This window comes from Scomber scombrus, chromosome 9, assembly GCF_963691925.1.
Source record: "Scomber scombrus chromosome 9, fScoSco1.1, whole genome shotgun sequence".
Classification (NCBI taxonomy): Eukaryota; Metazoa; Chordata; class Actinopteri; order Scombriformes; family Scombridae; genus Scomber; species Scomber scombrus.
Genome location: NC_084978.1, coordinates 29,311,278 through 29,455,055, shown reverse-complemented (window position 1 = coordinate 29,455,055; position 143,778 = coordinate 29,311,278). Strand labels below are relative to the sequence as shown.

Below are 143,778 nucleotides of genomic sequence, written 5' to 3'. Positions count from 1 at the left end.
GGGGTCAATCCTCTGTGTCTGCCTCTTTCTTTCTGCTTGAAATCACGGAGGCCAGTGGGTTAAGCTGGATTAATGCTGGAGGGTGCACACACCAGAAATTATGTCATTTTCACATCGAGTGCCAAGACTCTGTAAGTGAGCTTGGTCATGCAGCTCTGAATTTTTGTAACTAGGTGTGCACTACACAAGTGGTCCTACTGGAGCTGGGATGGCTGTACCAGTTCATCACACATTGAAAGACAGATGTGATTAATAACAGTACACAGACGCAATGTTTGGTGGTATGTCAGTGTTTACTGGTGTTACTAGTGAGGCTTTTCCACTATGCAGTTCTAGCACTACTCGGCTCGAATCGACTCGACTCTACTCGGTTTTTTTTGCTTTTCCATTAGGGATAGTACCTGGTACCTGGTACTTTTTTAGTACCTGCTCTGGCGAGGTTCCAAGCGAGACGAGCCGATACTTAATGTGACATCAACAGACTGCCGGCTACTGATTGGTCAGAGAATGTCGTCACTGGAAGAGTCATGAGCAAGACATCCGACACAAGAATCAAACCCGGCATTTTTAAATACCGGCAGCAGCGTTACAGCCATACGGCTCATTTTTCTTGTTTTGTGTGTGACAAAAAGCCACATACCGCGGAAAGTACACCATCACCTCCATGTCCTCCGTTGTTTATGTGTTTGTGTCGCATATAAAACGAAGTCACAGCAGTTTCGCGCAGCTGTACTATGACGAGCCCGCCCACGCTGAGTAGGTTCTATAGTAATGGAAAAGGTTGTTCCTGGCACCAAACCGAGTCGACCCGAGAAGTGCTAGAACTGAACTATAACTAGAACTATAGTGGAAAAGCGCCACTTTCTTTTACCTCTGCTCCCTGTATTGTAGGTCATTTCATGTGTCTTTATAGCAGATGTGTGGTCTTTTATTTTCTGTCAGAAAGTGACCACACAACAAAACAGAAAAATAACTTGAGAACTAAATAAACAAAGACTGGAACTGAATTTAAAAAAAGATCACTCTCTGACTTCTTGCTCTTTCACAGAATATATTGTTTTTATGCTCTCTGGCATTTTGGAGAATAAGTCTATGAACAACACATTGAGCATGCTCGTAGCTCGCACACCATGTGCGGAGGCCCATGAGTATAAACTAAGCTTTATGCCCATTTGAGAGAGTCAATGTGTGGTTTCATGTGTTGTAGCTGGGCGAGTGGCTCTACTCTCTAGTAGTGTTGTGTGTGATGCTTTGGTATGCCTGTATATTGTGGACACGAAAAATAAATAAATGACAAAATAAATACATGAATATGCTGTTAAATACACCAAAAGTAAAATTAAAAATAAATGTCTAACTCTAAACCTTTACTGTAGGTGTCACATTGAGCCAAATACTGTACATACATAAGTGGCTAGGGTCGCACCACTGCTCAAAAAACCCTCACTTGATCCCACTCAAGTATAAAACTATCGGCCGGTGTCACTCCTCCCATTTCTTTCCAAAACCATAGAGAGGGCGGTCTCTAGACAGGTAACAGAATACCTGTCAAGAAACAACCTTCCCGATACACTTCAATCTGACTTCAAAATGGTCACTCCACCGAAACAGCCCTGTTGTCTGTGACAGAGGCCTTAAAAACTGCTAGAGCTGCTGCCAAATCCTCGGTTCTCATTCTGCTAGACTTATCAGCTGCTTTTGACACTGTCAATCACAGCAAATTCCTGTCCATACTCTCAAGTATGTTCATCTCTGGCAGTGCACTTTCCTGGTTCGAATCTTACCTTACTGGGCGCTCGTTCACTGTGACATGGCAAGGCCAGCTGTCTGTGCCTCACCACCTCACCACAGGGGTGCCCCAAGGCTCGGTGCTGGGACCCCTCCTCTTTGCCATATACACCAACTCGCTGGGCCCGATCATCCACTCGCATGGTTTTTCATACCACTGCTATGCGGATGATACTCAACTCTATCTGTCTTTCCTGCCTGACGACTCCACTGTCTCAACGCGGATCTCGGATTGTCTTGCTGACATATCCACATGGATGAAGGATTATCATCTTCAACTAAACCTGGCGAAAACAGAACTGCTGGTCTTCCCAGCCAAACAAGGTATTTATCACAACATTGATATTAAAATTGACTCTCTATCTCTTGTTCCTACCAAGGCTGCTAGGAATCTAGGTGTCATTATTGATAACCAACTGACATTCTCGGACCATGATACCGCCGTACCCTGGTCGTGCCGCTTCGCCCTATTCAACAGCCGAAAAGTCAGGCCGTACCTGACCCAATATGCCACTCAACTGCTGGTACAAACCTTGGTGATGTCCCGTCTCGACTACTGCAACGCTCTCTTGACAGGCTTGCTGGCCTGTGCGGTGAAGCCACTGCATGATACAGAATGCGGCGGTGCGACTGTTGTTCAACCAGTCAAAGAGGGCACACGTCATTCCGCTGCTTATCGAGCTCCACTGGTTACCTGTAGCTGCTCGCATCAAGTTCAGGTCTCTTATGCTTGCCTACAGAGTGATTGTTGGGAATGCTCCCACCTACTTAAATGCTCTTGTAAGAGCACATGTTACCCCTCAGATGCTGCTTTCATCAAATGAGCGTTGCCTGGCTCTGCCGGCCGTACAACCACGGCAATCCAGGTTATTCTCATTTGCAGTTCCACGTTGGTGGAACGAGCTGCCAAAAACCACCAGAGCAGGGGCCTCCCTCTCTGTCTTTAAGAAGCACTTGAAGACCCAGCTCTTCAGAGAGTACCTTCTCTCTTAACTTACAATTACTTAGCACTCTTAACTGACAACTAATTAGCACTACTTAGCAGTATTTATATTATTTATTTATTGTTACACTAATGTCTCTGTTGCAATGTAGCTTGAATGTTATTCTCCCTTGTAAGTCGCTTTGGATAAAAGCGTCTGCTAAATGACTAAATGTAAATGTAAATTCTGTATGTTAACTGTTCTCAAAATAACTTATTTGCCCTATTTGAGACATAATAAATGGAGGTTTATTACTCTAAAAAAAATAATTTTTGTACTGTAGTGACGGTTTAAAACTAAAATATCAGCACAGTTTTGTGTTTTCAAATGTTGTGTCTCAACTTAACATTACCTGTTATTAGGCACAAACTAAAAATGGTCCCACAAAGCACATTTCAGGCAAGAACAAGTTCAAGGGTTTTAATCAGAACAAATTAGATCTGGCACAGAAGGAGGGGGAGACACAGGGTGCTTCTCAATTCTCTTAATTGATGTTTCCTCACTCCTCACATGGACTGGAAGTTGTTAGGAAACGCCATTTATCGTCCCTAAATCTCTTATTACAGCTCAGAGGAGCGAGGATGGAGGAGAGATCTCTGAGGAGCTATGAGTGATGATAAAGGAGAGCAGCCTCTACGGAAGTCTTTCACTGGTCGACACACCCCTTTATTGATTGATTGGCTACTGCAGCTGATCAGACTGATCTGATACATCACTGCAGTTTGACATTGAAGTGGAGACAAAATACAGAATAATCTCAAGTGTTATATGTTGTGTTCTGATTCATCATCTAGTTAAAAAACTGTCCATCTGATCAACAAAAAAAACAAACAACTTTCTTCATTATTACAAAGATTTTTCTTTCATGATCTGTTATTTTCCACTTTAACTATTATTATGGATGGATATTATATGTTATTGTCCCAATGTCAGCAAGAGACACATTTTAAACACATTTATGTTTTACATAATTTGTTGTCATTTCCATGTGAGGCTGAAAATTCCTGATACGAGTTACATGATATATCAAATCAATTTTTCCTGAAACATTTAGCCTAATAAACAATTTTCAGTGTTAAAAAAAAACCCTGATCATATTCAGGGTTATTAAATAATGCATTCACAATCTAAATATCAATAAATACAGATGCAAATAATGAATGAATAACATAAACACAATCTTTCAAGACGCAAGTGAGAGAACATGGATGGGAGAGGGAAGGCAACGAGACACAGGTGTAACACATTAGGGTGGGGCAAGCAATCACACAGGTGTGAAACTTGATAGGAAGTGGATCTGAAATGAGACAAGAAGTGAATGACACACAACAGGAAACACAAATAGATATTGAAAACAGTAGAACATGACCTTATGTGTCAGGACAGACAGTGACACCTGTAAGTGAACAGTTAGAAATGAAGTAATTATATTGGGAATTTTTCCCATATTTTTTTCACATCCACATTTTTTTTTTGTTTTGTTGGTAGAATGGTCCACAAAAACAATTATAGATGTTTCTTCAGTTGTATTGTTTTTTAATGTTTGTATATCTATTTTAAAGACTTGAGTATGCATGAAATTAAAATGCCCACGTCTAAAGATGTAAGTGTTTGTAACAGTTGTGAATGGCCACAGTGGAAGGCTGAGGGTGAAAAGCTTACTGTCATCGAGAGGAGAGATACAATACTTACATTCAAATTCTCCAGCTGTCACAGTCATATCTGTGATCAGTGAGCTCCCCCACTAGAGCTTTTTGTTGGTCACGTGGATCGTTCAAAGGCACCACAGTGGTGGTAAAGAGGGAAGAGCAAGCCCCTGTTATCTGCAAGTAAATTTGAATGCAAATGCTAATCCCAATAGTGGGACTGGCATGTGAAGGGTTCATTGGCATGTGCCATCGATTAGCTATCAGAAGTGGCCTGCCCCTAACTCTTCCCCTCACTGGAAGAGCTACAAATGGAATATGAACAAGCAGAAGATGATCGCAAAGGGCCAGAAATTGTATCTTTCATTTTGTTAATTACATTTTTCGGGAGGCATATTTGCCTTTATTGGGCAGTTGTAGGTGAGGTAGTGGACAGGAAGTGGGAGGAAAGAGATGGGTATGACATGCAAAACGGGTCCCTGGTTGGAATCGAGCCAGGGACGTTACCACATCTTTCACTTTTTCAACAGAGGAAACACATGTCAGGCAGGTAAATGAAGAGGAGGAAATACACTCACAATACAGTCACATCACACCAGTGGACATGATGTTTTAAGACACTAATGGCCACATGGGTCTGACTGTTACATTATGGGTACCCAGAAGCACACGTGCCCCTTGTTTTTATCCTTAACAATCCAGTGAGTTTCAGCAAAGAAAATCCAAGATATGTAAACCCATGTAAAGTTGTATTTGGAAAAACTCAAAGGAACAAGATGTGTTATACATGTTAGTTTAGTTCAGTATATTTTATTTGACCATATAGTGAAAGAAGACTACTCTGCCTCACCAGATTACTTGCCCTCTCCCATATTTTGATCTATTTAGCAAGACTTTTATACAGGGACATGAATGTGCCTCTAGTGATTGCCAAGGCTCCATTGGACACATTCCAGTTTCCAGTGTAAATGGAGAAGCTGTCAGCTAATTAGTTATGACTAATTGTGTAGCTATGACTAAGATGTGGTTAGTTTTAATCATAGACTGTATATAAAATGGACGTAACATCCATGACGTCACCCATTGGTTTGTGGACTGCTGCTTGGAAGCGAATAGTTTCGGATCTGATCAGCGCCATCTTGAAAATTTCCGGTGCATGCCGGGTAAAAAAAAACACGGATTCTACTTATATGGGCATCAGGAGGGGCATGAGGCACCCTCCTGAACCTGTGAACCAATCAACCTGTCAATCACGACGTAGCCACGCCCTAATGCATACCCTGCTTTATCGTCAAATATAAAATCAGGGAGGCCAAAATTTCACAAATGAACATCATACTGCATTGAAGAAGGCTTTAAACTAGCGATTGAGACCATTAACACATTTTGAAAACATTTACTGAGGTTATAAATCAAGTGAGAAGTTGGTGAATTCTCCATTGACTTGTATAGAGACGGAAGTCCTTTTGACACCAAAATGGTCGCCCCCTTGTGGCCTTTTGATAGAAGGCAGTTTTAAATTACGTTGGCCTCATTTCAGAGGACCGGAACTCCCCGCTTGGTTTTAATCCACTGGTTGGTGTCCACTTATCTCCAGTGCCACACACTATGTAGACACAAGGCCATGTTCCCTACAGTTACTGCCCTTCAGTCCTCTGCTACATATTTTAGATATGTTGCAATGGAGGGAATTGCAACATATTTAAACTTTATTAATGAATTAGTCATTTTAACCCAAACTACAATCTTTTCCTGAACCAAACCAAGTCATTTTCGTGACTAAACCTAACTAGATCTTCACCATAGCATCACATCATAGAACATATTTATTCTGAAAAATATTATCCAGGACTATATCTGTAATGGTCATTTAATTAAGTAGTCAGATGATAATGTAATAAAGGTAGGGTTGCTAGGGTAACAAATCATCCACACATGGATACATAAATAATGTTTTAGTCACTGGGCCTTAAATCAAGTGAAACCCTGCCTTGTGGATTCATTTAACTGGTTTAATGTTTCTCATTTGTTAAGTAAGAGATAAAGGGTGTCATATAAGTCATGGAGGCTTTAACATTGTTCTTCCAAGAGATATTCTTCATTTGGTGTTTTGATGATGGTAGTGAAGAATGCTGTCTAATACGTTGCTCCGAAATCTCCCATAGGTGTTCAGTTGGGTTGAGATCTTGTGACTGTGAAGGCCATAGTATATGATTCACATCAAACCATTCATCAATCCCTTATGTCTTATGTATGGGGGCATTGTCATCCTGGAAGATACCAATCCCATCAAGATAGAAATGTTAGGGTTAGTGTAGGATAAAGATGATCACTCAGAACAACTTTGTATTGATTTGCAGTGACCCTTCCCTTTAAGGGTGGATTCAAACCATGTCAGCAAAATGCCCCCCACAGTATATCAGAGCTACCAGATCCCCTCACTGTAGGGGTCAAGCATTCAGAATTTGTCATTTATTTGTAAATTCTATATGTACATACACTCTCAGTGTAGCATTTAAAGTCATATGAACTTAAAAATACAAAGAGGTGAATAAAGTTTGGTTTGGATGCTGTGAATTTATTGCATTGTTAGACAATCTTTGCCGACCTCTGCTGGTGAACTTGTAATATAACTGAAAATACATTGAGCTGCTTATTACCCTGTTTACCATTCACTTGTATCATGATTTGGGTTAGGGTTAGGGTCTTTTTTGATTCTACAGGTTAAAAAGGTGAGTCAGACCTGTATCCTTCCCTAGTAGTTTTGGTTTTATTTGTCAGGGTTAGAGATGTCCGCCTCTGAGATCCTTTTACAATACATATGTATTATATTTGTGTGGTTCTCACAGCATTACTCTTCAAATTACAACCTGCAAATTGGGCTCAAATGGTGCTTTAGGGCACTCTCTTGTGGCCATGACAAAGGAACTTAAAAATAAAGTGAAAGGAGGCTAAATATGACTTAATCTTTCAGTAAACACAAACAGCACAATTTTCTATTTCCTACCAGTATCTTGCTTCTTTATTATCATTTGACATTTTATGATTAAACATTTGCATAAAAAGAATATCGGTTTTAATAAAACAAACATCCACAGTTTAAATAAAGCTATGTGATATAAGCTACTTATGCATTGCAAGAATTTTACAAAGACTTTGGAGCAGATATTGCTATATTAATATGACAGCTGCAGAGCAACTTCTTCCCCAAATACCTGAGGTTTGACACAGAGTGAGTACAAAGAATAGAGAGCACAGTGTCTTTGATCATTACCTATCATACAATGTCTTTTTAAGTTTGTATGTGTGTGTCAGGCCTCGCCAAACCAGCCAAGGTGCACAGGAGCATGCTCTTTAGAGATCCAAAAACATTCAAATAAACAAAAAACTCTGTACAAAAAAGTTAATGACAAGAGAAATTCATAGGCAGGATCTACAGTGTAAAAAGCCCTTCCATCAAGTAAAAAAATGCAGTTTATAATAAAGATATCACAACTGTGACTGGTTTACAAAGTGTGGATCAAATCAATATTTACCACATAGTCTGCTATGTGCTCCCTGCAGGCTCCTTTTTAACCCTAAAGGTCATAAGTACAATTCATTGCATAGTCAAGAAAATATCTGCATTAGTTTTGTAGTTGATATTTTACAAAGATTTTTGACCAAAAAAACCCCTGCAGCCTCTAAAATCAGCAGCTTTGTGAGTGGTGACAATCCAATAAATCAATCAGCTTCAAAAAATCAACACACCAGAGTCTGGAGTCATTTTATGTATTTTGGGGGTTGTTTTGTTCCCATAAGCTAGACTAGGAGAGCTGAATAGTACACATTTTTAGTATATAAAGACCAAATTTGAATTTCGACTTTCAAATTTGATAATTTCGTGTGTAGACAATGGTCCTCAGCATACCTGTAACTATAGCAAATACTGGAATTTAAATCAACAATTCAAGGTTTTGGGGAAATGAACTCATTTTAGTTTTCTTCTGACTGTGAGAAGAGAAGATGGATATGAACCTCAGGTAGAGAGCATGGTTAGCACAGCTTACTATAAAAAACTGAAGCAGAGAAAAGCCTAGCCTAGCTACCCTGACTCAGCTCAAAGTTAAGGGAAAAAAGACTGTGATTACAGTGAGGTTGATGATCCTAAACTACAACCTACAACACTGCACAGAGCTGCTTTAAGGATGGATACAATGTTGTTTGTGTAAGTCAAGTCACACATAACCAGGCTAGCTGTTTCCCCCTGCTTCCAGGCCTTATTCTATGCTAAGCTAACCAAGTTCTGACTGCAGCATTAGACGTAACAAACAGACATGAGGCTGATATTGCCCCATATTTCCCAAAATAATGAATCTTTCTCTATATAGTGAATGCACATGGTGAGTGTTTGCAGATGACATCCTCTCCGTTACAGCTGGCTTTATTGCATCGATCACATTTATATTGCCAACAGTGTCCATGTGCCCAGCAGCAAGGCAGCGATAAAAGATGTTGTCCTGCCACTAAGAGCTCCATTTTGGCAAGTACATTGTGTCCATTTGTGTGGACCTCTGTCCTGCCTGTTTTTATGTTCTTGTCCATGTCCCTCCCTCCCATGGTCTCTCCTCTTTCCTCCCGCTTCCTCCTTCTCCTTCTCCTCCCTCCATCCCTCACGGAGCTCCTGTCTTCCTGCATGTGGAGAGAGAGACAAGGACACGTCGTCTTCCACAGGTGAGGATGAGGAGGAATCTGGGCAGTCCAGCCAGTCGGCGGCCGACGATCGCGGGTACCCATCATGCAGTGAGGAGCCCGGAAACATGAACTTCCAGTAGGAGTCTCCTCTGAAGAGATAGACAGAACCTGGAGAGGATAGATGGAGGATTTCACGACTAACAACTTGCATATTTTTGCTGGTTTTTATAACAAATGTCATACTATTTAACAGTGACGACAGATTAAAAGTGCTGGCTTGTTTTATAACCCGCCCACTCCCTGTCTTTCATCCCCTGAATAATCTTCTTTGCTAAATCTGAACCACTGCAGATCTGGGATTTTTCCTGTGTGCATGAATTTTAATGATTCACTACAGTCATTACTGTGTTCTATGTAAGAGAAGCAAATGTGCTTCTCTTACATACATCCACATATCAGCTCGCTTTTGTGGAATCAAAATGATTAATGAGTGCTAGGTGCATTTGTGCAGTGTCCAGGTACTCAATATGATATTGAGTATGATATGTTCTCGATATGATAGAGAACTTAGTTGATTCGATTTTATCATATCTCCATAACTAGTTCCTAATGTTTTTTGATGCTGTTAGAGGTTTGTTTATGTCAGCAGTTTCTGCAAATGTATTTGATCATCAATTGATTTTCATGTAACAACCTATTCAAATATGTATGAGTTTATCACAAATGTATTGTTTATATGGGATTTGACCTAGTCTTAATCCTCAAATAATCTTTACCCTAACCAACACCTAAATCTAATCCGAGTCCCTAACTCAACCCCCTAAATCCTGATTATGAACCATACTGTTGTAAAATAAGAAGTCTATGCTAGATAGTTCTACAGTGACACACACACGTTTCTGTTCTCACCATCGCTGTGTGTCGTGATTCCACTGATGCCCTCTCTGAGAAGCTGAGTCCAGGTGTCACCTTGCCCTGTTTTCTCGCCGTCTCCCATTTCCCCCCACACAGGGCCCTCCTCTGGGTCCCAGACCAAGCCCCGCTTCCCAACTGCTCCTTTCTCCTCTTCTTCCTTCTCTACGTCGTCATCATCCGCCCCTTCCAAGCTCACCCCCATCCTGAGAGCTGACAGGGGCTGTGGGTAGCCTTCCTGCAGGGAGAGGTCCCTGAACAGCCAGAACTGGGAACCTACAGCAACACACCAGCTGAAGTGGTTACCTTTGGTTGGTTTGGAAAATGTAAAACTTAGACCTGTCATGATAACTATATATATATTGTCTGAGAAATAATTGAGATAAACGATATTATTGTCATTTGAAGATCATTTTATACCACTGATATAATGATGATATAATAGCACAATATTGCAAAGGGGGGGCGGGGCTGGGATTGTAGACTGGGCGTTACACACTGCCATTATGTTTGGGGACAGAGTTATTTACATTTAATTCTTATGCAGTCTCCACTCAGGACGTACACAGTGAGGAATGGAGGACACTACTAGCTTAGTGACATGAATAGCCTCTTAGCTGCTAATGTGAAATGTGGCAATATTGATGTCAAAAAATGATCAAGGTCATGTCCATGTATCATATGATAAGTCAATAATAGATATGATCATTCTGATAAATGCAATAGTACGATAAGTTGATAACGTAATTATCGTGACAGGTCTAGTTAAACTGTATAATAGATAAGTCAAAAGAAAGTTGAACAATATTCAGGATATTCTGTTCATAATTGGTCCAATGGAAAATCTGTGAAGCTTTGGTGTCAGTCACACTTGCACCATGTGAAACACAGCTCTGAACTTTTAAAAAATGTCACTATTGGATACACTATATTGGATTGATTGGACTTACCGACTGACTGATTGATTAACTGATTGATTGACAAAGAAGCTTCCAAATGTCTGTATGAAATAAGACGCCAAAATAAAATAACATCATGACAACAACTGACTCCAGGAGTCTTTGTGAACATCATACCGCTGATGAAGATGATGGCATGGTCTGACTGTCTCTCCAGCACAGCGTGAAGGCTTGGCAGGTCAGGAGGTAGACCCTTCCACAGTCTCCTGACTGAGGCCCCGCGACCCGACACCAAACCCCCACCGCTGACTCGCCACATAGTCAGTCCTGGAGGGACATGAACAGGGACATAATGAAGGAGAGGCCAATGGTCCATCTATCAAGGTCTAATGAGTCTGTTTGAGGTGCGGTCTCTACCTTTGAAGAAGAATGTCTCTCCCCGGATTGTTGCCACAGTATCAAAACTGGTGTTACAGCGATCTACAGAGGGACTGAAAGGATAAAACACACAATGAATACTGAAATATTAATACGATCTAATAACTGTAAAAACACCTGTGCTAATGTGTTTTTTAAGAAATTTTTTTTTTTCATATTGTGTACTCTAAGCCTACCCATATCTGTGATGATAGTGGTGGCCTCTGTGACGTAACTGAGGCTCTGGGGCGAGGCGGGGAGCATCGGTAGCCAGCAGCTGGTTCCTTTTACCTAAATCAAAAATGAAACCAGGTTAAACCTTTCCTCTACAATATTCCCTTCAGGAGAAGTATTCTTTTAATAATGCAACTTTTTTAAAAAACAACTATTAATGACATCAGATGCATTCCAGTGATCAGTAAACTACAAAAAGCATCCGATAATGATGTTACAATCAACTATTTTAAGTTTATTTTGACTCAAGCTCACACACACCATCCTGCTGCCAGAAATACTTACTAGAGCACCAAATGTGTCTCAATGCTGAAAATAGTCCCCAAAACAAGTTCTATTACTTCCTCTTTGAGTGATGTATTAAAAGTAACAAAGCTGCTGTGTGATCATGCTTAAGCATATATAGAGCGGTTTATATATCCACATCCTGCTGCTGGTAGGATGTAAAGAAGCATGCATGATATTATATAGAGGAAAAATTGAAGAGATGCTCGTTTTTTAACAGCAATAGAGTCACACATATCATCACATAGAATTTCCTGCTTTCAATGCTTTGATCCCCGACAGTCCAATGCTTTCACACGAGCATATGAGCATAATGAGGAGGATAAAACTGACCACAAAAGGCTCTGTCTGCACGTCCTGTGTAAGACAGCAGACAAAAGGTCAGTCCAGGCAACCGGTTCACAGCTGTCCTCACTCATCATTCCTCAACAACACGCCAGTTTCATGGCTTTATTGAAATGCTGTTGAGTGGGACTTTTTTTATAAGATGCAGATATGAAGTCACGACACAATTAAGTTATTATGTCCTCTTCCTGACACAGAGCTGTAATGCAATTGGTGACTTACAATATATGCAAGGAAAAAGCCTTCCAAATTTGGGGCGAAAAATGAAGACCTACTGTAAGGAGCAGCAGCGTGGCACGATATTCCAAACAGTCTGCTTTATTGTCAAGTCAGAATAGCTCCTTATCCACTTTTTGGATACAGTTCAGATGCAACATCTAACAGAGAAAATGATGTTAACTAATTGTAGCAGTTGTGGCTGCTATTAACAAGTTATGTAAGTGTTACTTTGTGATAAAAAAGGTGCTTTGGTGGGTATTTATTTAGATTACTGAACATAGTTAATTGGAACTACTTTCAATAAAAAAAAAGACAAACTTAAAAAATAATCCCTATAAAAAAAACAGGATATAGTCAGGTCGGTGGACTATCATATAACTGGGACACTGTTCCTGGAAAGGGATGTTAATTCTTTAAAAGTTAAGCCACAGATAAACCACTAGAAACCACGACAGCTAAGTGAGAAAATGCGTTGGTTTTTTTGTACTTCTTATTGGTAACATTTATATTCTAATTTTGGATACTTGTATGACTGAGAAAGGTGTATTTTTTATAGTTAAGAATCCTACCATAGAGCTGGGTGATGTGTTCTAGATCTTGGGATCCCAGGCGGTAGTGAAGGGGGTCTCCAGCAGGACCTTGGTAGTATGGCCTCATCACTGAGTGACGGGATGAAGAGTGAGCCAGGCCCAGTGCGTGGCCAAATTCATGGACCAGAACTGTGAATAAGTCAGTACCCGCCGAGGCTGGGAAGGAAAGAGCGGGGGAGAAGGGTGTAGTTTGAATAGGCTAATCATTATCGTTCACTGCTTGGAGAGGATAAATGTAATGAGGAGGGGAATTAGAATGTGGTCTAAAGCCCTGAATACAGTAACCAGATGCTGTGATGCAAAATTGTGTCACTAGGGGGAGTTTATTTAAACTTTGACTTCAGGTTGCCGCTACAGAACAGGTTATGATTACTGTATTCAAGGGAGTTTTTCCTCTGGGAAACATGAATGTCAATCAACCGGTTATATTATGCAATATCTTGGGTGCCCATTGAGGATTTGGTGTAAAGGTAGCAATGGTCAAAGGCCTTTGATTACCAAAAATAAATAAGCTTTTACCTCTGAAAAGTGTATATCCTAAAAGTAGTAAAAGCTGTTTACACTGGATGCTCTTTAGTTAGTTAATAAATACTGGCTGCACTGGCTGCATAGTATAACAGCTCCCATTTCTGGCCCCAAGCGTCCTACTCATAATAACAGTGATTATACAAAGTGGTGAAAGAAGCCAAAAGCCTCTAGTGCACAGGAGCATTGTGCTGCTGCTAAATGCATCCAGAGTATGTTTCTAGAGAAATTGATTACAATCAGAATGGATCATCCTCTGGGGACCATAACTATTCAACTTATATATTTCACAACTGTATAACATTGGGAGATGAACTCTGCAGAGGTTCTACCCGGCTGTCTGAAGGCCCACTCTTCCTCTGCGTCCAAATGAACTCCTCCTGCCCGGGAAGGATCTGATGGGAAAAAAGCATGGCCAACTGCACCGCCTGCCCCATCAAAGGGATAGCCATCGCCGTGGTAACCATGGAGGAAGTCTACCTGTAGGTCAGCTGACTCTGGACTTCCCACCTAGCGGAAAAGGGCAAGAGGGAAGGAGTGATTCGGACAGATTTACATTTTAATGTGATAAGCTGTCTGTGATAGGAAACTAATATCTCCTGTCTTTCTTAATGACATGAATGTAGCATTGCACAGATGTACCAACCTCATGGAACTCCAGCGGTGTAGGCTCTGCCCACACTCTTAAAGCGTAGAAGACCAGCGAGCGAATCGTCTCCCGAGACAGATGGGAAGATGAGGGATACGAACGCAACCTAAGGATATAAAAGAATGTATGTTTATCATGTTTCAGGAGACTTGAAGGAAATGGGATGAGTGAAGATTCTGTAAAAATTCTTTGCATCTGACCTCCAGTTGATGTTCCTGCGGGTCCACATGGAGATAGCCCTTTTCCTCCTTCTTCTCGTGTTTCTCTCTTCTTGATTGGTCAGTGATTTAGATGGCTCTTCCTGATCAGGTAGGGAACAGCGTGGAGCGCTCATTAACGCCATTGTTTCTTCATCTGAACACGTCATAAAACAGAAAGCAAAATCAAATTCAAAGGGTCACATGAAGAACACTAGGTTAAGTCCAGTTCTTCTATGGTACACAGCTACTTTCTGTAATCCTCACCTACGACTCCAGTGTCTTTGAGGCCTGCAAACCTCTGCATGGCCCTGACAGCATTAGTAACAGCTGTCCAGGCCTGTAGCTGTCCTGTGGAGGGGTCTGGGGGTGGGAGGTAGCCATACTTCATCAACCAATCCTATGAGTAGAGAGGAACAGAAAGTCATCTTGAATGGTTCTTCAACAATTTCAGCCTTGCATCTAAGTTGTGTAAATACAGCCTCACCTGGTAACCCTGTGTCCTGATAAGTATATTAATATGCAAATAATTTGAATTAGTAAATATATTTATACATTTCGTAGGAAAAGTACTATTGCCTAGAGACAATTTTCTTGTTATGCTAGGGAGGCTCTAGGAATGGCGATGTTCAGTTGGTCTGAAATAACTCAACAACAATTGGATGGATTGCCATGACATTTTTATAGGTAGTTATGGTCCCCGGAGGATAAATCCTTCTGACTTTGATGAATCTCTGACTTTTCCTCTAGCACCACTATAAGGCTGACATTTGTGCCTCAGAGTGAAATACCTTGGACAACATTTGATGGATTGTCATGACATTTACAAGAAATAATCAAGGTATCTAAAGGATCAATTCTAACTTCATCTGTGAGGTTTTTTTCTCATTTAGCGCCACCAGTAGGTCAAAGTTTCTACTTTTGCTTTTGCTTTTGATATATCTCAACATTTCCTTGATGGAATGGCTTACATTTTGGTTCAGACATTCATGGTTCCCAGATGAGGTATTCTAATGACTTTGGTGATCCTCTGATTTTTCCTCTAGTCCTACTATGAGGTTGATGCTGTATCTTTCTTTATCTTCAATGGATTGCTGTGAAATTTGGCTCACACATTCATAGTGCTCAGAGGATAAATTGTAATTACTCTTGATTTTTCTTCTAGCACCATCATCAGATCAAAATGTCATCTTCTCCAACACTTTTGTGTATAACCAAATACCTGCAAAACTTGACATTTCCATCAGCCTAAGCTGTACTTTGTGTTTAGTGCTTATTGGCAATATGTATATGTGTGTAAGTCCAATATAAGCACACAGATTCCCAGTAATTCATTGGTCACTGTAACTGATTTAGCCTATTTCAAAATTTGCATCATTGCCCTAAATACATTTCGTGCTGTTTCTTTTACCACCAGTTGGGAGCTGTCATCTTCAGTGGGTGTCACTGTTGCAGAGGAGGGTGCTGGGGTTACAGCAGCAGTATGGGTTGTTTGCATCCATCCATTGCTCAGGCAGAGAAATATAATCCACGTCTTCATCTTGGCTGCATGTTTTTTGCAAGAGATATTCACTTAACAGAAATCTTCAATGTTGCCTGTAAATCCATCGGAGTCTGAGATGATAAACTGTCCCTGGATTGAAGTCAAAACATACATTGAAAATTAGAATTTTTCTGGATGCTTTTTTCTACTTCAACATACATTTGTGTGTAGAAGCTTCATTCAAACTTTAAAGTATATCGATAAGAAAAATCGGAAATCTTTCATGTCTTTCATGATTTTAGAAATATTCAACATTTGCCCGCTTTTTTGCCCAATAAAATGAAAGGACAGGATGTGAAAAAAATTGTTGTGTATGTGGGCGACGTCACACACTCAATGAAGGCTTCAGCCTCACAGGAGATTCAACTAATTAACTTGCTGTTTAAATGAAATTTCAAGTGCTTTCATCATTTTCGCTTCCTCTGACACTTCCACTGCTTTCACCTATTAAATCCTAACTTACACTTCAACTGCTTTTTATTCTTCAACTGAAATGAAAGCCACCACTTACACCTCATCTGGCATTTGAACTGCTTTCATCATTTGCTTTTCCAACAATACTTTATCTACTTTGAGTGGGTATACATGAACTGACACTTCAAATGCTTTCACGTCATCAGTAACATTTCTTGTATCACCACCTCCAAATGCAGAGGAAGCACTTTTTCAGGAGGCTTGCATGTCCACTGTCTTCAGTGACAAAAGAAAGAGTGTGCTGATAAATCTAATAAGACCCTTTAACTTGTTTTGGCTTTCTGCGCTTGGATGATTCCTGGTCAGATGACTGCAACAGCCCTTCATTTTCTCAGTGCTAAATCAGGGGGGAAAAAACCACCATGACTTCAATATCCCAATGAATGAGTTAAAGCAGTCAGCAAAAGAAGTTGACAGGAAACATCCATACAGTATTCCCATCGGGGAAACAATCTACTAGATCCAATCAGAAGATGGAAGTGAAATTACCATAAACTACAGAGGGGAGGGCACCGATGACTGCTGTACAGGACACTGCTTGATGTGAGTGTGTGTGTCTGTGTCAGCCAGAAGATGCTTCATTTAATTAAGTTAGAGGGTGTACCATTTCAGTTAAAGCGTGCAAGAAGGGGGGGAAGGATGAAAGAGAGGAAGGATGAATGGAGGAGGAGAACGGTGTTAAAGTAATGAGATTAAAGTAGCAAAGAGAGGCGAGGGCAAAAGCCAAAAGGTTTAGACTGTTATAGCCCAACAAACAGTTTCCTTTATATCTGGGGCGATGTTAACCTTAATGAAATGATTTGGATAAAACACACTTTTCTGGTATACTCTATTTTTTTCTTTTCTTTCTTTTTTTCTTTTAGGTGAGCACAGCTTCTGTGGTTGTGCGATGACAACAAACAAATTACATCATAACAATTCTTAACCAGTCACTGAAACACAGACTGATGGAAGTCACATGAAAGGAATTTTCATTTAATTTATTTTGTCTCATTAATTTATTAAATTCATTATTTTTATTCTTCAGTCTTTTTTGGACAGTTTTTTTTCCTACCATTTTCTACCCAGTAGTTGTATTTTGTATTTTTACTTTTTTTTTATTTTTATTTTTATTTTTATTTTTATTTTTATTTTTATTTTTATTTTTATTTTTATTTTTATTTTTATTTTTATTTTTATTTTTATTTTTTGGACAGTGTAATTTCTACCTTTTTCTGCCTATTAATTCTATTTATTTATCTATGTATTTATTTTTAATTACTCTTTTTAGAAGTTAAAATACAAAATAAAGAATGAATAACAAATTATTTCAACTTATCCTGAACTTGAACTTATCATTGTATTTCATAAAAAAGTAAAAGCTAAAGTTGGTGACATTTACATACATTTACATCACATTGTAAAGCTGACTTAATAGTTAACAAACAGTTGCCTATTTACACATCCAGCAGATATAGAGCAACATTTGAATTCATTCTGAGTTGTGTTTTTGGACATCTGGTGAATATTAGCACTATTATAAGTCCCATGGTCACTCCTTTCAGCTGTAGCAGGGACATGTCTTTAATTTCTATTGTGCTTCTTCAGCAGTTCTCTTTACTTTTGTCTGTCAGTAGTATAATTAGTTAGTCAGCTCTTGAGATTGAACCTTAACAAGTTGCAGGCTGTAAAATTAAACCAATGAGCTGAATGACAGTAAACTGCACTTATTGAGGAGGTACTCTAACTTTTGTTTGTCAGTAGTGTTATCATGTTGTCAAGCGCTTGAGAGCAGTGAGCGATGTGTTCAAGTAGTCACAGCAAAGTGAATCTCTGTAGTGCCATTTACAGTTATTTATTTCATTTTCCTATGAATGGAAATGCACCTGTAGGCAGCACTACACAGGAACTCATCATCAAATCAGCTCTACATTTAATTTGATACATCCTTAACAGAAGCATGTACACCAAATGAAACTTAAGCTTTTCTATGACATTTTCAACCTGCTGCAAACTCATTCAGTCATCAGGTTGAACTTTCATTCACAAATAGTGACAAATATATAAAAATCCACACATTCACGATCACAGCCAGGTGCGCCACCAGGGATTTTAGGCCCCATGAAAAGCTATCACTATGCACAATTTCTATAACCACACTTTTCTGTGAAGGCTTGCAACTTTCTTAGTCCTATACTAACTGTACAATATTTACTAAGATTAAGCTGTGAAATATTCTGTTAATGTCTTTTAATGATGATAATTTCAATTAAATTAAATTACATTTTAATATTTAAATTAACTAATTTTCTAATATTTTTTAGGGCCCCTATCAGTCAAGGGCCCTTAGAATCTTCCTAACTTTTCACCCCCTTATTGTGCCCCTGATCACAGCTACCATTAAGGACACTGAGGTCATGACTTTTATAGACTCAGTATATTTTAATTTGATTAACATAGATTAAATAAAAATGATTCAGCATTTCCCCAGTAGAATTACAGTTGTGGCAGTTTAGAGGAAAGCTTGGAAACTAAATGTAAATGATTCATGTTGGAAGATAAAATGAACCGACGCTGTAACAGATTAACAGTTAGCTGGAAAATTAAATACACCTGCAAACTGTATTTAGCTCATGACCTCTGAAAATCCAATCTAAAACTTTTCTTCTTTTTTTTTCTCTCTCTATGACAAACTCATTTATAACACAGCCTGGTCACTGCATAGCTGCACACTGCTGTACAGTCATTCTGATGATCTTGGCTGTGACACATGCAATATTGTCACCATCTGGCAGCAGCTTCTAACATCTCATCACCTTCCATCAAAACACATGCATGTATTATATAAACTTAATGGCACATAAAATGCATAAAGAACGCACCAAAGTCCAAATAAACAACACAATTAGATAGTAGAGTTATTTAACATAACATGCTCACCCTTCTCCTGCTTAACGTCCGTCCTCCTCTCACTCCCTCTTTATCTGCCACTATAGGAACAGATGGGTCCTTTCTCCTCACTTGCTTCTTCCCTCAAAGCCCAGCTACTAAACCCCCCCCCCCCCCCCACTCACGCCCCACCCTCCACCCTCCACCCCACCCACTGCTACTATGACAAACACATGTTTGCAGGAATAGCCTCTTCTTTGCCGCCGCATCCACACCAAATATGAAACATATATGACAATAAATGCTTTTATCCTATATGCTCCACTGTGTGTTCTGAAATGAAAACAATCAGTCCCGGCGCGGCACTCTCTCTCTGAATCTGCATCTGACCCCAGTGAGGATTAGTGAGTGTGACACGACAGAGTTTGTGTGCGTGCGTGCGTGTTTTTGCATGTGTGCAACATCTGCATGTTCATGTGTATCTTTGCTCATGATAGCATTAACATCTTACACGCAATCCGCTTAACGCCAGGATTAATAAAACTAAAATGAAGACGAACGGATTTGACTCTCCCTTTCTCTTTCTATCTGTTTCATTTTTTTTTTCTCTCTCTAGTGCTTTCTTTTTTTTTTGTTTAAACCATCGGACCAACTGTTAAGAGGGTCAACATGGTCAGCGGGATGACCTCCTTGTTTAAGTACATTTGATATCCTTCCACTTGGCTGTTAAAGTTCCAGTAAAGCCATTACATTCTAAGTTAGAGAGCAGAGAAGAAAAGAGAGATTGACGTGATGAGAGTGCAGGAGAAGTACATCTGGGAAAAAGATTTTAAACTCTCATTCACGTGTTACAGTATTTTCTTTTTTGTTGATATATTTTCAAGAGCGACCGTACATTTCTACCTTCGCTCCATATTGCTGTAGGCTGATTCATGTCAATACTCATATTCTTTCTCTCTTTGTTAAGGCGTATTAGCAGCGGCGGCGGCGTCCCACTGGGATCATTAAATTCCATCTAATCTGCTCTTTGTCTGCGGGGGGACAATGACTGATGGTTAAAACACATGTAGGGCCGATGTGATGTTTTTGTAGGAAACCTGATTCCTCTGATCTGCTTCTGTAGCAGGATGGGCAGATCCAGTGCCTGACTGATGCTCCTCACTTAACCCTCTCTGAGTTGGTCACATTTTGTCGAGGGTTGTTTTTCTTCAGTGTAGATTTACTTGTTGTGAAATTGATGTGTCATTTGCAACCTGACCCAAAGTCTAACACATTGATCTTATGTCCACTAGTGATAAAAGGCATCACTAATTGAATAGATTAGAAGTAACTTATACCTTAAGGAACCAATCACGTCAGTATTTATGATTCATTTGAATGGAATCAGTGAGATCAGTGGGTTTTATCACAGTGCTATGGTTAGCACATACAAACATCATTGCAACACGTCCAAAGATAGAAGTCGGACATTGTTGTGTGTATGACTGATTTAATGAGACACAAATAAGACAGAAGTGCTAATAGACAGGATGTTACTAAAACTTTCACACTGTTCATGCATGGGGCTATCATCTTGGATTTTGAGGTCGGGGCCGGTGAGGTTCGTCCGACCTTCTGAGTTGCAAATCCGACTTCATGGGGCGTTCTTAGTTTGGTGTGTTAGTATACTAACGTTTGCTAAAGTTAGCAAATGCTGATGGGAATGTCGATATTTTTTTTAGGTTTTTTGGTTGTAAACTACACAAATTGAAAATGTGGCCTGATGATAGCACCAAAAGAAAAGTTATGGTATCACTAGAGGTATTACAATTCACCAGGTTCATCACCAAAGCCATTAGCACAAATTGTCTATGAGTAACAAATGTCGCAAAATGTTGCGCCAATCCATTCATCACTGGATAAGTGAAGACTTTGACCTGCTGGTGGCGCTGGACGAAAAGTCAGCAAGTAATGGTGACTCACTCTCTGGGCACCATGACTGAATGTACAAAATGTCATGGTAACCCAATAGTTGATGAGAAATTTCAGTCATAACCTCTTGACCTGACTTAACTGTTGTCTATAGAGGAATGCTAATTCTCGATTCTCAACAATACCTAGTTAGTTAGCCAGGGTAATCTAGAAAAATGAAAACACCAAGAACTACTTTTCAACTACTATATGACACAGATGCATAACCCATAACCTCACAGTTAAGACAAGCTCTACCATTCACTTACCTTTTTGGAAGTCTTTTCTTCCTCAGCTCTTTTTATTCAAAGTACGTTTTTAAGGAAGCGTAAAATTAAGGTTTCTGGGGTAAATGGAGAGTGTTTCCTCTGTCACCGTGACAACAGGCAGCTGCCTCATGAATGTAGCTGCTGTGACAGGTCAAGGGTTACTTGGGGGTAATGGGTGATGGATGCTGGTAGGGTGGGTGGGTGTGGATCTTGGTAAATATGTGAATGGAGCTGAGTGTCTGGGACTGTGTGGGGCATGTCTTGTTGTTGTCCGTGGCAACAAAAATACCCTTTTCAGATTGCATGGTGTCTCTGTCAAGTTATTTGAATGACCTTCTCTGGAGTCCTGCACGCAAGAGATACCTCTGTAGACATCTGCATCAGGGTTTGACTGAGAAAGTAATATAAATACTCACTCCAGAGCTGCCAGGTTTAACATAGCCATTATCTTTAAGTTCTCCTTTTTCTAAGCTGAAAACCCCAAAACAGATAGACAGTAAGTGTTTCCACTAGAATGTTATTCTGTATATGTGATGATTGCATATCTGTGGAACCAGTAGCATGAGGCTAATATTCCCTGACCTGGTTCTGACAAAGCTGACCTGTGGTGCCGGCCTATGATCAGTTGGTGGTTAAACCGCTAGATGACTTTTGTATGGAGGAGAATAAAAGAGGCCCCAGGTCAACAAAGAGGGCAGTGTTCAACTCCAATTACTAATGTCGATGTCAGGGCTAAGAGGACAGTGATGATGTGCACAGAGCTGTGGTCTCATTTATAAAATGACTCAATTCTCAGTTGAGAATTACTCAAGATAGAATTTTAAACATTAGATATTGTATTGTCATGTTTCATACAAACACACTTCAAAACTTTGATTCACCCAAATAAAAAAATCATATTTTCTCCTCCACCTCCAGTGCTACCATAGATAGACCATACAATATGATAGATAGACCATACAATATGATAGATAGACCATACAATATGATAGACCATACAATATGATAGATAGACCATACAATATGATAGACCATACAATATGATAGATAGAACATACTATATGATAGATAGACCATACCATATGATAGACCATACAATATGATGGATAAACCATACTATATGATAGATAGACCATACCATATGATAGACCATACAATATGATGGATAGACCATACAATATGATAGATAGACCATACCATATGATAGATAGACCATACCATATGATACACCATACAATATGATAGATAGACCATACCATATGATAGATAGACCATACCATATGATAGACCACACCACATGATATAGACCATACCATATGATACACCATACCATATGATAGATAGACCATACAATATGATAGATAGACCATACCATATGATACACCATACCATATGATAGATAGACCATACTATATGATAGACCATACAATATGATGGATAGACCATACTATATGATAGATAGACCATACCATATGATAGACCATACAATATGATGGATAGACCATACCATATGATAGATAGATCATACCATATGATATACCATACAATATGATAGATAGACCATACTATATGATAGATAGACCATACCATATGATAGATAGACCATACCATATGATACACCATACAATATGATAGATAGACCATACCATATGATAGATAGACCATACCATATGATAGACCACACCACATGATATAGACCATACCATATGATACACCATACCATATGATAGATAGACCATACAATATGATAGATAGACCATACCATATGATACACCATACCATATGATAGATAGACCATACTATATGATAGACCATACAATATGATGGATAGACCATACTATATGATAGATAGACCATACCATATGATAGACCATACAATATGATGGATAGACCATACCATATGATAGATAGATCATACCATATGATATACCATACAATATGATAGATAGACCATACTATATGATAGATAGACCATACCATATGATAGACCATACAATATGATAGATAGACCATACCATATGATAGACCATACAATATGATAGATAGACCATACCATATGATAGCCTAATAGAGGTAGACAGATTCTCCAAAGAAATAAACAGATGAAACATGTCAACCTACTTTGGATTGAATGCTGCCCAATAACACTGACAGCTAAACATGAGACCCCCTGCAGCTCAGCAGAATACTCTGTACATGCAGTGACGTCACTGCATAAGAAGCTAATGCCTTTAACACGACTTATAGGGGAAATGTTGCCATTTCGTCAGCATGATAATGCTAGCAGATTTAGCAAAGTGCATTGACTAATCGTCAACATGGCTGGAATAAATCTCAGAGATGGATATTCCAAAACCTGGGAGACAGTGTAGGACCTATCCAGGTAGTTGAGATATTATGTTTTTTTGTTTTTTGGGTGAAGTGATCTTTTAAATGCAATACTCAATGCCCCATCTGCATTAGTGGAGAACTTTTTTCTTCTTTTTTTTAAACCTTTGTCTCATAAGAAATGTTTTGTTAGATTTAACCACCACTTGTTTTGAGATTAGGATTCTATAACCAGACCTTTCAAAGTCTTCTCTCCCCTCCTGCCTTCACTGTCAGCAGCACTGCCAGCAGCAGAGGAAGCAGGGCTGGAATAATAATAAAGCATACGTGTGAGTAGTTGTGTGACTAACCTTGCATGTGTTTGGCTTCAGTTACACCAACTCCTACAGATTTCCCATCACCCATCTCTCGTTTTACAGCACAGGTGATTCTAGTGATGAATAGTACAGGCATATTTTTGGCAGCACAGTCCCTGCAGATACTCACTTCCTGTACAAGTATATATAATAGTATGTCAGTAATTGGTGTCTGAGCTCTCTTTTTGTTGTAATTTATTATATTAATATATTTGTTTTACTGTTTACTGCTTCACATAACTTTACTTTACATTCAGTTTAAAAACATGTACTGTAGCCTTCTCTGTTTTTATGTGGAAGGTTAAACTACATGTGGGATGTCTGGTGAGTTCAGTGCATCTCTTATTCGTTGTGTGTCCTTGTTACTCGGTAAAAAAACATAAAAATTAAGAAATATGTGTTTTTGACGGAGTTTCACGGTCTTAAAGAAAACCTTTCTCTAATAGCCTATTAACTAATTAATGCAGCTTAATGCAAACAATTTGGCAAAGATACATCAGATACGTATAAAATGTACCTAACTGTTAGCTGTAATGATCATGTGGTTCTTGGTGGATGGTTTGTATTGATATAGCCGATTCAGTGGTAAAGTAAAATAGTCAAAGAAAAAGTTGTGGAGATGCCGGGGATTGAACCCGGGGCCTCATACATGCAAAGCATGCGCTCTACCACTGAGCTACATCCCCGCTGCACATGTACGGAGAAACTATGGTATAAGTATATGTCCGGTATACTTTTTTCTAATTTTTGCTTATGTCGTAACGGTGAAGAAGATTACAGTCGCATTTATACAACGTATGCGTTCATCTAAATGACTTGTTTTATGGGCTAACTTCATAAAATTTACGAACCAATCAAGATTTTTATGTTGCGTTATTAACACAACATAATGTTAAATTAACTTTTGGATAACTTACCACACAAGACAAGACCAGGACGCATCTTTTAGTCATATTGTCATTTTAAAACTCCCAGAAAATGTGTCGGATACGGACACGTTCGGTCGTCTCTTATTCAACCAGCAGGCGTCGCTGTTCGCATTGAAATGATTTGTTGTGAGTTTCCACATGAGCCCACAATGACTGGACACAGTAACGTTAAAGCACGCATGTTTCGTGCATGTGTGTGTACGTGTGTTTGTGTGTGTGTGTTACTATGAGTGTGTGTTTTAAGTGACGTAAAGCGACGTCACCCCTGTTAGCCTATAACATTACCTTCACTTACCTGCTCCGCTCACATCCACCTGCTGTTGGCGGGGCACGCGGGGGTTGAGCCGGCACACAGAAAGGAACAGACTGTGAGTGAGAAATGAGATGAGGTTGTGCACTCACAGGTTTGGATGTCTGTTGGCCTTGGTGTGTTTCCTGTCGGTTACCTGGATTAAGTCTCCCAGTGATGGAGGTAAGCTGTCACTACCTGCCGTTCCTTTTTTCACTTGCTGCAAAGTAATTTGATTTAAGTGTGGAGCAAATCTTCCCCACACTGCAAAAAGTGTCTGAAAACACCTTGAAAGACGTTGAGATTTGGTTCCGGTGTGAACGATTCAATGACTTCGATTCAACCTGTGTTTAACCAATTCATGATATTATATTCATTATATTATGATATCATCACATTATATTTATAATTACTCTCACAATATGAACATTGATTAGCATTGAGAGACAGAGTACCTGACAGCTAAGTGAAATGGACACTTTTGGGAACTTCTGTACTGAAAGGAGTGAAACTTATTGTAGGCTAGTGGTTAATATTTAATGTAAAATGAATCAGACTAAATATACTTTAGAGTAAAAGCACATTCTTAAAAGCCATGCCATTCATCAGTTTCCTGTTTGAACTGAAAATGTAGTGGTGATCCAAACTTTAAATTAAATACAAAAGTTACAATTCTATTCATATGTTAACATTTACCAAATTTTGCATAGATCTTAGAAGAAAGGGGAAAACAGGAAGCTGATAGGCGATCATGTGCTGGCTTTGTTTGAACATTCCTTTTAAGACAAATGTTTCCATGAGAAAACAAAGAATGATCTGCACACTGAATACTTTTACGCTTCATTGGAGGTCTCACTTCTTATCTTTTTGCAGGTATAGTGTGCCCCCCCCACCCAAAAAAACCACACACACACACACACACACACACACACACACACACACACACACACACACACACACACACACACACACACAATCGGCAGCTGATTATGTTTGTTTTTTGCATCATAATACCGGCTCCTGGGTATTTGCATGTTGCAAATAAATGGTACCCTCCAGGAGGCTTCAAAGCTCTTCTATACTAAACGCTTCTATACTGTGTGTAGGTAATATCTGACCCACTGGTGTGTTTACATGTGCACATTCCTCTGTGTTTAAACTACACTTTTATGAGAGCAGCAAACAAAAGTAACTCTCTAAAACCTCAGGCTCTGCCGCTGGGTGTAAACTAAGTAGTTATCTTCAAGTAGGAGATGAAAATAATCACACTCACACACAGTAATGGACTCTGCGTAATTATCCGTCAACGTTTTGTTCTTCTGACCTTTCTCAAGGCATTTCAAGATGATGTCATGAGTAAGGTCGGACGTTATTTTCCATTTTCTACTTAAATTAGACTTCTGTCTGTTGGAAAAAGAGTCAAGCATTAATGCTTCTCCTTTGATCTGTATTATATGATTTATTTGTCTTTTCAATTGACAGTTTTCAATGTGAAGTCAAACATCGTCAGCGAGTATTAGAGACAAAAAGAGTAAATATGGATAAAATAGATTGAAATGTAAACTAGAGGTTATCACAGATGAACTCTAATATATTTTGAAATAAAAGTAAAGCTCAAAAAAGTTGGACAATATTAAAACTAAAAACATAAACTCAACATTAGTGATGACAGTCAGGGTTGCGTTCAAGCCCAACAAAATGCCAACTGTTACTGTAGCGGTTCATGTATTTGAAGGTGTTTTTAAAAAAATGAAAATTAGCTGTTGTACTTAAAAACATATCAGTGTAAAAATGAACTGTCATATCTAATGTGAGGGACATCCACCACACTCAGGTTGTTCCCATAGTCTCATCACACCAGGTGATGGAGCCATGAGAGATAGGATTAAAATGAAAAAATAAATACATTAAAAAAACAAAAAAATAATTTAAAAAAAAGAAATGGATAAATTGCTAATAAAAGATGAATAAAATATTACAAATATATATAAAAGGAAAAAATAAATTAAAGTCACAATTAGAATAAAGTGAGTAAAACTGGAGATGTTAAGAACAAAAGAGTAACAGTAAAGAAAACAGACATAAAAGGTGGGTTATGAAGAAGAAAACAATAAAATAGAATAAACAGAATAGTCGTAAAACAGGCTAAAATACAAAATAAAAGGCAGATTAATAAATAAATACAATTCAATTGAAAGCCAAATTTAAAGGGTAGGTCTATGCTGATGGTCTCCAACCCTGCTCCTGTAGAGCTACTGTCCTGCATGTTTTAGGTATCTCTCCATTCTAACACACCTCATTCTAATTATTAACTCTTATCAAGCTTGGGGGCTTGATAAGAGTTAATAATTAGAGTCAGGGGGACAACCAACTGGACTAGTTTTGATTGTTTTACAATTCTGTATTACTGTCTGAACTAGATGAGTGTGTGTGTGAGTTTTGGGTTGTATAGTTCCTTTAAATGATCTGAGTCCACATGGCGAACATGGTTTATCAAAGATTACTCATTTCAATGCATTTATTTCAAAAAGGTAATAAACGGACCAAACTTCCCTCAAATAAAAAAAAACCCACTGCATCGTAAGACTCTCATTTGTTCCATAGAAATGTAAAATATACATTGAATTGAAATAGAATGAATACAAGTGCAACATACAGTAAGCCGTGTGACAATCAAATGTCAAACCTGCAATATTACAAAATGAACTGAGTAAATGAAGCTGCTAATAACACTGATGATTACACGTTTCTGTTGTTCTTATTATATAAAGGCTCTCCTCCCTCTGCTGGAGCCATTCGAGTTTTATCACATCTAGTCTAAAGTCCAAATTGATGGAAATAAACATTTAAAACAACCCAACCATTGTTAAGTTAGGAAGAGAAAGCCTTGCTGATGACGAATCACAATGAGCGGAAAACCAGCACTGTCAAATCAGCCCACTCACACACACGCATGCACACACACACGCGCACATGCAGAGAGAGAAATGGGCCACATTAAAAAGAAAGACAGAAAAACGTTCCCACTGAGGCATAAATTCACCCTGCAAACATACCATGGTGACCACAAACCAGGCGGGGTGGTGCAGGTGCAAACTTCACACTACTAACCCAGCTGGAGCCTCATATTACTCTTCATGCAAGAAGCCCACCTTGTAAACAACATGAGATGTTATTGAGTAATAACATCAGCAGCTGCACAAGGCCTTGAGTTTTGCTTGATTTCTATCTGAGAAACATCACTTCTGATGGGATCTTTCTTGTTTGCTGATGCTGTCAGGAACTGTGAGAGTCTCACTTGACCTAAATAAGCATTATATGCTTTCCTTAAAAATGGGCAAAAACATGTTGCCTCAACAGAAAGATTTGTTTGCATGTGATTGGTGCTGGAGCCAATCAGCACCCTGGCTGAACTAGAGAAGACTACATTTACATACATACTGAGGACAGTTTTAATGTGTTTATGCTGATGTTGCATACACAAACACTGTCAACAGGTCGTAATGTTGTAAAACTTTAATTGTTGAGAGTAAAATTGCTAGTTGACCCCAAGTATGCTCTTAAAGCAGATGAAGGTTCATATATAGATGTAATCCTGAAGGCAGTTAAATGATCAGATGGTATGTATGATATGATTGTATGAACTAACATTCATAGGAACCTAAAGCTTAGAAATTACATTCAAATCAAAGACTTTACTGCTGTCAGTTGAGGTAGGCAGATATAAATGTGTTCCTGAAGAGCAACATTTATGTGTTATTTGTGATCTTGGTGTTGTTGAGGTTGAATTTCATTTTCTTTGTACACTTGAGGAACCGTTTGATTGAAAAGATCCACTTGAAAAAAATCCTGATTTATGTTGGTTGTCTGAAGCTGATATGTTGAACTGTCACTTTAAGATGGGGATTATTGTTTTAGCAAGATTTATAGACGAGGCTTGGCTGCTCTGTATCCATCATTATAGGACATTTCTGCAGTGTGAATATTCTCTAAATGTTCTGAAACGTTCCCCTTCTTCAGTCTGCCCAACTGTATCTTATGATTTGTCATGTGGTCGTCCTGGTCTTGTCTTGTAAATGATGAAAACAAGTGATGAGTGAGAGCTGTTGAACTTTCAGTTGAAAGTAAGAGATGAATGCAGTTTAAATGCCAGCTGATGCCTACATAATGCCAGGCAAGCAATTATAATGGTATGTAACCACTGAAAGTAGTCAAACTGTCATTTGAAGAAAAACTGATTAATTCAATTAAAATTCCAGTTGAAGCTGACGCACTGAAGATACCGTAGTTCGATTGTGTGGACTAGAATGTGATTGATAACAGATCAATCACATTTTCTCTCTTGTCTTTGTCTTCTTGTCTCCAGAGACGACAGTACAACCAGACATGCAGAATTTATACGAGCGTCTGTTGGTGGCTGAGAAGTTGGGGGGGATGATCAGCACAGATCTCAGCAGAATCCTGGAGCAGCTGAGGAACATATCCAGAGCTTCCAACATCACCCAGCTCACCAGAAACAACACCAACACCATCTCCATAACTAAAGGTAGGTTGCAAAAAAATCCAGCAGCAGATGTCCCTGACGTCAACTGATTTGGGTTTTAAAAGAATTCAGAGGCAAAGAAAACTACAGTTTGGGTCCAGAGGTACAGAAATTGAACAGCAGGGATCTACAAGGGACATATATCTGCATCATACTTTCTAAATAATGAGAGGCAAGTCCATATACACATTTATACAGTAGTACAAGAATCTTACAGTTTATCCTCAAACTAACTGCTAGTCCGTGCAGTGACTTTATAAAAAAGATGTGAATTGAGCTTGGTTCTTTGTTCAGGTTTAAACTCTGGCAGGAGTTTTGTTTGACCTGTTTGACCATTTTTGGGGAGACCTGTGATCGATGAGTTTCTGTAGTAAAGCTTACTTGTAATAAAAGCCTGCACAAGCTGCTCTCCATCTCTTGGAGAAAGAAAAGTTCTGACAAGAATATTTACATGATACCCTAAAAACGTGTCTAGTTATGTTCCTTAAATGTGGCTATGTCACTTGATGGGGATTATGTGAATTGATGATGACACTCAGAAGGTCTCTGTTTTGTCCTGATTTATCCTAATGATTGAGGAAATGTAGGGTCATTCAGAAATGAATGTCAGAAATGCAGTTTTTACAGAAGTAGAGTGTCAGATAATCAGGATCAACAGTTACATAGAGTCAGGAGTCATCCACATAGCAATGAAAATCAATACTGTACACCAGTGGTCACCAACCCTGCTCCTGGAGAGCTACTGCCCTGCATGTTTTAGGTATCTCCCCAGTATAACACACCTGATTCTAATAATGAACTCGTTATCAAGCCCTTGATAATGAGCTAATTATTAGAATCAGTGGACTGCTGTGGATTTAAAAGTAGTGGGCCCAGGACAGAGCCTTGCACTACTCCATATGAAACATGCTCTTAGTGAAGAGAAGCTTTGATTTTGAACAACAACGTTGCTGGATGATAGGTAGGGCTGAAACCAGCTCCCAAGGTGTGCCTGACACCCCCACCCATTTTTCTAAACCATCAATTAGAATGTCATGATCAATGTTAGTGATGGAGTTAATGATATTTTTTTTTTAAACGGACACAGGGATCTTCTACAAGATTAAGATCAACTTTAAGAAATAATGCAGGACCCACTATAGTTAATGTGTTCTTAAGTGGAGCAAATTCTCTAAGAAACTACAAAAATAACAAACCAATTGACCAAAGTAACCAAGAATCAGCTGACATACATTGGAATTGAAGATTGGGAGTTGGACAGTTTTCTAGTACTGTAGGTAATCCAGCCTTGGGTTTTTTACATTTAAGTTGTTTAATGAGTTTCATGATACATTTAATCTAGAGCTTTACATAAATGTAGTCCATTGACCTAATACAGCCTCTCCCTCTCCTGTGCATAGAAACAACGAGGCAGCCGATGGGTGATTCAGGCCAACAGACGTTCCTCCTGCCCAACATTTACATCTATATGCCTCACCTCAGACAACATCCGGACAGCCTCAAGCCCAACGTAGTCGTCGGACAGGGACGCCGCGGAGGTATGGTGCACTCACACACGTAAACACACACATCTACAACTGTTTAACGCCTTTATGAGTCTTTGTGTTTTGGCTTTGTCGATTTAAAGGTAGAGTCAGTCATTCTGGAGAGAGATTGTTGACATTTGAAGTAAACACCCAAACAGATTCACCCCTCCCTTCCTACTTCTTCCCTTCCCTTTCTCTGTTGGTAACAACCACAAGAGAAATATGGCAGAATCCAGATTGATGCATCATCTGTAGAGTCATTTCTGTCCCTCTCACACTGTGTTTACGTGCACACTTCGGAGGCAGTGTTGTGTATGGACCCTATGTTTTTTCAGTGCACACACAGAGGGACAGCTAGTGTACTGTGTGGAGATATTCACTGAATTAGACAAAATGTCTATTGGATTAGAATTGTTGACTTTACCTTTTAAATGCAAATATGAAAGTTAATGTAAAATGTAAAATATAAACTGCAGCTGTCTGGTGATTTGTCACCTCTCTAGAATGCTGCAAATCATGTTTGGGTGTAGTCCTTAAACGGATACTATCAGACCTGCAAAGCTGCATTCTTGCATTGACATATTAGATTTGGTGGCTCCTTTTAGGTGTAAATGCCCTAAGCCAGTAACAGAGCCATAGCTTAATGACACCACTCGCACTTTTAGACGTGTATGTAGACGCGCCGAGAGGAAGTGGAAGAAAGATCATCTACACGTTTCTTTGGACATTTTAAAAATCACTACAGTATCAGAAAGCTGTTAAAACTGCCAAGAGTCAGTTTTTATCCAATCTTGTGTCAGTTAATAGCCATAAACCTCAGTTCCTTTTCAACACCTTAAATACTCTTTTAAACCCCTGTGACCACAATGGTGTTGTTCCTTCACTTAAGCTGTGTGAAGATTTTCTAAGGTTTTTTATTGGCAAGATCTCCGATATTAGGTCCTCTCTTTTGCCGTCTGCATTGGATCCTGCCGTCTCTCCCATTTGCCCTGCTGTTTTTGACACATTTGAGCAAGTGTCTCTTTCAGCTTTAACTGATATTGTCCAGCAACTCAGGCCTTCTCACTGTCCTATTGACAGCATCCAACCCGTCTTTTTAAGGACGTTTTCCATATTATTGGGCCCTGTGTTATGGATCTGATAAATTCATCTTTGATGTCTGGATGTGTCCCAGCTGCCTTTAAACATGCTGTGGTCCAGCCCCTCATCAAAAAACATAATCTTGACCCCACAGTTGACTCTGGTAAATCTGCTGTCCTGGTCCTTCTGGATCTGACAGCTGCCTTTTGACACAGTGGATCACAACATCCTCCTGTCTCGCTTAAACACCTGTGTGGGCATTAAGGGTACTGTTCTTAAGTGGTTTCAGTCATATCTCTCAGACAGGAGCTTCTCTGTCCAGCTGGGCCAGTATTCTTCGGCCACTTCCCCCCTGAGCTGTGGGGTGCCTCGGGACTCTATTTTGGGCCCCCTCCTCTTTTCGATATATATGTTGCCATTGGGATCCATATACAGAAAGCACCATGTCTCATTTCATTGCTTTGCAGACGATGTACAAATCTATATACCCTTAAAAACAAATGAGCAAGCCTCTGTCCAGGTCTTATTAGACTGCCTGAATGATATTAGATCTTGGATGGAAGTGAACTTTCTCTCCATGAACAAAAATAAAACTGAGATTATTTTATTCTGCCAACAAAATCTCCTAGATGGTTATGACAGCGCCATTGGCACCCTGAAGTCTCACTGTCACCCTTTTGCAAGGAACCTTGCTGTTATTTTGGACAGTGACTTTAGGTTCGATAAGCAGATAAGCTCTATCGTTAAAACGAGCTTCTTCCAGCTAAGACTAGTAGCTAAAGTAAAGGCTTATCTCCCCAGAAATGATCTTGAGAAAGTTATTCACACCTTAGATTATTGTAACTCTTTGCTTGTTGGTCTTGACCAGTCAGCACTGCGCCGGTTAAAGGTTGTCCAGAATGCAGCCGCCCGCCTGCTGACTGGAAAGAAACGGCGTGATCATGTCAGTCCTGTCCTTGCATCTTTGCACTGGTTGCCTGTTCATTTTAGGATCCAGTTCAAGGTTTTATTCATTGTTTCTTAAGTGTTTAAATGGTCTGGCACCATCTTATTTACCAGAGCTTGTACAGCCTCACAGTACGTCCAGAGCACTTAGGTCGGCAAACCAGCTGCTCCTGGCAGTACCTCGGTCCAGACTTTGTACTCGTGGGGACAGAGCCTTCTCAGTGACGGCCCCAAAGCTGTGGAACAGCCTACCTATCCAGGTTAGAGCTGCACAGTCTGTTGAGCACTTTAAGAAAAACCCATCTTTTCTACTTGGCGTTCAGCCACAGCTAGGCGAGAATCCTTGGCTTTTATTTTATTTTATTTTATTGTATTTTTTTCTTTAATTTTACTCTTTTTTTAAATTGAGCTCTTATTATTCCTTTACTGTTTTATTTATTATTATATTTGTGTATGATTATATTGTATTTTAATAACTGTACAGCACTTTGGTTCAACTGAGGTTGTTTTTAAATGTGCTTTATAAATAAAGTTTGACTTGACTTGACTTGACTTTTTCATCAGATAATACGTTTTTTTTTTAAAGAGTTCAAGTTAAAAGATAGAAAAAGTTTGAATAAAATGACAAATAAATGATGTGTATGGCTGAAATGTTCAATACAACCTGAAAGCTGAAAAAGACTAAAATGTCAACAGTTTTCATTCAACTACTTCTAAATAGTTTGTTACCTTTGACTAAGCTAAGACTAAAATGCCCAGACTTGAAAAGAAGCAGGATGAGGTTGACTAAATATGGACAAACTAAGAAAGACATTCAATACAGGACTAATATTAAGACTAAATTAAAAAAAGCAAAACTAACGTGTGCGCGTGTGTGTGCGTGTGTGTGTGTCCTTCTTCAGTGTCCATGGTGCTGGGCATTCCCACAGTGAAGCGTGAGAAGCAGAGCTACCTGGTCAGCACACTCAGCTCTCTGCTCTTCAGCCTGACTTTCTCACAACGCCAAGACCTCCTCATCATTGTCTTCGTTGCTGAGGTTACCACAACACTCCCCACCCCAACACTTACACACACACACACACACACACAAGGTGGTATTGCAATATTTCTGCTTTGTTCTGACATTCTGACAAGTTCCTCAAGGTTTACCAAAACTTTAACCATTCATTTAAGGAAGTCACTTGTATTTAATACTGAGAACCATTGAGCAAGTCATGGTTTAAAGGAATAGTTTGACATTGTGTTTAAATAAGCTTGTTTTGCTTTGTTGCTGGGCGTTAGTTGTAATTAAAACTGTAGTACTGTATTTCAGCATGGGGTTAACTGGTGCTTTATTATCAGTAACAGCTGTTGTAAACTCTAATATTTCCCATAACATTATGCATATGATCATGCACAAATACAGCAGACTGGCACAAAACTGTCTGACAGGTAAAGTAACTGGGTTTATTCCCCTTTGTAGTGACTGTCCTGATCAACAAATAGCCACTTAGCTCAGTGCGGGTGATGATCTTTCTTTTTTTTTTTTTTACGCGCTTCAGGGAATATTGTCCAGTCAGTATTCTCTGTTGATGGAGGCTCTCATTTAATGAAGAACTCTGAGTATACAGTGAAAACAAACCATGAGGATGATTATATGATGGCTGGTAATATAGTTCTCTGAAGTCACTGCTGCCAGTATCGACTGCAATGGGCAGTAACAACAGTCCAATCTCCTTTTCCACCTGTACACCATTTGACACCCAGTTGCACCTGTGCCCATATAGCTTTGATCTGCCCCAGTTCTACGCTGCCACACAGTCATACGCTTAACACAGGATATAAATATAAATGATGATATGATCATTATAATATAATATACAGCAGACATTCCATAACCTTCTCATGCAGTCACAAGCAACTCAGTCTGGCATGAGACGGCATGAGAAAAAAGGGAAATATTACAGTTTAACAATAAACTTTATTATATAAAAAAAACAGAACAAAAAAACATACATATATTAAACTTGAATTAAGAAAAAGGATAGTATATACACATAAAATGCTGCTTATATAACTTTTTTTTAAAAACACAAAAAAACATCAGCACATATCAGACATATTCGCTGATACCGATATATCTGTGATACGCCAATATCGGCCAATAATATCGGCTAACTGATATATCGGTTGGGCTCTAGTGTGTTTTATATGTTTGTGAGGCGAATGTCCCCTGCTGTGAGCCAATAACATGACTGGAATAATATGATGATATAAATCATTTTTTCTCATTTCAAGTAAAATGAGGGCTGTATTTAAAAATAAAATAAAATAGATCCATCATATTGGGTTCTTAGATCGTTTCTGTTTTCTGTGTCTTCAGTTCAGATTGGGTGTGTCTACTCCAAAGATTTGTGCTTTGCCTGTTATGGTGCTTCACAATCTGCACAATCTCAAAACATTTGAGACAAACTTTTTTTTATATAAAAAAGTTTATATATATATATATATATATATATATATATATATATATATATATATATATATATATATATATATATATATATATATATATATATATATATATAAAACTTATTATGTGTGCAAATTGCACCAAATTTGACACTGCACTTCCCTCTTCCCCAAGCAATGCACCTGCCAAGTGTGGAGGGGATGGGATGAACCGTTCAAGAGATACACAAAGGACATATATACACAAACAGAGGTTCCTGGCTTTATACAGAGAGATGAAGTGAAACTGGTTATACGAGGTCTGGCCTTGGAGGGATGAGAACAATGAAGCCGTCTCAGCTTATAAGACCTCCAGACTGCATTGTTGCAAAAGCAATGGTAACATTACTTATATTGTCCTTCTCTTCTCTCCATGTCATGTCAGGCGGACTCAGACTACGTGGACAGCATAGCAGAGACAATCAGGAAGAAGTGAGTCAGCACTTTTGACTATTATATCACAGTCTTTGTTTACTTTGGTTTCATTTCATCTGTTGAGTGTAGTTAAGAAATCAGTCAAGCTGATAAATAGCCTACGTGGATAAATGAGTTAATTTAGCTTGTATTGTTCGGTGCAGAAGCTTTGTGAAGCAATGCTGTAATTTCAGAAGGGCACTTTGCTAATTTAGACGTCAAAGATTCACCTGGTTTCACCCCGTGTTAGGTTTCACTTGTAGCAATACCGTAGACTAAAGAGGCGATATCACATGTAAAGCAAGTCAAATGTATTAGAATAGCACATTTCAACATCAAGACAATTCAAAGCGCTTTACATAAAACGTAAAATGCATCGGGATCGAATATTCAAGCAACGCATGGCAAAAATAAAAACGACAACATTTAAACACAAAAGTGTCAAATTGGAAATGAGATTAAGCTAAAATAGAATGAAACAGATAAAACAGGTGCAGATATTAACCCCTAACATTAAGATTGAATAAAAAGCAGCAGAAAAAACTGTACGTTAAACTTGAGTAAATGTGCGTTTATACAGTGGGGGAAATAAGCATTGAACGCAATATTTCTTTTCAGGAAATAGATTTCCAATGAGAATATTCACATACAATTTTCAACCAGACTTTGGTATTAACTCAATAAATCCACACATAAAGAAATAAAATAAAGTCCAGAAATAAAGTTATGTGTAATAAAGGGGAATGAAACAGGGGGAAAAAAGTATTGAACACATGAAATGACAGAACTGATGGTGCAATTTCAGTGCCAGTGGCTGCTGCAGGTAAAGTTTTAGTATAGTATAGTGTTTGAAATGGTTGTAGAACTATCAGTCAGAAAAGCGGCTGGAGCAGTTGTGTGTGTGCACATTAGTTTGTTCAGTTCAGTGGTGTTGGAGGAGGGGCAATGGGACAGGATCCACAGGGTGTTCAGAATCCTGGTGGCTTGCGTGTTTTTCCTTATCCACGTTACAGATTGTATGTTAACAGCAGCGGGTGGAACTTGAGCGACAAAGCGAGTTTCAGGCTGTGAGGTTATGTTTTACTTTCACAAGCTCTTTAATAGCCTGTTACATTTGTATACTTGTATGTAGCGAGTTCCTGCCTTTGTATAACCTGTAATCTATAATGTGGTTTACACTACATGCAGTAACATGCTGGATTTTGCCTATAAAATCCTTAGTGTTCCTGTGGTTGATGCTGCATTCACATCCTTTTGGAATATATCCTCTGTGTTTACAATAACAAGTACATTTGTAGGACTCAGTTTTCTTGCTGTGTCTTTGTAGTTTTCCCAAGGAGTCGCAGTCTGGGCTGTTGGAGGTGGTCTCTCCCTCACAGTATTACTACCCTGACTTTTCCAGCCTCGAAGAGACGTTCGGAGACACCAAAGACAGAGTCAAGTAGATATACAAATTCACTTACTATCTTCTTGAACTGCTGGTTGCATTAAGTTTGATGTATCTGCTTAGTCCATCCACATGGATCATTTACATTCATCTAATTGTGTATACCAAGAAATGTAAAAAAAAAAAGACAGGAAACCATTTACCATTTCGTCTTCTGTTCTCAGATGGAGAACCAAGCAGAACCTGGACTTCAGTTTCCTCATGCTCTACGCTCAGGACAAGGGCACCTTCTATGTTCAGGTATGGGTCAAAGGTCAGACTCTAACTGTTGATATTTTGAAGAGGCAAATGTCTATGTGGACAGTCCAAAGTGCTGTTTATTGTCGAGCCCGGCCCATAATCTATAAATCTTTACACTAATAGCAGGAATAACACACAATGTCCCATTTATAGCTCTTTATTGTCAAATTAAAGTGATATGCTTTTCTAAACACATGCTTCTTCAAGTTTGAAGTTTGAGTTCCTCACAGCTGACAGACTCTTGTTACCTGGAGACAACGTGCATGTTACTGTCATGTTCTCGTCCTTATTTCCTCCCACGAATTCAAACTAATGTGAATATTTCCTCACCGAGCTGCCGTACACATCGTGCCTGCCTCCCAAAAAAAGTAGTAACGGTGCGAAGTCATGGTGGATTTTCTTTTCTTGTGGTAAAAAGGTAGTTACAGGAATAGTTGGTTAAATAATAATAACAGATTACCTTTTTGAAAAACTAAACAATTAGTATTTAAATTTCAGACCTAACACGTTACGTTACTCATTACATCAAAAGTAGTATTTTACCCCCAACACGATATGAATGATCTACAGTCTTTGACCAAAGCTAGTTCTCCATCTCCATCAATGGTAACGAAACGAAAAAAACTGCACGTCCACCTATCAACCTCTTCATCTTAAACCTTTTTAAACCTTTTAATCTGCTTTTGTGTTTTTCTAGTTAGAGGATGATGTTGTTGCAAGGGAAGACTACTACAATGCCATGAAGACCTACGCCTACCAGGAAGCATCCAAACAATGGCTCTTCCTGGAGTTCTCCCAGCTTGGGTTTATAGGTGTGGTTGTATGTGTGTGTGTGTGTGTGTGTGTGTTAATGTGTGTTAATCTGTGGAAAGAAGAAATAAAGCAGTTAGTACATTTACAATCCTTCATATTAGTTTTTTAGTGTAATGACACCAATATGCACATGTGCCTGTAGGCAAGATGTTTCGAACCCGTGACCTCCCGATGATCGCAGAGTTCTTCCTGATGTTCCACAGAGACAAACCCATCGACTGGCTGTTGGATCACATTTTATGGGTGAAAGTATGCAACCCTGAGAAAGATCTGGTGAGCGAGTTGTGCCAAGAGGTGTTTTTTGATCATTTAGTACCCATATCTCACCATCAGTCCAGTTCTGATCGTGTTTTCATCAGCGAACGGTTCCTCAATCATTATATATAACGCTTGATTGTGCTGCTGTATTGTCTAACGCAGAAAGACTGTAATGAACAGAAGGCAAGGCTCAAGCAGAGGTACAAGCCTTCCCTCTTCCAGCATGTAGGCCTGCACTCCTCTCTGTCTGGGAAGCTACAAAAGCTGAAGGTGAGTTTTAGTGTCTTTATAAATGTGTTGAACACCCGTGTAAATATAACAGCACGATAATCTGAAACGACACGTAGTCATTTAAAGCTGTGGAGTCTGGTTTTCACATCGGTTTGATCATTCATACGAACCATTATTGGTTCTACGTACACACAGTGCTGCTTTTTTTCTCTTTTTTTGCATAAATATTAGGGGCTGGGTATCAGTACTCGATACCTTCCTAATGTATCGACCGAAATAAATCGATACCAAGTAGTATCGAAACGTCTCCCGTCAAACGATACGTGCAATCGATCCTTTTTGCACCCAGAGCTAGAAAATATGACTATTTGTATGGACTTGCTCACAGCCAATCAAGCGTTCTTCGATTTACTGTAATGTGACGTGTGATTGGTCCACTGCCTCAGCAGCTACAACCCGTCTGTGGTGGTGAAGTCACGGTGAATTTGAGTTGGCGCGCTTAGAAGTTCAGCAGCCAAGATGCCACCTACATTCCTCTTGACAGAACAGATGTTTGTGGGCTTCTTGGGTTGAACCGCCTGCTTCAGGTCCTTCTACAGTATTTACTGTAGAACTAAGGTTAGGACTTTGACTCAGCTATTCCAAAACACCTGACTCTAATTTCCCCCTAAAATGAATTGATATCATAGGTTTTTATATTATTTAATTATTTATTTTAGGTATGATGGTACATGTATGAATGACAATAAAACTGGACTGAACTGAACTTTTGCCTCACACATATATGTAATATTGGGTCATTTTCCTAAATAAATAAATAAATAAGGGTAAGATTTTGGACTCATTTGTTTAACTGATGTCTCTTTATCTAGTTTTAAGACTGGGATGGACATCTAATCACATATGAGGTCATAGTTATACAGAACCCTAACCCTTATATACTATCAAAATGTGACAATGGGTTCACTTGTACTTTAAATAAGTGACATGTAAATAGCTGTGTTACATAACCACACAGGAAACACTGATAGTCTCACAAATAGATAACTGATGTCTCTGTCATTACATGTTTGGTAATGCCGCAAGTAATCAAAGCAAGTAAACTGAATAATTACAAGGTACACACATGAAAAGCTGTTGGTGTCATTTGGCAAGTCGGAATGTAAAAAAAAGCTTTATTAAAATGTTGAAGTTAAGATGTAAATGATGATTTAAAGATATAGAAGCAAAATGACCAGGAGGAATCAAAGATATCACAATGAGTCATGACAACAGGTAAAAAAATGTATACATGATCTAATGCTGTGTGTGTGTGTGTGTGTGTGTGTGTGTGTCCAGGATAAGGACTTTGGGAAGCAGACTCTGTACCGGGCCCACAGTAACCCAGCAGCAAAGCTGAGCAGCAGCCTGAAACATTACCAGCAGCACAGTCTGGAACGAGCCTACGGAGGACAAGACTTCCTGTGGGCGTTAACACCCGTCAAGGGGGACTACATCCTGTTCAACTTCACCCACCCAATACATGTGTCTGAGTGAGTCTGAAGAATGATTTTAATAAGCGGAGAAAAAAATTAATAATTCAAAAAAGAAGGAAAAAAGGTCTTTTGGTACGTTTTTAGATCTTTTTTTTATTTTGAAAGGTATTAACAGGGGTGAGAATGACACTTATTTTACATTGTTTACTGAGAAACTCATTCAAAAAAAACCAAATCCTTCAGCTGCAGCATTTCTGGACTTTATTTTGAGCGGAAGCTGCCTTTTTTATCCTCATCAGCTGAAGCAGCATGCAGCTGTGGAACCATCTCTATTTGTGTAGAGACAGTACAGCAACCACAATGCAAATAACATCATACCAATACATGTCAATGCTTTCAATATTATTTGCAAAGTGCAGACACAAATACTGGCGATACTGACATTTACATAGCTGTAATCCTCTCATCATCAGCTGCCTTTATTACACTTTGTGGTTTCTTTGGCGCCTTTCCTTTTAAACAATCTAGCATGTCTGTTAGCATCATTTTCCCCCACCGTGCCCAACACCATAGTCCACTACACACTCTGTATAACACACTGTTGTCTCCAAACATGCTTTTTGTCACAAAAGGGAAAATAGTCTTGAAATATTATAATAGTATTGAAATATTTAGAGATTTAAATCTTCCTGCTGGCGTCTCCCCTATACAACATAGAGTTGTTGTGTAGTGTTAGAATCTGTATTAAAACATCTGTAAATCCTTTTTTACAAGGTTTCAATCTTGTTCTTTGACTTTTGTTAGTGGGGACTGTGCCTTTAACCCTTACATACTGTTATCAAAGGGATCAAATTTGACCTGAGTAGTAGAAACACCCTATACACATGTCTTTTAGCTGCACTTTTCCTAATGTGAACATAATGTGGAAGTAAATTAATCTTTTTTTTTTTCTTTTTTTTTTAGCAGCAAATACACATTAGTATATATGCAAATGTACAAAATACAAACATCAGCATTCAAACATGTTATTCATATTCTTTAAAATGTTCACCTGGACTCTAATATAGTGATAGTGAATGTCTTTTTTCCATTCATAAATAAAAGCATTAATCATTTATGAATGACAGAAGAGGAAGTAATGAATGTGAATTGGTTATGAGTCAGAATATGAACAGTATGTAAGGGTTGAAGAGTATTTACCAGGTTAGGGTTACTTCATTAGATAAAGGTTTTTTTTATAGTTTTCCTGCTTTGAATACGTTCATGTTACTCTATCACCTGACACCTGGGCTGCCTCTGTGTGTTTCTCTTTCCTCCTTCCATCAGCTGCACCTTCTTTAAACTACGTACAGTTGAGCTATCCAAACTAAAACGCTAATGTCTTCTCCAGTGTTTATTTGAGGCCGCAAATGTCACTTAATGTCATATATAATCCTATATAATCCCGTTTATATGAGAATGGCTCCAGCCTACCTGTTATAGCTTCAACACGGAGGGGGGGTTTGTTTGTTTTAAACACCAGTGTTGCAGGACCTGGTGGTGGTTTGTTGGTCACGCCTCATTGACAGTACCCAAAAAAAAGTGAGTTCCTAGAAGCTACAGCACAGACTGTGGCTTCCTGTCCTAGTTTCTGCTGTAGCTTCAAAAACAGTTGAAAACATCAACTTCTGAGGTGTGTCTTTGTGTATGTATGGGGGGGGCGTAGGGTGGGTGGCGTTATTTGAATTCCTGCCTTTAAAAGTGTTTGCCCTGCTCAAACTTATCCTCCCCCCTGACCTTTAACACTGACATTTACAGAGAGACGTATCCATGCATCATTTCTACATATAAATCAACTGCAACATGACAGATGATTCACACTAAGGTCATAGTTTATGTTATTACACTTTCATTTTGCCGCTCTGTGTCAATAATTAATCACGGAAGCAGTTCAGCCTCGCACTTTTCCGTTAGCATTTCCGAACACCTGCTCTACGTCGGTTTTTCCCGAGAAGCTTATCTCCATGTGCTGGACGTCATTTTTTTATTAGTTTGAAACGATCTAACAATAGATTTCCTGGTCACCGTGTCTTCTTTTTAGGTAAATATTTGCATGGTCATAACATAAACTTTTAATGAAGTGATAGGAATGATATCACTGTGTGTAAATATAGTAAAATAATAGTAACATGATGTACAAGAGTAATATTGGTGTTGAGTGATAATATACCACTCTCTCTCACAGGAATTCTTGAAGCATTTTGAAGGATATGTTACCATATTACATGTTACAATATATACAGTATATTATATATATAAAACAGCAACATATATAACACATGTGCTGCCCTTTCTTACTGCAGGTACCTGTTTCGCAGTGGAAACATCGAGACCAGTGGAGATAAATTCTACAACACCACAGTGGAAGTGCTGCCCGGCAATGTGAGTAACGTGTGTGTTCGTGTGTGTGTTCGTGTGTGTTCTCTTGTTGCATGAGTAAGGTGTTGATGCCTCAGGAAAGAGTCGCAACGGAACAGGGAACGCCCACCACAACAAACAACAGTATCTGTTATCGTGTGTGTGTGTGTGTGTGTGTGTCAGTGTGTGTGTGTCAGTGTGTATGTCAGTGTGTGTGACTGTGTGTGTGTGTGTGTGTCAGTGTGTGTGTGTCAGTGTGTGTGTGACTGTGTGTGTGTGACTGTGTGTGTGTCAGTGTGTCAACTTTTGGGGACAAATTGGAAACAGCTTGTCCAACTGGGGACAAAGTCATGTCCCCATTTGGTGCAGTGTCCCCAAAAGTAACTTAAAACATGCATGTGTGTGAGTCAGTTGACACCTCTTTCACACTACCGTGACTGATTTTTGAGTAAAGTTACACAGACATGGAACGCCGTGGAGAAGATAAGAGGGAAACAGTTACACAAGAGTCCAGGTCACCAAGAGACTAAAGACTAAAAAATAGATAAAGTACGTTCAAAATAAGTTTATTCATTCAGTGTTTTACAGAACCATGGACAGCCTCAAGAGAGTAGTTATTAGGCCATTGTTACCTCTTACTAATCCCAATTACTGAAAATGAACAAAGCTCTCACACACTGCTGTTTGTTTTAATAAGGAACTGCAACGTTTCAGTCTCTCAGACCTTCATCAGGCATATCACAGGCAGCATTACCACTCTTTAATATAGACATAGAAAAGCTGCATCAATCATCCAATGAGAGGTTGGACAGATCACTGACTAATTGATGAGTTAACTCTCTCTCACTCACTCACTCACTCACTCACTCAATTAAAGACATGATGACACGTGATCAATAAATACTATATCTAATCAGTGGTCAGAAATACATTTTTTGATTGGACTTTCCGCACTTGTCACTACTCAGGTGTTCAGAGAAATGTGATTTAAATAGGAACTACCTGCCAAAATACTCTTACGGTTTGATATCAAGCCCTTTGACACTTCCTGAGGCCTCTGGTGGTGAAACGAGCAACTGAAGCATGAAAGCGTTAATGATGTTTTGTTACATGTTTGCTTGATTACGAAACACAAAGCAATCATTCAGGTCATAGTCAGTTCTATGGTTGATTTTGCTTGTGCTACATTGAAGTCAGTCTATATTCCACCAGCTTAAGTGGTCTTTGAACCCAAGATTAATGATATTAATAAATTATTATTTATAAAACACTGTACTGTGTGAACAGTGTTAACCGAGCTCAACCTCAAAGGTTTGATAGCTACGAGGTTACAGAGAGGCTATAAAGCACAAGCTGATGTACAGTTTCCTGCAGCTGCCAATCAATCAATCTTTATTAGTCATTTATTATGTGTGTGTGTGTGTGTGTGTTGAGGGTGGCGGTTGGAATGTTTTGTGGTTTTTATTACGTAAATAACTTTGTGTAAGAATAGTGCTGTACAAATAAAGTCTGTTTGTTGATTGAGTCTGTCGCTCCTGAACAATGCTGTACTACAGGTTTTGAAAGCAAGTATTGGTACAGGTGCTGTTGTTTAAAAATACCTAAACAATTAATATATATCAAATAATAAGTCTTTAGTTTTTGTCAGATTTAAACCAGAAACATAAGTGTCTAACTGCTAGCGATTGTCTGATCCATATTTTCATGTTTCCAGCAGATTAAATGACTAAATGTGTAAGAGCCAACTCTGTATTCCCCCTGTGTTGGCTTATATGTGACAACAGTATAGTGGGGCTTAGTGCAAAAAAACACATGTATAATTTACATTTGTATAATGCGGCGAACGTCCTCAGCCGCCATTTCCTGTTTGAAACGTGGTCCCTCCCCTTCCTTTCCTAGCCAATAAGCTGCTAAGAAACATGTCATTTTAGTACAGCGAAGAGAAAAAATGTAGGTTTTTGCTCTTTGAACAGGTCCAATACTTTCTTACAGCTTTCAGATGGATATTTTCAAATTCCAGTCTATCAAATGGGAATATCAGTATTTCTCTTTAACCTCTCACTGGCAGGTTGCTTCCTGCTGATTTAACAGTAAGCTAAGTCATGTGCTTTCAGGGAAATGTGAAGTCAGTGATGTGGTTACATCACATAGCTACAATCAGATCACAGACTTCATGTTGACATCAGAACGTTAGCCTGAGGTTGTTCTTCTTCTTCTGTCTGACTGATAATTGCTGTGTTTTCTTCTTTTAAAGGTATCACTGCAAGATAAAACAGCTGCTAGCTCATCTCCTCAACACACGGCTGACAACGGCTTCATCGTTATCGGTAAACACGTTAAATGATATGAAATGAAATACACTCGTGATTCGCTGTGGGTGACACACCTGTGCATGTCAGCAACACACACACACGCACACGGAAATGATTAAATGATGCAATCAGAGAAATTTGGAGGACTGCCTAAAATGTGCGTGGGTGTGTTTGTTTACATTCCACAAAGAGGACATGAAGGAGATAACTTAACCCGACTAACACTGTCAGAGTTCAGGTCATGAAGAACGTTCCACTCATTCCAGTCCCACCTACACTAACTCATATCATTTGTGCAATAATGAAAACATTAAATAGTTGAAATGCTATAAGGTAAATGTTAAATGATGACACTCCCATTCCTTCTACTGGGGAGTTTCCCCATCACATGTATATGGGTGTCGGCTTGTCTTAAAACCTGCTACTTAAAGCTTCTGTAGCGAAACATATTGATTACACTCTTCATGGCTTTTACTATAATAAATATAATCACAAGCTGCTGAGTCACAACCAATGAAGAGATATCACTACAAAAAGTGAATATAGTTTATGATAAACTTAAAAAGTGAAAGTCAAAATGCAAAGCGCCCCTATTAAGCATTTATAAGCAGTGAATTAACATTTAATAAATGTTTGTAACACTATAAAGTCATTTTTTAAGCAGAAAGACATACTTAAGTATTTAATAATGGCATATTTTAAAATATTACAGCTGTGTTGTACTCTATTGATGATTTGCTTATACTGATGCCTTCACTTGACTAACATAAAAAAAAAAACTTCTATCGGTTTACATTTCTATTATAATGCATTATAAACCATTTACTGCTAAATGTTAAATACGGGGACTTAAAAGTAAGATAAAAGTTCATTTGTTAGCCAAGCATGATGAATTTAAACAAATCTGTGTTGTTTGTGTTTTATATTCCTGACTGAAAAAATCAATTTTTTGACAAATTTAATCATGTAGATGGGGAACAGATAAATTGTTAAAAGATAGTGATATAGAACAAAAAAAACGTGTGTGTTGCATAAAGAGCGTATATTTTGTTTTTCTTTTTTTTGTTCTCTTTTTACCCATTACACATGTGACATGATGTCTACCGTGCTGTTTCAGGTGCGTTTGAGAACGGATTAGCTTCGGGTAAAATCGGAGAAGCGCTGCAGCCGATCTCGGCACTACAGCTGGTGGTTCACTCCGACTCTGACGTCTGGGCTCTTCTGAGTGAGGTCTGTCCTGAGAAACAGTGTGTGTGTGTGTGTGTGTGTTTTCGTGATGATGTGTGTACTTGCTTGCTCAATATAACGGTAAAACAGCTGTTGTGTTTTTACCTTTACATGTGTTCTCTATCATTAGCAGCGTGTTCAGGTGTATGTGTCATTTTTATGGAGGTTTTTTGAGCTTCGGTTGTCATTATAGCTCAGATCAGGTCTGTCTCTGACATCGCACAGAACTTTACCCTGTTGGGAGTCCATCCCAGGACTTATTTGTGCTCTGTTTCTATGGCCACATGAACAAGGTTCCGACGAGGTCACTGAAGCGTCTAAGATTCATGCTGTTAAATTACATTTAAAATTTGATTCACAGATATTACCAGCGTTTGTATATATGAAATAAAATAAAGAGCAAATAGGTTCAATAGGAACATTGTCTTTTGTCTGTCTGTCATCCAGTTGGCCACAGACGGTTTTATTGTTGGTACAGGAAGTGGAATAAGATTCTCAGTTATATAAATATATATATGTGTATATATATGTGTATATATATATATATATATACTAATTATTTCTGTTTATTTGACTTTGCATTAGTTCTTAGGGCATTATTATTATAATAAAGCCATTCTCTCTGTTCTGGTCGATGCATTTTGGATGGGGTCTGTCATGTTCAGGTCAGCTCTGGCCTCTGTTCCTTGAAAATGTATGTAGATCAGGTTCAGATAAGTTTCCCATTGGTCCGTTTCGTGAATACCTCTAGTGTGGGTTGACACTGGAGAGAAGTTCTGGGTGGACGGATAAACTGTTGTTCATCAAGAGAGGCCAATAAGTCCAAAACCACAAATGATTACATTTCTGTTTATGTACTTATTAAACTAACTGGATAATAGGTGTTTTTCTTATGTGAGCTTTAGAGTTGTTAATAGGTTGATTATGAGTCCTTTGCCTCTGCTTCCAGCGTTTATGACCAGCATTCATAAATAACATACTGAATCCAGCTCAGTACTAAACACACAAACATGAGATTGATATCAATCTTCTCACCTTACTCTAACAAAGGTCATTAAGTGAGGTGTAGCCGTGGGCAAAGATACCCAAGCTATTTGCTTACAGCCGGTCCAAGCCATGAGAACAATAGGTGTTTATTAGTATGTAATGTTGACTGTGTGGTTGGTCTGGGTGGTTTCTGTTTGCTTGCAACACAAGTCTGCTCAATTCACCACAGCTTGTATGTGTCATTGAATAGCTTGTGTGCAAAACAAGGTAGTGTGTCAATCTAATTAGGCCAGAATAAGTTCAAACTGTTGAGATAAAGCAAATCAGTTCGTTGTCCTTCTTTTTTTTATGATTTATTCCATTCTGTCTTAATATTTAAAGAAGGAAACACTCATTTACATTTGTGATTAATGTTGAAAGTAGTTCATGTAAGATTATCTTTGTGTTGAAAAGTAGCTGTAGTGAAGGGTTGGGGGTTAATGTGGTTGAAAACTGAACCGCACACTGACACTGTTGACATCTACAAACACGTCAGCCTCTTTGTGTGTGTGTGTGTGTGCGTGTGCATGTGTGTGGTCTTACAGCAGCTAAGGTTTGCTTAACACTAACTCTTGTTCTTATCTGTCAGATATTCATTAAAGTTTGAAGACAACCAGAGACGAGGAAACACACACGCAGCCTCCACACACTTTCCCCTGAACAAACTGCACCTCCTGCTGGACAAAGATGACCACTACAAGGACTTTTTTTTTTCTTTTCTTTTTTTCTAACAAGGTTTACAAGAAGTGCCTAAACCGACCGTTACTGTGGAACTACCTGTACGTTTAGATTTTACAGACTGGAGTGACGCACATTCAGTTCAAACAGCAATATTATAAATGTTGAGTTATTATATTTGGAAGGGAATTCATCTTTCGTTGTGAATTGACAGCTACATTGCTGGCTCAGAGTAGCTGCTGAAAAACACTCCACTGATCAAAGAGTTTATTGTTTAAAACAGAAGAGGTACTCATTGAGTAATTTATTACATTTTATTTTGTTGTAAGAAATAATAAATAAAAAAAAGTAGTAGTATCTTGTGCTTCTGGTATTGGATTGCTGCTTTCTTTGGGTTTGCTTTTATCTGCTTGCATTTACAGGAGTGTGAAAGGTTCCCCAAAACATAAATAATAGAAATGTCATGTGTATAGTACAGATGTGTTGCTATGTTGTAACACGTAATAGATAACATCTCCATCATTTTCAGTACAAAACCAAACATGGATTTAAATGTCAGCTTTCATTCTGTTTAGACCCAAACACTGGATAAAGCTGACACCAGAGTAGTTTAAATGTACTATTACTGAGTAAAGCTGGCAATATTCTGTATTTTTCTTATAGTTACTAAATCCCACAAAAACTACCAAAACCAAAAATGATCTACTAAAAACATCAAAAGCACATCAGTGGGTTGCACATGTTACATGAGCATTGTATTATATATTGTGTCAATCGTAAACATATGGAGGGCAAAAAAAAACTTTCATGAAGAAACATTTTAATTTAATTTTAATATTTTAATTTACAAACTGTAATTAACAGTAAATAATTAAATTGCATGTTCAAATTATTAATGAAATGGTTGTAATTCAATTGGAAAACATTTATTTCTACAAGTTTGCTTTTATTTATTTACATATTTCCTCAAAGCATCATGAATTTATTTCTGATTCCTGTAACTCTATGACCTAGATGTTGAGGCCAAAAAACACAGCTATGGTGCTAATGTTCTGTCGCAGCATGGCCGCAACAAAGAGCCATTATTATCAACTGAAGCTGCTACACTGACCAAAAAGTGTCACATGGCTCATGTCTATTTTTACAAGGCTAGCCTATTATTTTTGGTTGTGTGCTACAGAAAGGCTAGGGAATTCATAAAGTATCAGAAGACGGCTGATACATTGTTGGTTTTGGGCTTTTCATGGGATTTATTAGCAATAAGTAAAAAACTTATTGCCAAGGACTTCTCCTTTAAGATTGTGACATTTTAAATGTTATTCTTCCTTTTAAAACAACATTCAGATCATGAGATAATCTAAACTAACATGTACAACATACTTAACAGTAGTAACAATGGCTGGTTTCCTTTAAAGGGTTATACCAATCTGACATACTTTATTTATTAACTTACAAGCTACATTTAGTGTCAAATTACCTTTAAAACCCCAATGTGTAGAATTTTTTTTTCTTTTTTTCATAAAAGTATCCATCCCAAGTATTGGGAGGCAAAGTCATACATTATCAGTATTTTGAACATAGGGGCTTTAATTTGTTGAATCTTGGTGTAGTCTCTACTGTGCTACCAAACACTGGGTTACTTCCCTCACAGACAACAAAGCAGAAACAAGAATTTGGCGTGATCCAAACAGAATTATTCACAAAGCATTAGACCTTAGTGTGTCAGAAACTACTCTACCAATGCCAAACCTGCTGGAATCCCAATTCTGGTATCTGCTCTTTATTCAGGATCTAACCAGAACTACTGGGGGAAAAAAGAGGATACACATCACTGCTGTGCCTACAGCCTGTATGTTACACCTAGTTTCCCCCAAACATCTTAACACTTGGATTGTGTCAGCCCGTTAAACCCCCAAAGCAACAAACATGCTGGTGTTATGATGTTCATGGGAAACCAGATCCTGCACGGGAGTTCAGTATAAAAGGGATGAATGTGTTCAAAGTGGAATCTTTGAAAACACGGACTACACACACGTTTTATCTACCTAACAAACATACACATGGGTGACAAATGAAAGTAATAGTGTCATCTGCATTCAATTATTCAGCTTTTTTCCCCTTTCATGTTTTTCCACCTGTACATACAGTATATACCAGCAGTGATAAATGCAGAATACAAAGCAGTGGGGGGTCACTTGTCCTTGCGAGCACCCTTAGTGACTCTGAGAGCATGTGGAATATGAAAAAGACAAAACATTTCATCAAAAAGGATCATCACTTTTATTAAACCAAAATTCATTTTCAAATAGCAACATAAAACAATAATATGTAAACAATGTACAAATGCAACAGGGTTGAAGATATTTCAGATTTCATAATAATGCTTCTTTAACATTTACGCATTAAAATACAATAAGCATCACTGAGTAACTGACAGGCTAAAACTGGACTTTGACTCATTTCAAAATAAAAGACACATGATGGTCGTGGCTTTAAACGCTAACAGTGACGGTCACTGTTAAATAGTGTAACTCAAAAAGCAGCAACAAAATAGTAACACTGAGCAGTTTAGACCTGGCTCTCTACAGAGAGCTTGTAAGCAGTAACACAAAAATACAAAGTTTAAAACCTACTGTACCCATGGCAATGGCAGAAAAATGTAATAAATAACAAAAGGAATTTTTCTTTTCTCACTTTTTCTCCCCAATTTGGAGCAGCCCAATTCAAGATCCCTGACCGGCTTCCCACCAGCAAACACTTAAAAATTGCGTTTGCTGGAACGTGCGACCAAACTAGAGCTGGAGGAAAGTGAAGTTTAACATAAAAGCTTGAACTCTATAAAAATCTGAACAGGGTTGGTTGCTTCTGAGTTTTTTTCTTCAGTGCGGGAGGAGGGAGGGAGGGAGGGAGGGACGGAGGGAAACAGGTGAGGGGGTGGGGAGGGTCTTAGAGGAAATCCAACATCTCCAGTTTCAAATGTCTGTGTGAGCCAATGAACATCTGACAAACACGCCTTTGATAAAATCTCAACACGATCTGCACATTGACATTCAAATAAAAAATATTTCCATAGTAATGATTAGACAGGTTTCCAAGTCATGCGTGTGAACGTGGGTGGATGGGTGGGTGGGGGGTAGAAAACAAACCCGAATTATTAGCTGATAGGAAGAGCAACAACCTTCAAACAATAGTCAGGTGCTGTTTTGTACGTTGAAACAGGTTTGCTTGCTAAAGAGTCATTCTGACAATTGAGTTTTATTTTGAAAAACTAACCCTGCTGAAAGCTCATTTTCACTTCAGGTAAACTTTGGAATCGTTTTTGCAGCTGTGTATTTTGTATCACTTCCACAGTAGCAGAGGTATCCGAACTATTCCATAAAGGTTGTCTGCAGGTTTTCATTCCAACCAAGCAGGAGCACACCAGGCTTGACTCATTTAATCAAGTGCTCTCAGTCTTCAGACAGCTGATTGGTCAAATTGTGTGCTCTTGATTGGTTGGAACAAAAAAACTGCTGGCACACGGCCCTTTATGGAATAGTTTGGGAATGCCTGCACTGGAGCCTTAATGGCTGGTTTGAACTGAAGAAACGATTAAAGCAATCAAAAAACTGCTTCGGTCTTCATACAGGAATGTGATTATAGTTTAAGGACAGATTTGAAAACGTGTGGATTTATCCTTTAACAGCACACATTGCAAAGTTAAGGCATGGAAATGTTTCAATATCCCCAAAAAAGGACAACTTCCTGTTAGAGCGCATGATTAGCTATTAGCATCTTATCTGTTCAGAGCACTGGATTTTAATAAGATGGTGGAAATGTTACGGTGTGGTTAAAAGCTGCTTGTCAGGCATTGTCACTAATGCTAACCTTACTAGTATAACATCCATATCCACATTACATAACAGAACTGACAGCTGCTATCTGTTGATGGTTTGGGACACTGGCTCCATATGAAGCCGTAGTTAATTAGCAGGCAGGGTGCTGGGACTCTTGATGTTTGGGTTGAGAGATGAACAGCTGAGGATCTGAGTTTCGGCTAACTGAAGTCTACGACATGTTTTTTGAAAGGATACATGTAAACGCACAGAGGAAAAGGTTTGAAAGTCGCCAAATCTGCCACCATGTGTTCACCTAACATTCAAAAACCCATTGTGCATATCCGCAGATTAGTTGAGCTTAATAAAATGGTGTTAATCAAATAAAATGAGGAAATGTTTCCTGACAAGTTAGTCCAGGACTGAAAAAAAGTTTCAGCTTTCTTTTGTGTTCATTCCTCTACATTCTGATTTTAGAAATACAATACTGCCCCCTAGTGTACATGTTACAGAACAGTGCAAGTATGAGAACGAATACCCATCTTTCTAATTCCAGTATTCCAGGACGGTTGATGTTATGTAATGTGTGTGTGTGTGTGTGAGGGATATGGGGGGGGGGGGGGGGGGGGGGGTTTGTTCTATCTTCTAGATGGAGGTTCTCCGAAGTTCTCCTTACTTTCGTTTGCTCTTGGTGTCAGTGGTCTGGAAGACGCTGGAGGCAGACATGAGGTTCTCGATGTACTGACCCAGAACCTGGTTCTCCGACTTCAGCTTCAGGTTCTCCTCTTTGACGGCGTCCACGCGGGCAGACAGGTCTAAACACATCCATACATTCATTTTGAAGAACACTATACAGGTATGTGGGATCTAGATGTGCATTTAGTTTGATCAGGTAATACAGCTCAGATATGAATCATAGTTCAGGTAACTTCAAGCAGAGATCGACTGGTTGTTGGTTATGATTAGTCAGACTAATGTGTCATGTGCTAGTAAAAATAACTACTCCATTATCAGGCTACACCTCCATATCCAACGTGTTCTTTTTAAACTAACTGCAGGATTCCAGCTTCAAGGAATGGGGAAGAACACAGCCTACTGTTACTGGAAAAAAGGACTGTAACACTGATTTTTATCGATTTTTTCAACGATCATTCTGTGACTCATGAACTTCTTGACCTACAGACTGGCCCGTTTCTATGTGACTAAGCTGGTTTTTGAAACGTAAAACACACCTCACAGATCTAACATTCTTCTCTGCCCCCCTGTTCAACTTCAAATATTCCTATCAAGTGTTATCAGCAGCCAGATTACATCGGTAAACTGAGGTGTGGAGCGCCTTTGTACTGTTTTCCGATAATGGACCTGTTGTTCACTTTGAGAAGGAAATGTTGGGTTGGGCAAATTCTAACCTTTTGATACTGAAACCACAGCTGCTGCCTGGAAACGTGATAGTTTAGTTTTTGTTTGCTAACTTTTTGTAAAAATGAATTAAGGCTTTAATTGAAACACAGGTTTCAATCAGGTTTCATGCGCAGTGATAATACCATGCTACTAGCTTAACAACATTAATGTTCAAGTAGTGTAGTTCAGGCTATGAGAAGATCTAGCTTACTATTTATTAAGTTCCTGTGATGGAAAAACATAATCACAAGGATCCAAGTTCAAGACTGCAGGTGGATCATTTCACAACAGTCATTGTCCACACTGTTCTCTGCAAGTGACCATTGTTAATATGGCAACACTGGTTGCTTTGGTGATAAAATACGGAGAAGGATCCATGGTACCGTGAAGTTCTGGTGTGAATTTCACAATTGAAGGAGGAAGTTTATCTACCCAGCCGTGTTGTCGCAACACTCACTGTGTGACATCCAACCTTTACAGCAACACTGAGACTCATCAAGATAAAGAAACATCTGATCTCAATAATGTCATTCAAATTCTATACTGGTGCAATCAGATGTGTTGCATACTGTACTATATACCACAGTGCTTGTATTTAATACCGTAGATGGACAGTTGGACTGGGCTGTTTGACTTTGTAGATAAATTAAAGTGTGTGTCCTTCTTACCCTCTAAAGTGTGCTGAAGCTCCAACACCTGGTTGATGAGCCTCGTCTTCTCTTCCAGCTCAGCCTGGTTCTCCATGTCACCTGCAGCAGAGTAACGGGACAGTCAAACATCATGCAATAACTGCCATGTCATCTGAAGGTAGACTGGGTTTGTGTCTGATATGTCATAAGCTGCTTCTAGGGACACATTTCATAGCTGGGTACAGCTTGCTCAACTGGAGACAAAAGCTGTGTCCCTAATTGGGAAAAATCTGATGTTTGGGTCAGTAGTTTAAGGTTAGGGTTATCTTAAGGCAAAGAGTGGTTTGGTTAAGTTTCCACCAAATTAATATAAGCCTGTTTAATGTCCCAACATGTGACCATGGTCTGATATGTGTGTGTGCATATCTTTCTATCATTGAGAGAACCGCTTTCAATTGAAAACCAGCTTTGTGGGGACATTTATGTGTTGTGAGGACATTTTAGTCAGTCCTCATAACTTCAAAGGGCAATCTGAGGGTTAAGATTCAATTTTAAGTTTACGGTTAGAATTGGGTTTTAGATTCAGTTTAGGGTATGGTGAGGCTGGATTAATACTGCCAGGGGCCCCTGGGCACTGCCGAAGCTCATGCTACAATTTTTATTTTATTCAGTTTGGATAACGCTGCTGTGAGGTGGAAACTCCATATTTTATTTTGGACATATTAGTATCATCAATTTCGAAGAGAAAGGGTCAAGCCTTGTGTCATTTTGCTGTGGAGCCCAACAACAAAAAAATGCACACATCTTTTTTTCTCTCATCATTGAGGGCTCCTTTCTACTCAAGGGCTCCTAGGCACTTGCCCAGATTGCCTGTATGGTAGATCCAGCCATGGGTAAGGGTTGGGTTTCGACATTTAGTTGTAATAGTTAAGGTTAGGATAAGGTGCTAGGGAATGTATGGTCAATGAGTGTCCTCAAAAGGATATAAAGACAAACTTGTGTGTGTGTGTGTGTCTCACCATCGTCTGAGCTCATGGTGAAATACTCGTCTTCCTTTTTGGAATGCAGGGCTGCGACTCTCATGTACACTGTAAGATTTACAAATATAGTGTTAAATATAACCCCTGTATCTTTTCTGACACTCAAAACTCCCATTAACATCCATCAGAATATACCGTGACGAGCGGCAGTCAGCACTGTATACAGTCATGCTCATCTGAAGGATTTAAGTTATTGAACAAATAATCTTAGTGATTTTTAATGGTAACGTTAAGCCGAATTCATCTTAAGACAACTGCTTTTCTCATAAAGACATACCCTCACTGTATAAGGAACGTGTTTCCAAAAAAAGAATAAAAATGTGTTTTTATAAATGGAGTTTGACGTCGCAATCAAAACATGCAAGTATAAAGTGGATGAATGATGCTACACTACATACTACCATTACAAATACGAGCATGCCCTTGTGAAATGAAGCAGGGCTGATAGGAACAGAGACTGAGAGGTATACTATCAGCTGGCTGAGAGTCATGTCAAACACTGCTAGTTGGTAGACACCTGAGATAAAGCAGCAGGCCAGCTGGCGGAAATAACAAACTCCAGAGATAAAGGCCTGCCGTACACACTAGCCGGATGCTATTTAGCATCTGCTGAACACAAAGCTACACCTCCTTAAATCAACATCTACAATAACAAATACACAATACTGTGAAGTCATACGATGTGTAGGCCTACCTAACGTCAGGTGAAACGTTGATTGCTGCGCTGAAACGCAGAGTGTCCACAGAAAAACGAGAAGAAACGCTTTATGTATGTTAATGTTTTCAGTATGACAGCAGCTGTGTTCAGTCTGTCCAATCCGCCTCCATCAGATCACCTCCACATACAGCCGCCAGAGGGCGCCGCAAGACCAGGAAAATAAAGCAACGTGACTGCAGCCTGCATTATTTTCATCTCGTGTCTGTGTTAAACCAGCAGTCAGGTGTCCATATGAACAATGAAATAAGTTCCTGTTCATACTGCCTATCAAAACATCTCCTTCAAATATGCTTTCATGATTTCATAATTTTCTACATAGTAATAGTTTATTTGAGGATTTTCAATCTGGATTTAGAGCTCATCATAGCACAGAGACCGCACTAGTAAAAGTTACAAATGACCTCTTAACTTCATCAGACAATGGACTTCTCTCTGTCCTCGTCCTGTTAGATCTTAGTGCTGCCTTTCACACCATTGATCATCAAATCCTGTTACAAAAAACTTGAACATTTAATTGGCATCACTGGTTTAAGTCCTATTTATCAGATAGATTTCAGTTTGTACATCTTAATGACAAATCCTCCATGCAAACAAAAGTTAGACACAGTGTTGCTCAGGGTTCAGTGCTTGGACCAATATTCTCCTTATATATGCTTCCTTTAGGAAACATTATTCGGAAACACTCAATACATTTTCATTGTTATGCAGACAATACTGAATTATATCTATCAATAAAGCCAGGTGAAAGCTCCAGTTAACCAAACTACAAACATGCATTAAGGACATAAAGGCCTGGATCGCCTGCAACTTCCTGCTACTAAACTGAAGTTATTGTGCTTGGCCCCAAACACCTTAGAAACACATTATCTAATATATACAACTGTATATGTGGGCAGTATATACAGAGTGTGAGCATTGAGAACACTGAAAGGAAAATTAGAAGATGAACTTCACCTGTATGTTAAAGATTATTTTATACATTATATTTCACACAAATACAAAAAAGACCATGAACTAAAAAAAAAAAGTTTATTTTTTAAAACTTACATTAAAAAAATAAAAGGGACATCCAACACAGGGATTATTAAGGTCATTACACACAATGTGTGTCATTCAATCAATCAATCAATCTTTATTTGTATTGCGCCAAATCACAACAAAGTCATCTCAAGGCACTTTACACATAGAGCAGGTCTAACCTGTACTCTTCAGGTGTAATTTTAAAGAGACCCAACATACCCACATGAGCAAGGTATATGAGAGGTAAAAGAAACATGATGCATTTTACAGTCTACAACAAACTGTTTTTGGTGCTGGTGTTGGAGTGCAGATTTGAAAAAGTTGCAAACACGAGTATCCTGTGAACTATTGTATTGCTGAAGTAACCCTCATTTCATAGGCCTGTTATACTTGGTTGGAATTGAAATCTTCAGAGGTGGATGTTAAAGTACTTGTGTAGTATTCCACACAGTATCCCAGTCAAACCCAGCAGAGACAGGATGACAAAGACAGTTAAAGTCAGGTAGAAACCAGGTAACCTGAAAATGAAAAAGTACCCAGTCAGTATTCTTACACTGTGAGTCACTCATCAGATACTTTAACAAATGTATTCTTATTTTACGATTTACATTATATTGATGTTGTGACATATTTTACTGAAATGCTATCACAGATTTTTTTAAATGACCTTTTCTTGTTGGACTTGACGTATCCGTTGAAATATATCTGACGGGCGATGATGTACATCAGTCCTCCACCGGCTGCAGCCACCTCACTGAAGAACACACCGCATGTCCACAGTGTCACCAGAAACACAGGGTAACACTCTACACAGTTCTGACTGCAAACACAACAAGAGAGAACTTACAGTTGTGGATAACTGATATTTAGTGCTGACAGTCAGTATTTTAATTCAATGTTTTCCCCTAATTGTAGTCGTACCCAACTGCAAAAGCCTCTAAGAAAAGCACTGAGTCTGCTAAGAGCCAACTCTCCTTTTCACTGTGCGCATTGAACAATGAACAAGGCTAAGAGACTACAAACATGCTAGCAGCTCAGTGAGGCTGTATGTCAAAAAGTTAATATGTTCACAATGAAAATGTTCAGGTGTTATGTTCACCTTGGGTACCATCTTCCATAACACATTTTCAGTTATTTGATGAAAATCATATTAGAGACACCACACATCTTATAATTCACCTATATGTACAGACACGTCACCGAACAAAATGTGAAGTACGATATTCATAAAAGACCCACTATTGTTATCAAAACACCTTTGGGGGAAAGAAGAATTCAGCCATGCTAGCTGTCCTAAATGCTAACACCAGCACGGTTATATGCTTACAATGATGACAACAAATACTGGAGTTTAGCAGGTTTATCGTAGATTATCGTAGTTTAGCGTATTAGCGAAACACACTGTAAAGATGATGGGAATCTATCTATCTATCTATCTATCTATCTATCTATCTATCTATCTATCTATCTATCTATCTATCTATCTATCTATCTATCTATCTATCTATCTATCTATCTATCTATCTATCTATCTATCTATCCATCTATCTGTCTGTCTGTCTGTCTATCTATCTATCCAATCCCATGGGGTTTCACCCTGAACCACAAATGTCAACCTCATATTGGTGCTACATAAAAAGTCAGGAGATCACCAGAGTCAATATGGTTTATCTCTGTGGGAATCATGAATATCTGAACCAAATTTCATGGCAATCCATCCAACAATTGTTTAGACATTTCATTTCTAGAGCAAAAGTCATCACCAGGCAACCAAAGTCAGTAGGGTACATCCTCTGGGTACCATGAATATCTGTAAAACATTCAAGATGTTTCAGCCCCAACCAACTTGGCCATCTCTAGAGCCCTGCATGTTTCTAGCATGGCTATGAGTCATAAAGCCGGGGGCAGTTAAACAACAGTATGTTAGGATTTGCATCTAGCTGCTTAATGCTTTAATATACGTGTGCCAACATGTTGTGCAGTTGCATACGCTCACACTCAAATAAGCATTATTGAGCATAATCAATGTATGATATACATTGTAAAATGCTGTATGTGACCTGCTGCTGACAGGTGCCTTTCAAATTTGATTTCAGGGACATGACATCAGTTTAGGAAAAGAGGTCTTAGTCTTTTTACTGTGCACGGAAAGTCCTCTCAAACTCTGGGGGTCCAGTGACAGAAGGAGGCATGACTTTATGGGCGATTCTGGACAATCCCACCCGCCGGGCCAGGTAGCCTAAGAGGAGACAGGGATAGAGACATCTCATTAAAATTAAACATAATCTAGTAACGCACCATAATCCAGGGAACACAAACAGGTTTTCAGTCTATTAGAGGCCTGCCTACCTATGATGGACAAATACCTTCAAACTACTACTTTTAAAGCTATAATATTGATCTCAGTGACTTCTGATCACTGAATTATATAAAACATTTTTGAAAAGACTTCTCCTTTGTTACTAGCACAGTTTCTACCTCAGATATGACCACAAAACAGCCCCACAATGATATGAGAGTGTAACAAAAGATCTTGGTAAATGAATAACCCTTACCCTTACCTCCCATTACTGATAAATTATGTCAAAGTCAGTATGCTAGCTCACCCATTTGCATGGCAGACAGGAGGGACACTCCAGCCAGCAAAAACATGGAGTCAGATGCCATCGCTCTGCTGAGAATACAGTTTACATGAGAAGCAGTCTACTTCCTGGGAGGAAAGCAAACTTAAGCACATCCCACAACAAGTGCAGTCATGTTGTGTTAAGAATGCCCTGCCCTGTTACTGAGAACGGAATTGCCTGTGCACACACGGTTTTTACCTTTTTCTTCATGAAATCTTATACCTGTTAGTCTATTTTGGCATGTGCCAAATACAATTTTTATATACATAAAAATGTGCTTTAAGATGCAAAATAAAAGGTATTTTAGGTAAGGCACCAGCATTTATCTTTATTTTCTTAAATGCTTTAGTTTTAGCGCTGGATTGGCTCTTTGTTTTGGCTTTATAAAGCACACAGTTTTTGAATGGTTCACTCTGAGCCTCTTTCATTAACTCCCTTAGCCAACAGTTTCCAGAAAAAGAGGTACAAATAAACCACCTATATGCCACGTGTCAATCACCAGAAAGCAGACAAAGTTACAGTGTGGCTGGTTGAACACAATGGATCAAGCTACCAGCAATTTATTTTTCACGGAAATTGCAGGACCCTAACCCTAACCAAAATCTAGGTTAACAACAAGAAAAATATAATAAGGTGGATAGAAAATACATTTTAAAATCAACAATAATGATGCTGTAGTTAAGGCAATAGTTTTCTTGAGCTATAACAGCTATATAAGATAGGTATAGTTAACCCTTCCATACTGTTCATATTCTGACTCATTGTTCATCCTTAATGAAGCTGTCAGAGAGCAAACAGAATGTTTATCTATGAAAAAAAGACATTCACAATCACTATATTATGGTCCAGGAGAACATTTGTATGGAATTTGAAGAGTACACAGGTCAAATTTGTACATTTGCATATACAAAAATGTATATCGGCTGCACAAAAATAAAAATATGAAAATGTAAAATGGGTCAAATTTGACCATGAACAGTATGTAAGGGTTAAGGTAGTGCTTCTCTGCCACCTAGTGGTCAACAATCAACCACTGCAGCTTTATATTGATGCTCCAAAGACTTCAGAGATACCAAATATGACAAGTTTTATGTTCTTATTGATTTTATTCATCTGTTTCTTTTGTATTTTATTTTCTTGTTTAACCTAGTTTTAGGTTAGCTTTTATTAAACTTCATCTCTCTCCTTTATTTTCTATTTTTAACCTTTTTACTCTTACTTTTAATAAACTTTTTCTCTTTATGCTTTTTATTTTTATCTATTTATTTTTTTATTTTGTCTCATTTATTGTACTTTATTTAAATGTTCTAAATACTTTTTAGCATTCTTATTTTCTCTTTCATGTATTACTCTAATTTATTTCTTTTTTCTTTGTAATTTGTTTTTTGTTTTTGATCTCTTATTGTTTTTATTCCTTTTCTTTGTTTTCACTTGTTGTGTCTTATTATCAGCTTATCAATCAACTGTGAAGCACTGTGAACTACATTAACCTGTATGAAAGCCTCTATATAAATAAAGTTTGATTGGCTGATTAAAATAGACTTACACATGAACAAAAACTCCATACCAGACACCAAGAAATACTCTTCTTGACTTCCTGATGAGACGTCTCCACATGGTTGGTCCATTCTAGCAGGGGAGGAGCACACCCTGACAGCTGATTGTTGCACTGTCACACTGAAATGATTAGTTTCCCTTCACCAAAGTATAGAGATCCTCCTGTCACTTAATGGCTTCATTCCAGGAGAAGAAACACAGATGATCTTACTATCTCTGGCTGGTTTGCTCTCATATATGAGAGAACTGATTGATAAAATTAGTGAATTTTTTACAATCACAAATAAAAACTGAGACATCAATAATAAACAAGCGGCCACTCATTATTGCCCATAAGAGCAATGTCTGCATAGGTGCAATAATCATAGTAATAGCCTCATTTTAACTGGCTTCTGGTAAATAAATGACCAAACTAATAAAACACGTGCCATTTTGTGACCCATCTGTGCATTTCATCATAAAGTTCAAACTTCCAGGATCAAGGTTAGAAAGCCAGGTCAGCTGTCACATCCTGCCTTGCTCAGCTGACGCCCCATGCTGACGGGATCAGCAGGAATAGGCGAGCTGTGGACATCCAACAGACTCCTGCAGCATGGACAGCGATGATGATAACATGGAGGAGGTGGTGGAAGGTAAGAAACATAAACATCTTTTGCATTGTTGACTGCGTTTGTAAAACACGAGTTAACATGTGTTAGGCTATCACTTCTCCGCAAATCTCCATGAGTCAGTGAGTGAGTGAGTGAGTGAGTCAGTGGGCCTGCGCGGTAACTTGGAGCGCCAGGGACTTGATTTCAAGAGGTAATCCGTTTGAGAGGCGAGAGAGGCCGGCTTGGGTTATCTCAGTGTCCCGCTGTCTGTCCGGTTCCTGGAAACATTAAACCAGGAAGCAAATAAACACATATATAAACGAGATAAAAGGCTACTATTTGTGTTTATGAGCTGTTGTTAGTTTTATACACGTGTGGCCAGTTTATGAGGATTAGCAACAGTGTAACACATGAATAGGTGTGGTGTGGGGATACTTTGTATCAAGCACATGCGTCAACAACTGCCATAATATCAATATTTATCTTCCTCCTAAATGAAACATGTTATATGATTTATATGATTTATATGATTTATATGATTTATATGATGGATTCTGCTGCTGTAAAACTCACAAACTCAGCTTCTTTTTTAAACATTGGTTAGTAACACGTGTGATGGAGAATTTTAATGGAAATAAATAAATAATAATAATAATAATAATAATAAAAATAATGAACAGAAAAGAATGAGTCGGTGGTTATTGTAGTGGGGTAGATCAGGGTAATGTGGGACACTTTTTGCAATTCTGACTTGTTCACCATATTAACATATAAATCCAATACATTAACCTATATCAATACTTAATATCATTATGAAATCACTGAGATGTTTCCTTGTTAAATCAGAAGACAGTTTTTAGATATTGTACTCAAAAGTAAAATGGCATATATATTAATGTTCCTTGTGTCAAATCACTTTATAATTAGTAGATTTTATAATCTGGAACAATAGTTTTTAGGCTTAGAAATACTTTGATATATACAAAGCAGCCTTATCTGCCAAAACTTTCTGTAATGTGCGTACCCGTAGTTTTTAGGTTAAAATACTAGTAGTCTGTATGTTCACATGTGTAATTTTAAACAATATAACTTACACAGTATGCATATACTGGTTAGTTTTAAAATAATCTAATAGAAAAACAGATAAATGCACTGGAGTTTAGATTTCCCACATTAGTCAATGTCCCATTATACCTTAATCCACCCTAACTTATTCTACTGTGAGTAAATTGACTCTCAGCACCAGTAACCAGCCTGCAAAGCTTATGATAATTTTGACATTGTATCAACTTAAATGTGTATATAAGCAGTTGATCACATGACTGTAGGTAATGTGAAAGCAGTAGCTATAGAGTATCACCACCCAACACTGCAGCTCCATCATTTCAACTTTATTCATTTTGCTCCATCAGATAGTTTTCATGTTGGTGAAGAAGAAAAAAACCTAAAAGGAGAATAAATTAAATGATATTGTCAGTCGGCTTGATAACTGACTCCAAATGAATGTTAATGTTGTCTACAGGTAACTTTTTGTCAAGTCTAAAAAATTAAATAACTTTTCTAGACTTTTATTTTGTATTTTATGTGTAATGATTCTCAGAACTGTGTGTGTTTGTGTGTGAGCGATACTCATTTTAGTTCAAGGGCCACATACCCAGGGCCCAGGTTGATCTTAAGTGGGCCAGACCAGTAAAACCATTGCATAATTACATATACAGTACTGTGCAGAAGTCTTAGGCCACCACTTGCTTTATTGTTTTAATGACCATCCATATTTATTTTTCAGTCTCTTTATTAAGACACAAACAGACAACACAGGAAATATGTACACAAAATGTAACATGAATTATTAATTATCATTATTATTATTCATTGGGTTCCATTCCATTTAGGTTTAAGAGAGCCAGGTTCCTGCTATTGCTATAGTGTAAGCGGATGTCACACTAAATACTTACACTATAGCCTATTGAAGCTGTTTTTTAATACTGCATACACATTTCCTGTATTGTTCTGGTTGTATTCTAATAAAGACACTGAGAAATAATTATATGTTCATTATAGCATTGCTAAAACAAAAAAATGGTGGTGTAAGACTGATTATTTTGCACAGAAAGCTGCTGATTGACAACATTATGCACAATGTGCAATTCATTGTTTCTTCATAGAATGATATTCTGGTCAGTGTGGAACAAACACCTCTGAAGCAGCAGAACCATTGGAACTACTTTTCTGCAGTTTTCATACTTTGTTAAGTTATTCAGAGGGCCATATTAAACCCCTAGAGAGGCCGGTTCTGGCCGCTGGTCTAGTGTAATCTTTTTACATGTTTTTGCTTACTGCTATTTGTGTCGCTTGTAAATGAATCAATGGAGACAGAGTGCATGCTTAGTAATGTTTGACTCGACTTTGATGACATTCAAGTAAAAGTTTAGGCAGGTTTAGAACGTGACAGAGACGCTAACTGACAAGAATATCTGAGGATCTCTACAGAAACATTTACAGCTTAGTTAAGTTTAGGTTAACTGATAAAGTCTGATGTATTTTCACAGAATCTGTAAGGATGTGAGTTGCGGCCTACTCGGTGATAAATGGTTGTTTGGGAGTAGAGTGGGGGCTAAGGGGAAATCTAAATATATTCCACACAGTAGTGCTTTGATTAGAGAAAGCATCGTATCTAATCTGATCAGAATGTGTTTTCTCTGTACAATGCTGCTAGTGTGTGCTGAAAAGCAGGTAAGAGTGTCATGAGGCAAGGAGAACAAAGATTCAAAAGCAAAAGCAAGAATGCATTCAGTCGAGTCAAAGTGTCAGACTCAACTTGGCTCTCTCTGTGTGTGTGTGTGTGTGTGTGTTAAGGTCCATTGGATGAAGATGATCAGCCCCATGGCTTCTGCACAGTGACCTACTCATCCAGTGATCGGTTCGAGGGACACTTCACCCACGGAGAGAAGAATGGCAAGGGCAAGTTCTTCTTCTTTGATGGAAGGTACTGCAAAGAGAAAACGGAGAAATACAAACATTAGCCACAGTTAGTGGACCGAATGGCTTCTTTCTCAACATACTGATGTGTGTTCTGAAAAATGACTGCAGGGTATCTAACCCTAACCCTAACCCTTAGTATGCTTTGCTGAGTGACCCTTAATGCTTACTGTATGCTGTGATCTTACTGATATCAACACAGTGAGTAATAGGTCAGTCCTGTTTGTGTGCCTCCAAAATAAAAGCTCAGGTACAGTTTATATGTACTGTTCAAAGAATGTAATCCAAATGTAATTCCCTTTTTCTTTGTATGTGTTAAATTATATTTTAGCAGTGTTTGAAGGTAGATGGACAACATGAGGAACAGTCTGTATCCTCATGAAGGTTATCAGAACAGTGAAGTATAAACAAAAAGTATTCTTACAATATTTTATGATTTTTCTTAACTTTATTTCAATATTATAATATTCTTACTTTTGTCTCATATACTATTTTCTCCAAATCTGAAAACTATAATCGCCAACTTTCTCACAAAAAGCAGACTTTAATCTCCAAATATTCCCACTCATTTCTCCAGAAATGTGAGGACTTTAATTTTAAAATATTACAACAAAATGTCACAGCTTTAGACTTTAAATATTTTGACTTTTTACTCAAAATACTACATATTTAAAAAAAAAAAAAAAAAAAAAAGTTTTATCACTTTTTATTTCTCAAAATTGACTCATGGAAATTGTTTCTTCTCAAACTCTCCTTAAAAATGTTCACCAATACAGTGTACAAAGTGAATGAACTCCATCTATATAGCTTATTGGTCTTCCAACCACTCAAAGTGCTTTACACTACCTGCTAACATTCATCCATTTACACACATTCATACACTGATGAATGTGTGCTGCCACTATAATATATGATCAGAAATATCTAATGTTTTATTAGTTCCACAGTTCAGAACACATAGTTAGGCATATATTTAGAAGTGGTCAGAGCTTGTATAGATAGATCCCTACTGGCCTTATGGTGACTGCTTTTAATGTTGACTCACTGTATTTTTCACTGCAGCCCTCCTTTCTCTATGTATCTCCTCTCCTCAGCACCCTGGAGGGTTTCTATGTAGATGATGCTCTGCAGGGCCAGGGGTTGTATACATATGAAGATGGGGGTGTGCTCCATGGGGCGTATGTGGACGGTGAGCTCAACGGACCTGCTCAGGAGTTCAATGGAGAGGGAACCCTGGTGTTCAAGGGCCAGTACAAAGACAACAACCGCTGTGGGGAATGCTGGGTCTACTACCCTGTAAGTCAGCTCAGTGCTTACGCTGAAAACCACTTAGGAACGATCTTTGTTAACTGTGCGTGTGTTGTGCATGTTGGTTTGTACTGTGGTGCGTCTAGGATGGGGGCTGCGTGTTTGGGGACGTGAATGAGGACGGGGAGATGACAGGCGCCTCCATGGCATACATCTACCCCGACCGACGCACGGCTCTACACGGAAACTTCGTGGACGGAGAGCTGATCGAGGCTCGGCTCTCCACCTTGATCTCCAACGAGGCTGGGAGGCCACGCTTCGAAATCGCACCCGACAGTAAGCAGCGATGTCGTCTAGTGCCTCACTGAAGTTGAGTCAGCACTAGTTTGTTGTACTGGTTCATTTTGTATATTCAGGAGATAACAGATCCATGATATATCTCAAATCACAGAGTTCTGTGTTTACACTTAATATTTTTAGTGCATAAGTGCGTTCACACTTAGAAGTATGGAAAAATGCAGTGCACTATGAGTACCTGGATGGTACACTCAAACCGGTCAGAAAGTTGAGTGTGTAACTATGGACACTTCTCGCCCTCAACGGTCACCATCTTGGCTACATAGCAGAAGTGGAGGGAGACGGTAGTCCTTTTTGACACCAAAACGGTCGCCCCCTGGTGGCCCTTTGATAGAATGCAGTTTTAAGTCACTTCCGCGTTCGCATCATTTCAGAGGACCAGAACTCCCCGCCTGGTTCTGACAGAAGTATGTGATTTGAGACACAGTGCTAGTTTGCTCTTCCAGTGTTTTTTCAGGTACAAGCATATTGCTATTTATGTTCAAATACAGCTGGTGATATCAGAAGAGATAGTAAACAATAGTCAAAACTCAGTCTTATTGAGATATTATTAGTACACAGTATCATATAGTTAATTTAAATAAAGATTGGTATAAGCTGAAATATTTTTTCCCCAACATAGTTTTGTGGCAGTGTTGCAGGAACAAAAAGTTTCTACAATGAGGTGTTAGCTTTTTAGATATTTAAATCACATGCTATAATGACTTTGTTATACTTAAAGGGATATTCCAACAATTTAGTGTTCCAAGTCCAATAAAGCTGTCGGACCTCCAAGAGAAAGAGACAGACATTTTTAAAATTGAAGCAGGCTTTGATGTCCTTTGAGTCTCTGATTTGGGGTTAAGCTACAAAAATAATGTGTCCTAAAGTTCCCATAATGCAACACAATAGGACTTTTATTAAACTCTCTTTGCCTGTTAAATGCCCATGTATGTCAAACTTTATAACCATAGTCTGTAACAGTCAGCGTCTACGTGTCATATATGAGTGATGTTGACCTGAATGATGTTGAGGTTTCATCAGTCTTTTATCATCAGAGAAAAAGAAACAAGTCACATGATGTATGAGTCAGCTAGCCTGTACTATGATCTGCTGTGCAGTATGTTAGGTTGCTTCTCAGATCGACACAGTGACACAGCTATCTGACAGACACACTGTTCTGGACTGTCTCTGAATGAATGTCTAGGGAAGTATCTGTGCTCTGATCTCTATCAGTTACAGTAACAAGACCAATATTTACCAAATCAATCACTAGTGTTCATCCTTGAAGTGTCTCTCTCTCTCTGGGAAATCTGAAACAAACACTTCCAATATGATATAAATATCACCATTTGTGTGGTTTATTGTTGGCATAGTGGCATTTTGAAACACCCTGGAGTATAGGAAACAGTCCCAATCAGAGCAAAGGTGCCCAGCTGAGAAACACAGTAATACAGAGCTACCAGTCAGAGGAAGGTGACCCTGCAGTCCAAACAAAATGAACTGTTCTAAGACTGTATCTGAAACCATGCACATGTAATCTAATCTACCAACAAGCAGAACATACAACATCTTACTCTGAAACCAGCTTTTATGCCTTTTTTTCCTCAAAGAAACTGAAAAATTACAACTTTATTCATTTTTTACAACATTTTATACACATCTTTCATGTAATATGACTTCATTCTCAAAATCAGTTTTTTTATACATGACTTAAGGTTGAATCTTAATGTTAAAAAATTATAATTGAGCGTCTGCCACATGTAGCTAATTGATTACATAGGTTTTTGACATCATGGTGCTCTTCATTTTGGGTTTTAATGGTTTCAGTCCTGTAGTAATTGTTGGAGCTATTTGTTGTTCTGTTTAGATTTAATAATAAACCGTTAATTATTTGTCTGTTTGCTTGAAAAAAATTATAAAATAATCGGAAAGATATTTATTTCTTATTTTTCAAGTTAAGGACAAACTGCCACTACAGTAATCAAATGTAATGTGCTGAAAAACGGATGGATCTCGCTGTGATTTCACTCAGTTTGTTGTGTTCTGCATTGGAGAAAGGCACTGATTGAAACTGATTGTCTCTAATTTGATACACTGTGTTTTGCAGGTGCTATTTACTCATATGACAAGTCCACATCCACCTGTATTGGCACCCACACTCTGCTCCATGACCCCTATGAGACCCAGAGGTAGGTCAGCCTTTTAAAGAATGATGTCATAAGTCACTTGAGGACTGGTGTTCATATTCTCACCATATTGGGTGTATACAGGGTGTTTGTGGCAGACTCTGTGATCAAAGGAGCAGGACAGGGTCTGTTTGCAAAGACGGACGCCGAGGCGGACACCGTGATGGCCTTTTATAACGGAGTACGCATCACACACTCTGAGGTATGACAGACACAATGATGATGTAATGTGTCGTTTTTCACGGTTGTCCCTCGCTGCGTCGATCCTAATTGAAACCGTTTGTAACCTGGTGGACCGCTCAGGTGGACAGCAGAGACTGGGCGATGAACGGCAACACGATCTCTCTGGACGAAGACACCGTGCTAGACGTGCCTCAGCCGTTCGACCAGCTGGAGAGATACTGCGCCTCTTTGGGTCACAAGGCCAATCACTCTTTCACCCCCAACTGCAAATATGACCCGTGAGTTCAGTCTTTGATTTGACAAAACCGTTTCACCACACTGCAAAAAACACCAACTGAAATATAAGAAAAAAATACTTAATTTCAGCAGAAAATGACTCAATGCAAGTGAAATTATCTGTCCATGCAGCAAGATAGTTTTACTTGATAAAGAAACCTTAAAATAAGTTTGTTCCAGTCTAGAAATAAGCAAGCTCTGATAAGTGTCCATTAGTAAGTCATTCTTGATTCTAGCTCGCTGAAATAAAGAATGCCAGGAATGAGAATTTAAGCAGGAATTACTTACTACTAGTTGAGTATGATTATGTTATTACTTAAAACAGGTGAGAGTGCATGGGGAGGGGCAACCCAGGGCTCCAGCTGGGCCAAAAAACTTCACTGTGAACCGAATAATCAGCGGGGGTCCATGTGGCTTTCTCCAACGACCAAGTGGTTCACAAGAAGCTAGTATAATAAAATAGCATGAAGGAAAGGAGAGGAGGGTGAAGTTTTAATAAGGGACCGTGATATGTACCTAGTATAACTGTTCAGGTTATTTGTTTTATGGAGGATCAAAATGGACTGAACTAAACCAGCAGGCAGAGCAGGCCCTGCTCAGCTGGGACCACATTTGGTGAGTAAAATAATTTAATAATTTACATTTTGGTTGGGAAGACGTCAGTCGGACTGCCTGCAGAGTTGTAGATGGACTTTGTGTTGTGCTGTAGACTGTCATATCTATTACGTTTATGTTAGAGTGTGGTACTGGCTGAGAAAGTGCACTTGGCTTGTTCAATACCACCGCTGTCAATCAGCTGTCTGTCTGCCTGTCAGCACAGCGCTGTCTTTGGTGCTTTGATTTGGGGCCTTTTGGAACGTCAGATTTTGATAAAGATTTGTTGGCTTATGAAGTTGCCGTTCCCATTCCCATTCCCAGGCAACAGAACTAGGGTTAGGGTTAGGAAAGTGTGTTCGTGCCAATAAAATTGGATCTTTGTGATATAATTGCACATAGGAATGGCCCTGGGTATATACATGTATCATGAGTTCTGATTGAAGTCATAGACCTCTTCCATACTGTAAAAGCCAGTTACATGTTGGTTTTGTTTATGCAGCTTGTTCCACTGCTCTGGTTGCCAAAGAGTGGTAGCAGTTGTTGTCATTTCGATTACTTTATCCTTGTAATTCCAATTGTGAAATTGTAATGCAGTTCATGTCAGGTGTCAGGCTGATCAAATTTGATCAAACATGACAGTCTACTTATTTAATAATAATTCCACTAACATTACATCTGTAAGAAGCTGGGGTTACCTGTGTTTGAGCAATGAAAATCAAAGTGTCCATTCAAGTTGAAGCACGGTTGGGCAATTACCTTTGAATAAAATGTTATTGTTTTTTTTATTTGCCTATCTGTCATTCTTAAATCAAGCATGAATGATTGATGAATAATGAAAAAAATTGATTCTGGAGGTGTTTGAACTTGTTTTACCAATAAATAATTGTGAACTTCCGGAGTATGGTGCACCAAGGTCAATGCAAAAGGTTACATTTAATTTAGCCTTCCACTTAAATGTTCAGTGTATGTAGGGCAAACATCTGAAACTGAAAGTAAGAGGTCTACTAAGACAATGAAATCATATAAAGTATCTCACATTTAAATACAGTAATATGTTGTTTTTACAAATGATTAATTTAGATGCTCACACAATGATCATTTTGCCATTATGGGGTACCCTGGTGGTACCTTTTGGCTTTGGGTTCAAAGTGCTGACCATGAACCGCATTGTCTGTGGTTCCAGTCCAAGTGGGGCTTATTATATCATGTCAGGCTCCATCTGTCTTTTCCCAAATTTCTTTCATCTCTCTGCTGTCAAATATTTAATAAAGTATAATATGCCTAAGGCTAGGTATGGTTTAAAAGATGATGATACCAATCCAAGTACCCTTAAAGTGATACTGATACCAACTGCGTACTGAGTACCTCATTTGATACATTACACATTTCGTGCACTTGCGTTTGTGAGTAAGAATATTTTCTAGCTTTGGGTGCAAAAAGGATTGATTACAGGTATCATTTGACAGGTGATGTTTTCATACTACTTGGTATCGATTTATTTCGGTTGATATCTTAGAGATATCGAGTACCGATACCCAGCCCTAAACATGCTTATAGCTAGTATTATAGTTTCCCCATCATATAATTTATCTCATTAGGAAATCATGATCATTTAGTGTGGTTGTATTTCTTTTCTGAAAGTTGTTTTTGGTCTGTGCAGGGTTGTCCACCCTCGTTTTGGGCCAATAAAGTGCATCAGAACCATAAGGGCAGTTCAAAAGGACGAGGAGCTGACGGTCGCCTATGGTTACGATCACAGTCCAATAGGGAAGAACGGCCCAGAAGCCCCCGACTGGTACAAGCAGGAGCTGTCGGTGTTCCAGGCTCCCGTCGGCCAATGAGGATACAGATGAATACTTCTGGACAATAAGGCGCCCCTCTACCTGTGCTACCTACCACCTTACAAAATTCCAGGAGCATTATCCCCCCCCTTACAGCTGCATACCGTACTACACATATGGGAGAAGTTACTGTGCTTCAAATGGTATTCAAATGGAAATACAGCTTGAGCATTTCAGGTCTTGGAGATCCAGGGCTAAAACAACACAAGAACTATGCAAGACACCAAATGTTATTAGAGGAGAAACGTAAGTGGTTGCAGGTGCTGTTCTGACAGAAATGTCCTTTGAGTTCCTCATCTTGTATTACTCATAAAAAACTGAAGATTCACACGCTCATGTTTGTTGCTTTTTAAATTTACAGTGTGACAAATTACAACTATTGGTTTCAGTTTCTGTCTGTATATCCTCTCCACTGTACGTAGGTTGTTTTACACAGCAGCTGCAGTTGAATCATATTCATTTACTCAGCATGGTGTTGACTTTAACAGCACTATTTGTACTGCACAGTATTTACCTGTTCTGTTTCAGTTGTTTAGTTCACACTTCATTTTGAACTAATCTAGCTGTCTGACCCATTTACATTTACATCTGTAAACGTTATTCACTTAGCTTAAAGATAAACAAACGTATACAGCGACTATTTATAATATGTGAAACAGGTAACGAGCTGAATTTCCTGGGATTTGTAAAGGTGATTAGTAATTTAAGTTGGAAAGAGAATTATGGGAGATCTACTACAGGAAACACATGTGAGCTGGTTCCATTTTTCTAACCTGATTACCATATAAAATAAAGTCCAAGATTTAAAAAATGAATCTATCCATGTGCCTCATTTGTCATAAGATGCAATGAGTTGTGTATTTTTGCCATTATTACTTATTACTATTTATCTAATAAAAATTGTATTGTTTCATCTTGCTATCTGTATTAAAAATGAAGATTTTGGACCTCTTTTAATTGAGTTTTTGTAAAAGTTGTAAAATATATACAATGGGAAACTTAATTTTTCATAGTGTTGTCAAATGTGAGTACCTGGGAAAAAAGTAACTATACTGTACATAAATACGTAGTAGTACTTTAATGAATTGCTATTAGTTTGCAGATTATAATGAATGATTCAATTTAAGTCTGAGAAAGGATATCAATGTTAAAGTGTACAATTGCAGTGCTAAAAGCTTGCTTAGCCATCTTAAATCCAAAGTCAGTATTATTTAACTTTTCATGTATGTTTTCCATACAAAGGTAACATAATGTCATTTTCAGTGTCTACTTCATGTAACTTAATAATAATAATAATAATAAAAACTATTTATAGAGCACCTTTAAAAAAAAAAAAGTTTGTAAAGTGCTTTGACAAACAAAGCAAAGGTCATACAATACAAAGCAAAGATATACAACACAGAGCAGTAACAAGGCCAACATTAACCAGATGAAAGTAGAAGACAAACTATAAGGAGTTGATTAAAAAATATATGAGTCGATACAATTTTTACTCTGAATTTACCATTTTCTTTATTTAATATAAGATAAGGTGTATATTTATTGATCCCTCTTGGGAAAAAATTTAATTTGGAAAAAAGTAGCAATGGAAGGGTGAAAGTGTACTAAAAACAGAATCAACAACAAATAAGACAAAATAGGATAAAGTGATCAGACCAGAAAAGTGCTACATAAGTACAGTCCATTTACCATTTACTATAAAATAAAATACTATATACAGTAATCTGGATCTTTGTGTAAATAAATCTGCAATATTTTAAGTGCAATATGCAGAAATTGAGATTATATACATGAATGTTCCTGAGTTTTACATCCAGAATTAGCCTCATACTGATTTTTTTTTTTTTTAAACCCATGTCCGCCTGAGAGTCTAAACTCAGGGCACAAAGCTTCAAGGTGCACCTGCTGCTGGAGAGCCAGGTTAATGGATAAACTTCCTACCTGCTGAACCGACAGTGAAACCAGCCTGCTGCCCGGAACTCACACACCACTGGACAATAATACTCTACATGTAGCTTTTCTCGAATGAAAACATTTAATCTTCAGACACATTTTCTGCAGTTATCACCACCGAGACTCATGTTTTTTAACACAGGGGCCTCAAAAAAACACAACGAGCCTCAAGCGAACTTGAAGTTTCGCCCACAAGCTTTTAAATAAACACTGCAGGCTGTGTTGTATTGTACACTCGTCTTTTCTAGCGGGTGAACACCTGGAGATGGACCGCTACAGGTACTTCATTTTTAACCAGAGGAGTGTGCTCATTCTCGGTATCCTCCAGATAGCTTGCGCGGGTCTTTGTGTGGTCTGCGGGTTCATGGACGCTGTTTTCCGCAAGGATACCCCGCTGAGTACCACCAGGACACCGGTGTGGGGAGGACTGGTGAGATATTCCCCCAGTAGGGTGTTAGGGGTCATGTGGGACAACTAGACTCCAGTATATCACTTAACTACAGGAATATGTTTCAATATCTAAAAATTGTCTTCTGATTAAACGAGGAAACATCTCAGTGATTTTATAATGATATTAGGTGTTGATATAATGTATTAGATTCATATTTAAAGTCAGAATTGCAAAAAGTGTCCCACATTACCCTGATCCACCCTATCACACACACTCCAACTACTAGTATTACCAACCATACACACATATTTTACTGCAACTTTACTCCTTTATGTGTAGGGTAAATTACATTGCAATTCTGACTTGTTTACCTTATTCACATATAAATCCAGTACAGTATATCAACACCTAATATCATTATGAAATACCTGAGATGTTTCCTTGTTTGGATATTGTACATATTGCGACAAATTGTTTCAGAATGTGTAGATTTTGTAATGTGGGACACTAGTTTTTATTCTTAGAAATACCAAAACTTTCTGAAATGTGCATACCCATAGTTTTTAGGTTAAAGAACTAGTAGCCTGTATGTAGCGTATCATTTTAAACAATATAACTTACACAATATGCATATACTAGTTAGCTTTAAAATAACTGAATAGAAGAAGAGATAAATGCACTTGAGTTGAGTTGTCCCACATTAGTCAACTATTGTCTTCATTTTACTATAGGCCAATATTTAATCATCATTGCTGTACTAGTGGTTTGCCAGTTAGTCTCTTTATAACAACTATTGCCTATGATGATTAAACAAGGCACCACTATATTATTAGATGGAATGGTGTGAGAGATATCAGTTTTCATTAGGACAGATCCTCCAGTGTTTAACTCATGTTTCATTTCATTCAGATTATATATTCTCACTTGCTTTCAGATCATGGCCTCTCCAGGTGTTTTGGCGCTGTTTGCCTCCCAAAGGAAAAACTCAGTACTGGTAAGTCATGTGATGCTTTCTTGATACTACTCGTGTATGTTGACTTTACCTTTCAAAGGTTCTGTAAGTTTCAGGTATTTTTGTGATATAAATCTATAATTTTCTTATAGGAACCTGAGCATCCATTAATAAAACATTGTCTACCTTTCCTCAGTAGTGGTGTGCACAGATATATTTATTGTTGGGTTGGTGTGGCCACATTGATTTGTTTCCCCCTTGTCTTCATCTGAAAGCCATATCACATCTCTTATGACTAAACAATAATCCAATAAGCCGTAACTCCACTGTGTTAAAGGGAAACAAGAGTCACCAAGATAGATGCGGGATGCTTTGGTGCCCTACAGGCAAACTTTTGGTGTCCTCCACCCTCCCTGCACATGAAAACCCACAAAAATCTGGCACATTCGGTATTGTTGCTTGAACGTATTGTTCTGAAAAATCTGAACAGATGTATGAAAATGTGGACAGATAAACCAAAGTATCAGTAGCTGCATGGAGAGACTAGAGGAAAGGAGGGGAAATGTGTATGTTTTTAGTCATGTGGGTGAACTGAGCCTTTACTATTGGACAGTTTTGAACAGGAAAAAAAGCAGATAAGAGTTGTTGTATTAGTTAAGTTATTGCTGCTGTGCTCCGTGTGTAAAACATCTATTTGGACATGCTCATGTTATCCATGCTTTGATGACAGCTTCAGGTATTTAAACAACTGAAAGAAGAGGAAACAATATAAGTTGTAGGGGAACTCATTCACCAAACAGATCATCAGTATTGATGTTTCTGCAGAACAACACATTACAAAAGCATTATCAGTAACACTCAGCTATTCACAATGTGGTGATGTGTAATGGAATGGGTGTGGCGCCTTCCTGCCACAGGATTTACATAACCGACAAAACTTCCAAGTGTTCCCAAACAGAAAATTCTTGGAGTTAATGTAAATGGTACAATGCCACAGAAACTGCTTATGGTCAGTGGGATAATTGATTAGAAGCAGTTCAACCAGTGATCTTGTCTCTTCTCTTTTGGCCCTCTCTTGTTTAGGGAAAGGCATAGCTGGCACTACTGTATTATTAGTATGGTAACACACCTTTTAAGGAATTGAATGAGGTTGCCACTAAAGATGATTTTTTATTATCGATTAATCTGTCAAATATTTTCCCAATTATCGATTAGTTGTTTGTATTTAAAATAGTGACAGATGTCAGTAATTGTTTCCCACAGCCCAAGGTGATGTCCTCAAATGTCTTCCAATGTCCTGACCAACAGTCCACAACTCAAAGATACATAGAAGACAAAAGAAACCAGAACATATTCACATTTGAGAAGCTGGAATCAGACAGTTTTGACATTCAGTCTTCTTTAAAAAAAATGACTCAATTATTTATAATAAATTTGACGGAATGAAGTATTTATCAGTTAGATAGTGAGGAATGCACACTCTTTTTCTCTGTTATACACACACACACACACACACACACACACACACACACACACACACACACACACACACACACACACACACACACACACGCACACACACACACACACACACACACACACAGTGTCATTCCATGGCTGTCTACCTGTTCCTCCAGGTGAGTGTGATGGTGCTGGCAGCAGGACTGTCCTGTGCAGCGGCTGTTTTTATATCAGGTTACTCCTGCCTGACACTCACGTACGGGGAGGAGGATGAAGAGGTCTTCCACCATCACGACAGTCCGGAAGTGGTACACGCACACACAGATCATACTATTTTAATATTTTATTATTCCAATTTTCATAGTTTTAGGTCTGTAGAGTGAAAAATGAATGATAAATTAACTAACAAATACTGTGTGTTCTATCAAACATTGCTTTTCTCTCCGCTCAGACGTTCGTGCTTCATAGAATGGTGAAGGGAGCCAATGCCACCATACTGCTGACCTGCACCATCAGCCTGGTGCTCTCCTCTCTCATCGCCTACGTCGGCTGCCGTAGTCTCCCCTGCTGTGGCTGCTACGACTCCAGAACTGGACTGGTAGGGAAGAACAGTCATGCCGAATTGTGTTCAGTAAAGAAGGCCTTTTGTATGATGATCCATAAATCAAGTAATTTAAGTGTGGAAACCCATTAGTTACTGATGCTTCACCACGTTTTTCATTTCCTACCGGCGACTGTCTGTTTTGTTTTCCCACTGAAGATACTGTTGCTAGCAGCTTTAGAACAAGCTTGGTTAGATTTATGCAATATTGTTTTTATTTTCTAACAGTATTTCGTTTTTACTTTTGCAAAAGAACAAGCGTTAGGAATGAGGATGTATTGCTACCTGGAGTCGCTGGACTGAAAACTTCTCTAAATCCAATAAAAGCCAGACAGAGCCACTAATGTTAGCCTGTGATGTAGTAGCATCTTGGCTCCCACACAGGTGTGAAAGAACTACTACACCGTGAATGTTCCATTCCTTAATAGGCTTCTTCTATAACCCACTATATTAATGTAGTGACTTGGAGGTAACGTTATATCTGCATTATACTAGCTGTACCTAATTATGGTTGCTTCGAGAAATGATCAGTCGCGGTCTCTACTGACCTTGTGTTCGAAACCACACACTGCATATAAAGAAAGATGAAGTGAGCCATTGGTTTTACTGGATCCGGTTTGAAGCCCAGAGTTGCAGCTTATGGTCAACACCATCTTTTCTGTTTGTAGCCAGGATCTTCCAGGTAAGGACTGCAGGGTGTTGTCTTTCACACTCTGCAAACACGCCTCCCTACCTCAGACCCAAGCTATCGCTAGACTACTGGAACACATAGTGCTACACACTTGAGCAAATGTTAGCTATGTTAGCTAATTGTGCTAGCAGGGCAGGAATTGTAATGAGGCTAAATTAAACTGAAATATTTTGACAAAAGTGTTTGGCCGTCGGTTATACGGTTCTCCCACGTACTGTAGGCTTGAGCCTCAAGTCATGCTAGTTTGCTGTTTGTTTTAAACCCCACCAGAGATGCTTCTGCCAGGACATACTGTAGATTTCAGTTATTTGCTCAGCTAGTCTTGTTGATTTTTCTGAGAACAAGGATTTTATCTTTCAAAACATTAATTTTGTAGCAAATTAGAGCTTTGATTTTTAAACCTGACTCACTTTTCTGTCGCATTTGTAATGTTTCAGGAGACTCTGGTTCCTCAGTGTGATCCCGGGGACACTGAGATGGTGTTTACCCGGCAAGGTAAGGACTACTGTTAAATGTTCTTAGCCACCGTTGCCGCTTATTTTACCATTTGATTGGTGAAGCTTTGCTCTCAGCAGTCAGTATGTGATGGAGTTCCCCTCTTTGTCCAGCAGGAGGTGATGACAGGCTCTTCTACTCTCCAGCTCAGCCCACTGACCAGGCCAGCAGAGAGGAGGAGGATGAACCCTCCAAACTGCCTCCATACAGCAGACTAACCTGACACATTTACATCAAAGAAAGTGTTCCTACTTGTTCTGTTTCTTCATACTAAATGAAATGATTAGGGATTGTAATGCCTTTAAGAAGTCCCTACACATTTCATACTTTTTTTCTATCTTGAAAAACAGGAATGCTGTAAAGAGATATTTATATGACATATGCAAGTGGTTTGTGCTTATTAACCGATTTGCTCCCTGACCAAAGATTTCTATAGATAGACTCATTGAAACCTTGCCAAGTTCTATGTTTGTATGTGTGGAAACAAAACCAGATTGTCTGTATGCAGTGTGACTGTGATCTTTGACATTTTATGAGTATTTAATTAATAAAACTTGACTGAGCTGTTACCATTTGGTCAACTTTATGCCTCTACAAAGATACGACTCCACATTTTGAAATGCTCAGGGTAGTTTATTGCAAGGTTACGCATGACAAAACCATTGCAAGCATCTCCCTTTTTCTCCTTTCCCCAGTAGTCAATACAGTTGACTAACATGTTCTTTCTTGGATATTTGCTGGGGGTGGAGGGGTGGGATGTTCATTTCTTGAAAACAAAGGACACTTATTGAACATAAAAAGCAGCAAATTTAGTACAATAAAACGCCCACATGATGTCTTCCACTGTCTTACACGTCACGTTGCAGAGACGCTCGTATTCTCCCCGATTCCTGTGCGTAGCCTCTGAACAGCGAGTCCTGAGAGAAGGCCATTTGGTTTGATTGATAGTCCTTCAACAACACGTTAATGTACAGCTAAACCTGGGGTTGATCGGCAGAGGAGCCACAGGACCAGCTGCGGCCAAAGAAAACTGAATAATTTAGACATGTGTAGGCCTCAGCCTCAGGTGTGTCATGGCTTATGAAGACTTTAAAAGTCAGCTTTAACAGTGTTTGTGAGACATGCTGAGTATTGTATCACAAGCTTACATACAGGAAAAAAAGTAGTGGGTATATAGACATCCATGTACATGTTGAGATGCCCAAGAGGTGCACACTACAAAGCCTTTATCACTGAGAGGTACTGCTTGATTCACTGGCTAGCCTACACAGTACTATGCTCTAGTTAACCAATCAGGTTCTTGTACGCAGCTAACATCTTTTTTTTTCTAGAGTTTATTCTTACAGGTTCCCTTTGTATCCTTTATCACCCTTTATTCCCAAGATATTCCCTCATCACCGACTGTAGGAATAAACATCTTAATATATGACTCTCAATCTCATGTATTGGGTTTGTGAAGATGGGTCCACTCTTAATCTGCTAGCCGTTAATTACTTTAACCTATCCATTAAAAGGTGCCCTGTGGAGTTTATCAGAACGAACAGTGTTACAGAGCAGCGTTTTCAAAAAATGGGCCCCCCATTTTGTTCGTATCGTATGCAATTACACACCGAACCCATGATTTCACACTATTCTGCCGATTGCCATTTGGTGGCAGTAATGTGACAACAAAGGAGAAGACGGCAAACTAACAACCGTGAAAGTAAACGTTGCAAGATTTCATTTTTTTTTTTTTAAATTCAGCTTTGCAAATGTTTTGAGAATAAATGCACTCAGTAAGTTTTTTAGACCTCTAGAACAGAGTAAAGCTGTCACAATAACTACTTTTGTTGGACGATATATTGTCTCTGAAATAATCGCGATAAACAATATTATTGTCAATTGAAGATCATGTTATATCATTGATATAATGATAATATAATAGTATAATAATGCAACGGATTGGAGAGTGGGTGCTACACTGGCGTGAAAAAATGCAAACTACCTCTTAGCTGCTAATGTGAAGTGTGGCAATATTGAGGTAAAAAAAATGGTCATGTCCATGTATCATATTATAAGTCCATATATAGACATGTTGATAATGACGTTCCTGTACGATAAGTCAATAATGTAATTATTGTGACAGGCCTAGAGCAGAGCTTTAGTTTTTTTTTTTTCACAAAAACACCACAGGGTACCTTTAATATAATGTTGTATAACTGCCAACTGCTCTTAAAAGGGACCACTTGGGGTTGTTAAGTGACATTTTTATTTATTGTGTGATATGTTTTTAAAAAAGGAAGTAATTCAATATTCCATCTTGATTCCTAATAAGGGAATGTGATTCCTCCAGTGGATTTTACCACTATCCCTTTTTTCTCAGTTGATTACAAGTCTACAGTGAGCTTCCAATGGGTTACAAACAAAGGTTACATATGAACCATTTCCCCCAAGATAATAATGCACATATGTTTTTAAAGAGTAAAAGGTTTTCAACAAGACTAAAAAAGGTACCCTGCAGAGTGTGTTTACTAGGCTTCAAAGATACACTGGTGAGAAACACTGAATGTAAACATGAGTGTTTTTTACAAGGAAACTCCACAGGGTACCTTTAATAAAATGGTTGAATCAGAAGGTGGAAAAAATAACACAAACACCTTAATATATATATGTGGGCATTACCACATTACCACAAACTTAAAAACTAGCAGAGTTGATCTTCTCAGGTAACTGATTATATAAATAACATGTCACATATGTGGTAGCCTGTAATGTTGGATTGTATTATAATGTAAGGTGTTCTGTTATTTTTTCCTCTTTCCATCAATTGGCATAAAAAAAGTCACATTTTAATTTCCTGATAAAAAATTAATGCAAGTTGCGTATCCTGGCCAGTAGGTGCTTCTTCACGATGAGATGTTGGTTTTGTCTGGACTTTATTTTTTTGGCTGATGTGTGACAGTGGAAGTTGTTTCGGCTCATTGTTCCCACAAGAGGCAGACGTTTGGACATCTCACAAGCTGTCATAAAGAAAGACATTTCCGTGGATGACACTTTTTCCTCCCAACAATCTCAGGTGCTCTTTACGTTATTTATTAATGCCACTGTGTCTCTATGTTTTCTGCCACTGAACCCATGTAGGTAGGTCAACTGGCTCAGGACTGACCCAAAATCTGATTTTTGGCCAAGTTCAGAATCATTTCCATGAACCAACAGTAGATTTTGGCGTTCCGAGAAAAACAACAATCATACTGTAAATACAACCCAAAAAAACATTTAAGGTCATTTAGAAATGTGAGCACGAGCTTGTGCTTCTGTCTTAATGGACACATTCATACTGTATGTGTGTTTCTGATTGTGAAACCGTTTTACTTGATCCATCCTTGAGGCTGAGGTCCTCTTCCTCTTTGTCTCCATCTTTCTCCCTCAGCAGCTGCTGCAGCCCCAGCCCCTACCCCCGTCTCCACTATCATCCCTCCCCCTGCTCAGGTTGATGGTGCCCCCTGATCCTCCGGGCGGCTGGCTTAACACCAGAGGCTTCTGAGACTTGAGCTTGTGGGCAACCGTCATAAAAATAGCCTCGACGTGGTCACTGTTTCCGCAGCTTCCGTCTCCCTGGCTGTTTGGGTTCTTTGCAGATGTCTCAAACAGTGGCATGGAGTGGGCGTCGGCAAACTGCTGCGCCACATCCGTGCCCACTTGGATGGAGTCTTGGAGATCGCACTTGTTCCCCACTAGGATCCTCGGAACCTCTGTGCCCAGAGCGTGCTGCTTGCATTCCTCGATCCAGGCGGGGAGGCTGCGGAAGCTGGCGGCATTGGTGACGTCGTAGACAAAGACGACGGCGTGCACATTACGGTAGTAGTGTTGCACCATGGACTTCCTGAAGCGCTCCTGGCCTGCAGTGTCCCACAGCTGGATCTGTGTGGGGTGGTACAGTGAGGAAATGAATTAAAAAAACAATAATTAACTGATTCCACTAAGATTGTTTATTCATTAAAACACAGCCATGAGCCACACTGTTACACTGACTGACATGTTCCTTATTCAACATCAACACACACACTGTAGTTTCTTTTGGCTCAATCCCACACACACCACCCTGCTGCCAGAAATACTCAATAGAACTCCAAGTATGGATTAGTGCTCAAAAATAGTCCCAACAAATCCAGTAGGTGTTTCTCCCTCTGCATCCACCACTGATGAGCCCTTGAGCAAGGCACCTAACCCTCAGCTGCTGCAGTGAGGCTGTTCAGTACCCATCACAGCTGCATGTGTGCAAGTGATATCAAGCATGCTCATTGACACTGCCCTGCTGCAGAGTGAACACACAGGGGTGGAGGCTCTACTGTTTCTACACAATGACTTTTGCATGACTCTGTTTCCCACATCATAACAAGCAGCCAGCACCCAGTTCTCCCAGTAACAGTGCCAGGCTGCCAGTGCCCACCTTGATATTCTCGCCGTCGATCTCCACCAGCCTCTCCCTGAAGTCCACACCGATCGTGGCCTCGGTCTTTTCGGGGAACTTGCCGGCACAGAAGCGGTAAGTGAGGCAGGTCTTCCCGACCCCGGAGTCCCCGATCACGATGATTTTAAAGATGCGGGTCCTCGGCGGAGGAAGAGTCGAGCTCGTCAGAGAGCCGGAGAATTCACCCGTCGACCCTCTCTCTGCCATATCAACCCGGGGCTGGATGATCAGTCAGGCTGCGCTGCTGCTGCTGCTGCTGGGTGACGAGGAAGCTAACGTTACCGCTCCGTGTTCGAACTCAAACGCATTAACTCACAACACGCAGCATTTATTTGACCTTCGTACGTTGTCAACACGCATTTCTGTAATGTTAGCTTAAACCAGTAGAACCCAGTAAACACTCCCAGTACTCTGCTCAGCTGTGAAGCCACGTACAATGTTGTCGAAGGGAAGTCTCGCGAGATATAGCCTAGTTGTGCAGCGTTCAATGTCCCGTGGGAAGACTGTAAAATCGCGTTTAACACAAGAAACTAATCAATTTTAACGAATTATTAAACGCTACTTATTAAATATTTTTCGTTTTAATTCAGTTGTTAACTACTACTTAAGATGGAAAACAGATAGAAAAACCTCCCTAACTAATATTCTGTGTTGGCTTTCGTGGTAATAAAGCATGATGAATAGTGCATGGATGTTTTAAGGCAGACAGACAGATAAATAGCCTGGGTACTCAAATGCTAGGTTTAGTGGTTCAAGGCTTATCCAGTGTTTTGTTTTTGTTTTTTAACGTTAGCCGTATGAAAACCGCATGTTCCGATAAGATAGAGCTACATTAAACTGTCCATATACAGTATAGTAAATAGTTTTGCTGAGTGCCAGCGACATCTGCTGGTTAAATGGAAAAATAGTTAAATTTCTGTGAAAAGTGAAGCATTAGAATTAGAATGACATTTCATGACAAAATAATTCCACAGTTATAAACTAAAATGCCATTTGTTATGAATATGAGCATGTGTTAAAGTGTTCAATGGCTTGGTCCTCTGCAGAAGTTAAAGAGTCAAACTTAAAGGAAAGATTCTGAATTTTTCAAATGTGCCCTAAAACAAATTCCTCCTGTTCAGACTGAATGTTTAGAGATCTCCTTCAATTGTGTTTTCAATGGAAGTGATGGAGGACTGTATCCACAGTGTGTCCACAAAGTCATGTAAAAGTATATGTAAAGCTTCTATTGAGCTTCAGCAGTCTGAGTTAGTCAGGTTAGTCAAGTGATATCTAACACATTTATTGTCTTTTTAGCATCAACTCTTAGTGTTTCCTCAGCATAGGCGGCGCCAGGGTAGGGCTTGGCTGGGCTAGTATAGCCCCATCAAGAATTGTGTTAGCCCTACCGTTAGCCCTACCATAAAACAACCAAGAAAAGTGCGGAGTCCAACAGCGCCTCCACGTCGTGACGGCATTCAGGCAGCTGCGATCACAACTGTCACTGATCTGGGTTCATTAAGAGTCGGCCTCCAGTATCGCCGTTATTATTAATCAACATAGACTGTCACTGTCCCTGAGATCAGTGGGGAACCTGTCAGTCCGTACGTCACTCATGTGAGCGGAAAAAAAACCGGCGGATTGTACTCATTTGAAAATCTCAACCTGGTGAGTTTTAATATTGTTTTTGGAAACTTTGCTGACTTTGTTATTGCGTTTTGTGTGTTGTCTGTTCCTTCCTTGCTGCGGTCTTATTGCTTAATTAGCATATTTAATTTGTTGGAGATGTGTTTTGACTCTTGGCTGTTGTGTGGTAGTATTGTGTTGTGTTGAATTGGGTGATCTGTGTGTCAAAGTTTGCCGTATTGGCCCACTGTGATCTTATATTGGTCTCATCGCCTTCTATATCTGCCGAATTTTCAGTCGTATCCACCTGCTGTTCTGTTAACGTAACTACAGTATTAACTAACTAGCGTCTCTCTCTCTCTCTCTCTCTGTGTGTGTGTGTGTGTGTGTGTGTGTGTGTGTGTGTGTGTGTGTGTGTGTGTGTGTGTGTGTGTGTGTGTGTGTGTGTGTGTGTGTGTGTGTGTGTGAGTGTTTCTAGCTGTGGGAGGGTGTTGTTTCATTGAATATATATTCACATTGAAATTCTGGCATTGATTTGAGCCCCACCGCTGTATGGGTTAGCCCCACCATAGTTGAACCACAAAAAATACTCTAGTGCCGCCATTGTTCCTCAGACAGTTTTTCACTGTTGAGCTGTGATGGAAATGTAACAAAAAGAGACAAAAGCCAAAAATTATGACATTTGGTCAAGCAATTCAAATTTTTTGGCAGGATGTTGACAAAATCCCACCACTGAATTTCATGTATTTGAAATTAGCTTAAACTATCAATTATGTGGTGTGGCATTAGTCCATATTATATACCTATACAAATAAACACACGACATATAAAGAAGAAACACATTGTTGAGATGTGTGTGTGAGATGTGCTCTGCTTGTCAAATTGACCCACTGGGAAAGTCCTTTGAATTGAATTGAAACAAATAAAATTGTTAAATAAAATGTGTTACTCTTGCATTAAAGCCTTGAGTTCACACTTTAGTTTGACATAAGAAAGGAAGAGATTGTGTTCTTTTTAAATCTTTGAACCATGCTTCAATTCTGTTATAAATCTTAATGCCTCAGGTTGGACAATGCTCATTTAGAGCCCCAGAATATATTACAGTATTACAGCATAGCTAACAAAGTCTACACTCTTCTTTCTTGTACTTTAGAATATTTTCATATATTCTTACAGTACCCACAATTATTATCACCACATGCTGTATTAAAGCAATAATCACACATGCATCCACATACTGTATTTCTAAACATTTTAATGATCATGGATCTGTTATTCTTCAGTTTCTTTGGTGGTTTCACTCTGCTCCGGACACAACTCTGCATGAGGAAAAGTAGAAATGACTATTTAATGAACATTCAAACTGTCTAATGAATCCATACTTAGACTGACATGCACTAGTGGTGTAATTATTATTGATCTAAATTGCTGTCACACAAGTTTCAGTAATATTAGACGAACCTGCTTGTGTGTAGGTGAAAAGTGGAGGCTGTTGGAAGCCCAGACATTTGGCTTGTTCCCTGACTTCTTCCTGGTCTTTCTGTGGTACCTTCTCTGTCTTGGCTTGAAAAAACACAAAGTTAAAGGGATATGTGAGAGAAAATCAAGAATGCAAAAAGATAAAGTGAGAACACAAAATCAGGTAAAACTGTGAAAACAAACTCCCAAGTGTGGTATTGGTCAGAGACACACAAATGAATTTCCAGGGCATGTACTTGACTGGTGTGTCTTATTTTTTACAGAGGAGTATCCAGCACATCTAGAAAGATGGTAGACTATAGTACTCATACTACTATACTATTATCTCAGTGTTTTACCACAGAAATTTGAGAGAATATGGTGGTGAGGTCTCAATCTGACCCTCTATCTAGCCATCTAGCATTTTTAAGTCAAATGCATTATTCTTGATGCACTCTGAGAACAACATTAATAGGTTTTGTGTGTGCTTTAGTAATTTAACTACTGGTTGTACCACTGGTATGACTGGTGATGGCATGACACACCCACAAAGCACAAGCAATACATTTTACCAGTTCATTTTATGTTCAAATCAAACAGTCAAAAAAGACTAATGCCCATATTTCCACTGTGAAACAAAGAAAGCAGAAGTGATTATCTAAGTTCAACTAGTTAGTTACTTATGAACATATAAAACACTGTTTCAGTAAATATCTTTTTCTACATTGTGTTTCTTCAATTAACTAAACTAACTGTCTGCTAATCAATAAAATACTCGACTTCCAGGTATCTTAGAAGTGGATCAGGATCAGAGTTGATTTATTGTGCAGATGGAAATAAAGAAGATTTCTCATTAAGCCTTTTTTAAAACTGAAGCAACTAAAGCAGCATAAAGCTGCTGCTGTGTTTTAAACAGCACGCAGGTGTTTCACATTCAGAGGTTTGAGGCTGAGCTGCAGGGTTGAGTGGAGGTGTGTGGGGAAGTTTATTAGTGCTGTTGAACGTAAACGATGTGAAACAATCCGAAAATAAAGTTTTATTGATCTGATTCAATGGCTTTCTTACTGTCAGCGCTCCCTCTCTTCATTCACTCTCTAGCTCGCTCGACCACAGCTGCTAATAACAGCGTCCTGTAGCCGCTTACTGACGGAGCAACTCCATCAGTCCTCCAATCAGTGTCCGGACCTTTTATGCAGAACAGTGAGTGAGGATGAATAAAGTAGTAGTATTCCTGCACTGAACAGACTCTCTGAGAGCAGAGGAGAGCAACGCAACGAGAAGTGACAACAAACAGCAGTAGAGGCTGACATTAGCTGCTCCTCTCCTATGTCTCAGTGGGGTGGAAAAAACAGTGTTTTTACCATAAAGTAAAAGTAGATTAGTGCCAATCCCTCCACTATTGCTGAAGTGCGCCAACAGGCAGTCATCACAGGTCTTCAGGAAGGATGCGGAACTTGGAGCTGAAAGGCCAAAACAACAGAAAAGGCAGTGAGGAAGAAAGAGAGTTGGAATTAAGTGCACTGAATGGAGATTGTCAACATATCCCAGTACTGTACATATCCATCTATAGGCTACTCATTATGCAATTATTTAAATCTAAATTACCCATGGATTGATCAATACCCTACTCTGAAGTTTGATTGCTTAATTGATTGGGTTACTCTGTATCAGTGATTGAAATGTGTTCAGATCTAATACTGATTGATTTTGTGATTATCAGGTGTATAGTAGTAAACAACAGCTTGGTTGCTTTATTGATTATTTAATTGATTAGCTTTGTTATGGATCTTCACAAGTAGTTATTCAACTCATAGATGATGTTATCTAATGCATTTTAAATGTATTCTTAATCTTGACTGAAACACATGCATATATTTAATGTTTGATATTAGATGTTTGTTATTGGCATTTGTCATTTTTCCCATTAATCAGTGACTGTGATTTCCCAGTTATACACTTGTCAGAGTGGAAAACCAGAAGTATGTGGAATGGCATGTAAAGCATTATAGGGGACTAAAGCCTTCATTATGCTTCAAATGCCCTTATTCAGTTTTCTAACAGCATCTAAAAATGTGTTTCAGATCATAAAGCTTTTTCAAAGCTTTTTGAATATTTCCTCAAGTTTCATTCTTCACAACATTTGTCCTGTTATTCATCTTGTGCACCCCAAAATGTGCACGCAACATTTCATTTCGACTAGTTCATTTGAAGCATAATGAAACACTCCCCACTCAAATCTGACTAAACGAAGGCCTCCAACTTTTGTTCTTCACATCAGTTAACTTAGAATGTGTTAAAACTCAAAGACCCGCTTTGAGTGTTAACACACTGTCGTAGCAGAGTATTGACTGTTCTTCCATGGACATCTTGGACAACCTTAATCAAAACTGTAAAATGCTTATTTGATAAATGATTGACTTACAGGAAGCTGCGCTTTGCAATGTATTTCCAACTACAGTCAAATGGATCGAATAGCGGATGCACATCTCATTCCTGAGAAAACAAAAGATAAAAACATGTAACACATGCTGTTTTCCAAATGGTATGAATAAGATAAGGACACAGTGTTACTTAGGAATATTAACTACATTTGTAACCCATACAAGTAAACATAAGTGAATGAAAATTTCCTCTAACAAGGTCATGGTTACCACAGCAGTGGGTCGATCAGGACTGTTCTTGTGAGCATACTAAACATTGTACAAGGTTGCACAATTCTGTGGTTACCATATGGCTTGTATGTAGCTTCCACTGGGATTTACCCACCGACCAACTTTTCCTTGGATTTCTTTTTTATGAAGTTTGAAGTTCTGTTGTTGGTGAGCCACAGAAAAACAGACATTTATTTATATGAACATTTAGCGGATTACTTGACAGGACTTACACCATAAATCTCTGTTTAGCAATGAATGTCTGGTTGTTGTCTGCAGGGTTAAATTCAATCCAGGAGCTGTTGGTCTCTTTCATTGGCTGTCCAGTGTATTCAACTTCGCTCAAAACGTAGAATTCGTGCAGGATCCACTTCCCAGAGATCTAAGAGGAAGAAACACTTGATTTGCCTATAAAAGGATTGCCCTATAAAAATGAATAGTAAAATAATTTTTTTGACCTGCTATCCAGCAGCGGGTCTTGTATTTTTGTGGTATCAGAGATATCTAATTTCTACCTGCTATTACATATTTCTTTCCCTAGATTAAAATAGGGGAGTAATGTACAGAGTGCTGAGGTCATAAATGGGGCCAAGGGCCCCCCAAACCCTGACATCATGTCAGCTTTCTAGCATTAACAACATGTTGACCTTCTGTCAACAAAATTGAGACAACCGCAAAAAGAGCTGAGAAAGATCATTATTTTTTATGATTCAGCAGAGTAAAATGGTGTTCCAAACTATCTGAAGTGAAAACATTTTGCAGTGTCGCAACTCAAACTGGAGCTACATGCTTATAGTGTTGAATAAACACTGAGGATTCATTTGTAGTGTGAACATCAAAACTTTTCTCAATCAGTCATGCTAGCTGGAGTGCTGCAACTCATTACCAAAAAGATAAAACTCAATATTGCTATACCATCTTATATGTGTTTTTGTGGGGAATGCAAATGTACAGCTGAAATGGCTCTATGAAGCAGTTGGTTGTAGAGTACAATATGTTCATATAATATTTTCAAACGGCAAAGTGGTGTAAAGCAGCGTACCGTGTGCAGCTCCTCAGCTGATAGGGTTTTTTTCAGATTGGCACATTCTTCAGGAGTCGGAGCGGCTGTGGTCAGGGTCAGCAGCAGAGCCAGAGCTAACGCCTTGGACAGAAAACACATGGTGGAAGTCAGATGTAACAGCACCCAGAGAATCAACTCTCCTTTGAACTGGAGAGAGGAGACATCACTGTCTTATATCAGGCATGACTGATTGCGTGGGTGTGTGTGTGGGTGTGACTACTTCAGCCATTTTCAGGGACGTAGACTTAGACCAGTTGATTGAGGACAACTTGTGCAACTGGGGACAAAAGTCATGTCCCCAACTGGCAGGGATGCCGCCAGGGATTTTGGGCCTCATGAACAGATATCGCATTAGGCCTCACCACCATGCACAGGCTGCGCCAACCATGCACAGTTGCTGTAACCACACCTCCAGAGCCCAACAGGCCCTTTTAAAACTTTAAAATACTCTACCTATGCAGGCTTGCAACTCTTTTGGAGTCCAATACTAACTGCACAATATTTACTGACATTGAGCTGTGAAAATATAACACTGTGAAGACAATCAATATTTGATGACAGCTGATACCCTCTATAAGTAATGGGCTTTAGACCTACTTTTACAGTCTAAATGTAATCTTAATGGTACTAGGGTAACTCCCTTAGGAGGGACTGGAAATGAAATATAGTTTTTCCTTATTTTCTTAACCTTTACAGGTTCAAATTCCTTGAGAATATAATTTCTTCTTACTGTGTATGGGTAATAAGCATTCAGTAAAATATTCCTAATGACTTTGTTGGTACATTTAAAATCACAGAAGTTCACTCCTTCAATATGGAGCTGTCTCAGTTCAGGGGAGACGTTAGAGTTCCAGATATCCTCTCTAACCATTGATCTCACAGAAATTGGTATGGCTTTTATCACTCTATTATACTGTTTAACATTACATTGAATCTGAAATTTTTCACAAAAGTCCTCGTGTTGTAAAAGGTTTCCATTATCATCCAAGAAGTGTGCAACAGCCCATATTTCTTTGGACCTCCAATCCTCGATATACACAGATTTTCTACTTAGTAATATGTACCTGTTATTCCACACTGGACTGTTGTGCGGTGTAAAATTATGTTTGTAAATTAGCTAATAACTAGCCAATAGAGCAGCACTTGCTGATGGAAAGCTGAACGTTTAACTGGCAGTGATCTACAATCAAAGTCACAAGGCAGTAGAAAGTCTATTCCACCCATTTTTTGGAAAATCATATTAGGGATAATATACCAAAAGGAATGTCTGTTTGTAAGAAAAGATTTTAATCATTTCAGTTTTAAGACACCATTCATAACATCAAAATCAATCGCATTTACACCCCCATCTTCATAACTCTTAACCATGTCAATCTTCGACCTATTATATCCACTGTATGGACCAGTCTGTACATTGTACCTGACGAGAGTGGACTAAAACTTTTAGAGAGGCAACATAAAAAGGTACATGGTTTAAAAATTTACTTAGTTAATCTTTTTGAACTGTTATTGTTATATTATTGTAAAAGATTACAACCAAATGTTTAAACCACGTACCTTTTTATGTCGCCTCTCTAAAAGTTTTAGTCCACTCTCGTCAGGTACAATGTACAGACTGGTCCATGCAGTATAATAAGTCCAGGTCGGGAGGTCGGGACCCCCTAGCGGCCTGGTGCTTTTCCGTTGTGTTGACACTTCCGTTGTGTTGACTCAATATGCAGCATTTCTCTATTGCATGTGCTTTGGGGGTTTGTGTCGTTTTGGTTTTGCATCTTTTCTGTATTTGCAGCATTTTGTTGTTGCATGTGGTTTGTGTGTTTGTGTGTCTTTGGTTCTGCATTGTTTATGTATTTGCAGCATTTGGTCGTTGTTGCGCGTTTGCCCTTGTCGGCCACCGTACTATATACCTATACAAAAATAAACACTGAAAATAAAGAAGAAACATGTATGAATACAATTGTACCTGCCTGCAATGTGTATATTGTTGACGTGTGTGCTGCCTGTGTGTGCTCTGCTGTGTATATTGTCAAATTGCCACACCGGGAAAGAAAGACCTTTGAAATGAATTGAAAAAAATCGAAATGATACATAAAATATGTCACTCTTGCATTAAAGCCTTGGGTTCACACTGTAGTTTGACACAAGAAGAAATGGTGTTCTTTTTAAATCTTTGAACCATGCTTCAATTCTGTTATAAATCTTAATGCCTCAGGTTGGACAATGCTCATTTAGAGCCCCAGAATATATTACAGTATTACAGCATAGCTAACAAAGTCTACACTCTTCTTTCTTGTACTTTAGAATATTTTCATATATTCTTACAGTACCCACAATTATTATCACCACATGCTGTATTAAAGCAATAATCACACATGCATCCACATACTGTATTTCTAAGCATTTTAATGATCATGGATCTGTTATTCTTCAGTTTCTTTGGTGGTTTCACTCTGCTCCGGACACAACTCTGCATGAGGAAAAGTAGAAATGACTATTTAATGAACATTCAAACTGTCTAATGAATCCATACTTAGACTGACATACACTAGTGGTGTAATTATTATTGATCTAAATTGCTGTCACACAAGTTTCAGTAATATTAGACGAACCTGCTTGTGTGTAGGTGAAAAGTGGAGGCTGTTGGAAGCCCAGACATTTGGCTTGTTCCCTGACTTCTTCCTGGTCTTTCTGTGGTACCTTCTCTGTCTTGGCTGGAAAAAACACAAAGTTAAAGGGATATGTGAGAGAAAATCAAGAATGCAAAAAGATAAAGTGAGAACACAAAATCAGGTAAAACTGTGAAAACACACTCCCAAGTGTGGTATTGGTCAGATACACACAAATGAATTTCCAGGGCATGTACTTGACTGGTGTTTCTTATTTTTACAGAAGAGTATCCAGCACATCTAGAAAGATGGTAGACTATAGTCCACCATCTTGTGCTGTAGAGCACATCATGTGTGGGAAAATATTAGTAAAGCCGAAGATTTAAACCTTTGCAACTTCTTAAGACTGTCATGTTTGGCCCAGCACCTGAGCAGCAATGAGCAGATGACTGGCACCCCCGATATCAGTCTACAGACCGTGAGCACTAAATTCAATGAACAAACTAGTCAAAGAACTTCCTTATCTGTAAATTGAAAGGGGGGAGAAGTTCATCCAGGCAATATGTAGGCTGCGTGAAATCTATCAGCCTACACCAGCTGAAATCATGATGATAATGCTAAAGTCTACACCTCAGTGCAACCATAGTGGGAGCATTCGACACCACTCTACCTCCTGAAACACTGGGACTACAAGAATTGCTGAGAGAGTTGCTTCAAAAAACAAGGAATTTCCATCTAGAAGAAATTGGAGTAAGATTTGAGGGACGAAGCAGGAGAGAGGGAAGAGTTCAAAGGCCTAAAAAGACTAAAACTGTGGCCTCAAACATAACAATGAGTTTTAATAAGGAGTTTTCCAAACATGTTATACATGGTGAAAGTCCTCCTTCCCTGTCTCAAGCACCATGTGCTTGTCCAGCAAGGCTTCAGCTGGGAAGTGCGGCAACATTTCATTTCTGTTGAATGTGATATGCAAAAAAAGGAGGAGGAAAAGACCAAGACCCTGCAGGCTGCACTGGTTATGTTCTACCAAGGACTATTGGGGGACGAACGGGACATAGTCCCCATTTCACTCTCTATCCACTGATGATGAACAGGAGCAGTTTATTCCTTCTGTCCAAGACTGTTTGTGGACTTAAGATAAATACAACTTTGGCATAATAAAGGGTGTCCAACTCATTGAGGTCACTGCTAAGTCATCCTACACCAATAATCACTGCAACCTGGGGCCAAGGAAGATATTGCACTACTCTACTGCACAGGACGCATTCACACCCGGACAAAGGGAAAAGCGCTGTGACAATCATGTTCTTTGATTTTTCCAGCGCTTTCAACACCATTCAACCCCTCATGCTAGGAGACAAGCTCTTGCAGATGGGTGTAGACGCTCACCTGGTATCCTGGATTACTGACTACCTGACAGGGCGGCCACAGTTCGTCAGACTAAAGGACTGCCCCTCTGACACTGTGGTATGCAGCACCGGAGCACCACAGGGAACTGTGCTCTCTCCTGTCCTGTTCACTCTGTACACGTCTGACTTCAGCTACAACAAGAAGTCATGCCACATGCAGAAGTTTTCGGACGATACTGCATTTGTGGGGTGTATCAGAGATGGGCAGGAGGGGGAGTACAGGAGCCTGGTGGAGGACTTTGTGCAATGGTGCAAACTCAACCACCTACAACTTAACACTGCTAAGACCAAGGAGATGGTGGTGGATTTCCATAGGTCTAAGCCCGCGACTGGATAGGCTGGTAAAGAAAGCTGGCTCTGTTGTGGGAGCTGAACTGGAGAGCTTCACTTCAGTAACAGACAAAAGGACCCTGAGCAACTGCTCACCATCATGGACAATGAAGGTCATCCACTTCACAACACCATCATCCAGCAGAAGAGCATGATCAGCTGGAGACTACGCTCACTGTCATGCAAAACTGACAGAGTAATTCATTTGTCCCCAGGGCCGTACAACTTCACAATCTGGCAATTAAAGGACCCTCACAGCCACAGCCTGGATTAAATTCACTAAATTCACTTTAAATTGTAAATTTAAATTGTAAAAAGTATATTCACCAAATTCACTTTAATTTGTATATTGCACTATATTTTTAGGTTTATTTTTATTTTTACTTTTATTTTATTTTATTTCTGCACTTTATCACACAGGGTCATCCTCAGACCTTGTTGTTCTTATTTTAGTATTTAGTATTTAGTTTTTCTTCTTATTTAGTATTTAGTATTTAGTATAGTATTTTGTATTTAATGTTTTAGTATATTTTTCTTTGTTGTCTTTGTGTATTAAGCTGCTGGACCCTAAATTTCCCCAAGGGGATCAATAAAGTTTCTATCTATCTATCTATCTATCTATCTATCTATCTATCTATCTATCTATCTATCTATCTATCTATCTATCTATCTATCTATCTATCTATCTATCTATCTATCTATCTATCTATCTATCTATCTATCTATCTATCTATCTATATATCTATCTATTGCTCAACCCCTATCAGACATAGCTCAAATATCTGACAGATATCACATTTGTCGACCTAAAAACAGGCACTGTCTTCTACGCCATGCCTGGGTCTTCCAGATCTTTTAACATCTTTGTCTCTGAACATAATGAACATAAAGACTTAAAGTCAGAACATAAAGTCAGCCATTCTTATACACTGCCTGGCCGAAAAAAAGGTCACACACTCTAATATTTCCCTGGACCGCCTTTAGCTTTGATTACGGCACGCATTCACTGTGGCATTGTTTTCGATAAGCTTCTGCAATGTCACAAGATTTTCTTCCGTCAGGCGTTGCATTAATTTTTCACCAAGATCTTGTATTGATGATGGGAGAGTCGGACCACTGCGCAAAGCCTACTCCAGCACATCCCAAAGACTCCCAATGGGGTTACAGAAACTTCCTGTCAAAAACACTAGGAGGGGGGTGGCGCCCTATCGCCCTCTATTGGCCAGCCACCACTGGCCCTGAGTTCTACTGTTGTTTTTCTACTAAAAGATACTACTTTTCTACTTTGGTGAAACCAAATCGTAGAAAAACAACAGTAGAACTCAGGGCTATGTTTAATACGGGCATGCACGGGCATATTCCAAGATGACATTGCCAGGATTCATCGGGTTCAAATTGTGAAAGAGTGGTTCAGGGAGCATGAGACATCATTTTCACACATGGATTGGCCACCACAGAGACAAGACCTTAACCCCATTGAGAATCTTTGGGATGTGCTGGAGAAGGCTTTGCGCAGTGGTCCGACTCTCCCATCATCAATACAAGATCTTGGTGAAAAATTAATGCAACACTGGACGGAAATAAATCTTGTGACATTTCAGAAGCTTATCGAAACAATGCCACAGCGAATGCGTGCCGTAATCAAAGCTAAAGGCGGTCCAACGAAAAATTAGAGTGTGTGACCTTTTTTTTTGGTGGTGACTTTTTGTTTGCCCAGGAAGTGTATAATGACACAGTAACAGGCAGCGTGCATTAGCCTCCTTCCCCTAGCGTCTGTCCACTGTCAAAACTGGCCTTGTTCCATGTTTGGATGAAGTCGATAAGCAAAGCCTTTTTGGGCACTTGTTGACCCTTTTGGGTTCGCTGAGTTTGTTCAGTTTTGTTGACTCATTGCAAGGGATTGCTGTTTCTGATCTGACGGTCTTGCCAACCGCATCTGCTGTGTCAGGTCATTCTCAATCAATCTGAAGCATCACTGGCCTGTCCTGTTAATGTCGGCACAGATGTTTTTATCACTTACCACTCTGGTGGGTCTACTAAAGCTGCATTTGTAAGCAGGAGTCGTGGCTCCTTTCACTGCAGAGACATGTTCTGTTGAAAATTTCACAAGTGACTTAAATGTGGCCCTCTCTACTGTCCTGGATTCAGTTGGACCTCTTACTACCAGAACTAGGAGACTAAGGAGGTACACACCCTGGTTTAGTCAAGATACACGTGCTGGGACATAAATAGTGATAATCAAAGTGTTTATTGAAATACAAGCATGCCGCTGTGAAAGCATCATATTTTTCTTACTTAACCAATCTTAATAAGCACAATAAAAGTTGTTTTTTTTTAACTGTAGCTAACTAGCATTTAGCATTTAGAAAGGAACAGAAAGTGAGATGGACTGCTTCTTACCATAAAGTAAAAGTAGATTAGTGCTACTCCCTGCACTATTGCTGAAGTGCATCAACAGGCAGTCATCACAGGTCTTCAGGAAGGATGTTGAACCTTGAGCTGAAAGGCCAAAAAAACAGAAAAGGCAGTGAGGAAGAAAGAGAGTTGGAAGTAAGTGTACTGAATTGAGGCAGTTAACATATCCCTGTACATATCCATCTATAGGCTACTCATTATGCAATTATTTAAATCTACATTACCCATGGATTGATCATTACCCTACTCTGAAGTTTGATTACTTAATTGATTGGGTTACTCTGTATCAGTGATTGAAATGTGTTCAGATCTAATACTGATTGACTTAGTGATTATCAGTTGTGTACGCCAGCTTGGTTTCCTTATTGATTAATTGATTGATTAGCTTTGATATGGATCTTCACAAGTAGGTATTCAACTCATAGATGATGTTATCTAATGCATTTTAAATGTATTCTTAATCTTGACTGAAACACATGCATACTGTATAAGATGATTGTTATTGGCCTTTGTCAATTTACCCATTAATCGGTGACTGTGATTTCCCAGTTATACACTTGTCAGAAAGGAAAACAAGAAGTATGTGGAATGGCATGTAGAGCATTATAGGGGTAAAGGTCACAGTATGCTTCAAATAAAGTACCCCTTCAGATTTCTAAAAGCATCTAAATCGCTATTGCAGATGATAAAGCAGGAGGGAGGCTTTTTGAATATTTCCTCAAGTTTCATTCTTCACACCATTAGTCCTGTCCTGTGCACACAAGATTTCATTTCGACTAGTTCATTTGAAGCATAATGAAACACTCCCCACTCAAATTTGACAAAACGAAGGCCTCCAACTTTTGTTCTTCACATCAGTTAACTTAGAATGTTTTAAAACTCAAAGACCTGCTTTGAGTGTTAACACACTGTCGTAGCAGAGTATTGACTGTTCTTCCATGGACATCTTGGACAACCTTAATCAAAACTGTAAAATGCTTATTTGATAAATGATTGACTTACGGGAAGCTGCGTTTTGGAATGTATTTCCAACTACTGTAAAATTGTTCGAATAGCGGATGCACATCTCATTCCTGAGAAAAAAAAAGATAAAAACATGATGCTGTTTTCAAATGGTATGAATAAGATAAGGACACAGTGTTACTTAGGAATATTAACTACATTTGTAACCCATACAAGTAAACATAAGTGAATGAAAATTTCCTCTATCAAGGTCATGGTTACCACAGCAGTGGGTCGATCAGGACTGTTCTTGTGAGCATAGTAAACATTGGACAAGGTTGCACAATTCTGTGGTTACCATATGGCTTGTATGTAGCTTCCACTGGGATTTACCCACCGACCAACTTTTCCTTGGATTTATTTACAGACATTTATTTATATGAACATTTAACAGATTACTTGACAGCACTTACACCATAAGTCCCTGTTTAGCAATGAATGTCTGGTTGTTGTGTGCAGGGTTAAATTCAATCCAGGAGCTGTTGGTCTCTTTCATTGACTGTCCGATGTATTCAACATCGCTCAAAACGTAGGCCTCGTGCAAGATCCACTTCCCAGAGATCTTAAAGGAAGAAACACTTGATTTACTTTTCTGCTGTAGGACAGACAAGGAGATGTTTGTACTCTGGCTTGCTCTGCACCAGGCAACATTTAAGGAACCCCTTGCTCCATTTGTGAACTCAGTACTCCCAATGTTACTTAGAGATTTAGATGCGTAGGATTGCCCTATAAAAATGAATAGTAAAATACATTTTTTGACCTGCTAACCAGCAGCAGGTGGTATCGGAGATATCTAATTTCGACCTGCTATTACATATTTCTTTCCCTAGATTAAAATACACTGAGGATTCATTTGTAGTTTGAACATCAAAACTTTTCTCAATCAGTCATGCTAGCTGGAGTGCTGCAACTCATTACCAAGAAGATAAAACTCAATATTGCTATACCATCTTATATGTGTTTTTGTGGGGAATGCAAATGTACAGCTGAAATGGCTCTATGAAGCAGTTGGTTGTATAGTACAATATGTTCATATAATATTTTCAAACGGCAAAGTGGTGTAAAGCAGCGTACCGTGTGCAGCTCCTCAGCTGATAGGGTTTTTTTCAGATTGGCACATTCTTCAGGAGTCGGAGCGGCTGTGGTCAGGGTCAGCAGCAGAGCCAGAGCTAACGCCTTGGACAGAAAACACATGGTGGAAGTCAGATGTAACAGCACCCAGAGAATCAACTCTCCTTTGAACTGGAGAGAGGAGAGATCACTGTCTTATATCAGGCATGACTGATTGCGTGGGTGTGTGTGTGGGTGTGACTTCAGCCATTTTCAGGGACGTAGACTTAGACCAGTTGATTGAGGACAACTTGTGCAACTGGGGACAAAAGTCATGTCCCCAACTGGCAGGGATGCCGCCAGGGATTTTGGGCCTCATGAACAGATATCGCATTAGGCCTCACCACCATGCACAGTTGCTGTAACCACACCTCCAGAGCCCAACAGACCCTTTTAAAACTTTAAAATGCTCTACCTATGCAGGCTTGCAACTCTTTTGGAGTCCAATACTAACTGCACAATATTTACTGACATTGAGCTGTGAAAATATAACACTGTCAAGACATGCATGCAGCATTCTGCATACAGTGGAAGTCAAACTAAATAAACAAAATAACAAACAAAATCAACTTAAATATAAAAAAACTAAACAAACTAAATAAACTTAACCCTCCTGTTGTCCTCAAGTCAAGAAAGGAAGGATGGGAGGGAGGAAGAAGGAAGGAAAGGATGGAGGAAGGGAGGGAGGAAGGAAGGAAGGAAGGAAGGAAGGAAGGGAGGGAGGAAGAGGGAAGGAAAGGAGGGAGGGAGGAAGGAAGGAAGGAAGGGAGGAAGGAAAAGAAGGAAGGGAGGAAGGAAAGGAAGGGCGGAAGAAGGAAGGAAAGGAGGGAGGAAAGAAGGAAGGAAGGGAGGAAAGAAAAGAAGGAAGGGAGGAAGGAAAGGAAGGAAGGGAGGAAGGAAGGAAGGGAGCAAGAAGGAAGGAAAGGAGGGAGGAAGGAGGGAAGGAAGTAAGGAGGGAGGGAGGAAAGAAGGAAGGAGGGAGGGAGGGAGAAAGGAAAAGAGCAGGGGAGGAAGGAAGGAAAGAGGGACAGAGGAAGGTAGGGGGGAGGAAAGAAAGAGAGAAGGAGGGAGGGAGGAATGAAAGGAAGGAAAGAGGGAAAGAAAGAAGGAGGGAGGAAGGACAGAAGGAAGAGAGGAAAGAAAGAGAGAAGGAGGGAGGGAGGAAGGACAGAAGGAAGAGAGGAAAGAAAGAGAGAAGGAGGGAGGGAGGAATGAAAGGAAGGATAGAGTGAAGGAAAGAATGAGAGAGGAAGGACAGAAGGAAGAGAGGAAAGAAAGAGAGAAGGAGGGAGGGAGGAAGGACAGACGGAAGGAATGGAGGAAAGAAGGAACAGTCAAAAGAGATGGGGTCAATTTGACCTGGGAGGTCGACAGGAAGGTTAAATATAAATGAACCTCTTATTAATTGAACATTATCATCTATAAAATGATATAATGTCTAAAATGATTAAATCAGCTGCACATTTTGAACTAAGTATACTACCAATTCTTGTCACTGAAAAAGATTAAATCAATATTCTTTTTTTTCATAATTATAATAGTAATGATAATAAAAAAAAGAAATTCCCACAGACCCCTTTCAGTAATGTTAAGTGTCATTCAACAGAAGGCCTCATCTCCTTCTTCAATTGGGAGTAGGACTTTTTATTATTATGGAGGGGCAGGGACAACTGATTAAGTATGATTAGCTGTTAAAAGTTTACCTGCATTAATTCAATGTCAGCTGAAAGTGCAAACACACTAATATTTGTGGAGCACAAGTAACATTAACCTGTTTCACTGTGCATATGCTCTCCCTTCCTGCCTTTTGTTTCTTAACTGATCACTACCTTGGTTTTATTGTATACAAAGCCTCCATTTCATTTGCTTTGGGTCAGTCCACTGCAGAGACATTGAACTATGCTTACCTCAACAGACTTAAAAATCAAATCAATTTGATTTGATTTGATTTGAAAAAAAACCCATGATGGATCCTCCTTAAGAAAGTGAGGAATGTGCAGCAGAAGAATTGTCTGTGCAGCTCTGATTAAAAAGAAAAATCATAACAAATAACAGTGATTGTTTTTTGAGCATCATCTGCTTGTAGACAATTACAATATTACCAAACTGTGTTTCAGATGTAATCAAAGGAATATCAAAAACCAAAACTAAGCCAGTCATTTAATATGATAAATATTACCATTTGGTCATACTAATTAGAACATGCAAGCAGCAAATGGTATCCATCCTACACAGATGTGCATTTCTCTGCACTTGTTTTTTTTTCCTTTTTTTTTGCATTTCTCCACACTAGTCAACTGTTCAACTATAGCTACAGATCATAAGCTTCCCACGGAGCACAGTATTGTACCTTGATCACTACTGCACGGACTCTGGCTCCAAATGATGTCAGAAGCACAAGATGGTAGCACTTGTATCTGGGATATTCAAATTTAATTTGTGTACAGTGGGAGAAGATGGAGACAAGCTTTCAATCTTAATTGTCAGTGATTGTAACACAGGACCCTCTATTCTGGAATATTTGGGGTTCAGGTCAGAGGATAAAAGAGCCACCCAACACAGAATCTGTGTGTACTATTTTATATCTGTATTGCAGACCAGGAAGGACATTTCACAAACATGGTGTGGAAAATGCCAACAGGAAATGTGAGAGGCATAGAAGAACAACAAACATTTGAACACTTATGTCATCATCAATACAACTCATCAGCCTGGTCAGGCCCATTATTTCACTCTTGACTTTGTACAGAATAAGGAACCTTGGCAGATACTGGTTCTGCCCAGTGTAGAAGGTGCTCTTCAGGTCAACAATCAATGTTATCAAATGCATTTATCAATGGCATGTAGAGCATTAAAGGGGACTACAGCCTTCATTATGCTTCAAATGGACATTTCACAAACATGGTGTGGAAAATGTTATGCTGTACTGTAGTGTATTGTACTCTTTACTATTATATTGATCTGATAGTTGTGGATACTTTGCTGATTTTACATTTAGTAATACTCTGATCTCACACAAACATCATTTTACTTCACTTTTGTACCCCTTTCTTTATTTTTGTCTTTATTTATCCTTCTTTAAAACTTTTTTCCTTTCCTTGTATCGTTTTTCACCCCTTCTGAAAATGTGAAAACCACAAAACTCAAAATACTAGGTTTTGATCTGACAATGAAACTAAACTCTACTATTCTATTCCAATGTATTTCTATTGTAAAGTGTAACTCCATACATCCACTCATCCATCGATTTTCTGAGTAAGGAAACCCAGACATTACTTCTCCCTAGCAATGCCAACTAAGTTGATAGTTCCGACAATCAAAGCTGTTCAGTTGGCTTGTTTTACTTTTAAAAACGTTAATTTCATTGCTGTCAGTGTGGTCATTGACCCAACTGCCAGTGTTGGACAATTTTGCATCGAAAGAATCTGATTGTTTTCTTTGCACTTTTTCTTTTGGGAACATTTGTTTTTATTTTCCCACACTACAAATCATAACAACAATAGTTAGTTTAGAAAAATGTCAACAGTTCTTCATTCTTGCTTGAAGGTCAACTTTGGAGCTTAGCGAAAGTCCAGTCTATCTTTTGCATTCATAAGCTTATTGTTATATTTCTCATACCAGCATGCCATTCACATCTCTCATGGGTGCTCACTCTTATTTTCCTTTAGTCTCATTATTCACTGCTGTCAGTTGATCTATTAGCTGTTCAGATCAGAAAATCTATCCCATAGCACAGCAACACAACTCTGTTGTCAGCCTTTAGCCATCATTTTGCAGCTGTCTGTAATGGGCTACTGTAGAAACTTGGTGGTGCAACATGGTGGGCTGTTTGTTGATTTCAGCTCGGCCTTCAACTCCATCAACCCAGATAAACTGGTCAAAAAACTGCACCATCATTACATTTGCTGACTACACAACCACACCTACACAACAAGGCATCGTACAGGGAGGAGATACAGACATTCTCCGCATGGTGCAGGAACAACGACCTGCACCTTAACACAAAGAAAACAAAGCAAGGAGATGATCATCGACTTCATAAAAACAAAAAATATGCATCACAACGGATTGAGCATCAACGGAGAGGAGGTGGAAAGGGTTGCCAGCTTCAAATTCCTGGGTGTACAGGAGGATCTGATCCGGGGCCTGAACACCACACAACTTATCAAGAAAGCCCAACCACCTCCTTTTCCTGAGGACCATGAAATGAAACTAACTCCCCAGTGACATTTTAAAGAACTTTTACCACTGCACTTTAGAGAGCACACTCACCTATGGCTGCACTGCATCACAACAGAAAGACCTGCAGCAGATCATTGAGACAAGCACAGTGGATTATCTACTGTCCTCCTTCAAACCTGAGAGACATTCAATCAAATCGCTTTGACAAACGGGCCAAAAACATCATGAACGACCCCCTCACACCCCCGGTGGCAGGCTCAGAGTCCTGCATTCAAGGGCAAACAACTGCCAAACAGCTTTTTTTCCAAGAGCTGTTGACAAACTGTAGAACCCCCCCCCCCCCCCCCCCCCCCCCCGGTTCTGCAAAGAACCGCCTAGCAAATAATAACCCACGCATAAGCTAACAGATAGGCTGAGCAGATAACTACGAACATAAAGTTTGAGGCAGCTGGTGATGAATTGAAATTTTCGAGGTATTAAGTCAAGCAAAGAGTTAATTATGACTTCTGATTACCAGGAGTATATTTTATAGCTTTTGACGTCAACATCATTTGATCAGTCTTCTGCCTTCATTTACTCTTTGTCTTGTGTTATGATGGCCACTACCTGATATATTGGTCAAACATGAGTCAAAGTCAACATTAGACTATAGTACTATAGTACAGGACATTGTACTGTGTTTATTTCAGGGCTGTCAGTATGGTCATTGACCCTACTGCCAGTGTTGGTATTTGGTTATTTGGAAGAATTTATTTTTAAAAAAAAAGTTCTTATTTTCTTGGTGCTTTTGCTTTTGGTCTGACAACAGCATTAAATTGAAGACATCACATTGGACACGTTTGTCTTCATTTTCTCGCACTACAAATTATGAATTAATAAATGATTAATACAAGTTATGAATACCAATACAATTAATACAAGTTCATATTTTTAAAAATCCCTAGCCCTAGTTAAGAGCTCTGTTGATTGGATGGATCATAAAGGATGATTTATTGTAGTGTAGAGTCAGACTTCTCTTCTATTCAGGACACAGCTCTGTAAAGGCAAAAGAGGACAGTTGACTTTAGATAGACATTCATGGTCAAACAGGAAGGATGAGGGTTGAGAGAAAAGAGACTGAGGGAAAATAATGACAATGTGTTCTAGATAAATCATGATAAAAACCAATCAAATCAGGGCCTTGTAGCAGCAGCAGCAGTTTCCTGAGTATAGTGACAATCTTTTGTTTCAGCATATATGAACATTACAGGCCATGCAAGCTACTATCTGAACAGGGCATTCCAGTATGGCTTTTTTCTTTTTAAAAAAGAAGAAGATTATTACCACTTTAAACAACCTGAATGAGTTTCTTTTGTTAATTCTCACTGGTCAAGAATTGTGACTTAATTCTCACCTTTGTTCGTGTCATAGTGAAACACTGGAAGCTCGGGAAGCTGGAGGCACGCAGCTTGTTTCCTGAAGGTCTCCAAGTCAGAAACTGCTACAGTCTGAGTCCTCCCTGCAGAGATGAGTAATAGTGAAAAGAGGTAGATGCACGTAAAACAAACACAGTCATTGTCACTAAACTCAAAAGCTTTTGCTGTGGATAATTTGACTCCTAATCAGACGCTTTTTTGGACATTTTGTGTGCTTGCAGGTCATCAGGTATCAGATTAACTAAATTTGCCAACACAGTTAGTCTGTAATGCTTCAGTGTAAACCGACCATTGGCCTCCTCTGAACGGTGTTGTCCAGTACGACCATAGCAACCATAAGGCACATCAGGCCTCTCACACTGCATGGAAGTCATTCCTCAGCCAAACTCATAGACAATCCTCATCCCTAATACCTTTTCGTCTTGTAAAGTTAAAAGTGTAACAACAATAAAGCATACAACTAACGTGTCCAAGCATGTAAGCTCTAAGCAGCCGAATAGGTCTTTGTTATAATGATTATAGTCTGATCTTACATTTTTCCTTATTATTCTTGGGAAATGCTGCCAAGGTAAATCTGCATGATCTCATGTAATGTAGCCTTCAAGTGTTTATTTAAGGCATATTTAGTGAGTCCTCATTTAAAAACAATTAGGTGAAAAAATGAAATCAGCAGCAATGTTTTAACCCAACTCATAGAGCTAATGTCAGCTTAAGTGTTTGCTTTTTAAAGCAGATAAAAGCTGCCAACAACAGTTGTCATTTCAGTGACAAAATTTCGAGAAATAAGAAGTTTGCTTTTTTCTACCACTGTCTCATATCAAGGACATATTGTTTCTAAAAAATGACTTGTCTGCCATTGTTACTGCTCTAAACTGTACAGTATATGTGCATAGAGGGTGCACAGAGAATAAAGCTTGATAGTTATACAAACAGTTCAACTAATGTTGGTGCTTATGACGGTCAATTGTAGTGTTTTAAATGATCTAATTCTTAGTTGGTTTTACTTACTCATTAATTACTTGCAATTGTATACCAGTAGGTTACCTAAACTTAAGGTTAGAAAAAGTTACAGAGTATATATTTTGTGGGTATAATCCATTAGCATCATATGAGACACTGATGTGTCATGAAGCGCATCAAATATGCAAACATTATTCTACAATATGTCTTTATCCCCATACCTACCTAATAATTGCAAAAATTGGTATTTGTCTTTCTGGTGAACGATAAGACAGTCAGGGCAGGTCCGCAGGAACTTGGAGTGGGGGAGTGTGTCAAACGCTGAAGGACATGACACAGAGATTCATGATGAGGACAATACTCTTGATATACTGAATATATGTGGATTAAATTGTTCAAAAACTGTGTCATAACAGCATCTGTTAAACCTATAATGGAGGTTAAAATTAGACTATTATCATATATGAGAGGTAACTGTCACATATTTGTCATTGTGTGTCTTCAATAAAACAACTCACGATAGATTTCCAAGTCTTTGCCACTGGCGAGGGTCATATTGATAGGAACTCCGACACATGGATCTTTCCTAAAATAAGATTTGTGGATGTTTAAGTATCCAAAGGGCAGAAATGAAATAAACAACATTTAGATGTTTGATCCATCTCATGACCCACAATTGCTATCTTTAGCACTTTAGAAAAATGTCAACAGTTCTTCATTCTTGCTTGAAGGTCAACTTTGGAGCTTAGTGAAAGTTCAGTCTATCTTTTGCATTCATAAGCTTATTGTTATATTTCTCATACCAGCATGCCATTCACATCTCTCATGGGTGCTCACTCCTATGTTCCTTTAGTCTCATTATTCACTGCTGTCAGTTGATCTATCAGCTGTTCAGATCAGAAAATCTATCCAATAGCACAGCAACACAACTCTGTTGTCAGCCTTTAGCCATCATTTTGCAGCTGTCTGTAATGGGCTACTGTAGAAACTTGGTGGTGCAACATGGTGGGCTATGTGGAAGACAACCCGATCTCTATTTAGATAAAGGACTCATTCTAATGCTGCAATCCACTGTAATCGGAACTCGGGGGGAAAAAACTACCCCCAACATAGAAAAGTGCAATGAAATGGCAATGAATTACCTTTTCATCATTTTTTATATTATTTCATTTTTGTATTGTGAAACTTGATGAAACAACTTTATATTTGCTATTTCCATTCACTTGATTTGTCCTTGACTCCAGCTCCCAGCAAGCTTAGCAACTTCGCACGCTACGAGTCACCACAGTCTGAAAATTCTGAATTTACACACAATTTTCACACATGAAGTCAGCATCCACCATGTTGTTAAGATGTTACTAATTAAAATAAGTGCATTATGAACTTTTATACAGAGTAAAATAACTGATAAAAGGAGACCACTTACTGGTGCGGGTTGGGAACCGATCGGGTTCTAGAATTTAACAGAAGGGTCTGGTTGTCTGCAGTTGTATTGAACTCTATCCATGAGCTCTCAATATTCTCATACATTGACTTAAATATGCCATCATCTGCAAACACCTCGATTAGGATCCATTTGCCCAAGATCTGCTCAGAGCAACAAAATAGAATTTTAACCTTACATGTTATTTCATTAATAATGTTAACTATTAAAAGTCAGACACTGTCAGCTGAATTAACATTTTGACAAATCTCCTTTTTAACACTTTAAATGCAGTAATTCATTGTTCATTAAATATTACAGTGAGGCCACAGAATATTGGTAGTTTGCCATCTGTACCTTAGGAAGCTCATCCGCTGTCATATTTTGGACCAGCTGACTGCAGTCATCTGCTGTTGGTGCTGATGCACTTAAAGACAGCAGAGAGACGAGGACAGAGGCAGACAGGTGCAGCGTAAACATGGTGGACAGCAGCAGGTAAACACTTCACCTCAGAGGCTCAGTGAAGAACTGGAACATGTAACATTTATATAGAGGCTACTACAACATGCAGATGGGAAGTACACAGTTGTGTAATCTTTTGGTGACACATTAACAAACAGAAATGTCCTTATTACTTTTCTCCCCATCAGCTCACATTAACTGTAAGTGCGTATGTCACCCACTATAAATAAACTACTTACATGGTGGTTAACATATTGAACATGATATAAAAATGCACCTGATATTTTAAAAAGTAACACTGATTGAATTGTTGATTATAACAACAACTGTAAAAGACCTGATTACTCAGTACTTTTCCACATGATTTCAACACAAGGCCAGTTTGGACCCTGCAAAGAACCGCCTAGCAAATAATAACCCACGCATAAGCTAACAGATAGATTAACAGATACTACTACTACTATTTACACACAGTTTGAGACAGCTGGTGATTAATTGAAAATGTTAAGGTATTAAGTCAAGGAAAGAGTTAATTATGACTTCTGATTACCAGCAGTATGTATATTTCTTGCTTGATCATTCACTATGACTTCATCAACATGTGATCAGGTTTGTACCTTCATATACACTTTGTCTTTTGTTATGTTTGCTGCTGCCTGAAAAAGAGGGTGGACAGAATGTACACCCAACTACCTTTCTGCAATCCCATACTAAGTGTTTACATTCATTTTAGTTATTATCTTGATTGTGTTGCATATTGCTGACCTCATTTTCAAGAGTGAAGTCAGCTTTTCTTTACTGGTAACTGCTTTCAAAAAATCTCTCAGTACAACTAAGTGAACCATGTCTTTTGGTATGAGAGGATCACATTCAAACTAAGAAACAGTGCCTTTGTTACTCAGGTGTTGGCTGCAATCACCTCAATATACAGTATGTCTAAATATTTCAAACACATTGAAATGTTATAATCAAATAATCAGTCACTTGTTATCAGTAAATCTGCAAATAAATTGTATTGAAAGGATTTGTTTTGTGATGTATTCAATTGTATTTATTTTCTTTGGTGACCAGAGGTCACTTGCACAAGGGGGATCATGGCTGATGTAAACGGATGTAAACAGATGTTACATACTGGCTACTCACTTCTGCCACCCAGTGGGCAACATCTATATCACATCATTGTTTTTCAGTGGATTAAAAATGAATTATACAGTAATATTACAGATGTTAATGTTGCTGCTGTAATTCTTAAAATATTATAATGTATGGACATTATTTACTAGAAGAGATTTTTACTGCTGAACATTTACAAACTAAGACGGTGTTGACAGTAGAACTGAAACTTTTACTCAATTAATTGCTTGCTTGTTTGACAGAAAATGAATGGACACTTTTTAAAATATTTGATCATTTTTGCTCTCTGTTGTAGCCTATAGATTTGATGTGTATGTATATAAATATAAACTATAGGAGCGCACAAGCTTACATATGGACATTTAATGATACAGCCTATGTTCACGCAGCATCCCTGATGTAACTTTTTGTTTTATAAACTTTATTTCACAAAATATACAAACAAAGTCAGGATCAACTAATACAATAAACAATGACAGAGGGCTGAATATCGACAATACATTTGCATACAAGTACAAATATAAATATATAATAAAATATATATAACATGTCTTCACTTAAATATATATATATATATATAATTAATGAATAAACAAATAAAGGATGAAAATAAAAAACAAAACATTTTATATGCATTACAATAGGGGTAAGTTCTAGTTTCAAGGGAGTTCAACAAATATATTGTTATAATGTTCTTATTGTTTATCAAGGAAAGCGATTTGACAGTTGAATTGATTTCTACAGAAAAAATGACAAATGAGGGTTGAGAATCTAAGAATTTCTGTTTATGGATAAAGAATTTCCCCATCAAAATAAAAAAGTCAACCACATAATACAGTGACTTATTTTTTCTGTTGTCATAGTAACATATTATATATTTAAGAGTAAAATGATCAGTGACATTGTGAGAATGGAAAATGAAATGGTTTAAACCAGACCAAAATGTTTTTGTTATGAAAAGATGAATAAGTGTTTCAACAGCTTGTCTACAAAAAGAACAGGAGCTATCATCCCTGATGTAACTAACGTTAAACCCCTGGTACCGGTTACATCATGACCTTCAGATGCCCACTACGTATAGCTGACCTATTCTGTTCATAATCACAAAAAAAGACAAAACTGTACAAATATACACATTTTTTTATATATAAAAAAATACATAATTATTTATAATAGATCACCACTGTACGATGCATATTAAATGAAATAAAGATTAAATACGTTTTTTTTAATTGTTAAAACGTGTTTAGGCACTACACGGGCAGCCCTCTGTGGGTCCTCTAGCGGCGCATGGTGCAACATGTGTTGGATTCTTCCAGAAGCAGCGTCGCAGTAGTCTTCTTCAGTCTTACCCACAGACACGCAGCTTCACCGGACTCGACTCAGGTCTGTACCGGACACACCACCTGGAACTTTTGACTTCTGTCGCATTCTCTTCACCGCTCAACTCTCCAGTCCTGCTTAGGCTGTTTATTTAAATTACATTAGTTAGCCTGTTAGCTTGTTAGCCAAGTTGTCAAAAAATGTTGAGCGTCGCCAGAACCGTTTCAAGGACTCTCCCGACAAGAAGCAGCGCCAGAAATGTCTCCTCTCTGATCAAGAAGGTGAGTCCCCAACACACGCAAATAACCTTAACCAATTACATACGTGCATGCATACATTCATGAAAATGTTTCGACTGATATGATTTGACAACCGACCGGCTAGGTTAGCATGCTAGCAGAGTTAGCTTGAGGCTAGCTAATCGTGACTATGAACATATGATTCGTCGCTCCGTTATCTAATTTAAACACACACAGACTGGTGCAAAGCTATATATCACCTCACTTTGTTCACTGTTGTTCAGTTTGAGCTCTCATTCACGCAGTTAGAGTGATTGGAGGTGTTTGAAGCGAAGCTACATGTTGCATAAGTCGTCTCACCGGTCACCTTCCTAATGACTGTGCGTGCTGCACTGTGTTGAAGTGACAGCTGTATTCCTTTGTCATTTCATCAGTTTAAAGTCAGCGTGTTTAGTGAGACAGCACTGTTAACTGGCTCCAAGGCTGGAACCTGGAGGATGAATGGCTCAGTGACCTTCAGTCAGCTGTCTCCTCCCCCCCAACATGCTGCAACATTTCTCATGTTGTTCCAAAGTTAAAGTCACACATTCACACTTGCATTAGTTCCATTTGCTGCGTCTAATAAGTTATAAACTTTATTTATAGAGCATCTTTCATACAAGGGATGTAGCTCAAAGTGCTTTAAAATAAGATATTCCTTTATTAGTCCCACAATGGGAGAATTTGCATTATTACAATAGCAAAGCGGACAGTAAAATAGAATAGAAGAGCAGCAATAAGAATAAAGAACAATAAATAATAAGTACAGAAAAGAATAAGAACAATAATAGGTAAAGATAAATAATAAAAATAATTGTGGCATTGTTACAACAGTGATATTGGTATTGAGTGATAATATACCAGCTTGACAGAGAAAAATGAAAAATACAATAAAACAGCATATAATCAAATTAGACAACTTGTAAAAGTGAGACATGTATTTAAAATAAGTTAAAGTGACACTAATTAAGAGCCAGATTAAATAAATATGTTTTCAGATGTTTAAAGTTGTTCAGACTCCAGATCTCTTATAGCTTTAGGGAGAGTGTTCCATCATTTTTGCAGCATGATTAAAGAAAGCTGCACCATTTATTTTCTTGTGTGTATTTAAAAACCCAGCAGTAGATGATCTGATCTCATCTTACCACCTTTAATGTTGTAACAGTCTGATTCAGGTTTTTGTTGTTTTTAATGTTACATTCTTAAATGAGTGGCCACAGGTTTCTTGTATTGGCTGATCACTTGTTGGAAGTTTTATTACATTTCTGAGGGATATTTCCTTAATATTTTAACATGTATTTGCTAAAGGGCATCAGTATGTGGTAATTGTGATGTAATCATTTTGTGATATGTTCACAGGCCTGCTGGAGTGGCTTCCAACCAGATGCTCTCAGAGTTCTGTCCAGGAGAGACTATGCGTGAGTATCAGCATGAAAATAAATCCATGAAATAACTCAAAGTGTAATGTGTAAAATTGCAGCTGTGGCAGTTTGGAGGATGGTTGTTGCTCTTTAGTAAATGATTAAATCAATTTAGAAACACTTAACTGACTGGGAAGTGGGTTTTCTCACAGAAGGAAGACCACCACTGCTCTATTGTTGGCTCTGTTAACTTTGTGGTTAGATTTTCACGATACACCTGTAACAGTGATCGTGTCCGTGTTGCAGGTCAGAAGCCATCAAGGGCGCCGTCATCGGCATCGACCTGGGAACCACCAACTCCTGCGTGGCAGTCATGGAGGGGAAACAAGCCAAGGTAATGCCGAGCGGACACCTCTGTCAGGTTTAGTTCAGGCAGCGTCACAACAGCTCGTGAACTTTTCCGTCTCAGTGATGGAAAAAGTGAAAGTTAAATGTAGACATCACAAAAAAGACATCAGCTTTTCTCTAAATGGGTATGAAGTATGTGTTTTTCTAGCTTTGTAAAGTATTCTTTGTCTTTAAATATTGACTTGAAAAGCAAGTTTCTGCAGCTGTCGGTCACTCTGTAAAGTCCAGGAAGAGTGACAGTTGTAAATTTGACTGAAATGTTGTTTGTACAGTTTAAGTTTAAGAAAACAAATTCTAACTAAGTTGGGAGTTAAACTGAAATTCCCTTTGTTCTTCAGACATGCATCCATGAAAAGGTGTTTTAAAAAAAAAAATCTGATTATAAAGACAACAGTTAGGCAGTTAGACAGTTAGTGCCTCAAGCATTTTAATGTATGCAAACAACAATAAGTGTCTATTGGTAGTACAGGTGTTCTCTTGGTTCTCATCTCATTTAATTCTCTGGTGCCTCACTATGCTATGTGAAGGTGTTTCCAACTAACACATATATTAGTTAAATGAGAAACACAACATTGCAGCCTGATGTTTAGTGACATGAAATCATCACAGTATGTTTTGGTTAGCTGATAATGGTTTAAACAACCGCTGTTCTTTTTTTTTTTTTTAATGGTAAAGGTCCACTTAGAAACAGTTATTTCCAGTCTTGTCTTTGGCGTTTGCTGTGACAACAAGCAGCAACTGTGTGACACCTCCGCCTGACTGACTTCTAACTTACCATGTAGTCTAGTTTCTGCTCCTGAAAACAGCAGTGATTGAAATCTGAATTATTTAAAGAACAACCTTAATTTGAAAGTCTCATTAAAACAAGCTGTGGAATCGCACACTGTTGTTCCTGATAGGTAAAGCAGTTGTATCCAGCGGCCAATCATATCTCCTGTTCAGAAGTTGATTTAGCTGTTTGACAAGAAGCATCTTCATTCAGTGACGTTCTGTGTTTATCAGTAATGTTTCTGATGTTAGTGATTCTTGGAAGAAACTGATTATGGAATAAAATCCATTTACAGAGAATTGGACAAGAAGCAGCACAAAAAAAGCTGGACAAACCAAATTTAGTACTGTGAATGCAGCATTCATGTGACACTCAGTCAACTATCTTTCTTTTTGCTATGTGGAATGAGTGTTGGATTAATGTCAGTCAACCATCTAGATGTTCAATAAAGAAATATCACAACATTGTATCAGGTGAGAGCTTCTCCTCTCAAGATGAACTCTGACAGTGAGCGTTAGGTGAGCAGAAACATGTTTTCAAACAAAGTTAATTGAGGTTTAGTCAGTCTGTTGCATTACTGCAGAGCACAGTCAACAACTAAGCACTGCCTGTTACACTGTCCAACAACTGTAACCATGGCAACTGTATGCTCAAAAGGCTCAGAAGACATTTATGTCTTTAGTTTCTGTGGACTAAATGTTGGTTTATATCAGAACTGGTTCATATGACTTTACGCTGCAGCTGCACACGACCTGAGGGGCCTCCACTTTCTCTCTGACGAGACGTCACATTAAAAAAATACCGCAGGAACGGTATGACGGAAAATGTTAGTGGTTTTGAAACCGTGACTTTTTCATACCGTGGTATACCTTGAAACCGGTAACCGGCCGATGCCTACTCCCAATAATTACATTATCAACTTGTCATACAGCCTACTAACAAACACGTCTGACAGAGAAAGGCAGCAACTAAAACTTCCAAAAAAAACCCGGTGCTACTATTGGAGAACGTTAGTCCAACCAAGTTACACTATTCTGAGGCATTTTCAGTTAGTTTCAAGGAATTAATGATATATTTATTTAATGATATAAGAGTTTATTTGATTTGTAAAACCACCTTGCAGACAAAGAGTCTGTTGGTCAGCTTGTAGTTAACAAGCAGCACATAAAATGAGAGTAGATGACTGCAGATGTCTGAAGTTTCATGAAGGAACTAAAGGATTTGTCTCTTCTTCACAGGTGCTGGAGAACGCAGAGGGAGCCAGGACCACTCCGTCAGTCATCGCCTTCACACCAGAGGGGGAGCGTCTGGTCGGCATGCCGGCTAAACGCCAGTCTGTCACCAACCCTGAGAACACCCTGTACGCCACCAAGAGACTGATAGGACGTCGCTATGACGACCCAGAAGTCCAGAAAGACCTGTGAGTGCATCTTAACTGGATTTATTTCCTCTTGTGGAGGGATACAGTTAAACATACAGTCTAATAATATACTAGTAATTCCAGTGGATGTTAATGTTGTTTCTTTTCACTAACAGGAAGAACGTGCCCTACAAGATTGTACGTGCATCTAACGGTGACGCTTGGGTGGAGGCTCATGGGAAAATGTATTCCCCCAGCCAGGCTGGAGCCTTCGTTCTGGTTAAGATGAAGGAGACTGCAGGTATGACTTCATCTGCACTGGACAGGTTGTTAAAAGGATCCACATGTGAGCTCTGGTTTTTAGTAATGATTTGGTGTTTGTGTTGCAGAGAGCTACCTGGGAACCAAAGTGAAGAACGCTGTGGTCACCGTACCAGCCTACTTCAATGACTCTCAGAGACAGGTACACACACACACACACACAAATGTAATCAGTGTGGTTGACAACCACACACTCACTATGCTCTGAGATATTCCTTAAAAGAAGCGACACTACATATATAGCACATTTTAGTTAATAAAACATCTCCAATGCTTAGGTCTGCTCAACCATTTGGTAGAGATCACTTTGTGTCATGATATCTGGTCAAAAACAAAATCAATTTAACCCACATTTTTTGGGCAATCTTTACCACTTGTATGAGGTATGTTATGCACAAAAAGACCATCAGATTGTGTTATGGTTGCTATAGATACAGGTTGTGCTAGTGTATAAACGAAGAATAACACAAATCACTGCTGACATAAGAGATCCTGCTGGAGACATTTTTGAAGTTGAGTTTCATTTTCTCATCTTCTACATGAACAGAAGGAGTCTCTAACATGTTATTTTTTAAAGTTTTGAACAAATGAGGTCTGTATGAGGTTTGCAAAACATAAAATTTAGGGTCAATGAGAAAAAAAATCCATGTCTTATGTTGTCATGGCCTCAAAGCAAAGAAATTTTTTTTTTTTTTTTTAAATAGCATTTTCTTGGTGTGACCTACAAGCACGATCGTTAAGCACTAAAAACAGTAAGATAATGAGTCGCGTTCCAGAAAGAGAAGTTCTAAGGTGACATGATAGGTGTCACCATGAGCAGGATTTAGTGTTGTGCTTTGTGAATATTGTTTTCACAGTATTCCACTATGACCCACTGGAGTTTTTAAACAGGAGATTAACTTTCTGTGTATCTGCAGTCACTGTAAATCACCCGTTCAAAGATTGTTCCCCCATGTTTGAGAAAGTGCTCGTAAAATACGCTGCCAGTAGAGAGCGGTGCATCTTCTCACCGGAACATCTTTGATTTAACTGAAGTCAATGTAGTGCAGAAAGAAGATGCTAAGTAACTGGTAGCAGCAATCTGAGGGAAATCCTGATTCTTCTGTTTTGTGTGATGAAAAGAGTAACTCAGTTGTTTCTAGGGTAATAAAGTTGAGTATGCTAGTAGTCAATCAACATGAAGCTTTTTTTATTTTTCGGTCACTTCCTTTTTAAAAATTATACATATCCAAACTTTTTTTAATTAAAAGTGGATCAGTAGCATCTGTAAGCTGGTTGCTTTGGTTTTAGAGCCTACAATGGTCCTGGTCTCAGTGTCATACCTCTCAGTGCACTTCTACCAGACCACATTGTGTAATTATTACTGGTACCAGTTTGGAGAGAAGTTACTGTAGGTGGAAACGTGAGAGAGTTAGCAGATGGTCACCACTTATTAATAAATGATTGGTATTGTAATGCTTTTGTCTTTCCCGGCAGTGTGGAAAAAATACAGTACACAGGCACTGGAAGATGTTTTCAGATGTGTGACATCAAATTGTAGTGTTATGCTATTATTGATATTATTCATGATATAATCTTACTGTGCAGCACAACGCACATACTGCCCAACTTAATATTATGATTTCTGAACAGTATGCATGCATCATTCATCAAGTGTTTTAACATTGCAGTTAAACAGTTATTCAGCGTGCTGCGCACATTCTGTGCTTACAAACTCGAGCTCAGGAACCTGATTAATGTACCTACTAAACTCAGTCATGTTGTCACCATGTATAACTTTGTAATAGCCCTACAACTATACAGATGCAATTTGGGAAACAGTGCTAACAACGTTAACACATATGAATAAATATTTTAACAAGAAATGTGGTTAATATAGGCTAAATTACACGTCTAAGCACAACATTCTGGTGAGGGGAGAAATCAGTCATGCTACATAAGGATAATAGAGAAATAAACTCAGATAGGGGTTGATTTCTACAGACAATGACAACAGGACGGTCTGTTGCTATGTCAACCAGGGGTTACTACCGTAGCAACACGCTGTCTGATCAATCACCTTCATATTTATTCATATGTGTTGTTTTTGTTAGCACTGTTTCCCACAATGCTTCTGTGTTATTGAAGGGCTATTAGAGAATTCTACATGGTGAAACCATGACTGAGTTTACTAGGTACTTTAGTCAGATTCATATCACTGACCAATGGAAAAGTGCATCATTGTATTTAAAAGAAACCATTCCAGAGTCCTGTGTCTAACATGAGACAGTAATTGAATTGTGACAAAGACATGTCTGGCTGAAATTTTGCTATGTCTGTGCATCAGAGCCAAATGTGTCAAATTGTGCAGGAGGAGCTGACGCCCTGACGAGGGGGGCTGCAGCACAGGCAGCACCCCCCTTCCCGAGCCAATGAATGTACAGCTAATACTTTGCGACATTCCTAAATGTATAATGTCTTTTTGTGATTTTAGGCCACCAAAGACGCTGGTCAGATCTCCGGTTTAAACGTCCTGCGTGTGATCAACGAGCCAACAGCTGCCGCTCTGGCTTACGGCCTGGAAAAGACCCAGGATAAGATGTGAGCATCAGTCATCACAAAGAAAGGAAGTTTACAAAATGTTAATTGGTGTGCTTTGTAACTAAACTGACTTATGTGTGTGTTTGTGTGTCTAGTATCGCCGTGTATGATCTGGGTGGAGGTACCTTTGATATCTCAGTCCTGGAGATCCAGAAGGGAGTCTTCGAGGTGAAGTCCACCAACGGCGACACCTTCCTGGGAGGAGAGGACTTTGACCAGCACCTCCTCAGACACATCGTCAAGGAGTTTAAGAGAGAGGTACATATTTATGTCGGGTTTTTTTTTTAACTGAGCCTCTCATTCATGTTTGTCTGTGTTTTCAGGATTTCATGTGTGTATGTTTTGTCTACTCAGTCTGGCGTGGACCTGCTGAAAGACAACATGGCTCTGCAGAGAGTCAGAGAGGCTGCCGAGAAGGCCAAGTGTGAGCTGTCATCTTCACTGCAGGTACATACACACACCTTTTAATTCTCACCAAGACCACTTTACTCTAGATCTGTGTACTCTTTCACTGTCACATATGAGATTGTGTTTAGCATTGAACCCCAGCTCTCAGTCAGCTGTCCAGACAGTGTGTGTGTCTGGCTCAGTGTTACAGTGCTGGTAGAGGAAGCTCCTTTGTTGTTTCACTGCAGCAGGTTCTGTTTTAGAGTCTGCTGTCACTGAGCTGCAGGACTCGGCTCAGTGAGAGTGGACTGTCCTGATACTGACAGCAGGGCAGGCCTAGGACTGGGCCGCACAGCCTATTTCAACCTTTTTAATAGCATTCCACCAAGTATTCGTAATGAGCTTCCATCAAGACCAATGTTACTAATATTATTGTAGTTTGAATGTGTAAAGGCTAATGTTATGTGATGATATTCATGAATGATGAATCTATCTGACGTATCTCTCTCTCTCTCTCTCTCAGACTGACATCAACCTCCCCTACCTGACCATGGACGCCTCCGGCCCCAAACATCTCAACATGAAGCTAACCCGCTCTCAGTTTGAAGGCATTGTGGCCGACCTGATCCGCCGCACCGTGGCTCCATGCCAGAAGGCCATGCAGGATGCCGAGGTGTCCAAGGGTGACATCGGAGAGGTGCTGCTGGTCGGAGGCATGTCCCGTATGCCCAAGGTACACAACACACACACACACACACACACACCATCAGCCCAGAGCCCAAAGGTGCTACCAGAGAGTAACAGTACACCTTATTTAACGTTAGAAAGTTAGGGGCGGCTGTGGCTCAGGAGGTAGAGCGGTCGTCCTCCAATTGGAAGATTGGCGGTTTGATTCCCGGCCCCTCCAGTCTACATGTCGATGTGTCCTTGGGCAAGACACTTAACCCCTAATTGCTCCTGTTGCTGTGCCAACGGTGTATGAATGCGAGTGAATGGGTAGCTTCCTCCTGATGTGCAGGTTGGCACCCTGCGTGGTAGCTGCCTGCCATCAGTGTATGAATGTGTGTGAATGGGGTGAATGATGGTGCTTTGAGTGGTCGAAAAGACTAGAAAGGCGCTATATAAGTACAGTCCATTTACCATTTATAAAGAGGAGGACATTAAAACATATGACCCCAAAATGGTCATGGATGGGTTGCCATGGTAGCATACCTCTCTCTACTTATGTTTGCTATCAATTCAAAAACACTTAAGTTGTGTTATTACCAAGCTAAATTACATAGTATTGAATAATTGTGTTTTAAACTCTCTCTGCACTTATCTTAATCACCACTGACACCAAACCAATACCATACATACAAGAGGAGACAAGGTTTTTAGTCAGCAATAACACTCACAGCAGATCAACCTTGCCTTGAAAATCCTGTGAATTTCCCATCAAATCACTGAAGGATAAGATCTGATCCAGACATGAAGAGTGACATCTGCTGGCCAAATGTGGTATTACAAGTATGAACGATTAAAGAAATATGAGTGCAGAGCTGTCAGGCAGTGAGAAAAATGCACATTACTAAATTATTGTCCTAATCAGCATTTCTTTTGATTTTGAATTCCATTTACTTGAAAGCATGTGTAATATTAAACTTACTAACACAAGTTTACTTGTATATAAAATTGAAAAAAGCAGATTGGTCACGTTTAGTCTTCTATTATCCAGTGTGGGTTTCCTCATTTTCTCTCTAATCTGATCTTTTTTGTTAGATTTATACCATCTGTTAATTATTACTGTGCCCAAAAACATGATCCCATAGTCAGTTGTGGTTCTTGCTGCACATGACTTTAATTAATGTATGGCTTGACTCTCATTGTGTCTCTCTGTAGGTTCAGCAGACTGTTCAGGACCTGTTTGGTCGGGCTCCCAGCAAGTCCGTAAACCCTGATGAGGCCGTCGCCATAGGAGCGGCCATCCAGGGTGGTGTGTTGGCAGGTGATGTCACCGACGTGCTGCTGTTGGATGTGACACCTCTGTCACTGGGTATTGAGACCCTGGGCGGAGTCTTCACCAAACTCATCAACAGGAACACCACGATCCCCACCAAGAAGGGCCAGGTACTTACACCAACATTGGACTCTATGAGGCTCTTAGACTTTTTGTGTTTGCTTTATCATCAAACATGATTTGAAATGTTCTGAAGCATGCCTGTCCACTCTTCTCAGGTGTTCTCCACAGCAGCCGACGGACAGACTCAGGTGGAGATCAAGGTGTGTCAGGGTGAGAGAGAGATGGCGGCAGACAACAAGGTGCTGGGTCAGTTCACTCTGGTGGGACTCCCCCCAGCCCCCCGCGGCGTCCCTCAGATCGAAGTCACCTTCGACATCGACGCCAACGGCATCGTCCACGTCTCCGCCAAGGACAAAGGCACAGGCCGCGAGCAGCAGAGTGAGTGACTGCAGTCTGTATCATGGTTGTCGAGGCTCTCAGTAATGATTTGTTTCTGCTAGTATGTAGAACTCATTTGTAGAGTAAATATTTAAATCAATAGGTTTATGAGTGAAATGGATTTTTAGAGCTGTGTTTGATGTCTCAGCTGACTGTTCTTTGCCTTCATTTTGACTTGTATCATCAATAGTTTTAATTAGCAGATATATAAAAGTCAAATTGCTGCTTGTTGAGTGTCTAAACATCCCATCTGCACTGTCCACAGTTGTTATCCAGTCATCAGGAGGTCTCAGTAAAGACGACATCGAGAACATGGTCAAGAATGCCGAAAAGTACGCAGAGGAGGACAGGAGGAGAAAGGTGAGAGCTTCAAATAGTGAAGATAGAAATGATGAGTGTACTCAAGTACATTTTACATCAGGGGGAAAATAAGTGGCACTTGAAATGAGCCTCTTTGTTTAAGACTATCAGAGCATTTTTGTCATGGTCTGTTTTTATGTGACTGTTAATTAGGAACGTGTGGAGGCCGTCAACACAGCTGAGGGCATCGTTCATGACACAGAGTCTAAGATGGAGGAGTTCAAGGACCAGCTTCCTGCTGATGAGGTACAGCTGCACACTTTATTTTACTCATTTATGTTAGTTTGGTTTTTATGTCAAAATGTAATACTACAAGCTCAGTCAGCTGCTTTAAGTTGAGAGAACTCACGTTTTGCCTTCATAACTATGGAGCTGCGTTGCTGTGAAGTCAGTGTTCCCACAGCACTGAAAGACCTGGAAAAGTTATTATTTTAAAATGTCATTTTCCAGGCCTGGAAAAATCATGAAATAGAGGTAAAATCATTCAAAGTTTGGGGAAAAGTCATGGAATTTAACCTTTGTGTTAGAAAAATGTGATGGCTGGTCAGATTTGACCCATGTTTGATTCATTAATAAGCCCAAAACATTTTACTGGATGGTAATTCATGGGGCTTTTTTAATTTGCCAACTGACTTATTTTTCATCCATAATCATAATATATATACTTGCATTTAGGCACAATTTAACTATTTTATTGCTTAAAATGAACAAAACAGGCAAATATGTTATAAGACCATAAGAGACTAATGATCAACAAAATAATTCCCAAAATAACTGGTTTGTTTTCTTATGTTAAAATGAGCAGTTATTGTTACATCTGTTGTGTTATGGGTCAAAACTGACCCTATGAAAAAGGGTGAAAAATCTTTAATTAAATGAGTTTTAATTCCAAAAACAATCTTAATTTGGTCAATTATTATTTTCATGCAGTTCAATTATATTTACACCACTTAGTTCTATAAAGGACATGATGGCAGAATTGCTGAGTCTTGTTTTGAGTGTAAATCTGTCTCTGTCTGAACATATGATGCACCTTCATTGACTCATGTTTCTTCTCCTCCACTTCGCAGTGCACCAAGCTGAAAGAGGAGATCACAAAGGTGAGGGATCTTCTGGCCAACAAGGACTCAGAAACAGGAGAGAACATCAAACAGGCGGCTTCCACCCTGCAGCAGTCGTCACTCAAACTCTTTGAAATGGCCTACAAGAAGGTAAGAAGATTCACCCTGTTACAAAATAAAAGCCAAATAACAATCTCTGAAAGTTCTGGTTGATATCTTGGACAGTATCAGTCTCACTTCACTGATAGTTAAATAGTTAGTTCATACACCTTCTGTTATTGCTTTAATTTTAATTCTAAGAGTAGAACAGGGCTCATCTAACTTGGAGGACTGAAGTAATCATTTATAATTGAATTGTAACACAGACAACAATGAGATGATGAAAACAGTTAAAGGAATGGAGTTGATCATGAACAATAACAGTAGAGCGAATGAAAGGTATGTGGCATTACACTTTAGATAAGGTGAGAAAACAAATGAAAATCCATTCAAATCTTAAATAGCTTTGTATATGGATTTTTTTATTTGAAGTAGGATAGGATCCTCTCTGTGCTCTTTACATCAAATACAAAGCAGTTAAATGAGGTGCTTATTTCAAAATGAAGTGTGTTTCAGATGGCTTTTTCATTTCTTTTCATGTAAGGAATTCAGCTCTGCGCAAAAAAATAATATAAATATGAACTCAGTATATTTTTTATTATTCTTAAATTTGTAATACTTAACTTATAATTATACTTGTGCCCATCTTTAGAACCAAATGTTGGTTCTTTCTGACAAAAATATAAAGAACTATGATAGGAGAGATTGGATAGATACATTATTGTTAAATATCAGAACCTCAATAAAAAAATTGTATGTATTTATTTTTCTGTCTGTAGAATATGATGTGTAGGCTAGGACCACAATACTTTAAAAGGATATTTTGATACCCTTTTGCCTTAAAAAAATACGGCACCTTCTGCCATTAGAATATTGCAGTCAGCCACATTGCAATTTAGATCAAATGTCGATGTTTTGTTCAACCTGACCTCTAACTGACTCGTTCATCCTGCAGATGGCAGCAGAGCGAGACAGCAGCAGCGGTGGCGGCAGCAGCGGCTCAGGCTCAGGCTCAACAGAGGGTGAGAAGAAGGAAGGCCAGCAGTAGACCTTTTGCACTTGGTTGTCAAGGGGGTCTCCATGACAACGGAGGACTGTCAGGCTCGGGGTGGACTTGGGGTTGGGAGGGAGTGGCAGTCACGAGTGACGAGCGGAATCTTAGTCATTCTCACCGTAATATATTATTCTACTGTGTTTTGGCAGTAAAATACTCTAGTGAAAGGATAAATGTCTATGTATGCTCCTCTAAGTCCTATGATTTCCTGTCTGTTTGTAATTTAATTATCTCTCAATACAATGTATGTTTATTTTTACAAAGCTGTTGATTTACATTTTGTGGTAGTAAAACTTTTCTTTTTTTTGGTCGAAGACATCATGTAGATTTCATCTTTTTTTTGTTCAGCTTGTTCATGTCTCCAGCTTAAAACAATATTGTACAGTGTTCAGCATCAGTTAGGGATATCTTGTTTTAATAGTGTGCTCATAACAGCTCAGGTAGGATGCTACTCTATCTGGAATGATTGACTTGACTTTTCATGTCAAGAAAAGTCCCAGTTGTCTTGAGCGCACTCTAAATACTTGCAAATGAATGCAGAAGGCTTTCATTTCATCAGTTTCAGAATCTGTTAAAAAAAAAAAAAGCATCTTCAGTTGGATTGTGATCCTAGTTCTGTTCCTCTCATGTCCCCTGACAGATTGTTCTCATACTAACCTGTGAGGACAGAATAAGGATGTATATGTGAGGAGGCGGGCAAGCTTTCCTTAAACGGTATATTTGCTATGTAAGAATGTAAAGAAACACTTTATTTCAGTTCTTTACATCCTCTTCTGTGATGCTCTGTGAAGTTCACATCTGAAGGTATCGCTGACTTGAGTTGAACTTGAAGTGAATCAGGTGAATCCGGATCTTAATATTGCACAACACAGGATGAGGCCTTAGTTAACTCCATCCTAACAGACACACAGCAACAGGAGGAAGAGTTGGGATGCGAGGAACCTGCCGAACGATTTGTGGAAATATGGAGTCCAGCCGTGTCATTCATTCCCCCTCCAACAGGAAGTTTTGTCGCTGCCATAAACTGCTCTGGTGTAAATGTGATAGCTGCCTTTTGTCTGCCAGATAGTGATCCAGGTTGCTTCTATGTATGAAGGGAGCGAAGAGGCAGGCAGGAGGCAGCTTATGGAACTGAAATGGGGAAGGCGGGAGGGGTTGTGATTATATTACTGGAGTTGGAAATTTAGGGTCATTATAACTATTGCTGTCTTTTCTAATAAAAATCTGAAATGGGACTCTGTGTGTTGATGATATAAATGATACATAAAGTAGATTTTCATTCATTTACATTTATGAGAGCAGCCAAGAGGTGTTGTAGATTTCATCTGCATTACACTGCTTCAAATCAGTAAGATTTGAGCTTAATGATGATTGAGTACCAGGTTTCAGACAGTTTAGAAAAGCGATTAGCGCCTAAACACCTGTGCAACCTTTGCCTGCATTATTTTTGGCTCTAATTTATCATACAGACAACCAACAGAAGGAGGCAGAGCTCTATCTTCCAGCCTTGGTGGATCCATCTTCAAACTGCAGAGATTTCCTACAACTGAATTGTCCTCACTTTCTTCAATGATGTCAGGTACTGTTTCAATATCTCACAGTGGCAAATATATGATGTACAGGTCAGCAAGTTATATAACAGGTTGATTTTATACAAGACTTCTTATGAAAAGTGCTCATTTATTTTAAAGTCTTAGTCATGCGTATAGTATGACCTGGAGATGTTTCAGTGCACATTCTGAAAAATGTGAACATGTTCCAGAAGGTTGTTAAAGACACATTGGTTCCTACTGAAGTCTCACATAGAAGACATCTCAAATAACAGCTCTCAAATATTTAGTTTAATTTGAAAAAATTGATCAGTAATTTCCTAGAACAGGTGGCCACTGTAGGTTTCGTCAAGCGTTAATCAAACAGGAGGAAATAGTGGATTTGTTGGGGACTATTTCCAGCGGTGGATTAATACACATTTGGTCCTCGAACTACAGCAGAGGTGTCCAAACTATTCCGTAAAGGTTCATGTGGCTACAGGTTTTCATTCCAACCAATTAGGAGCACACCAGGCTCGACTCATTCATCAACTGATCTCAGTCTTCAGACAGCTGATTGGTCGAATTGTGTGCTCTTGATTGGTTGGAACAAAAACCTGCAGCCACATGACTCTTTAAAAAATAGTTTGGACATGCCCAATCTATGACTATGTGACAAAAAAAAAGTACACTGTGGTTATAATTCAGCATTTTTCAGCTTTTCACAAAAAATAAAACAGCTATTATTTTAGGAGGAATGACAGGAAGTCCTCTCTTCCTTTAGCAGTAGCTTCGTAGCAGATTTTTCTGGCCTACTGTGTTTATCCAGTGCCAGCCGCATGATAGAAACGTCATCCACATGCCCACTCGCTTGATGTGAATTCTGCTCTATTCACACATGGACATGCACTGACTTTGTACTAGGGAGCTGACAGAATAAAGACTGTTTAATGTCTAGTTATTTGTGTGGATGCATACAGCTCCTCCAGATAATGTCCAGATAACTTCAGGGTACACAATATCTCCGCACTGATCCTTTTAGTGCATGCACAGCTCTCACCTTGTAGAAATACAGCTTACTGAAATTGGTTTAATGAGCATGTTAAAAAAAAAAGATAAAGAGGTACAGTTGCAATCATTTCATCAGACTTACAGTAATCTGAATCCCTCATTACAGAGTTTTTACTTTTTGTGCTGACAATGAATACCAGCTGCTAAATCATATTTCTCCAGCTGTGATTATAGTAGGTAGCGCTGCAAGACAACATATGCTACATCTGTAAAATCAGGACAGTTTAGAAGCATTGCATTATGTAACTCGATCGTCTCATTGCTGGTATGACATGTCACCTTTTACTGCTGTCACTCAGATAGGCAGACAGGAAGGTGGATCCTGAGGACAGACAGATCTCCTCCAAACTTCCCACTGAACAATGCTGCCAAATCCTCAGGACTCAGTTGGAGGGACTGTGCCCTGCCAGCACAAAGGCTTATGATACGCTATCACAAAGTCAATGGGTGATCCTCTACTTTGACAGGTGCGTACCAACTGCAAAAACAACTTACACATCACGAGCCAACGACACACAGCCCTAACACTGCAGCCACTCTTCCCTTTTCGATAAAAGCTGCACAGTCTTTGACCTGAATGAACTCTGGAGGTCTTTGCATGAGTGTAGTGCTTTTATATCAGCAGATGGGTCACACAAAAATCCCTCCCTCTGTTAGCCAAAAGAATACATCAATGCAAGTGTTCTCATTATAAAAAAACACTTGGCCTTTTCCCAATCTCTCCTGACAACAGACGATCACTATTGCATAAAGACTGGCTTATCCTTAAATCAAGTGTGATCCAACTGTGTGTAAAGGTAAAAGTAACAACGTTTGCATCCAAATGTTTTACTAAATGTTACTACATTTTCAGAATATCTGCAAAATATTTCCATTAACCTTTTCAAAAGAAGCGGATGCATGTGTAGAATTTAGTGGCATAAAATATAATAGTGGAAATAACATTCATAAGTCTATAATTAGTGTATAATCACCTGAATATAAGAATCGTGTTTTTGTTACCTTAGAATGAGTTTATACCTAATGGAGTGGATCCTCTTCCACAGAGCCCGCCATGTTTCTACAGTAGCCCAGAATGGACAAACCATATACTGCATATAGAGAAAGCTACTGTACTATCTCCTACATACTTGGAAGGTGAAGTTGAGGGTGAGGGGTATTCATTTGGTTGTAATCTGCAACTTCACCACTAGATATCACTAAATCCTACACAATGGTCCTTTAAGAGAGCACCCAACAAACCTCAGTGAAAAATAAGGTGATGGAAATTTGACATTTCTGTTTGCTTCATGTATTCATTTGAGGAACATTAGTCTCCTCACAGATCCGATGTTTTCATCTCCTCAGTGAAATGGAAATGTAAGTGAGTATTTAGGTCACATGCTACATGTACGTCTTTGTCACATTTTACCTTTATCGATATACCAATTTTCCCACTTTCAGCCAAGTGTAAAAATAAGCAGTGGATGGAAAATACACTTGTGTGTTCACTCACACTCCTACATTTCTAGAAACCAGACAATTCTGCCTTATTACTGCAGTGACGGATTGTTGCACAAGCCCCTTTCATAGTATACACAGCAACTGCAGAAAATTGTGGATACATCAGTCTGTCCCTTCAGAATCTGTTCCAGACTGTAAGTTTTGCTTATTGGTAGGGGTGTACAGTAGAGCTGCCACAGCAGAGAGCTCTAGGGGAAAAAATGTAGGGTAACCTAGCAAAAACGTTAACATGGCTGAGCTTTTGCCATAACACAATACAATGTGATCTGACTGACCAATCAGATACATGCAAGTGCACATTTCTGATAGATTACTTGCTTGATGAGTGTGTCATACTTAACTGCAATATAAATGTGTGCAGTATTTTGACATATGATAAATGCCTTCAAACGCCAGGATGGCTCAAGTTTGAGCTTGTGAAGAAGCTGGACTTTGAGCACATGATCTAACTTTGCAAAGGGTTAGGGCAAGAAAGATGAACCTCTAATGGTAAGAACCATTATTCCGTGTGTGTATCTAGTAGTATTAACTGTTTATTTGATATGCTGTTTGCTTAACATGTTTTGCATCACTGTGGTGTGATGTTGCTATAGGCCTGTGTGTGGGAGCTGATTTTGTCATGTTCATTATATGTTGGCTTTTGCAGTGTGTGAAGTTACCTCGCTCACTTAGTGCCCCTTATTTTGAAACCTGCAATCAGCGATACTGTGTGTCTCAGGGTGGCATTGTTGTACACTCAGTCACATGTATCAGTAATAACTTGTTCTGTCTGCTTGGGTGGTTTTCAGAGAACACTAATATTACCATCGTCTTGAGCCATACACTGCTTTCAGATGATTTAATCCTTTGTATCATTGTCTTATGATTTGTGAGTGTAATGGCAATATTTCAGCACTTGGTTTATTGAGGTGTACAGGCATACCTGCTCCCAGTTCAGCTCAGCTAGTTATTCAGCTTTTGACCAACACATGTGTGATTTGACATGTCAGCTTGACTGGAAACTCAGAATAATTAAGGTGGATATTAATGGCCAGGGTTGGTAACAACAGGTGGACGTGATTTGTGTGGCGAGATGGTGTGGGGGGTCTATGAGCGTCAGTGCCCAGGGGCTCCTGGGGGTACCAATCCGACCTCGGATTTGAGTCCGGCAAAGGACCTTTGTTGCATGTCATACACATTTCCTGCATTGTGCTGTGTTTTAGCGGTGAAATTGTCAGTTGCATAGTCTTTTTTACTGCAGCATATAAGCGAGTAAAATGTCTGCTCATTATTTGCATCCCCACAGATGAGACCTTCAGGCAGATTGTCTTGGAATTTTGGGGCAGCTCTAATTGTCCAGGTACCTTGCTATAGGTCCCCCCCCCCCCCCCCCCCTGAATCCAGCTGTCTTGATATAAAACTCTTCTGTGTTGCTGTCTATAGCAAAAATAGGAACGCCAGAAACATTTTCATAAATTACGCCGCTTAAGTGATTGAGGTGACGTTTAAATAAAACAGCTGAACCATAGGTGCACAACAAAGATTAAAAATAGCTTTCCTCACACATTTCCTGGCCCCAGGCTCTAGTGTCTCTGCATTTGAAATCTTTCTCAGGACCAGCTGTTATCACTGTGTGCATCTTATTACATTCATTTTAAATTTCACATCATTATGGTCAAGCTTAGCTCTAATCAGCTCATAATGACATAAGACATTGTGTGAGTCATAACAAATGTGCTTCAGCTGCGTTTTTGAGCTGTCTTGAATTTTCCTGACTTTAATTAATGTGTCCTATAATCTCCTATAATCATATAGTCTAATGTAGGGTGACAAAAAGCCTCATGTGATGCTAAATAATGATAAATGTCAATTAAAAATATGTTTTCGGTAATAACTGAAGGTCATAGGCAGGGCTGGGTATCGTTAAAAAAATTACCAGTACCAATCCAAGTACCCTTACTTCATTCGATACCCATCAATTGCAACTTCACCACCACAGATGGGTTGTAGCTGCTGTGGCAGTGGGCCAATCACATGTCACATTAAATTGAACATTTGCGTTGATTAGCTGTAAGCAAGTCCATACAAATAGTCATAATTTCTAGCTCTGAGGGCAAAAAGGTTTGATTGCAGGTATCGTTTGACGGGAGACGTTTCAATACTACTTGGTATCCATTTATTTGGTCGATAACTTAAAGTAATCGAGTACCACTACCCAGCCCTAATCATAGGTCATATGTCTTCATATCTTGTGTATGTACAAACTAACTTTGTACCACATGTCACCATATCAGTCTGCTAAAATGCTGCCTTTTTAACCCCAGATCATCTATGATTGACACCCAGTGTGTGTCATTTGGTTGTTTTCATTTTAGCAGGAGTCAGACAGTTTGAGTTTTATAATTCATCAAGCCAGTCTGACAGGTAAATATGTCAGATGTGATACAGCTGACACGATGTTGCGGCAGCTTTTGCAAAAACACAACAGAGATGTTTCAGATTCGGTTTGATGCTCTGTTAATCTAAAAATAAGCGGATGAGTGTGTGTGAGCGTTTACCCTTCAAGCATGTTATTTTCTGGTTGACTTCTTTCTTTCTCTGCAGTCAGACAGGTAAAAGGTGAGAATAGAGACAGATTAAAAGAAGCATAGAAGGTGGAAAGCAGTTTGATAGAGTGACTATGGTTATAACTTGCAAGTATAGAAACAGGAAACAGACAGGAAGGCAAATAGAGAAAGTGAGTGACAAGCAGACCAGTTCTGTTTCCAGAGCGTATGCAGTCCAGCTCTGTAGGTTGTATTCTCTCCTTAACTAAGCAAGTGGATTTAACATACCATCATTGGTACCAGCTGTGACAAAAATCTGCAAACTACCATGTCTATTGTAATCTTGGAGGTCCAATAATTTGTTGTGTATAAATCTTGTCTTGAGAACAAAGATTTAGCACAGAAAAAATGACAGAAAGGCAGCAACACATACATTTTCGGGTTATACCTCATGTGTTTTTAGGATATTCTTTACTTGGACTGCTTAATAGGATATGAGAGGATGGCACAAATCCATGCAACAGCCAATAGAATGGTTTAAGTGGCCAATGCATGGCTCTAGCAGCAGGCCCCTAGGGAAGAATATGTTGTTCTGTCTATCCCTTGCTTGGTCCTCTTTTCACGTAGCAGCAGCATGAGATTACAGTATTGGTTCAGCTTGAGATATCTTGACACACAGTACCACCATAACACACCGCTCTGTAGCTAGAGGCTGATCTTCATCTTAAATTATTGACACATGTGGCCTGGGTCATGTTATGCAGACACAAGACGCTTTAGTAGCAGGTCTTCAAAGTATAACACATACTGCCAAATCCAGTCATACTCCAATATTTTGTTTAGCCTATTTATTTTTTTTACGTAGGTGACACAACTAAAGTTATGATTGATTTTGTATGTCTGTCTTATTAAATTATACCTTTCTACCATTTGACCTGTACAAACATGTGAGCCTTTATACCAAACCTAATGACAGCAGGTCAGACAGTCCATCATACCACTAAACTTGACAAGTAAAGGAGTAGGTTCACAATGTTGAAGACTTTCTTAATATGTACACTGAAAGAGTTACCAGTGGCTGCAATCATTCCACCTAACCATACTGGTGGTGAAGGGATCATTGCATGACTTCACAGTGATTATGGACAAAAATTCTTTCTAGTTCAGTCAAAGCTATTATGAGGCTTGAGCAGCTGGAGACAAATCAGTGGTTACAGTCAAAGTAAGTCTTTCTATAGCACCACTTTTATTCAGCCTCTCTTTGCAGTATAACCTGCTTCACAAAAGAGACATGGTTTTCAGACAGTAATGAGTCAAGAGTCTCACATCTTTGGAATAAACCGTGTTGACCAATTTTTACATCAGTGACTGAGCTAACAAGCTTCCTAGCTGTGAGTCGGGATACTAGCTGGTTTGGAGAACATTATTACCTTTCTTCAGTAAAACTCTTTATTAAATGAAATGGTGAAATAAATCCTGAGAACAAAATGTCCAGGGGGAGTAAACGGCATGGTTAAAGATGCAATGCACAATATTCAGCCTCTAGATGTCACACTAGCACCGATATCTCAGACGAAAACAAACATGTATACCTTTAACTCAATAAAAGACAAGAAAGTGTTCCCTGAATGAAACTCTAATCAAACAGTCAAACTAGGCAGCATTGATCAAATATGGATTCAATTTCTCTTACTGCATTTTCTATTTCTCACCTCAAATGCTTTCAGAAACATATTTTAGTGTTCTGTTCGGTGGTACATTGAGAAAGTTTGTGAAACAGCCCCCATCTTGGAAACAGCACAGAGGGAGTCACATGCACTAACATGTCCGCTCACGTGCACTAACATTCAGAGAAGCTCCGATAACGACACACAGAGGTAGTTTGACTCGATTCTCTGCTCAGGTCACCATTATTCCACTATATCTGCTGCTGACATCCAGTGAGACTGAATGTCCTTTATTACACCTTTATAAGAAAACCGAAAGAAGCTCAGAGAGCCACTGTGACTAACTTGCACCATAGATATATACACTTTGGCTGTGTCTGAAATCACTACTTATTTAGGGCACTACATCAACCCTCAGCTATTTTATTTGAGTGTCTGAATGATGAGTGTGTAAATATATCCGCTAGAGCCCTCAAATATATAATATAGTGCTTTCTGATAACAATCCCACAATGCAATGCTCTTCTTTTTAAAGATGTGAAGACTAGTATCACACAACTCTACAGCTAATGTGAGGACACAAAATGATGACGATTAGTTAGTGTCTGAAATCTTGATTTGCCGCTCACTACCCAGCCAGCATGTCCATGTGGGCCCAACATAGGTTAAATGCAGGCTACGTGGGTACTGAGTGGGCATGGGCTTGAAATTTTACAGGTCCCACATGGTTTCAGTAACATGGGCCCCACATGTGAAGCCTGCATGGGCTGACTGTATGAGCCCCATTAGGGATATAAGTGGGCTAAGCAGGCATGTGCATAAACAGGGCAAATTGTATGGTTGTTTGAGAAACATGGGCCCCACATGTGAAACCCATGTGGTCTGGCTAAATGAGCCCCATTTAAGGTCCATTCTGATCCCACTTTGACCCCATATGGGCAAACATATGTACATATGGGGTATGTACATAAGTCTCATCCAGTTGGGCCCCACCTGAAACCCAGTCAGAACCCACTTGAAGCCCATATGGGCAAACACAAGTGGAGCCACCATGGAAACTGCAGACAAACCCACTTGGGACCCATATTTGCAGTCCAAATTTAACCCTTACAGTGCCCACGTGTACATGCTGGTTGAGTATTGAGTAAAGTGTTTAGTATTTATTATGTTGAGAGTAATGAATTAGTGAATAAGGGAGGAAGTGATTTGGGACACCCCCACAGACACTGCACTGGGCACTGTTAACATTGTATTAATGCATCAACATGGCAGCTATATTGGAGTGGGGCACTCACTCCTCTGAATGCATACAAGCATATTGTGGGAAGAGGTCTATCTGCTCGTACAGCTTTCATGACTCACTGAATTCTCAATCAATTTTTCAGCAGTTTGGGTTCACAAAATACCACATATTTATGTGTAGTACTCTGCTCAGTGGATCACCTTGATTGTACATCTGCTTGGATCATCAGGCCCCGTTGTGCCACTTGAGAGCACATGGACAAAGCCATTAGTTGTACACTACTTGTTTTTTTTTTATAATTTTAACTATAATATAGTTCATTATTGGCCATTTATGACCTCACTTCAAAGACCAGAAACACTTCATGCATTTATCAATCAGAGCTTACTGTGGTTGTTTATTTGTGCAGTGACTTGGAACAAAGTACAGTACTGTCACCCAAAGTCACTGCAGTCCCCACAGACCAACACACACATATAGTCTCACACATAAATACTTCACACACTGACACAAGCTGCCAAACTCACACAAATGTTCTCTCTCTCTCTCACACACACACATATTCTCTCACGTATAGACACGCAAAGGGCAACATTGTCAACCTTTTCCCTCAGATACAGTGAGTGTTGTTTGTGCTTCTGTCAGCAGCTAGCGAACACATACACACACACACACACACACACACACACACACACACACACACACACACACACACACACACACACACACACACACACACATAGGGCGAGAGCCTGCAAACAATCAGGTTAAAACTATGCATTATTGATCCCTTCAATCTTGGATTATTTAAAAGTGGATGTGGGATAAACTGAAAATAAACTGCTCACGTTGTAGCCTGAATTCTTCATGAAATTTGGCGGTTTGTGCAAATTGAGCTCATGTACCTTCTAGTCTTGAAAAACAAAATTCAAGGGGAAACTTTGACATTTTTTATATTTTGCTATTTCTGCCAGTTATCATGGAAAAACATTTCACACTTCTCTTCAAGCTATCACGATGCTACTTTCAAGTGCTGCTGAAATATACTGTGATGTTGAACAGAGAGCAGAAGAGAGCAAAAAGAAAAAAAAGTAGGGAAAAAAAACAATCCCCCGGTTAAGTTGCCAGATTAAAGGCTAAGTGCAAAAAAGCCCTGTTAGTGAAGGCCGGTAAAAGTTATGAAAACAACTTAATGATAAAACAAGTTTAAAAAATAGCTCAAAACAAAAACATGTGGTAGATGTGCATTTTATTATTTTTGTTGCAGCAGTGAAATGTGGCTCTGAAAAAGCTGAAATCTCCTTTTGTTACATAGTGTGACCATTTAAGGCAGACGTGCAAACTATTCCATAACGCCGGGAACACGCGGCGGTGGCGGCGAAGTGCGTAAAGGTTCATGTGGCTGCAGGTTTTCATTCTAACCTATCAGCAGTACACCAGGCTTGACTCATTTAATCAGCTGATCTCAGTCTTCAGACAGCTGATTGGTCAAATTTTGTGCTCTTGATTAGTTGGAACAAAAATCTGCAGGCACACAACTCTTTATGGAACCTAACTAACTAACGCTAAACTCTGAGTTGTTGTACTCTGAGATAGGAAACTGAGTTTTTGGTTTTAGAACAATTTGTTCAATCAACTCTGAGTTAAGCATGTGCGTTATGAGTGAAAACTACTGTTCAATAAATTACTAAACTTAATATCCAACCTGGATTTTGTTTCTGACATACAGTAATCTGCTAAATGAAACAATGTGTCTGATGCTGTAAGAGGGAGGAGGTTAGCTTCAGAGTTAGTTTTCACTAAAACACACTTTGAGAACTGGTGTTGTGGTCCATAACAGTAAGACATATATACAATATTAAGTAATCCTGAATAATATAAAAAAGAAATAATTAATAAAAAGTTAAAAATAAGAAAAGTAAAATATACTCAGATTTTCAGTTTTAGTGTTGTTTTTGTTGTAAGAAAACTGGTCAGATAAAAGTTTTCATAGTTTTTGTTGATGAAATGAATACTAGTTAATTTGAATTACAACTGTATGTTTTTTTGATACTACCACTGGGGGGTGCCAAAGTGTAACATTTTCAAATTCTACACACAATAGCTTTAATACCCCAGGCAACAGGAGCCTGTAAACATTAGTTAGCACAGACAGAGCTTGTCATCATTGTTCACATTACACATTATTCATTGTTTCTGTCTTCCACATGTTAATGAGTGAGACTGCAGCTGTCAGTGTCCTTTACTTTCAATGAGGAATATGTACAATTAGTGAACAGCCAGTGTAAATGTATTTCCATCACAATGGGACAAGATCCTGGGGATGAAAAATTACAGGCGGCTGTGCCAAATGTCATGTAAATGTCAAAATCCTTGAGATGTGAGTTTGTGATGAGAAAGTTGATGCTGCTCAGACATCAACATGCAAATCTGGGTGAGAGGAGAAAAGTCCTTTAATAGGAAAGGCTGTGAAACCTTTACTGCTCCTGTGCAGCCCCTCAATTACCAATATTGGTCAGTTATGGCACCTTTTAGACTGTGCAATAACGATTGTGTACATTTATTGAATGTCACATTGTGCGAAACACTTATATATAATAAAATCTTGGCCCAAATATGTGTCAGGCTGTATATCAATTTGAGGCTGTCATATTATGTGTATCAGACATTGGTCTCCAAAGCTCCAAATCAGTTGTCGGTTAATCAGTCTCACAATGCGATGTAGGACCACCATGTAAGATTGACATGTTTCTCTCACATTTGACAACTTTTGTCTCAGACAGCCCAGACAGAATCACACATTAAGTGGGCCTTCAGGCATCTTGAACCTGTTTAACTGGATGACCTGTTGTGACAGGCATGAGCAACGACTGTGTGCCAAATCCTTGATTTTTTACCAATTAAACAACAAAAAACTGTGCTTCAATGACATGGAGAGCATGAGAATATAGTTAGTCTGGATAATGCCTTGGATCAGATTGTGTGTTTGAATATTGAACATTACTTAAACTACATCCTTTATGTATTTGTCATGCCAGGTTGAGTATTTACACCATGTTCTTATGCTCTTATTGCTATGATAAGGTTGGTTTCTGCCACCCTGTATACTGCATGTTGTTATATTGAGGTGCTAACACTGCGTAGGTGTTTGTCTTGTTAGGGTGGAGCCCTGAGAGGGATGTCCACACTGTTACGAACCCCAGCTCGTAGGGGAAAAGGGAAAGTAACACACACATCAACAATATAGATAATGGGAATACAATATTGGAAACAAGATTAAGAATCTTTCAGTTAAAAGCTAACACCAGAATGCTAATACTCTAAGGATAACAACGTGGATTGTTAGGTGTGTTTAACATGTTCACCCTAGTGTTCATCTTAGTTTAGCATGCTAATGTTGCTAATTGGCACTTAAAGGATTTATAGTGCTACATAACACAACCTCTTAGTTTTGTACTGAAGTTCTTTGAGAAATTTACTGTGCAGTACGGTGTTAAGAGGTTGTGTTATGTAGCACAACAAGCTGGCTCTGTAAACGTAACAGTTGATTGTTGGTTTGGCTCTGCACATGATATTTGCTGACAATCAGGAAAACAGAAAAACAACAGCCAAATACTGAAACAGAAAGTACAGATGAGGCTTAGTTTGCAGGTATTTGGTGATAGACCAAAGGATTGGACAAAATGAAACTGACTTCATGACAGAGCTACAGCATTTGTCAGGAGATCACTGTTCACCAAATTCATCATTTGGGAACGGTGTCACAATCATCATCATCATCTACGAACAGCTTAATCATCAAGCTATCCCAACTAAAATGTACTCAAGACCATTGTGACCAGCCATGTCTTGTCCAGTTTAACCAGCAATCCTGCCCAGCTAAAGTGTCCAAAACCCCTCTAAACCAGCAAACCAAACCAGCTTAGACCAGCAAGGCTGGTCAGGCTGGTCAAATGCCAGCTTAAACCAGCATACACCTGCAAAAACCACCAACATAGGGCTGGTCACTATGCTGTTTTTTTCAGCAGGGTGTGGATGGTGTGTTGTGTTGCACTGAAATTGTGTGCACCAGAATGTGACACATCATCACATGTAACCTGCCTCATTTCAAAAGATCAAATCTTAATTTTAGTAAAAGTAAAGTTGTGGACTCATCTCCATCATTTTACACTCAGTCTTAGAAAGCTATGATGTTATAACTTATGACAGGCCTAAATAACTATTAAAAATGTTTTTTCTTCTTCATTTTATCCACTGCCCCCTAGGCATATGGATAAACTAGGCATTGATTAAAGGGATAATTTAAACTCTGGTGACAAATCAAATAAAAGACAATCAAACAGAAATATACTTGGGTTATATAAAGAAGAAAAAGATTAGTTTTCATTCACTGCTGACACAAATGCCCTTAACTGTTAAACCATTCTTCATACGAACACATAAACACCTGCTGCATGACTAACCCACTCACATGGAGGGATCATTATAACATGTCCCTGGGACAGATGTGTGCTGGCTGTTATATATATGCGTGTAGTGATTGACAGCTATGCTCTGTCGCTCCGCACCGGCTCTCCTGTGAGTTTGCCTGCGAATGAACTGTCAGAGAGTTGAAAGGCAGACACAGTCCCAAGGCAAACACAGACTGGAGGGATTCCAGCAGAGAAATCGGTTTGACGACAATTATATTTCATCACCACCCTTTTTTATTATTATAATTTCCCCACTTTACCTCCCAAAAATATTGTAGAACCACTTCCAGTTGTTCCTGCGATTGCCTGTCATAGCTGTCATATACAAGTTCTCATCACTTCCAGTTTTCTTTCATTAACTTTTCTTCAGAGATTCAAGAAATGTTTGGAGGGAATGTACTGACTGATAAATCTCCACATCTCACTTTATCATCTGATTACTTAAAGCATTGATGGATAGGAAGAACATGGATATAATTTTTTAAAAAGGAAGCCCAAATGTTGCAATTAAGTGCTTGCTCTTGATGGACAAGTCAATAGAATTGGCTCACGGCTCTGTGTATTAGAAATAGAGTGACATGGTCAGGGGAGATGTCCAAGTCAATAACGCTTCCGTAATTCCTTTTCTGACAAACCATATTTCACTGTCTCATGTCAGTAGGTCCCAGGACACACAGAACACCGATTGTACAGTCTGTGTGTGTGGCGTCAGCTTCAATCAGAGGGGATTCTGGGAAGACAAATGCTGAATCTGGAGTGGCAGAAGCACTAATCCTTCTCATTCTGGCCTGGAAATTGTATCCAAGGAGGCTGTCCATCATCGCTCTGCCTCATTAACATAAAACACTTTAAATTATGCAGGAACCAGTCACTTAATTAGCTCCACTGGTGCCCGACCAGTGGCCCACATTCTTCTTTAAACACACAGAGGTCTCTGTCTCACTATATCGAAGAAGAAGAAGAAGAAGAAGAAGAAGAAGAAGAAGAAGAAGAAGAAGAAGAAGAAGAAGAAGAAGAAGAAGAAGAAGAAGAAGAAGAAGAAGAAGAAGAAGAAGAAGAAGAAGAAGAAGAAGAAGAAGAAGAAGAAGAAGAAGAAGAAGAAACGTGTCTCTGCTGTCTCTCCCTTTATATTCAACTGCATAATTTCACTTCAGTAAATTCTAATCAGCTCAGTGACCTTATGGTCATGACTGCTGATACTGTGAAAGCATCCTGTGTGATATATAGCACAACAAGACAGAGGAGCCCTGTAAACAGAACCGTGCTCCTGCACATGCTCAGTGGCTTCTGCCTTACAGGAAATGATGAAACAGATTTGAAGAAAATTAGTTTTCAGTCTGTCGATTAGCAAGCACTGTCATTAAACCATTTCATAAACAGCAGACATTTTGACTTGTCTTCATAACACAATATTAAACATTAAAGAGTTACATGTCTTAGTGAAAGAGGTGGGGTAGACACAGTGTTGTGTGTAACACGTTATAATGTAATGTGTTACAGTTTATACATTATACATTGTTACTTGCATTACATAAGTTCTTAAATTATTATGTATGAATCGGGTAGATAAAAAAATAATCAAAGGTTCTTTTCATGCACGCTCGCAAATTTCCTGACCCCTCATGCTAACACAAAGCTAGTAATGAAACACTGATGGACCCTCAGTGATGCTCAAGCTGAGTGTATGTAGATCCCAACCAAGCAGCCAAAGCTTGTCTGTTGCTCATGTGTACAGAGGACTCTCTGTCTTTCAGAAACATACTTATTAAAGTGTTGTTAACAGACGGCCGTCATCAGACAGGAAAACTTTGGTGAGCTATCTGGACCTGTGTTATGCCAGGATGGAAAGGCCATAGTGTGCCCTTGCACTTGTGCTGACTCCGAGGAGATGAAATCTAATGGTGTTAGGAAGGCCAGTCTCTTATTCTGATTATTATTATTATTATTTTGAGGCAATTATTATTTACTACATGGTGTTATAATGGCCAAGACTTTATAGACTATATTATCTTTATCTCAGACGTTGCTAAGGGGTAACTCAAAGGTAATGTAATTAGTAAGGTAATTGATTACTTTACACAGGGAGTAATTAAGTAACATATCGCATTAATTAAAATAAAATAAAAAAATGTAACGAGTAATGTATAATACATTACATTCTTTGGCTCATAAGTCAAAAAACTTTAGTAGCTTCTGGGTTTGCTTCTGTTTTGTGAGGCCAACAGAATATCCTATGCACAGTAGTAGTGGTTCTTAATGTTGGGATGTAAGGAATGCTTTTTTAGGCTCAGGGGAAGTTTTAAAAGAATGAATTAAAATCATAATATATCTTTTATAATGGTGGTTACCCTTTTTTAAACGTTTCAAATACTTTTGCCTTTGTGCGAAAATTTGGATTCAGTACCCTGGAAAATGTTCGAGTACTCTATTCAGCATGCACTTCAATAACTCTCAGATTCATGATGGACAGTTTTTTTTAAATAATCAAAATCAATGCGGCAGAACCTGGGACATTGTCTTTTTTAATTTCACACATTATTTCTTGTCAAAAACCTACAATAACCACCACGCAACAAGACCGCTAACAGTTCAACCAGTGATGTGAGGGTTTTATGCTTGAAGTGGTTAATATTGCCTCAAGCCGCTAGCTTCAAGCAGAAATGGGGAGTTGGATACGGAGGTCAGGTAACCTCACTTCTTTATAACTTCAAACCCCCAGATTTAGAATTTGCACAGCTCCCTCTTGAGCCACAAAAGGTTTAATACAACTTTTTTTTAATATATACAGTAGCACTCCCCTGTTAACAGAGTTGTGTGTGATGTACAAAAATGGTCCTTTAAAAGTTTAAATTGATTCTAGACAGCATTGAAAGGTAATGTTATACAGACATTACAGCGACACAATAGCTGATAAATACAATAATATGAGGTTACAGTAAAAAGTTTCATGCTGTTTCTGTTGGATTTTCACCACAGTGATTTTACTGTCTCGCTTGTCCACGTCATGTTTGCAGGAGGTTGCATCAATGCCCTTTCATGCCATCCGAGTTCATACCATTTATCCCTAGGAGACGCTGAGAAGGAGTGATCTATTTATATTGCTGATGTTCATCTTTGATCTGCCATGTTGGAAACTTTGATCTGTCATCTCTCTTTGTTATGTCGGCAAGTGTAACTTCCCTGTACTGTGAACAAAGAATTATTCCTGCGTCTAACTTGTCCTGGAAGCCTCGAAGCGAATTCGAGTATGATTATTGGTCAGGATTCCGGCTCTCTAAATCAAAGCAAATGTGTTTCAGCTTCTTTAGTCTTTCTTGTCAATCAAAGGATCCAGCCAAATGTAACTTATGTTCCTTGATATTCTTTATTCAATAGCTCAAAAGCAGATGAAATCGTGTAAAATCAGTTTCTCTCTCCCTTTATGACATCATGGTCACCTAGAAGTCCAACTTAAACTGACAGAAACTGAAGAATCTCTTATTCTACTGTGCTGAGAGGGTGTAGTGACTTCACCATACATTTAGTCTCTACTCTGAGACATTCGTTAACCCTTTAGTGCTTGGTCCTCACTGAGAGTCTATACTGTAGAAGCTATAGAAGCCTAATTAAAAACCAAAAGGGTGTAAATAATATTTATTCTACTCAATTTTTCAGCAAATACCAACTAGGCGGATCACTAATTACAGTTTAGCTGAAAGGTTAACTCTTTGTTGCAGTGATATCAGCAGTGGGCTGAAGCAGAGCTCTCGTCATCCTCATCCATCATCAGAAATGCCACAAGTAATGAGAGTAATAAGATGGACATTAGATAAATGTTAAAGTAAGGGACTTACTGTACCCCCTTCATAGTGAGCACCTTCCTACAAATATGGAGTTGTTTTGTTGAAGTGGACCTATGCTTTTGAATCACCAGTTTTAATATCTGGCTCCAGATTGACATTTACAGTCCACATTTCAGTAAATGGTCTATACTCATATAGCGCTTTTCTAATGTTTTTTTTTCCACTCAAAGCACTTTTACACTACCTGTGACATTCACCCATTCACACACTGATGACAGGGTTTACTACACAGGGTGCCAACATTCTCATCAGATGGAGTCTAACCATTCACACACATTCATACACCGTTGGTGCAGCCATCAGGACAAATTCAGGGTTAAGTATCTTGCCCAAAGACACATCAACATGCGGACTGGAGGAAACGGGAATCGAACCACTGATTTTTCGATTGGTGGACAACCCGCTCTACCTCCTGAGCCACAGTCCACATTTGAATTTTGTCAAGCAGAATTAAAATTGCATTGTGTTGTGTGTAGCTCATCCTAACCAGCAACATGTCATTCAAAATAATGACAGGGTTAACAACAATAATGTCAACAGTTTCACGAGAACTACACTGTTTTATGCCGGAATACATCCATCAACTGTTTTTGTTAAAGGGCGTGACTGATCCATGGATATAAACTCTGTCATGATAATTTAACAGCTGAATGTGTACAGTAGCTTGCTCTGGCGTTTCCATCGCTTCCTCACTCCTTTAATGTAAGCCAGAATGAAGACACTCTAGTTGACTTGAGTGAAGGGAACCATATACAGGACACACTGTGGTGTAGCATGTAAGCTAAAGCATTATGAGATGGGATATTAATTCAGTGGCTTTGTTTATTTAAGACAGACATGTCCAAGTATTTCATAAAGCAGGCATGTCAAACTCCATCCACAAAGGTTCATGTGGCTGCAGGTTTTCATTCCAACCAAGCAGGCACACACCAAGCTTGACTCATTTAATCAACTGATCTTAGTCTTCAGACAGTTGATTGGTCGATTTATGTATGCTGTTATTGGAACTATTGGTTGGAACAAAAACCTGCAGGCACATGGCCGTTCATGGAATAGTTTGGACATGCATGATTTAAGGTACATAATTAAAAGTAAGTTTTAACTTTGACCTGATTTATGGATTTAGTGGTATTTGAATCTAATCAATGATGTTAAACCTGGTTCAATTTATAGTCCTGTACATGAGGGATATTGTTTAGAGGAGCACTTCTGTGTCTTAGGTTGTCACATTCTGGATCTGGCTCTGGTGACCACATCTATCGTCACCCTCCTAACCTAGTCAGAAGTTGATCACAAGCTGTTCCAAGAGGATGAAAACTGTTTAAATCAAAGGCAAAGAAGACACAGAGTCTTTGAACATGTGGTCTACAGAATAAAAAACACTTTTTGCATCCTTGGGCTTCTCTCAAATTAAAAGTTGTAGCAAAACTAGTATGGAGAAGCCACAGGAGTTTGTTTTTCCAAGTGTAGGTGTTTGTTTTTCATAAATGTATATATGTGTGTGCATTCACCATATTACTGTACTAAGGCAGTTCAAAGTGTCTGCAGCCCAAATGTGTGAAGATGAATTGGAAGTGGAGCTGAATAAGTGGAGCATATTAACAAACAGAGCCTAATCATTTATAGATGAGAGCGAGGGTGGAGAGGAAAGGACTGAAGTATGAAACAGAGATAGAGAGATTGGTTATAAAACGGTAAGTAAGAAGAAGGTGGAAAGGATTCAGACAGTACACCTACACATCAAGTACTGGAGAGACAGCGAAGTGCAAGGAGCAGTAAATAAGAAATACTAAAGGCTGCGATATTATAGAATATAAAAACATTTGGATTTTTTCATCATCATATCCCTGATACTGTACCCAGTTCCCACATTTGGCAGCATCTAAGGACATTAAACAGGCCATTCTAACTCTCAGACTGGCTCGATATTCGCTCTGCTTTTCAGTGTTGGTGCAGTCCGTCATATCAACATCTCTTCAACGTCAGAATGTTTGCTAGGTAGATAAAGAATGTTTGGACTGGTTTCAGACAGGGTCACATTGTCTTTTTGTGCCCTAATGACCAGAGATGTATGGGATGGTGAAATCAAATAAAACCAAGTATATATATATATATATATATATGTGGGATTTATATATATGTGGGATTTCCTTTGTATTTTGCCTGGGATATCGTACGAAAAGTAGTGCACAACTTTTCGTACGATATCATACGAACAGAAGATGAGAACGGCCTGCAGAAGTACATAACTATTTTATCAGACTATGCTAGTTTCATGCTCTTTAAAAAACAGCATTTACTTTTAAGATTGGTGAGATGTTTTTAAATAAACAGTATAATTCATGACCAATACTAGAAACTTCATCTACCTTACACCTTTAAATCAGCTTTAATTAACCAACCACAGGGATTTGATATGACATCTGCAACTTAAAAAACTCAAACAAAAGAACAAAACACAACACAAACACACAGTGTATCTAAAAGTACAGATTTGACAGAATAATGGGCCCAAGTCATAAAGAAATGACTGGGGGGAGAGGGTCTTTTTCTGTACAAGCAGAACATCCATAAGTGTGCCTATGTGCCTGTGTCTGGTGCTGTCTGGGAAGCAGCCAACACACTGACTGTACAGATACTAGATGTAAGCTAGGTGGCAACAGATTGTGCTGTGTGCAGCCGGCTGAGACTGTGGGAGTCTGCCTGTGTGTTTGTGTTCAGTTCAGCCTCTGATTAAACTGAGAACTCACTTGGCCAATATATGCTCAGTTATAGCGGCTGCTTTGCGGTCACTGCTAACGTCAGTAAAGCCCCAAAAAAGCCTCTTTTACGTCACTTTGGTTGACGTACCGCAATATGACGGAGAGTTGAGCTTTGTTCGTGGCATCAGTTGTCTCATCCACTTGCACAGACACATAAGGGGCTGCATTTACCTCCACTTGAATATCATGACGGAGAGTGTCACTCACTGCCTGGATAAGGTCGTTCTGGATCCGGTTAGACGTGCCAGTAAAAACCGTGGAAACTTGTAAATGGGTTTCCAATCATTCACCTTTCTCTGCAAGGATGTTCAATAGTTCCACATAGTTGCCTCGGTTACTGGAGCCCTCACTCTCATCATTTCCCCGAAATGCTAGCTCCTGCTTAGCCAAGAAATACGTAGCACGTATTAAGTCCTTGAGGATCTCTCGGTTTTCCCGCACCTTGACGTTGTGCACGGAGACTTGCAGTCGATTAGCCTCGTTTAAAGCGATGCTGATCGGAGTGCATTTTCCGAAAGTTTTGAGCGCAATTTGGTGTTGAATATGTGCACTCGACCACTCATGCTTAGTTATAGCAGTAGGCAAGTTGTTCAAGTCACTGTAGCCAGGACCTACCCACACGTTATCCCTCTCTTTTGAGAAGAGAAGACAAGGGAAACAAAAGTTTACTGCTAGCATCGCATCCACACAGCCATTCTTTGCGAGAGTACCACTCCGGTTGAAATGACCGGACGATTTTCGGTCCCTTACACTGGTGAAGGTCACGGAGAGGAGGTGTACACCTGCCTTGCTGGATGATAAGCATTTTCTGCTGGTAATCCAGCCTGCTGAAGTTTTTCAAACGCTCAATAGTGGACATTATATCGGACTCGAAAGTGACAGTGCAAATATCTGACATATATATCTGATTGTAACAATTTCACATTTTCTCCGCCCTGATTGGCTCCCGCTCCCGCTCCCCAAATAAGCAGTGCTTTTCCTCGGCCATAGACGTTTGATTAAACCACCTAATACGCATGCGCAACCTCGAAGATGCCCACCGTTGAAAGCAATGAAGACGAAAAGCAGAGCTTTCACCATTCATTTCGATATAGGCAAGCTTACAAGACATGCGCGGCTGTTCGATCATAGATTCAAGGACTTTTAAAACGAAATTTGGAGCAAAATTATCAAGTATGCAAATAAACTACAAATTGTGACAAGATTGAGTCTGTAAACAATTTTAATTAAATGTCACGTTGTTTTGTATTTTTGGCCTTTGGCCAGGGTAGGCACTGCACTATCCTGACCTCATGTCATTGACATAGGTTAGTTGTTGCTCTGTTTGCCTGCTGTTACTCTATGTGTTAAAACACTTACTGATCAGTTTAAATGTAATAGTACCTTACAAGTTAGTGTTTTGAATTTTGGTGCTGGGATTAAACCTTGATCTAAAATTCTGTCACTCCAGATTCATTTTCTTATACATTAATTCACTGGGGTCTCCAACCTTCAAGTTGGTCTTTAAAGTGAGTTCATAAAGTTACAACTTTGGCTTAAAAACTAAAAAGAGAATTTTAAATTTTAAATCTAAATGAAGTCTGTATTTTTATTTTACAATAGTGTCACGTCTGCAATGTTATAAATTTAA

At 39.0% G+C, this 143,778-nt stretch overlaps 10 protein-coding genes and 1 non-coding gene across 14 annotated transcripts; 4 read left to right on the top strand and 7 right to left on the bottom strand.

Annotated features, from left to right (window-relative positions):
• Positions 1-7,856: 7,856 nt before the first annotated feature.
• Positions 7,857-15,945, bottom strand: mmp17b (matrix metallopeptidase 17b). The gene is made up of 11 exons (XM_062425913.1): positions 15,775-15,945; positions 14,631-14,763; positions 14,367-14,520; positions 14,164-14,272; positions 13,850-14,027; positions 12,972-13,148; positions 11,517-11,610; positions 11,320-11,393; positions 11,080-11,229; positions 10,001-10,279; positions 7,857-9,259 (listed from the first exon to the last, which is right to left on the bottom strand). The coding sequence occupies exons 1-11, from the start codon at positions 15,901-15,903 to the stop codon at positions 8,859-8,861; spliced, it is 1,878 nt and encodes a 625-aa protein (XP_062281897.1). The 5' UTR covers positions 15,904-15,945; the 3' UTR covers positions 7,857-8,858.
• Positions 15,946-24,765: 8,820 nt separating this feature from the next.
• Positions 24,766-24,837, bottom strand: trnaa-ugc (transfer RNA alanine (anticodon UGC)). The gene has a single exon. It is a non-coding gene; the product is annotated as a tRNA-Ala (tRNA).
• A 581-nt stretch (positions 24,838-25,418) lies between these two features.
• zgc:154054 (Alpha-1,3-mannosyl-glycoprotein 4-beta-N-acetylglucosaminyltransferase B-like) lies at positions 25,419-48,829 on the top strand. 2 transcript variants are annotated; one of them, XM_062425046.1, is made up of 15 exons: positions 25,419-25,552; positions 29,736-29,915; positions 31,313-31,450; positions 34,366-34,499; positions 36,339-36,385; positions 37,695-37,808; positions 37,979-38,054; positions 38,752-38,866; positions 39,010-39,140; positions 39,288-39,395; positions 40,695-40,888; positions 43,174-43,252; positions 45,483-45,555; positions 46,658-46,770; positions 48,383-48,829. In XM_062425046.1, exons 1-15 carry the CDS (start codon positions 25,465-25,467, stop codon positions 48,398-48,400), a joined length of 1,608 nt encoding a protein of 535 aa, XP_062281030.1. In that variant the 5' UTR covers positions 25,419-25,464; the 3' UTR covers positions 48,401-48,829. The 2 variants fall into 2 exon arrangements, with proteins under 2 accessions (XP_062281030.1, XP_062281029.1); XM_062425045.1 differs by lacking the exon at positions 48,383-48,829 and having other exon boundaries at positions 46,658-47,115.
• A 1,925-nt stretch (positions 48,830-50,754) lies between these two features.
• LOC133985442 (short coiled-coil protein B-like) lies at positions 50,755-56,173 on the bottom strand. The gene is made up of 4 exons (XM_062425056.1): positions 56,051-56,173; positions 55,336-55,404; positions 54,356-54,436; positions 50,755-53,101 (listed from the first exon to the last, which is right to left on the bottom strand). The coding sequence occupies exons 2-4, from the start codon at positions 55,397-55,399 to the stop codon at positions 52,959-52,961; spliced, it is 288 nt and encodes a 95-aa protein (XP_062281040.1). The 5' UTR covers positions 55,400-55,404; positions 56,051-56,173; the 3' UTR covers positions 50,755-52,958.
• A 1,330-nt stretch (positions 56,174-57,503) lies between these two features.
• mgst2 (microsomal glutathione S-transferase 2) lies at positions 57,504-59,761 on the bottom strand. Its single transcript, XM_062426106.1, has 4 exons — positions 59,701-59,761; positions 59,234-59,333; positions 57,762-57,914; positions 57,504-57,612 (listed from the first exon to the last, which is right to left on the bottom strand). The coding sequence occupies exons 1-4, from the start codon at positions 59,759-59,761 to the stop codon at positions 57,504-57,506; spliced, it is 423 nt and encodes a 140-aa protein (XP_062282090.1).
• Positions 59,762-61,813: 2,052 nt separating this feature from the next.
• setd7 (SET domain containing 7, histone lysine methyltransferase) lies at positions 61,814-72,347 on the top strand. 2 transcript variants are annotated; one of them, XM_062425049.1, is made up of 9 exons: positions 61,814-61,907; positions 64,722-64,851; positions 65,939-66,140; positions 66,239-66,428; positions 68,539-68,620; positions 68,702-68,819; positions 68,921-69,078; positions 69,628-69,691; positions 71,334-71,387. In XM_062425049.1, the coding sequence occupies exons 1-8, from the start codon at positions 61,868-61,870 to the stop codon at positions 69,641-69,643; spliced, it is 936 nt and encodes a 311-aa protein (XP_062281033.1). In that variant the 5' UTR covers positions 61,814-61,867; the 3' UTR covers positions 69,644-69,691; positions 71,334-71,387. The 2 variants fall into 2 exon arrangements, with proteins under 2 accessions (XP_062281033.1, XP_062281032.1); XM_062425048.1 differs by lacking the exon at positions 69,628-69,691 and having other exon boundaries at positions 71,334-72,347.
• A 1,128-nt stretch (positions 72,348-73,475) lies between these two features.
• On the top strand, positions 73,476-78,616 carry zgc:113425 (uncharacterized protein LOC541425 homolog). Of its 2 annotated transcripts, none has more exons than XM_062425052.1 (6): positions 73,476-73,897; positions 74,793-74,852; positions 76,448-76,579; positions 76,723-76,869; positions 78,001-78,058; positions 78,175-78,616. In XM_062425052.1, exons 1-6 carry the CDS (start codon positions 73,733-73,735, stop codon positions 78,279-78,281), a joined length of 669 nt encoding a protein of 222 aa, XP_062281036.1. In that variant the 5' UTR covers positions 73,476-73,732; the 3' UTR covers positions 78,282-78,616. The 2 variants fall into 2 exon arrangements, with proteins under 2 accessions (XP_062281036.1, XP_062281035.1); XM_062425051.1 differs by having other exon boundaries at positions 78,172-78,616.
• A 2,089-nt stretch (positions 78,617-80,705) lies between these two features.
• On the bottom strand, positions 80,706-83,442 carry rab33ba (RAB33B, member RAS oncogene family a). The gene is made up of 2 exons (XM_062425050.1): positions 82,488-83,442; positions 80,706-81,958 (listed from the first exon to the last, which is right to left on the bottom strand). The coding sequence occupies exons 1-2, from the start codon at positions 82,713-82,715 to the stop codon at positions 81,464-81,466; spliced, it is 723 nt and encodes a 240-aa protein (XP_062281034.1). The 5' UTR covers positions 82,716-83,442; the 3' UTR covers positions 80,706-81,463.
• A 1,909-nt stretch (positions 83,443-85,351) lies between these two features.
• LOC133985441 (saxitoxin and tetrodotoxin-binding protein 1-like) lies at positions 85,352-89,446 on the bottom strand. Its single transcript, XM_062425054.1, has 6 exons — positions 89,265-89,446; positions 88,456-88,604; positions 87,994-88,064; positions 86,933-87,031; positions 85,575-85,676; positions 85,352-85,432 (listed from the first exon to the last, which is right to left on the bottom strand). Exons 1-6 carry the CDS (start codon positions 89,382-89,384, stop codon positions 85,386-85,388), a joined length of 588 nt encoding a protein of 195 aa, XP_062281038.1. The 5' UTR covers positions 89,385-89,446; the 3' UTR covers positions 85,352-85,385.
• A 2,225-nt stretch (positions 89,447-91,671) lies between these two features.
• LOC133985440 (saxitoxin and tetrodotoxin-binding protein 1-like) lies at positions 91,672-98,309 on the bottom strand. The gene is made up of 6 exons (XM_062425053.1): positions 98,122-98,309; positions 97,461-97,609; positions 97,048-97,118; positions 96,031-96,129; positions 91,895-91,996; positions 91,672-91,752 (listed from the first exon to the last, which is right to left on the bottom strand). The coding sequence occupies exons 1-6, from the start codon at positions 98,239-98,241 to the stop codon at positions 91,706-91,708; spliced, it is 588 nt and encodes a 195-aa protein (XP_062281037.1). The 5' UTR covers positions 98,242-98,309; the 3' UTR covers positions 91,672-91,705.
• A 10,737-nt stretch (positions 98,310-109,046) lies between these two features.
• On the top strand, positions 109,047-122,769 carry hspa9 (heat shock protein 9). Its single transcript, XM_062425044.1, has 16 exons — positions 109,047-109,337; positions 110,694-110,752; positions 111,002-111,089; positions 113,111-113,292; positions 113,409-113,533; positions 113,622-113,695; positions 116,027-116,133; positions 116,229-116,391; positions 116,488-116,580; positions 117,044-117,253; positions 118,402-118,629; positions 118,738-118,960; positions 119,226-119,320; positions 119,474-119,566; positions 120,391-120,531; positions 121,436-122,769. Exons 1-16 carry the CDS (start codon positions 109,257-109,259, stop codon positions 121,526-121,528), a joined length of 2,055 nt encoding a protein of 684 aa, XP_062281028.1. The 5' UTR covers positions 109,047-109,256; the 3' UTR covers positions 121,529-122,769.
• The last annotated feature ends 21,009 nt before the right edge of the window (positions 122,770-143,778 follow it).

Bases quoted from the DNA above. Each gene is read 5' to 3' on its own strand.
- mmp17b (XM_062425913.1), bottom strand. From the start codon at position 15,903: ATGAAGACGTGGATTATATTTCTCTGCCTGAGCAATGGATGGATGCAA. The intron at 11,230-11,319 runs GTAGAGACCGCA...ATGTCCCTCCAG, and splicing joins AGAGACATTCTTCTTCAAAG to GACTGACTATGTGGCGAGTC. The intron at 10,280-11,079 runs GTATGATGTTCA...GTGTTGCTGTAG, and splicing joins TGCCATCATCTTCATCAGCG to GTTCCCAGTTCTGGCTGTTC.
- zgc:154054 (XM_062425045.1), top strand. From the start codon at position 25,465: ATGAGGTTGTGCACTCACAGGTTTGGATGTCTGTTGGCCTTGGTGTGT. The intron at 25,553-29,735 runs GTAAGCTGTCAC...TCTTGTCTCCAG, and splicing joins TAAGTCTCCCAGTGATGGAG to AGACGACAGTACAACCAGAC. The intron at 38,055-38,751 runs GTATGGGTCAAA...GTGTTTTTCTAG, and splicing joins AGGGCACCTTCTATGTTCAG to TTAGAGGATGATGTTGTTGC.
- LOC133985442 (XM_062425056.1), bottom strand. From the start codon at position 55,399: ATGAGAGTCGCAGCCCTGCATTCCAAAAAGGAAGACGAGTATTTCACC. The intron at 54,437-55,335 runs GTGAGACACACA...ACTCTGCTGCAG, and splicing joins CACCATGAGCTCAGACGATG to GTGACATGGAGAACCAGGCT. The intron at 53,102-54,355 runs GTAAGAAGGACA...GGATGTGTTTAG, and splicing joins GCTTCAGCACACTTTAGAGG to ACCTGTCTGCCCGCGTGGAC.
- mgst2 (XM_062426106.1), bottom strand. From the start codon at position 59,761: ATGGCATCTGACTCCATGTTTTTGCTGGCTGGAGTGTCCCTCCTGTCT. The intron at 59,334-59,700 runs GTGAGCTAGCAT...GTCTCCTCTTAG, and splicing joins CCTGTCTGCCATGCAAATGG to GCTACCTGGCCCGGCGGGTG. The intron at 57,915-59,233 runs GTAAAAAGACTA...TTGTGTTTGCAG, and splicing joins GAGAGGACTTTCCGTGCACA to TCAGAACTGTGTAGAGTGTT.
- setd7 (XM_062425048.1), top strand. From the start codon at position 61,868: ATGGACAGCGATGATGATAACATGGAGGAGGTGGTGGAAG. The intron at 61,908-64,721 runs GTAAGAAACATA...GTGTGTGTTAAG, and splicing joins CATGGAGGAGGTGGTGGAAG to GTCCATTGGATGAAGATGAT. The intron at 66,429-68,538 runs GTAAGCAGCGAT...TGTGTTTTGCAG, and splicing joins CTTCGAAATCGCACCCGACA to GTGCTATTTACTCATATGAC.
- zgc:113425 (XM_062425051.1), top strand. From the start codon at position 73,733: ATGGACCGCTACAGGTACTTCATTTTTAACCAGAGGAGTGTGCTCATT. The intron at 76,580-76,722 runs GTACACGCACAC...CTCTCCGCTCAG, and splicing joins ATCACGACAGTCCGGAAGTG to ACGTTCGTGCTTCATAGAAT. The intron at 78,059-78,171 runs GTAAGGACTACT...CTCTTTGTCCAG, and splicing joins GATGGTGTTTACCCGGCAAG to CAGGAGGTGATGACAGGCTC.
- rab33ba (XM_062425050.1), bottom strand. From the start codon at position 82,715: ATGGCAGAGAGAGGGTCGACGGGTGAATTCTCCGGCTCTCTGACGAGC. The intron at 81,959-82,487 runs GTGGGCACTGGC...CACCCCACACAG, and splicing joins TCGACGGCGAGAATATCAAG to ATCCAGCTGTGGGACACTGC.
- LOC133985441 (XM_062425054.1), bottom strand. From the start codon at position 89,384: ATGTGTTTTCTGTCCAAGGCGTTAGCTCTGGCTCTGCTGCTGACCCTG. The intron at 87,032-87,993 runs GTAAGTCAATCA...TTGGCCTTTCAG, and splicing joins ATTGCAAAGCGCAGCTTCCT to CTCCAAGTTCCGCATCCTTC. The intron at 85,677-86,932 runs GTAAAAACACTG...TGTTTTTTCAAG, and splicing joins TAATCTACTTTTACTTTATG to CCAAGACAGAGAAGGTACCA.
- LOC133985440 (XM_062425053.1), bottom strand. From the start codon at position 98,241: ATGTGTTTTCTGTCCAAGGCGTTAGCTCTGGCTCTGCTGCTGACCCTG. The intron at 97,119-97,460 runs GTAAGTGCTGTC...TTTTTTTCTCAG, and splicing joins GCTAAACAGGGACTTATGGT to GAATGAGATGTGCATCCGCT. The intron at 96,130-97,047 runs GTAAGTCAATCA...TTGGCCTTTCAG, and splicing joins ATTCCAAAACGCAGCTTCCC to CTCAAGGTTCAACATCCTTC.
- hspa9 (XM_062425044.1), top strand. From the start codon at position 109,257: ATGTTGAGCGTCGCCAGAACCGTTTCAAGGACTCTCCCGACAAGAAGC. The intron at 111,090-113,110 runs GTAATGCCGAGC...TCTTCTTCACAG, and splicing joins TGGAGGGGAAACAAGCCAAG to GTGCTGGAGAACGCAGAGGG. The intron at 119,567-120,390 runs GTACAGCTGCAC...TCCACTTCGCAG, and splicing joins ACCAGCTTCCTGCTGATGAG to TGCACCAAGCTGAAAGAGGA.